Raw genomic sequence first — 142645 nt, forward strand, 5'->3', positions numbered from 1 at the left:
TCTTAAAATCAGGTTGTGTGTAAACTAATGAAGATATAGAGATACAAAGATTGCACATTAGTGTTAACTAGACTGTGTTAAACACCCCTGAGCTTTTTGTTGGGGTGTATATTGATATGTACAAGATGACTGTGTTTTCACACAGAAAAGATGTGATTGTTTCCTAACAACAAACCCTGACCCAGACTTTACAGTAACTCTACAGCTTCACAGTAAATGGGACAACGACGTCACAGTGATTGACAGACAGAATATAGTCCAACCAATGTTTACATATGGTCCATTTCAGGTGACTCAAGTGTATTTCAAGGATAAAAATCTTGTTTTCTTGGTAAGAAGATGTGTGTAAAAAATAAGAATATCAACCAATTGGCATTTAAAAATATCAGCAGCCATTTTATGGCCTTTTCAGATGACCACCTCACACAGGATTCTTAAAGGAGGCCATTTTTAAAGTCTGTGGGTTGACAAAAGCTATGTGGCCCTTTCATATGTCTCAGATGTCCATTCACCAGTCAAAACAACGTCTGCAGCTTCTGACAGCACAGGCATTGAAATATGTGGTGACCTATTAAAGAGTCCTTTTAAAGGTCAAATCTCTTCCCTTCATTGCAGTCTAGGAGCCAAAAAACACAATGAGCAAAACCCAACACAGCCACCGTCTGAGGAACAGTGATGCAATATTAACAGGAGTCACACTGAGAGATGCTGGAGAAGAAGAACCAGTGCAAAGATTGTTAGCTTCTATTGACCTCACAAACTGCTTTCACAGAGTGAGCTCTTAGTGCTGCTGCCTCCAACAGCAGCCTGGAGCACACGGCTACTTGCTGCTGCCGCTTCTCCTGTCTGACATAATGTGGTGTTGGATATTGTTTACCTCTTTATATTGTGTATTTTTTGTGTGTGTTCATGTTGGTGTGCTTTCGTGTTCGAAAACTCACTTGCTTGAGGGACGAATAAAATATTTTGAATTGGATCACATAAACTACAAAAGTAACCCTATAACCTGTGGCTATGATGTTAGTTAGTCTTAGTTAAAGCTGTAATCGCTCAGTTCTGGTTGATTTGGCGGCTCCTGTGGTACATCAGCTCCTGATGGCAGCAAACTCATGGCACTGGGCTTTATCTTCCACATCAGACACATTAAGTATGCGTAAGCAGGATTCGAGGCAGTAACGAGGAGAACTAATATATAGTATGCAAATACATTTAGTGTCTATTGTTGCCATTAAAAGTACCAAAAATGGGGTTTGATATGATGAAAATGTTACTGAAATGAAAACTTTAAATAGTTAACTACAACCAGCACTGGGCCCTGTTGCCTGAAAATCCAACACCAACATCACTGTAAATAACTTCTCCATTGAAAACAATGTTTTTCATTTTCATTCATTTTCAACAGTGAGTCTTGTACAGTCTTGTGGTGGTGGTGGTGTGTTATCATCTACTATAATAAATTAAAAAAACAAGGTGTCCCATCAAACAGAGGTGGACTGAGCAGACTGGGTTCATGATTGTTACCTGGACATATAGCAGCTACAATAAAACGACCGCTGTGCTGCAGACTGATGGAGAGAGGGTGAGGCCGAGGTTGGATTGAAGTCCCAGTCTGTGTGCAGGTCCTCAGTCCTCCTCAGAGGCTCCGGGAGAATGCAGGGTTGGTGGCTGCTGGGTTTTCTACAGTAAACAGAGCCTGTGTGCTCCTGGTCTGTGAGATCACACCTCCACTGAAGTGATCTGGTTCATCTGGGCCCTCATGGACTGGATGCTGTTGAGGATCTTCTTCTGGTGGCCGGCCAACGTCACACCCACTCTGAGGATGTCCCTGAAGAGAAGCCATGTGTCAGTTCCTGCTCAGTACATCACAAGACTAACACCTGAAATTCTTCAAGACTTCCTGTTTTATAGGTCTGAAGTCTAAATTAACGTTTCTGTGTGTTTTATAATATGAGTTAGCTACAAAACAGCAGGTCGACTGGGAGCTTTGTTGCCCTTGCCTTACAGGTAAAAAATGCAGACTCTCAGGGCTGACAAAACTATCAAAGCTCTCCTGCATGTTTTAGGGGAAAACATTTAATTTATTTAACTTAATTTTGATTTAGAGTTGCTGTGTAATGATAATCTGCAAAAAAGACATCAGTATTAAACCTTAATCCAAGATAAGGCAATAAAGGACAGTACTCTTTGTAGTACGTTAAAGAGAGTGAAATAAAAAATAGATTTTCCAAGGTCTCATGCTGTATTATTTGCCAAATATATGTCAAAAAAAGATAATTTTGGGGTAGTTTCCTATCAAAAAGCCTCTTTTTCCTCTTCCCGCCCATCAAACAACCTCTTGACTGTTAGCTTGTGGGTTGTTGTAGCTAATTTCTCCCTCGTCCTCCTCCTGGTTTAACATCGCAGGTGAGAGAGGTGTGGGTGGAGGTCAACAGGCCCATATCACACACCAACGTCACTCTCTAATTTGATAGATAGTTATTCAGTATTTTTTTGCCCTGGCACCTGCATTAGATTTTAAATCACAATGAACTAACATGGAGATCTGTATCATCACCACATCTCTCTTTGTTTCATCTGTGGTCTTCACAGTGTGGACATAACAAAAGTATCTAACATACTCCATGGTCATTTGAGACACCACATCAAAGCTGGTGAAGCCTTCATTGGCAAAGTTCTCCTTGTACTGCCCCATCTTAATGGCCTCCAGCCACTCGTCCACTGTGCTGAAGGAGGAAAAGTCTGGCGTGCTGCGATCGAGCAGAGGTAAGTGAACACTGGCGGACAGAAAGGAGACAGAAGAAGAACAGTCTGTGAGACAGTTGACTTTTGAGGGGTGTCCACAGTGTGAAGGGATCGAGGTCCTTCCTGCCATACCTTGAAGACAGTGGTGTCATGGCCTTGAGGCTGTTGGGGTTGCGGATCATCTTGTCCAGGGTGCTGACTATCTGGCTGAACTTGGGCCGATTGTTGCGGTCTTTCTGCCAGCAGTCCAACATCAGCTGATGCAGAGCACTGGGACAATCCATGGGGGGCGGCAACCTGTAGTCCTGCTCTATGGCATTAATGACCTGCAAGAATTCACATGAAAACTGATGTGAGTCTCAGAACATAACTACAACCTGATTCAGTACAGAATTACGACACCCAAATAAAACCGCTCTAAACACTACCATTACATTTGGCTGAATTAGACTCTAAGAGTAAATAATTAAAAACATTTGTCTATAACAGTTTATATGCCAGTTCTTTACTCACATCTTGGTTGCTCATGTCCCAGTAGGGCCTCTCTCCGTAGGACATCACTTCCCACATGACTATGCCATAGCTCCAGCAGTCACTGGAGGAGGTGAACTTCCTGTACTGAATGGCCTCTGGAGCCGTCCACCGGATGGGAATCTTCCCTCCCTGGAAAAGTGTGGAGGTCAACAGAAAGACAAAGACAGGTGTCATTCCATCACTGATGCTTTTTTAGAAACCTTTTGACCTATTGGCAGCTAATTTTTCCATTTGTTCAATTTCTTGTTTTGCCCCTTAACTTCCAGTAATTTAATTTAATTCATAATGTAATTTATAACGTTATTACATTTTTAGTTTTGTCTAGTTCCTTTTCATGCTCCTATGTATAGATTAAATACTCCCACTGACGCAGACCGGTCACCCGTCAACCAATCACTGAATTAATTCAGAAAAATGACGTCATCCATAGAAACAGGATTAACCTCGTCCCATCTCTTAGCTGAGGAGTTCTCAGGTCGGTCTTCAGTACAAGTGTCTCTCAGCAGCTCTTAAGAGGAAACTCTTTGCTTGGAACTTTTAGTGCCATTTAGGAGCAACTCATATTGAAATCCTCCTCTTTCCTCTTCCTGCCCATCAAATAAAACTGCTCTGGACTGTTAGCTTGTGTCTTAGTAGCTGATTTCTCCCTCGCCTTCCTCCTGATTTAACAATGCTGGTGAGGGAGGTGTGGGTGGAGATCAACAGTCCTGAATGGCAGTGGTTCCCAACCTGGGGGTCCTGACCCTCATCATGGGTCACCAAAGCTCCACTGGGGGGTTGTGAAGCCCTCTTGATTTTAAGGGTGTATATAAAATATAATATAATATATAATAATGTATTTAATTCATTTCTGTGAAGAAAACAACTAAATTTGAGGGTTATCTTAGAAGTTTATATCTTTATTCATTTATTATAAAGCCAGGCTGCTTGGACTATGAAAATGTATCTATGATGGTGAAATTAAAAGAGAATCATAATACGGACATACAGTTGTGTATATATAAGTATATATGTATATAAGTAAAAATGCTCTGATACATTGCAATATCCACAGGAAATCTGTCTGTTCAGAATTTTATACAAATTGCTAGTTTTACTTCCTGCAAGTATTAAGTTCACTATTTAGGTTAATTGTACAGTTAATTGTTCTGTGCTGTTATTGTCAATCCAGCTGATGCTGGACTGCTGGTCAAATTCACCCCCCGGAGATTAATAAAGTATTTCTGACTCTGATTGTTTTTTGTACAATGAAAATAATGAAATATATCATATATATATCAAAAGAAGTAGGCTACTTTTTCTCCTTTTTTGTAATTGTATGTGGGTGGGGGGCGGTGTGGGTCGACAGTGCATATACAATGGTAAAATAGGGTCCCTTAAGAAAAAGGTTGGGAACCACTGCTCTATGGCTTTGTATTTTGACCAAATATAGGGCCCCTATGATGAAGACTCACCAGAGCACTGGTGTAGGTGGGGTCTGAAGTATCATCCTCCAAGAAGCGCGACAGCCCGAAGTCGGACACTTTGCACACCAGGTTGCTGTTGACCAGGATGTTCCTAGCCGCCAGGTCTCGATGGACGTAGTTCATGTCACACAGGTACTTCATTCCTGCTGCTATGCCGCGCAGCATTCCCACCAGCTGGATCACTGTGAACTGCCCATCATTTTGCTTTAAGAAAAAGAAAGCAAAGGAAAGTTTGTTTTGGGGGTGAACAAATGATGACTGAACACCGCTTGTGCTGGATAATAGGACATTCTAGGACAAATTGACCACATGTATCCTTGCTGGCTTGGGATCAGATTTCTCTCCTGTCTAATCTGTAGTCAGCATCATTGTTGTTCATCTGTTCATCTTTTGGCAGCTACTCTTTCATGGATAATTCCTGTTAAGTCGACCTTTACCTTTGAATTTCACACTGACGACAAAGCTCTTTTTCCTCTATACTGAAATTTGCTGTGATTATTTATGGAAGGTGACCTTTCCTCCACCACCAGAATCAGGCCAAATATTTTACTTGTACATGTACTGGGCAGATTGCCATGCACATTTTCTGAGCATATTCACACTGCCATTTCCAATTTGGACACTCAATGAGCTTTTTGCCTGAACCATGTTTGTGTCAAACTCTCTACTTTGAGAAAATGTACTGTATAAAAATCTAAAGGCTAGATTTGCATTAATGATGTTACAGCAGTGTTACTCACAACACAGTAGTGAGAGTTTAATTCTTATGTTGATAGTCTTTTGACCAAAACATTTTATTTTTAGTCACAATTCAGATTTAATTATTGCTAGTCATATTCCATTTCAGGCAATGAAAACTAAAGACAGCTCAGTCCAGTTTATCCTATTTTTCAAGTAAGGACCACACTTTCAACTGAGATGTAAAGAAATGTTTATTGAATATAAAATGTATGAGTAATGTATGAGACAGTGGCAGACGGGAACCGTGGAGCAGGATGATGGCTGCTGTGTGGGAAAGGCTAAAAGAAGGATCTATCAAGGCTTCTGTTCTCAGCAGACCCCTAAAAGCCTCCCAGAGGATACAGAGACAACTGACGATTGCACAGGTCTTCAAAGTCACAGTACAGGCCGTACAGTTGGAGGGCATATGATGGCTGGCAGACAAAGATTTTGATTAAATGATGAGTGACTCATTGGCTGGCAGTTGATGAGGCGGCTTGGCTATGGAAGGAGTGACTGCAGATTAAATTTGGAGAGACTGCAGACATGTTGGGAACCTGCCAGAGTGAGAGAGGAACCAGAATCGGTGGTGCATGTGTCTGGACTCTGTCCTGAACAGAGGGTCAGAGGGGGAGGCTACTTTGGAGTTTTTGATGTGTAATGATGTGCCGAAAGCCTGTAAGGATTTAGAACCTTAGAAACCTGAAAGTCGGTTGCCGATCTGGTTGACTTATTTAGATTGAATTTAATGAATGTCAGGTACACTTAGAGAGCCGGAGGCAACCAAAGAAAGCCAGCATTGATTCCAGCATGCAGGCGAGACGGAGAGAAAGGAGCCTTGAGCATAATTAATGCAGCAGAAAAGGAGCCAGCTAGTGATATGAGAAAGGGAGTCAGGAATGATGTTATAATGATCATGTGCGTTCGGCACAGAGACTTAATTGACAATCATGTAAGACGGCACAATAGCAGAGCATGATTGCGCCAAATGAGTAACTGGCAACTGAGCAACACTAGTGAGGTAAGATTAGATGAATTAGAAACAAAGTGAAGTAAAAATAACTATTTAGATAGTAACTGGCAACCCGGTGGTGGTAATGGAAACATGCTGAGGTTGCTGGATAGAGGAAATTAGCCTAATGTATGACTGGCAGCCTGCTATCTGTAACAGAAACAGCAGGAAGTTTCTGACGTGAGGTGAGAATAGCATGAGTAATGAGTAGCTGGCAACCCAGTGCTGGTAACAGAAACAGCATGAGGTTACCGAAATGTGGAGAGAATAACTAAATAAGTTAATAACTGGCTGAAATGAGTAACTGGCAACCCAGTGCTGGTAGTGGAAACAGGCTTTTGGTTGCTGAAATGAGGAGAGCTTGCCGAACAAGTAGATGTAACCCTTTGCCTTTACTGCCTGGATCACGAGATCATGAGTAGATCATGATCAGTTGCTGGGAGACAACCTTGTTATGAATCTGTGTTATGTGTCTCTTTTACCCTGAGGAATGAGTCGAGGGATCCGTTCTCCATGAACTCAGTGATGATCATCACAGGGCTGCTCTTGGTCACCACCCCCTCCAGATGGATGATGTTGGGGTGGTCAAACTGGCCCATGATGGATGCCTCACTCAGGAAGTCTCGCCTCTGGCGGTCTGTGTAGCCCGCCTTCAGCGTCTTAATAGCCACCAGGATCTCTCTCTTCCCCGGCTGCCGAAGGTTCCCACTGCACACCTCTCCAAACTCTCCTTACAGGAAGAAGGGAGGTTTTAACAAAGCAGTCAAACAAATCATATGTGTTAATCTAAACATTGTAGCCAGAATGAAATTCAAAGTAACTAAACTAGTATCATTATCAGAGTTTTCTATGACATAGTCTTGACAGGAATGATACATAGATGTTTTTATCCTGTTAGACAGTAATATGACATGTTGCGAGGATACGTCGAGGCATGTTCTGATGTTCTAGGTGTTGAGAACCCTCAGAGCCCTGATTATGAGTTCTGGTACATCCAGTATACAGTCCCCTTGTGAAAACCTCTGTTCAGTCCTCACCTGCCTTCCTGATACCTGACATTATCCTTTTCATGCACAGTTTGTCTTTACCTGCACCAATAACTTGTTCAATCTTGACACAGGAAATGTCGATCTCCTTGGCAAACTCTCTGACCGCTTCATTTGGGTCTTCATAAGTGAAGGGGTCGATGTAGATCTTCATTCCTGGTGACACTTCAACAGAGAGACAGAAGAGACAGCAACAGCTATACATTCCTGCATGGTTTACATACTCAGTGCTAATGTCTGATTAGAACATGCTGTGTGCAGTAAACAGGGCTACTTACTGTGACCGCTGGTGTAATGTTGGAGTTTGTCTGTGTAGTCTGACTCTGGTCTGTCTGAACTTCTCCTGCTGGGGACAAACGGACATGTCAACAGATCCATCTCCATGAGGTGAGCAACTCCATCCACTAATGAAGACCATGTAATATGGTTGAAGTCCTCCATCCATCAGTATTTCTATATTATCACTAACTCACTGACTATGTTGTTTTGATTTTCTGGGACAACTATCGTATGGTTTCATTTATTGTAGATATCTAACTCTAACTCTAACTTTAACTCCCAATGGAAGTAAGTGACTCACCTGCGGCAGACAATTATAAAGACAGTGATGGCAATGATGAAGACTATCCCTGCAGCAGCTGAACCAATGATGAGGGGGAGCTTCTCCTGGATACTGGAGTTATATTCCTCTACAGGTCAAAAGACAGAAAATCTAAGTAAGTGACTCACTTGATACACGCCTGGATAGGCTGTTAGGAAGCCCTCGGGAGAAACATATGTGCGCATTTATTTGGCCAGTAAATCTGATTGACAGTCCTACCTTCAGTCATGGTTTGGAAGTACATTTTGCCACTAAAGCGTCCAAATCCAGCAACAGTCCGAGCCCGAACCTGAAAGACGTAGATAGTCCCAGGCTTCAAGCCTCGTATGACGGCAGTGTTGGTCTGACTCCTCGTTAGAGACGAGTTCCACTCTGCCTGGTTCTGAAACGCATGCAGCAGAAATAATGCCGTTTGAGGTTATTCCTAAAAGCATTATAAACTATAAATGAGTCATTGGAGCAGTGAGATTGTCACTGTCACATCAGGAGTCATGTTATCTATATGAGTCATTGTGGGAAAGACTAAGGAAGTCTGTCTTCTTGATTAGTGACTGACTCTTCATCATCAGCACTGATGTACCTTCTCGTAGTACTGCAGTTCATAGTCCAGGATAACTCCATTGGGCTGATCAGGCTGGGACCAGGACAGAGTGATGCTGGTAGGGGTCCTGCTGACCTGGTGGATGATGGACACTGATGATGGTGCTGAGAACAAAACAAGAGGAAGCAAAGATAGAGGCTGTAGAGAAAGTCCTGACAGGTAACTGAAACTATTGGACCTACTCATGGTCGCGCATCAAATCATTAAGCAGTCATTGGAGTGAAGCTATGGCATGTAAACGATGGGTTAGCCTCACCAGCCTGGTTGGTGGTGATGTTGACTGATGTGTACTGCGGTGAATAAGGGCTCTGGTCAGACACCCCGTTGACAGCTTGTATTTCAAAGGTGTACTGGGTGTGGGCCAGGAGGTCACTGATGTGGACACGGGTGTCGGTCAGTCCCAGCTGGCGTGGGACAAACTGCACGTTGTCTCCACAGCGGGTGCAGCCACCCCGCCCGCTGCCACAGCTCTTGCATATGATGTTGTAGACAACATCTTCTCGGCCACCGCCTTCCTGCGGCGGGCTCCACTCCAGCCTCAGAGAGGTCTCATTCACTATGGAGATGACGCTTAGTGGCGCTGATGGAACAGCTGGAAGAGAGGAAAATGATAGTACTGTACTTCCAAAATGCTTTTGTAATTGTAGGGCAGGCTCGCAACAATTATGTATTTATTTTCCTCTACTGTCCTTCACTGCAGCTTCACTAAAGCTTCCTGCCTCTTTTGGGTTTATTTTCATGTTGTGTAATTAATCCCCTAAATATGATACGGTACATGCACAAGGACAATCTATGGTACTCTGCATCTTGTCGCTGTGGTTTTCTGGAAAAGAGCTCAACCCTACGATTTTCTGCAGGTGATTTGCTGTTTACTATCCACGAATGTGGTGCCATGACAGTTGGTGTGTACATACTTGTGCATGGCATCTGTTGAGGGTCGGAGTCGGTGCGGTAGTAGCCGTTGCGACAGACACAGTTAGTTGCTCCCTCGCTGGTGGTTCTGCTGTTAATGGGACACTGCAGACATTTCTGGTCTCCCTGTGCAGTCTTGAAGAAGCCTGATACACAAGCTGTAAAGGAGATTTACAGCAGAGGGAGGAGGTACATGGTGCACAGAGAAAAGAGGAAGAAATGAGAACAGCGAGCTTAGGAACAAAATGGTACACGACCAGAAAAGGTCTTATCATATCAATCCACAGTGACAACTTTATATTATATTGGCTGTTTCAATATTAGAACCATCAGCACTAGTATTAGTCAGATCCTAAAATACTGTCTGCGCTCTTTCATCTCTACATTTTCCCCACAGAGTCGTGACGTCTGCGTCTCATAAAGGTCAGCTCATTGAAGTGACATGTGCTGGGATTCTTTCAGATGCTGTCAACTCTGCTCTCCACAGGGCTGTAAAACATGTCCGACCATGTGGACACTGTCTGGGATTTCAGAAGACAACAAAGAAAGAATAGGAGAAAGCAAAAATTGTTTTCCATTTTTTTTTCTGTGTGAATGTATGATGGCAGATGTGATTGTGATAATAAATATGGCTCAAAAAATGACCATGGAGGTGAATTAACTCCACCACAATATAAAAAAACAGAACATTATAAGCTTCAATCATTACGATTTATTGTATGCTTATTGCGTTGGATTAAATTGCAGTGTAAAGGTGTATCTACTGTAAATAACTGATAACTGAACTCTGTATATTGATATAAAGATATTTGGTTATTTGATATTTGATACTCAGGCCTAGCAGCTCAAGTGAAGGTATGACACACCAGCTTTCCATTCAGGAAAACAGCGCTCTTTTTGATGCCTTTATTAATTTCATATTCATTCATCTTTAATGCGTCAGTATCTTCCTCTTCTCTTTTTCACACCTGACTGACTTCAAAACAGCCATTTAACCATAACGACAAAGTTTCACTTGGTAAAAAACCTAAACAACAATTTATCTGGTTGTGGATATTTTAGGTATATTCACATAATATTTTGATCTTGTAAAGCGAAAGTGAACTGTATTCAACTTCTTTCTCATCTCAACGTAGTTTCAGAGGTAAAAAATACGCACAATCAAATAACAGCACGAGAGAGATCCCTACAAACAAAATGGAGATCATAAAAACACAAACAACAAAAACAGGCATTTGGGAAAGAGGAGAGGAACCATGTGACTTCAGGTACAATACAACCAATCACACAGATAACATCAGGGCTATTAATAACAATGGAACCAGTAGACCAACATAGAAGCTGGTGGCTGCAGCTGTCAACGTCCTCAATCACATTTAAAGCTTTTCATAATCTGTCCCCTGCTTGTCTTTCAGACCTGCTTCAGACTTACACTCCCTCTCACTCCCTGCGGACTTCATGAGCAGGTCTGCTGACACTTATTGTGTTATTGTGTTTAGGTTTTATGTTTTACTGCAAAAAGGATCTCCTCTTGTGGGACAGAAAGATCAGAAGTGACCTGAACTGAACAAGGAAACCGGAGGACACAGTTCCACTATAAAATCCTACACAGAGCACACATCAAATATCCGACATCAAACTCCATCTCATGGGTGCAGAGATCCTCAGACCTCAGCATCACTTCTCAGCAAAACTGTGGGCCTGACGACTATTTTTTAACAGATTTAAAAGTCTGCACTTTTATTTTGAAAAGTACTCACCAGAGCAGGAAAATGACCCTTGGACATATTCAGCCTGTGAACTTTACTTTATAACAATTACATTTTGCCTCTGTGGCAACAACGAGATCAAACACCAATAAACAGGAAGTAAAATCTGCTATACTTTCTCTTAAACACAAGACATTTGACAGTGTGCTTGGCTTTAACATGCAACAACAGACCTGGCGTAGTAACTGAATACTTATGTTACTGCTCCATGTATTACGATGCAGTAAATGACCCACTCTGCATGAAAGCCAAGCTAATGTGTTTTGGGTGAGGAATCCCTCTATGCAACACTGAGTCGTTAGTCCCGATATCGTATCTTCAGTTGTGATGAAGCTCAACTGCTGTGGTGTGGAACTACACCAAAGACAAAGAAATTGGAGGCCTTACCTCATAATTATGACTTCCGTATCTCCACTTTACTTCCATAATTGCAAGAAAAGATCTCATAATTACTAGAAAACTACCCGGTAATGATGAGATCAGGATGTCATCATTATGATGATGATGAGATCAGGATCTCATCATTATCAGAAAAGGTGAAGGTGGTTATGACACGCTACCTGATTTAATTAGCTTTTCCTCCTTGGTTAGAGACACTGGGAGAATGAGAATGAGACACTGAGTAATGAGGACGGTATTATTGTTATTAGTGTGGTATTCTGTGCCTGAGGGGAATAACCAATCAGATGTCCTGATGACGTTGTTGTTATGTAAGTGAGGTTGATATATTGATGGACGTGAAGCCACTCACTCTGCATACAGGAGCAGCTGAACCAGTACGGGATGCTTCATGGATACAAAGACAGAAATGCAAGGTGTGTTATGGAAACTATTAAAATGTTCATGGACTCGTCAGTGGAAAATGTACTGAAATATAAACTAAGAGTGATTGTTGTGAGACATAAGTATAACCATGTAACGTTGAAGACTGGAGAAGTACCAGACTTTTCCTCTGTGTGTGTAGCATGACACTGCATGACAACCTCATGACAGGATGTAAAGGCCGGGTGAGCATCAGTATCGTCCACATGGATGTGTACTAGACAAAAACGAGTACTGTGTTTAATGTATCACAAGGTATAGAACACACAAAGCAGAGCCTGTTGCCCCATAAGGCAGGAGGTGGTGAAACTTGTGACTTGTTGTGACGCGGTATATACAGTATATATGTAGTGTAACAGATAGTCTCTCACATATACATATGGGCTGTGAAGGAAACTGAGGTGTTAAAATGTTCATGTACTTGTAGGTGGAAATGTATAGAATCTAAGAGTGATTGTTGTGAAAGTATAGTATAGCCATGTAAGAGAAAAGACTGGAAAAGTACTAGACTTTTGAGTGCGTGTGTGTGTGTATTTGAGTACTGTGTTTAAGGTAACAAAGCCTTTTGCCCCCTTTGATAAGCAAGATAGTGGGGTGATGAAATGACATGGTGAAGCTTGTGACTTGCTTGTGACCTGTTTGTGATGTAGTATATATATATATATATATATATATATATATATACATATGTGGTGTAGCAGTTTGTCAGGCAGTCTCTCCCATATACGTATGATGTTACTCTTGCTCGCAAGCCATAAAGAATTCTCAGGAACTCAGGAACAAGCGATTGAGACAGATATTGTATTTGGGCATTTCATTGCCACCATCTCACCAACACTAGACAGCATCAGGTTTTCTGATTGCCACAACTGTGAGACAATAAGATACAGTAAGATAATCCTTCCAATCTCTCAGCTACGTAAAGAGAAACTAAAGAGAGAGTTTAAGAGATTAGTTCGTTTTATTGTTGTTTTGTCTGTTATCTATGTTCTTTTAAACTTTGAAATACAAACTACTGACTAGTTATTAACTAACACATGCACATATCAGCAATTAGCTGGCCACCAGCCGTAGATTGATGTTAGATTTGTTTGCTTACATTATTTATTCCATTTTGGTCTAAACGGACAGGTATTCATGTGAAAGGAGATACTGAACAACACTTACAAATGTTCAACTGTCATTACTGTAAAACCCAACGAGTAGCGTCAACAAGCTACTGTTTGTCTACAGGAGCCTCACTTGTTGGAACAAGAACATAAAGAGTTGTCTTTCCCTACAGATTACTGACTGTAAACCAAAAGTTACTCATCATCACAGAATAAAACGGCAAAGGTTTAAAGGAAAAGTTCAACATTTTGGGAAAGATGAGAAATGTATGATGTATTTACCAGTTGACACCATCCCTCTCTCATTTTTGTACTCCAGAAACAAAGTAAAGAAATACCCTTTATACCTTTTATTGATGCTCGTATACAGTATGTATATATGTTTATACCATCAGAAAGCAGGATATTAAAGTTTAAAGCCCCTGCACACATAGGCTGGTAGAAACAGTAAAACAGTTTCCACTAACCTTGTGACACCTGTAACCACGGTAACTGTACAGTGTATCTCCAAAGTATAGGAACACACACTTCTTAGAAATATGGAGCTATAGTCAGGGTCACAACCTGGACCAGGTGTCATTGGACACATCCAGCTGCAAAGCTAATCCCACAAGGATAATTCAGTCCTTGAAGATAGTGTTAAGTTTGAAAAACCTTTGACCATCGAGTGAAGTGTTGTCCTCTCAACCAAAACACAGTGAAGGACCTGATCAGGATTAATGATACGGATCAGATAGAAGACTTTAATACCAGGGAAACTGTGCACGGCTGACAGATCCAGGGCCAGAAGGTGAATCAGAATCATTGCACACCTAAGAAAATATCCACAGTGCTGCCAGAAGTTTTGAATGCAAAGTAGCTCACGCCTGGTTGAAAAGTCTCTAGACATCAATAGATTATGCCACTTAGTAATTTGAACATATGTGATGTCATAACGTAACTATTACCACACAAATTTTAAGTCAAGTTAACTTAAGTGACTCTGGCCAGCTTTATCATTAGCTATTATTGCTTTGCTACATCAATGAGCATCTAAAACAACCTCTAATTTAAGACTGTGGAACTGAAACGTCATGAGTAGAGAGGATCAAAACACTGAATGAACTCACTCTTGTAAACTTTTGTAAACTTGAGAAAAGAAAAACTTAAATGGTCAAGTTAAATCATTTAGAACAAAAACAAAGGAGACTAGGTGAGCAGCAGGTTGCAGTACAGAGCAGCAGGGTGCTGCAGTGAGTCACCTCACTTCTCCTTGTTCCTGTGGACAAAGTGTCCTTAAACAACACCCTGAGACTACCAGCTACAGAGTTGCTGCTTTGTTTTTAGCCACACTAGCAGCCTGGCTTTGGGCAGTTGGTCAGTCGGTCTGCCAATTTAGTCCTGAAATATCTCAACAACTATTGGATGGATTGCCATGATATTTTATGCAGACATTCATCGTCCAGACGATGGATCCTACTGACTTTCGTGATCCCCTGATTTTTCATTGCCTGATGGCGCAACTAGATTAAAAGTCAGGGCATCAACAAACTCATTTGGAATCATGTGGTAGAGACCACAAATGTCTGTACATAATTTTACTGCAGTCTGGACCACACTGGTGGACCGACTGACCTGCCTGTATCTTCATACCAGGAGCCATGCTGCTAAAACTCAATTTAAGGCTAAGGCTCGATTATGGTTGTCATAATGAACTGCAAAAAGGAAGGACTGAATGAAATGATCTGCTTCTGACACAAGAAGGTAAGCAGCGTACCCATGAAGACACAAACAGAGGTGTCATATAGTAGATCAGCAACTGTCGGGCTCCTTACCTCTGCAGACTGTGCCATTCTCCACCGCCTCGTACCCGGCTTTGCACATGCAACGCCCGATGGGTACCATCCACTCCCCATCCCCGTTACAGTACAGCTTGATGGGTACGTCCACCTCCTCCCCGTTGGGAACACACACCCCTCTGGCTGCCACCAGAGAGGTGCTCTCTGCTCCAGACAGAGTCTCAGGAAAGATGGCACCATTCTGGATCACACTAGGACATTTCCTGTAGAAGACTCGAACAGCGATAAGCGACATGCAGGCGCCATAATCCTGGAAAGCGAGGTAGAAGCCGTTGCGTGAAACAGGTCCAAAACTCCTGACTTCGCTGTTGATCTTCATGATGCGGCCACCGAGATCAACCTGAGAGAAGCTCTCATCAGCCGCTATAGTGTCCACTTTCACCCAGGGGTTCTCCATCCAGGGTGGAGATGATTTAGTGGCAGTGTCCGAGTCAGACTCATAGTAGTACAGGTTGAACGTCTCCTTGCAGGAGCCGGGAACATTGGGTATGGAACTGCAGTCGCGCACTGAGAACTTCATCTGAACATGGATGCGCTGAGCACCGCGCCGACGGATGTATTTGGTGTGTACCCAGTTGTTCTGGCTGCTATCGAAGACCTTGCACACCTGATATGTTCGGATGGTGTTCATGTTTTCATCATAGCCGCTGACTTCTTCCCACTGGAAGACAGACAACAAACAAGACTATTGATACAGTGACACACAACAAATACACTACAAATACTTTGACAGTAACAGTCCTCCAACATAAACAACAAAATAGCTTGTTTGTCAATGCTTTCAAAAACTACCAATATGTTCATTATGTGTTGTGGTTAAAGAGCAACTTAACTTTGTCATTTAACATCCAGTGCTGCCATTTTTCTGGTGAGGACAGTTTCCTTGGAGGCCATTGGATATTTGAGATGCTCTGAGGAAGTTGCCTTAATCTCATATAAAGACCACATCTTACCATTGATTATTTATCTTTCTGCTGTATACATTGTCATAAAAACAGTAAAAATATACACATATATTTTTCAAAAAGGCACATGTGTATTTCCAGATGCAAGCTGGAGATTCATTGCGTTTTACGTAAAGATGGAGGAACTGAATCATATTGGAGGCGAGAGACTGTTTTAAAAGCTGGTGTAACAGAACATTTGTGTATTGGCTGCATGTTTTGCACACTGTAGTGTCGTGGTTTGTTCCACTCACCCCCTGTGACGGGTTGATGGTCCAGCCCAGTTCTGCTGTTGCTGTTGTTGAATCCATTAGCACTTCTGCAGAAGACGAAAAAGGTAGAGTTAGAAAAAATATTTGATTTATTTCCATAGTAATTAAATTGATTAATTCCCATTTTAACTACTGCACTGGAAAATAATTTTTATAATTTCAGTAATTGTAATTTTTCTGGGATGTATAATGTATTTTAAACAAATCACACAAATACATTTATCTGAATAAGCTAAGTAATTACACAGTACAGTTAAATATAGATAAATTAAAAGCATATTTTCCATAAATCCTGTTGTTGGTGTCTGCTGTCGCTCTGAGCCCATAACAGCACAACTTGCTTTTGAAATGAAATAACACAAAAACAATAAAATCACATTTTTACATTCACTTTTATATATTTAGGAATGTCTGAAATTAACCTCAGAGAAGGCCTTAAAAGTGATGCCACAGCATGCATTTTCTGAGGTTTTGTCTGCGCTTTGATTGGCAGCACTTCAGTCTTAAAAGTAGTTCACATCCACAATGAACTTTAAACAGTTGAACTGAACAGTTTCTCACAACGTATTGTAATGATGACATCACAAGAAACATTAAGCCTCTGGGAGAGAGCAGAGACACTACATCACACGGAAAAGTAATTAACAAAGTCATTATTAATACTGTCCTCTAGTATCTAAATTGATCATGAGATGAGACGAGCCATGAATAATTAATTAAATTGACTCATAATTAATGAGTAATTACTCAGAGCTGCACTGCACGAAAACCGTCTGGCTTTTTAGAAGACAAAGGGCTAATTTAGTCATGACAAGGTGGGGATGTGTGAGGAAATGATAATAAACAGCCAACAGAGACAGCACCAAGGCCTCGTGGTATTCTCCTGAGTGTAGCTGCATGTGTGCGACAGACAGGGAGAAAGAAAAGATGCAGAGAGAGAATCATCATGGCAGATTTGTAGTAAAAAACAGGGATGTGGTCCTTTAATTGCAGTGCCGATCCAGAACAAGCTGTTGGCCTTCAAAAGTATCGTCTGAATAAGTTGATAAGATATTAATAAGATTAATAAATTGCCTGTTGACTCTGTGCACCTGCAGAGTGTCTGAGAAAGTTTTATGTTTTCATTACTTCACTATCAGAACTGTGTGAAAAAACACTCATTGATTTCAACTCAATGTTGCACAGCGAGCATGCAGACTTTGTAATAAGAACAATGTAATTCTGCTGTTAACCTGTCTAGTATCATAAGCCTCTGTGCAATGTTTCAAACTCATGAATCTATTTCTCAAACTGGACTTCCTGGATTGTATTTCATCATCTCACCAGTTCCTGACACCAACACAGCCCCCTGCATCTTTTAAACACAGTGCAAACTGTATTCTGAGCGCCTGCTGAACACCACGACACCCTAACAGTCCAGACATCAGCAGACATCTGCTCTCTCTGTCACTACATCCATAAGCCTCTGAGTGAGCTCCATGATCTCGTGCCATCCCCCCACCACAGAGAGGTGAAACCATGCTGCTAGGACTCCAACACATCTTCAATTATTCACATCATCCTGAGAGTCTGCTGCTGAGTAAAGCCTCTTCTTCAGTGGCTTTCAGGGAAGACAGAGATGATATTAGTGGCTTTAAATCACAGCTCCTCACTGCCTGCCTCCATGTTCTCAAATTTGATTACAAAAGACAATAGTAAGACTTTTGAGTGATGATTGTTTCTTTCTGGTGCTTTTATTGTCTGCCTATATGATCCACTCCTTATACACACAACTGCACACACACACAGTCTGCCCACTTCAATGAGTCTATGCATAAAAGCAGTTATTAGCCTACAAACAGAGCAGAAGGAATTCACTGAACGCCCTCCAACATGCTGCTTTCAGAACTCCAGAACTGCAGCATTCACTGCGTAACACACTGGATCACTGGTGTCCACACAATAATGGCTATTGGCATTATTCTAATTATTCTAATGAGCGACACCAAAGTGCGCCTCATAGAGCTGAAAGTATAAGTCGAAAAATAATTTTGTCGATCAACAGAAAACGTATTGGTAACTATTGATTAATGATTTCAATCATTCTTCAGGCAAAAACATTGTCTGGTTCCAGATTCTTCAAGGAGAGGATTTGTAGATTAATCATTAATTAAAAATAATGGTTAGTTGCAGCCCTTCACATACAGTTAGTGTGAACATTTGCATATAATGTTAGAGATGAGAGGCCCTCCAAGTTTGTGAAAACAACCTCTTTACGCTGTGATTGGTCAGCTGTGTGGAGGATTTTCTAGAGAATAATGGATCATCATTAGATCCAGAAAGACCTTCACAATGTCCTGAAATGTTATTGCATCCTTCGGTTGTGAGTGGTGTAACTTGGCACTATCAACCTTATACTATATGTAACTTGTCACTGTATGACTTAAACTACATATATAACTTATACTATGTATATAACTTGCACTATATAACTTCCTCAAAGTCAACCATTTTTTGAACTACAGCCAGTTTTAAAGTTATGTATAAGGACTATTATCACACCTAACAAAACCATACAATACAAAACAGTGTTATACAGAGCTTTTGTGTTATATATTCATGTCAACACAAAGATTCTAACTTTATATTATTAATGTCTGTCGTGTATTGGTTTGCAGAGTCAGGCTGAAATGCGAGCAGCCACTGTTGCATCCAAATGGCCCATTTTTCCGGCTGCTCGCTTCCTGTTAGTATCAGCAGCGATTAATGAGGAGCTGGGAGGGAGCGGCGAGCCAGGTGTCAGAGCCGCCGCTAAACAGGAATAAAGAGGCCATGAGCACTGACCCGCAACCAATTCCCACAGACTCAGCCAAGAAGGAAGCAGGAGGAACAGAGGAGGCTGGAGATCTGAATGTGTCTCTGTGCTGCAGCACTGATACACTGTCATCAGTCGTCAACAAGCAACTAATTATATGAGTTTAAACATGATTTTCTTACAAAGAGCAAATGAGTTAATAGGGGCGTTTTGAACTTTTATTAAAATGTAGCAAAAGTGTTTCCTGTCAAAATAAGTTCTCAAATGTGACAGTAAATGTCTCAACACAAGCAGCCACAAGACACATGCCTCAACAAATGGTCTAAAATTTAAACAACAGATCAGATTGATATCTATAATGTGAAAGATGTTACTCGCAGCGACGAACACACAGATAATTATCACCAACTCTGCAGCTCTACAGAGCGTTTTAGCCTCTTTCAGCTCATTGTTTTTGGTTCAGTCTCATGGCTCTCATCCTCCTGGTTTCCAGCAGCAGCTGTTTCCAGTGATAAAACCACTGTACACGACCTGCTCAGCAGCAGGCAGACAGATACAGTTAGAGACTCGCTGGTGAACAAAGTGGAGCATTTTGCAGCTAAAGAGCCAGATATTTTTTTCTTTTTCCCATAGGTGATTATGAATCTGACCAGACAATCGATGCCCAGGATTCTTTTCGGACACATTTCGGTTGGTACGAAAAGTACAGCGGGTTTATACCCAGCCATATCTTCAAATAATGACACAATAAGGACTTAGATATCCAACCTGAAAAAAACATCAAATCATTTCAGTATTTACATCGAGGCTAATTGGTCTGCTATTGTGACAATATGGTATAAATAGTCATTCACAGGAACAATCATTATATACTGTTTGTTGTGTTAATATATGTACTGTATACATTTGTAGTTGTACACAGTGTATATATTTGTATATTGCAATATTCCAGCATGTTGGTACTGACTATATATGGGCAGACTGCATCTTTTTACTAAATATTCATTGATTGATACAAACTATAGATACAAGGTTCTTCTATTGTCTGTAAATTGCAGAAAATTCCTTGAGGCAAAATGCAGATGGATTTTGATGAAATGTGTCATGATCAGAGAGATCAGAGCGAGAGGAGCTTAGAAGACACAAGTTAATATATTTGTTAATAATGAAAAGCAGTGCTGCATCTAAAATGCAGGCGGGCTGTGATTGGTTGGAGCTGCTGATGGGAGCTGGAGTAGGGAAATGGGGACAGTGTGGGCTGGCAAGAGCGGGGGTGCAGTAGTATATGTTGCCCTCCTTTCGTGACTAGACATTCGTCGTGGCAGCTCCTCAGTCTCTGCAGTTTGAACATAACTGAGTGGACACAATATGCTGCCAGAAATCACTTGGTTCTTACCAAGCTGTATCATCTTAATGAATTATGATTCAGGGATGGAATTAATATTCCAGTAAACCCTGTGTCGGATGTGATGCTTCATACACTGCAGAGCTCACTCTGTCCAATAATGGCTCCCTCCCCTTCCCACTGGCTCCATCTGTCCCTGCATTCCTGCAGTATATATATATAGAGAGAGAGCTCTTGTTCTGCCTTTCTCTGCATGATTCAATGAAAAGTAGGGCAAAGAGGAGGAGAGAGTGGGCCAAGTCCAGCACACATAATCCTTGTAGGCTGCGCCACGCTCTGTACGCCACGCTGGATTAAACCCACAGGGATACATCAGCGAAATTCACTTTGTTTTATGTCACAGCGCTGCCCGCCATGCTGCTTTCAGCACCCGCTTTCAGACTTCAAGACACTCTTAGTCTGATGCTTTTTTCATAATTAGACACTATTTAACTTAACTAAATGTAACCTCTAGTATTGATGTTATAGTAGAGTTTATGATTCACTACCCACAATGTAGAGATCATATTTACATACAGTCAGCCATCACATGCACTAAAAAAAAACCTTATTTAGTTTAGTTTGTGATCACACGGTGCATAATCTTAAATAAAGTTGTGTTTTACTGTCTCAAACTAATTGACACAACTCATGTGGGTAAATAAGCCAGGGCCACTCAGGACGAGTGTGTGAAAAGTCCTAGTCACTTTCAAGTCTGAGATGAGACCAAGTCAAGCTGCAAAAACAAACACAAGGATTACCCGATGCGTCCACCCGGACCTGCTAGAAAGTTAGATGCCAAAGCATTCCTTATGACCCTGAGACCAGGGTTACCTCAAATCTCTTGCCGATGGGCCGCCGAGACGCTTCACCCCCTCAAGCCATGTACGCTGACAACCATCTCATTGGGAAATGCTCACTGGGAGCCTTCAGCACAAAGGGAAATGGGACAGGAGATCTACAAGTCTGAACAAAGGCCAAGTAGTCGTGATAGTGGGACATGTCACCAAGAATGTGCCTGGCCAAGATGCACATTCACAGGTGAAGAACTGGATTTAGCCCGGAAACGTAATCCCTGTCGCTGCCTCCTTCATTGGTCAGCCACCCTTCATGGACCATAATCTGACCATTTTTCTGTGCCCATTCAATATTCTTCATGCTGTTGTCTTACAGTTGTTCACACTGAGAATAAATTGTGATATAACTTAAATATAACATCACTCATACATAAGAAACTCTGAAAACAATGTTGATCCACCTATATGTGATTAAACTAAAATAAATATACTAGAAACAGAATATTCTTGCACAATGTTACAAGCTACTTTGTCTGATATCTTTCTATACATCAGTGCAGTAATAATAATAATAATAATAAAGACATTTAGAGACGGTTCAGTCTCTGTGGGGAACTGACAGCTCCGTGACAGAACAGCAGCAGACTGGTGGAAGAGACAAGTCTGAGATTACAATGATCACATAGTATTTTTCCAAAGTTTGTGAAATTTAAAGTTGACACTCAAAGTCTAGATCCAGAGGTGATGCTAGAAACTTTGGGACAGCAGCTGACAACAGCTTTGACACAATAAATATCAAAAATCCCAGGGGCCCGCCTCTGAAAGGAGTACTGTGTGATGTTTCTGAATGTTCAATTGCAAAACATTCAATACCACAGTTTTTACAATGATATATTCCAGCAGCAGGGGACTATAGAGCTGGCTACATGACTACAGGCAGCTAATATTTGTTCAAGGTTAGGTTTAGTGGCACTGAACATTGTGACATAAACTTTAACTAAATTATTTGAACACACTTCCTATCGACACAGGCCTGGTCTGCCACTGGAGACCTGGACTCTGTTGAAAGAAATACAGTTTTTGCTATTTTTTGTCCAGGTGGGAGTTCAGCTCTGAGGAAAAGGTACGATACTCATTGCTTACGTGGGCATGATGTACTTTCCTCCTCTGCACATTCAAACAGATACTGTAGCGTCTGTGCCTCAAGCTGCCTGCTGGCCTCCATGCAATCAGCTGCTCCACAGATTGAAGCAGCATACAGTAGGTTTACCATGCAGCATGACAAGCAGAGTAAACAGACAGAGAAGACAGGAAGCAAAGCAAAGCAATCACTGAGTGCTCTGCTCTGCCTCTCTCCGGTAACACATCTTCCCACTATCTTCACTTTGGTCATTACAAGTGACACATCTCCATGACAACTGAGCAAACATCCAGTGATGAAGACAGTGTGAAAGCTCCGGGAAAAAAGCTAGTAATTGGACCTTGAGTTGTTTTAGTATTTCAGGTAATGTTACCTGAACACATCAGCATTGATAATAAACACCCCTCCTGTAAGTAAAGACAAGTAAATGCCGTGAAAGAGATGAAACCTGCTTTATGAGTTTCTCATGCGTTTCTTCGACTGTGAATGAATCATTTCTTTCTTATTCCTGTCGTGAAAAATGAAAGCAGCAGTGGAGTCTACGCGGCTTTCAAAGTGTAGAACTTTGTGTTTTTCTGACCTGTGCCAGTGAGTTTAAATGAAGTGTAATTGATAAAACTTCTCTCAAGTCATAGTAGTTATATACTATTTTTCCTCTGTTGTGTAATACTGATAACTCTGATATTTTCCTCTCATGAGATAACACAGTCATTGCAGAGACGGATGGAGCAGATGGGCTAAATCACCTGATATCCTGGGGAAACACAACATGCTTCAGTGGATTCACAGTCTCAGTGTCTTGTTGGGGAGAATGCACTGAAGCACTCGAGCCTTTTACCGCCAGAAGCAGGGCATGGTGTGACTAAAGTTGAGTGGTTTCTATTTCTTTCCCCTCAAATTCAATCCCTGTGTATTTATCGGCTCATTTTACAAATAATGTTCTAACTCCGAAATGCAGAAGTAAACATCAAAGGGGTCAAACCTCTGGGAACAAAAATGTTCTCTGCATATTCAACAGAAAAGATGCTTGTTGGACTTCATAGTGAGGTTTAATAACAATGAGCATAGTGGGAGAAAAGAAAAATAAACAAGTACTGTTAGAGTCTTTCATACACTATATTGCCAAAAGTATTGGCTCACCTGCCTTGACTCGCATATGAACTTAAGTGACATCCCATTCTTAATCCATAGGGTTTAATATGACGTCGGTCCACCCTTTGCAGCTATAACAGCTTCAACTCTTCTGGGAAGGCTTTCCACAAGGTTTAGGAGTGTGTTTATGGGAATTTTTGACCATTCTTCCAGAAGCGCATTTGTGAGGTCACACACTGATGTTGGACGAGAAGGCCTGGCTCTCAGTCTCCGCTCTAATTCATCCCAAAGGTGTTCTATCGGGTTGAGGTCAGGACTCTGTGTGCAGGCCAAGTTCATCCACACCAAACTCTCTCATCCATGTCTTTATGGACCTTGCTATGTGCACTAGTGCACAGTCATGTCGGAACAGGAAGGGGCCATCCCCAAACTGTTCCCACAAAGTTGGGAGCATGGAATTGTCCAAAATCTCTTGGTATGCTGAAGCATTCAGAGTTCCTTTCACTGGAACTAAGGGGCCAAGCCCAGCTCCTGAAAAACAACCCCACACCATAATCCCCCCTCCACCAAACTGTACACTTGGCACAATGCAGTCAGACAAGTACCGTTCTCCTGGCAACCGCCAAACCCAGACTCGTCCATCAGATCGCCAGATGGTGAAGCGCGATTCGTCACTCCAGAGAACGCGTCTCCACTGCTCTAGAGTCCAGTGGCGGCGTGCTTTACACCACTGCATCCGACGCTTTGCATCGCACTTGGTGATGTATGGCTTGGATGCAGCTGCTCGGTCATGGAAACCCATTCCATGAAGCTCTCTACGCACTGTTCTTGAGCTAATCTGAAGGCCACATGAAGTTTGGAGGTCTGTAGCGAATGACTCTGCAGAAAGTTGGCGACCTCTGCGCACTATGCGCCTCAGCATCCGCTGACCCCGCTCCGTCATTTTACGTGGCCTACCACTTCGTGGCTGAGTTGCTGTCGTTCCCAATCGCTTCCACTTTGTTATAATACCACTGACAGTTGACTGTGGAATATTTAGGAGCGACTGGACTTGTTGCACAGGTGGCATCCCATCACAGTCCCACGCTGGAATTCACTGAGCTCCTGAGAGCGACCCATTCTTTCACAAATGTTTGTAGAAACAGTCTGCATGCCTTGGTGCATGATTTTATACACCTGTGGCCATGGAAGTGATTGGAACACCTGATTTCAATTATTTGGATGGGTGAGTGAATACTTTTGGCAATATAGTGTATAAAAAAGACATTTAAAATAAAAACACATGTAAAAGATATCTGTGCAAAGTAAAAAGCTGTACAATGTTTAAAAGGATGGAGTGTGCAAAGTGTGCGATAAAGATTTATGTTCATGTAAGGCGTCAAGTACATTCATGCAAAATATTATTCCATATCTTGTCAATTTAAATATTTATATTTCTAATTTATTAGGATGTGTGCATGGTAATAAGTGATGGTGAAACACAGTTAAACAGTGAAGGTGGTGGAGCAGAAAGGAAGTGCATAATGTTAAAGTGTTGAAGAGAAACATGATGGCATGTTTTACCATCACTGGTTCCTGAGTTGATTCCTTGTTTAAAAACACAGCAAAGGATGGCATGTGTTATTATGTCAGGGCCTGAACTACACAAGTTAGACACGGACGAGACACAATTAAAACACAAAGCTAAATACAGTAAGTTAAATGTTCCTGGCTGCTAGCTGCTCCATAGTCTGGCCTCTGATGTGACACTGCTGTGGCTCTCTGTCATGCTAACACACATTCACTTATCAAGTTCAAATTCCCAAGTTTGGTGAAGCGACCGTCGGCCAGCGAAGAACTGGGTCATGGGCTGTTTCAATGCTCAGTGTTTTCTGTCACTGCTCCCAGAGGCTAGAGAGCACTGAGCTGCTCCAAACACTGAATATTGATTGGCTTAGATAACTGACCTCCTCTGAGAAATGTCAGCAAAGGCCACTGAGGCCGGGCTGGCTCCTCTCCAAGAACAAACAAAAAAGTGTTGCTTCTAATGAATGAGGCCAAATGTCAGGTTGAATAAGGCGAACTGACATTTTGAATTCTTCTCTCTTGTTGTGTAACGAAATATTAATTATGATTCCACAGCTATCGTGCACAATATTTTCTGGACATCTTGAGCCTGTGAGTGACATCGGCTGACTGACAACTGAGAGCCGACGTTGATAGGAGACATCAAGCTGTACATTTACATATAGATTATCAGCCACTAGAGGTTTAATCTCTTTATCCTGTACAACAGTCAACATGTGGGAGGGGGCTAGCTAGCGTTAGCTGTGTTCTTTCTCAGGTCCAGATGTTGTGATGGAAAATAACCAGAAAACTCACACTTAGAAGACTGTGAGCTCAGTATTAGTCTGAGATGTAAATCACAGAGCGACTGACGCACAGACTGCTGACGTCACAAATGCAGCTAACGCCATGTTCGGGTCATATGTGATGAATTATAGAGACAGGAGAGATTCTCATGTTTCTGACATCAACTCATTGCAGAGGTGGTTGTGTGAATATTAATAACACCATGTACTGACAATATAGCATCAAATCCATTAAATTTGGGTTTAATTACCTTCAGTAACTTGTTTGGTAGGCATGTCCATATTATTATGTGCCAAGTCGATATATAATTAAGTACTTTTTTTTTTTTTTTTTTTTCAATTGAGCAATCCGATGCCTCCAGCTACTTGTCCACATTCTGTATCGTCTGGTCCAAGCAGGACTTGGACCGGCCACCTTTGGACCTGGCGACTACCGCCTCATCATTTTACAGTTATATGTTATATATATGAGCTTTAAAACTTTCCCAGGTGTTATTACCACTCAGATGCTGACATGAACGCTTCATGAGCAACGAGGAACAAGCTGGTCCAGTAGATACATGCAGCAGAGCCGCTCAGAACTGTCTGCTGGAGTTTAAGTGATATAACAAACTGTTAAACAGTGGCGACCAACGTTGATATCACACCAATCAAATGACAGTACTGAGATGGTCAGGTGGTCCCAAAAATATACACCTACAGAAAAACTCCAATATGAGGGGTCACATTTAAACATCTTCACTTTGGTCATTACAATTCTGAACAAACCCTCGTGGGAGATCCTGAATATAGTCGTCTTATCATTTCAGTTGAACCAGCATCTGTGAAGAATGGTGGAACAATCTAAAATACTAAAAAAAGATTTAAAAAAAACAGTACAATGTAAAAAAAAAACATAAGGACTGTCTTCCCATCAGGCCCCACAATAGGAATTCAATGGGCCTAAATTATTCAGCGTCTAATGTTCCTGCTGCAGGCTGATGAGTGTTTCCGCTCAGCACCATGTACTGTATCTAATCACAAGTCTTCCTGTTGCGAAGGAAACAATTATCACGCAGCCGCAGCGCTGTTTCCGTGCGAACGTCTCTAGGAGAGACAGCCGAGTGTGAATGGCAGCAACAACACAGGCTGGTACAAGACATTGCAATTATGTGCAATACAACTCCAGCTGAGAGGCAGCGAGGACGCATGATACTCCGCTGGATGAACACTTTGGGAACATCTGTGCTCCACGGACGTAAATGTGCCCTGCCAGGTAAAAATAGGCCGTGTGTGTGAATGAATGGAGAGTGGCAGCAGAGCAGAAAAAGGCGACTATAAAGGCTGGTGGTGACTGGATGACCTGTGATGTGGCTGAAACTTACATAAAGCAGTGAAGGGAAGATGGCAGCAGAGCGAAGGGAGGTGGAACTCCTCTCACTGTTTCCATAGGCTAGCTGTTTATCCTGTCTGATCTTTATTCGGCTCCGATTTATTGAAATAACGACGGCCGTGTACCTTTCACTTCAATTCCAGTTTATTACAACTTGGATCTTGTTTGTCAGAGTTTTGTCTGTCCTTCCCATCAGTAATAACTGGACATCACTAAAGAGAAGGGACCAAACACGTGCAGTCAAACAGGTTGGAAACAAACCTCTATGTTGGCCAACTTTCTTTTGAAGAGAAAATGAAGGCAAACAGTAAAATTATGACCCAAACTGTGTAAACATCCGCCACAGTTCACAGACTCACTTCCTGCTTCCACTTTGAACTTCGAGACTGACTGTACTTGTGTGCTCACAGCTTTCCTGTCGCATTTCAGATCTGCTGACTTTCAGTTTGACCTCCATATGAAGTGGTGTATACGGTGGCCGACAAGGCAAACGTGCTACAACGGCCCAAAACGCTTCCATTAGGAGAAACATGCTGCAGCTTCAGAAATGATGACCAGACGACTAACCAGAGTGTTTGTTTTTAAAATCGGGAAGAAAAGTGGAGTAAAGAGACGACATATAAAGGTATTCTTTTTTACATTTGGCCTTAGTCTTTTACAATATTATAAAAGAGCAACAGATTGCATTAGATAGCGTGCTCTCGTCTGGTCTCTCTCTCGGGCCAAAAATCAGGCTGCTCCACTCAGCGCTCCCACTAAACATCTGGCATATATTTTCTTTCAAGAGTGTGTATCGGCTTGTTCCAACTCAACTTCATTAAAGTTACATTAGATGACCAAAGAAATGTGGACACCCAACATCGCAGCCATAGGTGGATGTGATTCTGACACCATGAGCATGAATGTGCTGCTCTAACAGCCTCCACTCTGCTGGCTTTAGTCCTTCCTGCAGATGTTGAACCTGCTGCAGGGATGTGCTCCCATTCAGACACCAGAGCATCAGTGAGGTCCAACACTGACGTTGGTGATCAGGTCTGGCTCACAGTAAGAACAGACACAAAGTTAGAAGCTCACTATTGTTTAAAATACCATTGTATGCTGTAGGATTAAGATTTCTCTTTATTGGAACTAGACCCAGACCAGAAGCACCACGTGTCCGCATATTTTTGTACTTGAGTGTAGGATGCTTCTGGCGGAGAGTGGAAATCAATTTTGAGGATGACAGGATGTTACAAGAACTTGTTTCAGGCATATGAGCACATTGAACTGCTTCCACACTGTTAGCACGGCTGTAAAATGACACTCATTGGCTGTGAAAGATTGAGAAAACTTTCCAGCCCTCCAGCAGTTCATCATCACTGCAGCAGCCTCTGATGATGGCAAATAAACAACTTGGCTTCCAGCCTGAGAGAGAAGCTGTGAACAGACTCAAATAGTCACATAACCGTCCACACTCCTTTTTGCAGCTTTGTATTTTAATTATGTTTTATTTTTTGTAAAACTATAAAGAGTCATTGAGAGTTTGAAAAAGAATAAATAAAGTTTAGTTCTATATGAAACCAGCACTACCAGCAGTTTTATGTACTTCACTTCCAATTATTCAGTCCCTGGTGGGGGTCAAGCACCAAAACCACGGCATCCTACATTTCCTACATTCCTACATTTTCCCTGATGATGCCTTTTGGTAGTGCCCCATGGTTCAGTTTCAGGAATTTAAATATAACATTAATAATATCACAAGCAGTGGTTCTTCAGTCGTGGAAAATCCTCCATCACCATTTTTGTTGCATCTGTCTGCTGCAGTGTGTCCTGAGAGGACACTGATAAACGTGCCAGCAGCAGCAGCATGTTTACCCAATTCGTCTCATAGAGGGGCCCTGTGTCAAAGACCAGTCTGAATTCCTTTAACATTTGCTCACATGGTGCATATCTGTCAACTAATGTGGATTTCATCAATTAGTACAAACTAACTTACAGCAAACCCCAGGCATAGATAGATAGATAGATAGATAGATAGATAGAGTACTTTATTAATAAAATAATAAACAGGCTGCTGTCACGTCTAGCAGAGATGTAACATGTTCTATATGAACGAAGTCCCATCTGCTGATTTCCTGACCTACAGGTGTCCCAGGACAGATATTCTGCAGGTTGTGGTCTTCACCAAGTTCCCCTGTGACTTTGACATGTAAAATGAGCATAAAGGAAAAGATATCATGCAGAGAGGCAGTGTTGTTACGAGTAACGATTGCTGATACCACTATTTTTGGATCTGCCAGGGGCCAATAATTTGTATACTTTTGTGATTGTGATATATGAAATATTATATTATATATTCTATTATATATATAAGTGCTATGAAGTCACAGCCCTCTTCAGTCAGCAGATGATTTGAGACGTGTGTCAGTTATTCTGCTCCTTTACACACATTTAAGTCTAATACCTCAGCCATCACATAGTGAGCCTCCCAACATCCCGCTTTTTAGTGAGTAAGCTTTAAGGCTGTTAACATCATGCATGGCATTTGTATCATCTTGTTCCAGCTCTTCACTGAAGTTACTGAAGTTTTTTTTATGGCTGCCCCATCAAATGGAAATATTCTAGATGATTTGGAGGCTCTGGGATCTACACTAGAATTTAAAATAAAGTTCTGTGGGTTTGAAGAATGTTTGGCTGCTCAGCCTGAGTTCGTGTACTGGCTGACTCACAGCAGGTCAGTAAGGCTGAAGAGGTTTAATAGCATTTGCAATTTTGTAATTTTGGAGGTTATGCATGGGCAGATTAGCATGGATGGATATGTTAAATATCCATGAATTCTCTCTTCACTCTGTGCCTGGTACCTTCATCCCGGAGGTTCACCAGACTCAATTACGGAGGTGCATTCACTGACTTCATGTGCTGCTCCCAGTAATTATCTACATACACGTATTGCATATGTAATACAGGAAATAAGCACACATGTTGCAGAGGCACACAGACTGAGCATCAGTCCAAAGTGCGCGATAACAGTACGGAGACCTAAAAGAATAATAATGATAGTGATAATAATATTATATTCGGCAAGTGGAGACACGCGACTGTGCTGGTGAATATTCCCGGCGGCCTTTAATGATGTCAAATGAGGAGTAAAAGCCAGAGAAGCAGATGAATTCCAGCCTCTCCTCCTAACGAGTCTTTCACAGCACAGCGAGCTTTAAGGCCACTGTTCTCCACAGAGTCCTCTCTGCTGTAAAACGCGCTTAGAACACGTAGTCTGTGTTTTTGCATTAATGATGGGGCTCTGCGTCCTCACACATCCAACCACTCACAGTCCAACAAGAGTTAAACACCGGCTTACCTTCGACAGCGCACACCGCCGGCAGCATCCATAGAAAATATAGAATATCCATAATCACTGTTATTCCAGGCGTTTGACTGTAAAAAGCCAAAGCGTTCATCGCGCAGCCGTCCAGCAGCGGGCCATTGACTGTGGATTCATTCAGAGCTGCAGAGCATCATCCTTGTCCTCATCATCATCCTCATCAGCAGCAGCAGCAGAGGGATAAAGGCTGAGGAGCTGCTGCTCAGGCCAGTTTGGGCGAAACCAAAAGGAAGGGGGCGGAAAAACACCGGAAAAACGGCACAGCACCGGCATCCCGCTGCCCCCACTGACTGGGTCCTGACGCGAGCTTTACTTTGAAAAACTACTGCAAGTCATCCTGCTGTGGAAAGTGAACTTTGTTTTGAAAAGTTTGAAGTTGGAAAATGAAGTTTGTTATTATTATTATTATTATTATTATTACAGAGAGGGGAGAAAAGACAGGAAGGGGAGAGGCGAAGAGAAAGAAAAGAAGATAGCACGTATTGTTGATATTATACCTTTTTTCTTCTTTTTGGTCTCTACAAATAATCATGATAATAATCTCAAACCAAACATATGAACACACGCGCACACACACGTAATTGTGCACTTACATAAACATAGTTGTCACACTACCCGGCCCTGGTGGTGGCAGGGTGCTGGGAAAAGACGATGCAGTAATTAGAAATAATAATTTTATCAGTCATAAACCAGCAGACTGACTCCCAACAGTTTGGATGCAGCAGTTCAGAAAAGTTTAGACCTGCAACAGGTCACCTTCCTCCTGGAGGTCTGGGACCCAAACTTTACTTGGTCAATAGTGCAAATAAATGAATGAATATATAAATAAATATATAAAAAAAATAATACAAATAAATGTAATAATGATAAGATGACTTTCCATCCCAGCTGACTGGTCCTCAAACCCTGTCTGCAGACTTGGACAGGAGTTCACACGTGGTCCCTGAAGGAGACAGTAACATTAAAACAGTTATTAAGAGAGGATATTAACACGCAGAGCAATAATAAAAAGGGAATAATAATGTCGGTCTAATGAACATGTACTGTACATGTAGGGCAACATTATCACAACACAGAAGCATTCAACACTCACTGGACCACTGGAACAGTGAAAGCAACTGAACTGGAGATGAAATCAAATGTTCCTCCCAGAGGGTTCTTCAGTGGAACATTTTTGGAACACAATTTAGTCCGTGTTTCTCTGACTTTGTGTGAACAGTTTGCTTTTGTCTTTTTCCTCTTTCAACATGACGATGTCCCCGTGTACCAAGCAGCTCCATAAAGAAATGATTTTCCCAGTTTGGTGTAGAAGAACTTGACTGATCTGCACAGTCCTGACCTAAACCCCATCCGACTGGAACACCGACTGAGAGCCAGACCTGACCACCAACATAAGTGTTGGACCTCACTGGTGCTCTGGTGTCTGAATGGGAGCACATCCCTGCAGCAGGTCCAACATCTGGAGGAAAGACTGAAAACAGCAGCGTGGAGGCTGTGAGAGCAGCACATTCATGCTCATGTTGTCAGAATCACATGTTCAGCTACCACCTATGGCTGCGATGTCAGGGTGTCCGCATACTTTTGACCAAATAGTGTATAAGCACACCTGTACACATCATATTATCTGTGTTTTATATTTCACATTATAAATAAATGGACATACAAAATGTAACATTTCCTACTGTAGGAGTAAATGTTTGATGTGGTGCTTTAGCTGCTGTCACGTCCACTGATCCTATAGCAGAGCTGTGTGAGCGTTTCATAACACAAGACTGGAGAGGACGAGGGGGGGGCAAAGAGGGGGGTGGGGGGTACTGAGAAAGACAGCGAGTTAGAGAGACAGTGAGATAGACAGTGAGAGAGAGAGAGGGAGACAGCAAGAGAGAGAAACAGCAAGAGAGACAGCGAGAGAGAGAGAGAGAGAGAGAGTGTGTGTGTGTGTGTGTGTGTGTGTGAGAGAGAGAAAGTGTGTGTGTGTGTGTGTGTGTGTGTGTGTGTGTGTGTGTGTGAGAGAGAGTGTGTGTGTGTGTGTGTGTGTGTGTGTGTGTGTGTGAGAGAGAGAGAGAGAGAGGTAGAGAGCTCAGGGAGGAAATAGAGCAGAAGAATATGGGCCTGACAAAAAGGAACCCAGTCTTCCTCCAGATGAGGGAGGGCTGAAAACAACAGATTAGCGGAGCCCGGGGCTTGTTCCCATGGAAACCTTTGCCCAGGGAGACGGCAATGAGACCGCAGCAGATTGTAGGTCAGACGCGGCATCAGCGATCCAATCAGACGTAATCTGTGTTGACTTGTGGGTCAAAGATTGAGCAGTAAAGCTGGTGCCTTTCTGTGGTGCACTCACTGTGGGGGGCCCTGGTCTCTGTAGTCTCTGCTGGACTACACCAGGGACAGGTGTAAACACTGGACAGATACACAGCATCAAGTCCTCCGAGTCCAACAACAAAATATTGATTATCAGTGTTGGGCAAGTTACTTTCAAAATGTAACATATTACATATTACTAGTTACTTTCATTTAAAGTGATAAGTGTTGTCCTCTTGTCACAGTCCTGCTCAAGGGGAGGACAAAGCGGATAGGACAACACATGACTTTTAACTAAAGATTTATTTAACAAAATAATAATAATAATAATAAGTTAACCAATGGCAATATAAAGTATGCAGTAACATCAGTAGTGTATTGAGTGTTTGAAGGAGTGTACAGTGAAGTGTAATGAACAAAGAAAAAAAACACAAGGAAAACTCTAACCCATACAACAAACCAATCACACAGGGAGGGAGAGAGAGACACTGACTGAATCCACCAGCTTATATAGTTGAGGAGCAGCAGGAGTAGGTGGTAATCATGGATGCATTTCCTGCTTCCCTCCTAAAAAGGAAGGACAGCCCAAACAGGAAGTCAAGAGGGCTGTCATATAAGTTACTTTATAATACTAATGTCTGTGTGGAGTAAAGCGTTACTGATTACACCACTTCTGCGTTACTTTCACCAAAGTAACAGCAGAAGTACGAATCGGCATTGTAACATGGAAGAAGGTAATGTTGTTTCAGAGCTGTAGTCAAAGCTCAGAAGTTTCAGTTTATTGCAGTTAATTACAAATCCAGTGGAGGGCGATGCTATACAGCCAAATGACGGCTCTCTCTCTCTCTTACTCTTAACAGTAGTGTGATGACATGGACCAATTGTATCATCAATGTAGTGATAACTTCCATTTAAAACATACACTGTATACCTTTCATCATTCAATCCCCAGCTCTCCATGTTGAAGTGTCCTTGAGCAAGACGCTGAACTCTAACCCTTGGAAACCCTTCATGTTAAAAAGCACTAAGTGAAGACTATTTAGCTTCAGTTTGTCTCTGCTCAGATGAACTGTACATTCAAACATGAAATGTGTTCTTGGAAACAACAGTTGCTCTGCAACAACTGATCAAACACCTTGAGTTTATATTTGTTTTTGTGACACAAACAATACATGGTTCCATAATAACATGATACAATTGTTTATATAATGAAAGAATAAAATAATGAAATATAGCTGCAGTAAGTAAGGAACAATATATGTTAGATCAAAGCAATGACTTCTTATGGTATTTTCATATTTATTTCTGATATGCCATTTTGTTCGAACTACGATGTCTGATTGCTGACCTTTGTTTGTGTTAATAAAGATTAGAGAATAGAAATGACGTGGTCATGCGAAGACATCTCTTTTTAAAATACCTTTTTTCCAACTGGAGTCTGGTCTAGAAGATCACAGTAACAACCAATGATTAACCCTTTAGTTATCCAAATAGCATGAAGAGCAATTGCACCAAGAGCTTTCGTGTAATCCTCAGGTGTTTCACATATATTGAAATAAAAATGTCTGTAAGTGAAAATGTCATCCTTGTTAAACAACAATATTGATACAAGATGTCCTCATTATATGTATGAGGTGAGGAATTATGCATGGACAAGGAAACAATGCGTTTTGTCAGTAATTGAAGCCTCCATGGTTGAATGATCTTACAAGTAGAGCACAGCGGAGAGCTTTTATTTAAAGTCTACAGTTCCCTCTAGTGGTTGGAAGGGGAACTGCAAACAAATACATAATTTGGAAGCAACAAGTAAGAGAAGCTGGAGCACATGAGGTGGACCACGTGACATAAGTACGGAGCACCATTTATTTTACGTACAGAGAATTTATATAAGCAAACTAAAAGGACATCCATGGGGTAACCCATCTCCTCCATTGTAACATGATTAACAGATCGCCCTGACAACAGCTCCTACACCACCTGACATCTTGTCCTGGTCTGCACTGCTCCAGTATAAACAGCTTCACTCCAGTGACTACTGGTCACCTGAGTTCATGTGAAGACTGACAGGAGCGTAAAGACAACAGACCACTAACCCTCTCACACAGACCAGGGGTTTCATCTGAACTCTGACCTCCTCTAATAACATAAAGATCAGTGGTGAGGAGCCTCCTGCACAGAGCACTACATCTCATCAGTGAGGAGGAGGAGGAGGAGGAGGATAGAAAGGGGGAGCTGCAGCAGGTCTAGGACCTCAGAACAGGACATGCACTGCCAAAAAAAAAGGGGCCACCAGAATGATCCTACTCCATTATGTGGACTGTCAGATCATCTGTTCTCTGTCTTTAAGTCAAAAGCAGTCAGCACAAATGGTTTAACACCTTAAGAGCTCTGCTGGTCCACCCTGAACACAGGAACGCTCTACAGCTTTGTTTAGTCCTTCATCTCTGTATGACCATCAGACCTGTGCTTGTTCATAAATCTTCATTCATTTCCACATGATACTTAACCCTCCCCCGTCCCTCTGATTATGATGGTGATGATGAAGAGCATCCAGCAGTGGATAAGTGATGCATGCGTGGATTTAACCCCAGAGGATGTGAGATGATTTGATTGCTGAGGATGAGTGCTTAGCAGGTTTCCACCTTACAGGCCTCCTTACATTTGGCTCTGCGGCTGAATCGCCCAGCAGATTATGATGTCACGGCGACCAGCCCTTCATCTGGAGCCGGGAATCACAGTCAGGAATCAGGATTAAGTACATGTAGGTAGTGGTCTGCAGCAGTAGAGCTGAGTTCATGCAGTCCTGCTGGCTTCTCCCCTGTGGACCTCGCAGGAAATGAAATTGTGGATTTTTGCTGTCTGAAGATGAAGAATGACACAAAGAAAATGAGAGACCTCTGAGGCTTATTTTTTTTACCTCCCATGGTAAGGTAATTGATCTGTTTGCAGCTGCTGTTTGTGAAAGTAATTTTCATGAAAGTTGTTTCCTTCACGTTTTACATGTCAACAGAAAAAGAAAGGAGTCAAAGAAAAAAGTCAGATGTGAGGTTTGTGCTTCGTGTTAGAGTGCTACACTCATTCTTCAATTCCTTCTACTAACATACCAGCATTTTATTTCTAGACTGCGTCTGCTGCCTATAACGACCAGTAAGCAAGATGAAGGTGAAATGGACCATGCTGGGCATGGTTGTCTTCTTTCTGCTCTCTGTGGTCATGACCTGCTGCTTCATATGGCAGTACAGGATGCCAAAGTTGAAGACAGGTAAAGTTTACACCCACACATAAACAGAAATACAGCATGACTTTCCAACCTGGGCCTTCCATAGCCTCTTTGGTGTAATTGCTCGTTTGCAGGAGCTGCAGAAGGATTACACAAAGCTGGAAATAGTAGCAGCAGGATTAGCAGCTGCGTTAAAGCAGACTTTAACTCCTGCCGGGGGAGGGGGGGCTGAGCAGTGCAGGATGTTTCTGGATAAAACGAAAACAGTCACGGCCTTCAGATGCTCATGCTTTGTATGTGACATAAATCTCAGTGTTCAGGGTGTATGGACACGCTGTGCCTGAAGGAATCAATCAAAACATCATAAAAACAACTCAGCTTTATAACTTCATGCCCCTGGGAACTTGAAAGCAGGTTGACATATTTACAGCACTTAATAATGAACTGCACAATGTGAGGGTTTTATGGCTCGTCTTTACATGCTGGATCTCTATATCTACTATAGATTATCTGCACTTCATTCAATTCGGCTGTACTACAAACTGCAGGATACTTAATATAAGACTGTATCAGTAATAATGTATTAATGTATATCGCAAACTAGGGGTCCTGTTGGGACCAAGAGTGCTCTAATGTTTGCGATGCTATCAAGATTCAGGTTAGCAAGATTTATTTGGACAATAGAAAAACATGTAAACTACAACATGGACAGATTTTTGATGAGGAAGAAAGGATCAAACATCAAATCCCAAATAAAAGGAAGCATGTTCAGTGGTTCGTGTTTATGGAAATATGTTTTTGTTACTAGTTTCTCCAATATTGCTAAAGTTTTTTGTTTGACTTCCCAGGTGAGGGACAGGTGTGGTCCATCGCCCACACAAGCTGTGACATTACACACATTTCAACGACTTCGAAGCCGTCTAATTTACAGTACATGTTGTACACCTGGGACCTTACTGTGAATCTCTGGTTGTACAGTCAGGGTGTATATCCGACCATGACAGATAGATAAGTTGAGTCTGCATGTACTGTCATATGTGATGAGACTTTCCCCTTTTTCACAGTAGTGGTTGTAAACAAAGTGACAGCAGAGGAGATGTGCCCTCTCTTCCCTGAGCCTGCGCCCCTCAAACATCCCATCACATCGCTGAGGGCAGCCTTAGAAAAGGTAAACCTTTTTATTTTTCTAATTCATATTCAAACGTCTCATCACGGAGATCTTCTGGATATAGTTGGAGTTGATCTTACTGAAGTTTCTCCTAACAGATAGATGTCCTCCTGAGGTCCGGCGTTCACACCACCAAGCTACCAGCAATATCAGCCATCGTGGTTTTAAATGACTCTGTTCTGTGGAATGGAAACTTTGGCAAGAAGAACACGAGCGACCCCTCCTCATCTTCACCCAATGAGTACACAGTGTACAGGTGAGATTTACAGTCACACAGTGTGTACAACAGGTGTGGAGGAGATTCAAATATGACAGAGATCTGACAAAAGGGAAGTGGTGATTTGTCCAAATGCCAGATGCTTAGTTATTAATATTATCAGTCAGCCAGTCCATAATATTAGCAGCAATAATCATCACCTCACATCATGTAACCTGCAGTCTAATACTTTTATTGGATATTGCATTTGATTTGAGGCTTAGAGTTAGAATTAGGGGTACGGGTTAGGATTAACCCTTCATTGTAGTAAGCTACATATAGGACCTGTGATCAATGAGACTGAACCACTCACTAAATTAATCTGTGCAGCAACAGAGGGAATGCTATATATATTATTAAACCAGTATACATTTACTTAATCAATTGGAATAAGCATGTGTTACGCTCACTTTAATCACTGCAATTGCAGGATCGCGAGCCTCTCTAAGATCTTCCCCACACTGATGCTTTACAAGCTGTGGGAGGACGGCCTGGTGGACTCTCTGGACGACCCTGTGGAGAAGTACGCAGACAATTTCACCATCAAGAACCCGCTGGGGAAAAGTGGGGGGCCAGCATCCTCATCAGTCAGGACCCTCGGTCGCCTCTCTCCGGCTCTCACCCTGCGCAGGATGGCCAGCCAGCTCTCTGGTAATCACACCATCTGCTTTAATGACACGGCGGCCATCTTTGATTAACCTACATTAAATGAACACATTTCAGAGAACTGTGTAGCCTGGATCCAGACCTCTGAATCCCCACTATCATCTCTGTTCAGTGATTAAAATAGGCCTGTGTAGGCCAGCGTAGAAACAGTCGACCAATCAGAGCTTGCCAGGTGGGATTATAAGAATGGGGAAGTCATTTTACATCATAGTTAGCTAGCTACATAGCTACATTCATGAGAAACAGCAACAGAAAATGGTTTCAAAGATGCCTCAAGCATGGATGAGATGGACACAACTGTGCAGGTTGTTGTAAGTCGACTTACCGAAATAACTTTTAAAACATCAATTTACTGTTTTCTGCTCCTAACAACTGCAGTTTTCTGTGTTAATTCAAAATGGCGTTGGCAGGACGGTCACTGGCTACCTCGGGCAAAATTTTAAATTAGCCAACATGAACACAAAACAAATGAAGCTAAGCACTTTGGAGAAAAAGAAAAAAATGACTGATAGCTCTTGCCCTTCTTGAAGTGGCAAGTTGATAAAAATGGTGGTTCCACTTCCAGTCACCCCATTACATCACAGTCAAATAGCAGCAGTGTGTCAAGGAAGCACATCGGTCAAAATGTAGGTCTAGACTCTCATACTGGACAATTCCTTTTAATGACGTGTCTCTACCACCTACTACAACACCTTAGCTAACCTGGGCTCACATGAACAGAGAGAGGTGCTATAATTACTTACACTGAGCTGTGTCCAGAGATAGAGCTAATCAGCTCTGGGCTCTCAGAAGGAAAAGGAGGGATTAACAGAGGGGGAAGCCCTGCTGAGGGTAGAGGTCTATCTCTGTTTGATGACAGACTCAAACCATGACACAAGCTGCTGGATAGAAAGAGATGTGATCCTTTTTCTTCACAATCACTGTTGGAAAGGTCGCATGCTAACACTTGCTAACATGCAAACAAAGTCTAGATGAAAAGTCAGAGGATCACCAAAGTTTTTACAATTCATGCAGGGGAGAACATGGATGTCTGCACCAAATTTCATGGAAATCCATCCAATACTTATTGAGATATTTCACTCTGAACCAAAATCATTCACCCTCATGGTGACGCTAGAAGAAAGGTCAGGGGATCGCAAAAGTCAGTAGGATTCATTGTCAGGGAACCATGAATGTCTGTACAAAATCTTGTGACAATCCATGTAGCTGACGTTGAGATATTTCACTGTAAGTGTAAAGTTAAACCTATATGGTTGTGCCAGATGATCCTGATATCCTGTTGGGACCATGACAGTTTTAGTTGCTGCTGTGTGTCTTCTGCAGTGTGACTAAAAAGTCTTCCTGTGGATTTACGGCACCCATTCATTGTAAAAGAATATTGAGTCAGCAGATTGAAATTCAAACCCATGGAACAAAAATCTGACATATATAACAGAAGAACATTTGCTTTGTGACTGATGTCCAGTATGCTGGTGATCTATTTCATCCATTAAAGTGAGCCACATCAGTGCCATGGGTGAAGTGTTAGCATGGTCCCTTCTTTAAAGCGGCCAATGCATTCATGACTCCATGGACTAAACAGCTCACAGATTTACTTCCAATTTTACTCACTAAGGTGTTCTAATATTTTGACAGGGTTACCCAGAAGATTAAGGTCAACTAATCTCCTCTGGAGTGGAGACACAGAGGCAGCTCTTAATTTGTTACAGGATGATGTCCTCGTTGCAGATCCAGGCACCAAGTAAGGCTTGTTTCCTTCCTGCGTAGCTCTATTTTTGACTGTGATGACTTTAAACAATCTGTGCATTTCTGGTCTGGTCTTAAAGGAAAGAAGGGGTCTATGCATAGAACAAGGATCCTTGTGGTATTTTGTGTCCATCTGTGACAGCATTGTCTCTTTTCCCTCAGATGTCACTACAGCAATGTTGCTTTTTCCTTATTGGCGAACATCTTGGCCCAGAAGGTGACTGGCTCAGACTTTGAGAGCTGGGTGTCAGACAACGTTCTGGAGCGGCTTAGCATGGAGGACACTGGTTTCAACATAACTCCAGCCATTCAGAAGAAGATGGCTGTTGGTGTGTACAGCAATGGCCAGCCGGCCCCCCTCTACAACCTTGGCTGGTATCGACCTGCAGGTCAGATGTATTCCACAACAGCTGATATGGCCAAGCTCATGATGGCTCTTCTGGGTGCTTACGGCGGGACTTTACTCCGCCAGGACACCCTGAACACCATGATGACCCCGGTCTTCCGATGCCACAGCAGCTACTTCGCCAACTCCACCGGCACACCGTGGGAGATCAACGAGCAGCTCGGCTATGATGTGGTGAGGAAAGATGGGGACCTAGATGGTTACGCGGCCACCCTCTCCCTGGTCCCACGACTCAAGCTGGGACTGGTGGTCCTGATGGCCGGGGTTCGGCCTGCAGACCAGGACCTTGTGAGTCAGGCCTACAGCTATCTAATCCCCGCAGTGGAGAGCGCTTTCAGGAACGCTCGACGAACTCTTAGACCACCACCTGACCCATCTCCATATGTGGGCTTTTTCACTTACAGGAATATGACTTTCTATGAGATTAAGGTGGACTCAGACGGGGTGCTGGTCATGCAGCAGTTTGGACCACAGGTAGACACAACTGTGCCATCCAAGTACCGAACTATTCGGCTTGATTACCTGCAGGACAGGGTGTTCAGGGTGGTGTTTGAGAGCCCATATCCTTGCAAGCTGAAGGTTAACAGCGCCTCAGTTTCCCTGGAGGCACAGGACAGACAACTCTTCAACTTTTACCTCTTCAGCAAGAAAGGTGTGTCGCCAGGGTTTGATTCCCCAGGACTCAACACTTACAGGGTGACGAGGATAGCTGGCAGACCATTCTTTACTTCATAAAGTTCAAATTGAATGTGATTCATTCGAACTATATTTTGATATTATTATATACTCCTCTGCTCATAATCGATTCTATCATTTAGTCTTGTCCAAATCTCCAAAGGAATCTTGGAAAGTTATTCTTCAGTTAAACAAGTAGCACAAGCAAAGCAAAACTGTTTAGCAAAACTAAACAAAAATGTTTAGGCTACTGTATAAATGTTTGCTAAGATGTGTTTGTTAATGGACAATGTGGCAGTATTCCTCTTCAACCTTTAAGTGCCTACAGTTCCTACAAGAGGAAATCACAATTGATTGAAATGTTCAAGATTCAGATCCACCAGGGAAGCATTATGTAAACATGTTGTCTGTGCACAATAAAGACAGTTACAAGATGATATGCTAAATAAAACTCATATTGTATATTAAGTGTTTATTAAGTGTTTATTAAGAGTTAATTAAGTGAAAATGTACACGTAAACAGCAATATACATGCATACAATCGACACTGAGGTGCCCATTAATAAAACCCCATATATATACACAAGGAAGAAAATACTGCAAATGCTGTTCAATACAATATAATAACAATTAAAAACAGCATTAAAATTAGAATCATTCTTTTCTGTCACAGTGTTAACTAAACAAGGGCATGGTTTAATGCAGGTTCATTTTTTTCATTACATTATATGGTGGTTTCTATTATCACCAAATTCTCTTGACTTTTGGGTCAAGACAGATTCAACAAGTAATCTGGACACTCAGGGAATTAACTTCAACACCATTCTTAGCTTTTATCAAAAACACATGATCCATTCTTTATCATACAGGTACTGTATATACTGCTAAGATGCTAATATGGTGAACATCAGCATGTAAACGTTGTCATTGTTAGCATGCTGATGTCAGCATTTAGCTCAAAGCACCACTGTGCCTGAGTTTATCCTCACACAGCTGCTAGCATGACTGAAGCAGTCTGTCATTCAGCATTTCTATCACTGACACTTGAAATCACTGAATTACCAGGAAGTTGGAAGTTGGCATCATCAGAGTTGAAAACCAAAAGAGAGTGAATATTGTTATATTCTTACATGCACTTACATTCATCAGGTGACACAAACACCAGTCCACATGAATGATCATGTTGCTTTGTAACTCCTGGATGTGGAAATAAGCAACTGTTTGCTAACAAGTTCAACATAACAATGTTATAAGGTGATAATATAGCAGTTGTCTGCTTGTTCTGTTGCCCCCAAGTCCCCCCAAAAAGGATTGAGTGCAGCTTTAAAACCAATAAGCTGCATTTACATTAAAGTTTAGAGGTTTTTAACCCTCAATCTGCTCCTTTTAATGATTGCTTTATTATATATGATTATTAGGGACAAATTCACTGAGCAAGTTGTAACTTCATCTGACTAAACTAAACGACACAATAATCTCAACTCCAAGGTCCACTTACAGCTAATTTTTCCTGAGCTCTCAACCACATTTAATGGTCTTCATCAGCAAACGGATGATGAATGGAACTAAATATGAGATGGTTTCAAATCTTTGACATTCCAAAAATGTTTATTTTGTGTTTTACAGGAGCACATATACTGTCGTAAACTGAGCTTTCCCATGCAGAGAAAAACAACAAACCTGTCCAAGCTGTCAACAATCTGAAGCCACCTTATCATGAATACTGTACACATGCTAATCAACAACATGAACATAAAACAATGATTACCCATCATTTTCCTCATTTTTCCAACAGTGCAGCTTTTATGGCATCATAAAGAGTGGCTGTTGTTTATCATTAACTACCCTTCAGGCGTGGCCTGTAGGAGCTGAACCCTCCATAAATACACTGGGGCAATGCTGTGTGCAGAGCAGGACTGAGAGACACTCAAGAGCAACAACCAGAAATCCATTAGACATCATAGAAAGCAACAGGATGAAGACCACCACCTGTGTGTCAGCCGTCCTCATAGTTTTGTTCCAGCTGTCCAGAGCTGTGACTGTCACGGTAAGAACACCTGAAACATGGAAACCTCAGAATAGTTTTCTTCTGATTCAGGAAAGAATCTGAAAAACTCCTCCAGTGAACCAGTTTATTAAATCATTTATAGTGGAATGATGTGAAATATTTCCCTGAAGAAGAAGTACTGCATTATAAGTATTATTCAAAGTTTAGAGAGGCTCTGTAAAACTGTGTAATGGAGTGATTGAATGGTGCAGCAACGTATGTGGGTCATAAGTCACAAACACTTTGTGGTTCCTTGTAGGAAGGAGACCTTCGGTTCTCTCTGGACTCGGTAAAGGCACTGGGGGCTCTGATGACCGCAGACGATGCATCAGCTGAGCAGGAGTTCCAGCTGGTGGAGGCCAAAGCGGCGGCTGTGTGTTCTCACCCCGCTCTGCCCAAAGACTTCAAGCCTCTGTGTCTGAGGACAGATGCTGGAGCAGCTCTGGCCAGGCTGGGTAAAGCCCATGTTTAATGCATTCATTCATTTTTACAGACAATTCTCTGCTGGCAATTTGGTTAAAGCACTCAGCATTAACCCCCATATGTCCTCCCAGCTCAGGGAGGATCAGGGAGTGTATCTTTAATCAGAGCAGGGGCAGTGGTTGGTCAGAGAGGAACCCAAGGTACTGCTTGAAAGGGTCCATCACTGAATCAGTTATAAAAAAAAAAAACCATGGTACTCATCAAGGTAACAGCTGACATCACTACAAACTAATCCAGATTATCTAAACCCATGGTTCCCAACATGGGGGTCCGGACCACCCCAGGAGTTTGTAAAATAAATCTGAGGTAAAGTAAAGATAAAGTACACTGAGGGGCCACAAGAGCACACTTTTATTTATTCTAAAGGGTCACAAACCAAAACTTTGTAAACTACTGACCTTAACTTCTTTATCTGGACGGCAGATTGAAATGTTGCTAATGATCCCTCGTTACCAGGAGAGGAAGAAGTACTCACATCTGTTACCTCAGTAAAAGTAGTAGTAAAACAGTGTAGAAAGTGTTCATCATTTTAATGTTGAAGCTGGTAAATGTGGAGCTGATTTTAATGGCTTCATATACTGCTGAGTAGTTCAACATATGATAATACATCATCATTTATTAGTTGATTATGTTTTTATTAATAATCTGAATCTGCAAAGCAACTAAAGCTGTTAAATAAATGTAGTATAAAGTAGCAGAAAATGGAAATACTCAAGTAGAGTACAAGTACCTCATAATTGTACTGTTAGTACAGAACTTGAGTAAATGTACTTAGTTACTTTCCACCGCTGTTCTTTGCACAGGTTAAGTCCAGTAGATCAAGTGAAGCTGGAAGTGGGTGTGTAAACAGTGATGGAGGTTTGTTTCCTAGCTGTTTCCAGCAACAACAGTTACTGGGAGAATCTCCATGACGATTTCTGTGGATATCCAGAGAATGAGCAAGAATATTTTGGTGATGTCTTTGTTTTTCATCTTTCCAGCATTGGTGGCTGCCAACTCTGATGCCTGTGAGATCTGTGAATCTGTCGCCTGCATTGGCTGTTGAAACCTGCACGGTGGTGTCGTTTATATATAAAACAAAGGAAAAGAAAACCACTGATATGTTTCTTCATGTGCGTGTTGATTATGCTGTTACTTCTGTTCTGTGTTTGGTCATGAGCTGCAGAACACATGTGGTCTTTGTACGTCTGGTTAAAGTTTTAAAACTGTGTCATTGTTGTTGAAATCTCAATAAAAGATTTGAAAATCACAAAAGGTATATTTTCTCCATTTCTTCAGAAACCTCCTGTTCGTCTACATTTACATCCCAGCAGTTAAAGTGGAGCTTACACTGTGGAGAGGCTGAGTGCTAAAACAAACACTCGATTCCTTACTTGATAACTCGGATTGAAAGTGTTGCAGCTGCGTCACTGAACTCTAGTGCTGCTATTAGAGAAGCATGTGAGCAAACAGCAGCTGACGTAACAGCCTCAACAGACTGAGAGGTCATGTTTCGTCAAGTGATATTTCCAAATCGACAGTAAACTGTCATTTCTTACTCATCTCAAACGGGCCTCTGGACATTGATGGACAATGAGCCCCACCTCCACCCCCACATCACTGCCATTTATTAAAGCTGCACTAATACTTTTATATTAGCAAGGTGTTGCATATCAGCAACTCTGCAGTCCCCCTCTACAGAGCGGTTTACTCTTGTTTTGGTTCAGTCTCATGAACCTGAAGGGTCTTATCTGACCTTAGAAGTCCTCCTGAATGACACACAGCTGCTGATACACTTTCACTAAAGAACTGAGAGGAGGGGGGCAGGGTTAACCCTGTTGCTATGGATGACATCATGAATGAACTCAATCAGTACGTCTACAGTGATTGGTTGACAGGTCACCGGTTGGTCAGTGAATGTTTAATAAAATATTCATTAACACACTGAAGTGCAACAAACACATTCAACTAGACGGACGGACATGTAAGTGTTGTGATTCAACATCTGGCAACAGCCATGAAATTTGGATGAAGGGTTTATATAGATTTGATTGACAGAGTAGTATTTAACTGGGTTTTTGTTTTTGGATTCAGGAAACGAAGCTGGACTGTGGCACCACCAGTGAGCTCGATTTCACTCTGGATTCAAGCTGAAATCCAGGTTGAATCAACTTTAATGAAAACAAAATCTATCGACAGTACTGTACAAACAGTTTGGACATTTTCATGCCTCAACAGGCTTGCTGACCATCATCAGTGCTACAGTTAACGTCTTCACCCTGTGGGGGTCGCTGTGATCACAGGTTAATGTCTTCATTCATTTAATCATCTGTTTATCTCCCTCTTTCTCTTACTCAAAGTTGATTTGTTCAACATCAAAATGTAAAGAAATGGAGTTTGTGTTCTCTCAGCTGGGCCTCACTTCCTCCTTTTTATTTACTTTGGTCTATATATTGTTATTTGGGTTTTTAATGAAGTGGCTGAACATTAAACAGGTTTCTGAAAAGAACTACAGCTCCAATGATGATAGACAAGTATCTATCTATGTATATATATCTAACCATATATATAACAATTTATATACTGCGTATACTGTGCATTTTACCTTTGTGCCACCAGGGGCGCCAAAGCACTTCCATAATGTCACACATTCATTCAGTGAGAAATTCCTAAACTTATTCTCCTAAAATTACTCTCACAAATAACTATCATGGCATTGGAAAGTGTTTGTCTACTTAATAATATAATATTATAAAATAATAATGACTGCAGGAAACATTGTTATCAGAAAATGGGTCTCTGGACAACAGAAGCCAATCATCAATGTGATCCCCAAAGTGTAGAGACAAGTATATTTTACTGATGAAGACGGGCGGCATTTCCCCTTTAAGACAAAAACTCAAAGATATATGAAGGCGAGAGAGAGTGCAGAGTGAGCGTGGCCTCTGTTATTCGCTACATCTTCTGGATCATGACCTGGAATTTACCTGCAGACATAACAAACAGAAAGAGAAGAAAGTGTGTGTTAGTCCACACTTTATCCTTATTCAGAGCACAAATCAGTCAGAGAGATGAAAACACTCTGAGACTGTCTCTGATTGGATGATGGACGAGTAAGGATGTCTTACACGCGGGCATGACGGACACCTCAGCAGTCACAATACTCTTGACTCCCAGGTTGGACAGAGCTCCTCTCACCAGACCACAGGTGAAGGACAGATACTGCAGAGAGACAAACAGTCACCAGAGTCATGTCAACTGACTGCAACTGCAAGTAACAAAGGAACAGACTATTACATTGTCATTATTTCATGAGGATATTTGATTACAAGTAGCCCCTCAACCTCCACTGTGCAGTGTTCTGATCTCTGAATGTGAGTCTGTGTGAAGCCCTGCTGATCTAGGATCAGCTGCCTCTTCAACAGGAAAGAGAGCCTTATATTACAGATCAGTGCAGCACCTTTGGGGCTTGTTCCAGATACTGTTTCCCAGCTGACAGCTGACTCAGTAACCGGAACTTGTTGTCCTGGAGAACATAGATGCCCTGAAACACATGACAGCAGCATCAGCACTGTCGGACATCCACACAGGTGATATTTTTATACCACAGACACAAAGTGTATGACCTATGTTTAAATGAATTATATCAGTGTGTCAGGGCTGAGCCTGCAGAGCACTGCTGACTCAGTGCATTATCATAATAATAACCGACCGTGTGAATGAAAGTAACCGACAGAGAGCTCTGTGTCACCTGGTGGTTGGTTCGAAGGTTGTCTATTTGCTTCTTGAACACACAGGTCCAGAAGTCTTTACAGATGAACTTCATGACGTCCAGCTCATCTTTGAACCGTGCCGTGTCTTTCGTCAGTCTAGAGAAAAGAAAAAGTTGTTCACATGAGGGCCAGAAGCTTCACACTGTTCGTACCACTGGTTCTTGTTGCATGAGGCCCAATGCGTTAGTCCATCTCGGACGGTGTATGTGGGACTGAGGCAAAATAAACTAGACTGTGTTTTCATGGCAATAAAGGAACTTGTCACCCAGTGCAACAGTGTGGCTCATTGGTGTATTCTTAATAGGGTTTTTTTTGTTTAATGGCACAGAAGAAGATGAATCAGGCTGTAATACATACACAATACTTGTCGGTAGATACATTCACTATTGGTTTGAGTCTGAACATGAAGAAAGAATATTGCCATACTGATTCTGTAATATTGCGCATATATATATATATATATATATACACATATATATATACACACACATATATATGTATATTCATGTATATGTATATATATATATATATATATATATATATATATATATATATATATATATATAATCATGTACAGACTCCAGACACACAGAGTTTTAAAGAGGAACACATGCTAGCAGCAGTTAGCTTGTTACCTCTCTATTAACCCTTGGCCGACTCTGAAACCCATATTCTCCAGTTTGGTGATATTTCTTCCATTCTCCTGAATGAATGAGGAGGTGAACAAATACAGTTAATGTTAAGACATCAACTGTTCAGGTCAGTGAGCTACGGAGGAGGACAAGTCGACTAACTGACAGTTTCTTACCGTCTCTCCGTTTTCAGCTGATTTGTAAATATACTGTATGACTTCGTTATGTAAAAACTGGAAAGGAGCTTCGTCTGCCATTCTTCTTCCTGTAGCCTGTGGTGCTGACAGCAACAGCGGCTAGCTAACGTTAGCTACGGTCTGTCAGCGGCGGCTAGCTAACGTTAGCTGCGGTGTAAGGGCAGCTGGTTCACCGTGTCACTCACACTGGGACCGGCATCATGACATAAAACCACACTGGCAGCTAAAACACACACAGACCCGTCAGCAGGACGTTTATTAGACACAAACACAAAACAAGCGCTTCCTGCTGCTTCCTTGTTGTTGTTCTTGTTCACTGCCGAGGGGCGAGGCTAACTAAGAGTGCATCACTGCACCTTTACTGCCACCAGGTGGTCTGGAGTCTCACCTGCGACATCAAATAAAATAAAATGATGAAACGCTATATTAATTAACATAGTTAATAGTTGACAAATACTGAAGTCAAATATAAATACTGTTCGATAAATGATTAAATACAAATGTATGGAATGTAGCCTGATATATCTTCTTCCTCTGTGCCATGAATAATAAAAAAAAAATTAAAAAAACACATCAATGAGCCACACTGTTACACTGGATAGCATGTTCCTTCATTACCATGAATACACACCCTATAGCTTATTTTGACTCAATCCACATACACCGTCCTGCTGCCCCAAATACTCACTAGAGCGCCAAATGTGGATTCATCCACCGCTGAAAACAGTCTCCAACATGCACTATTTCCTCCTGTTGATAAAAACTACAATGAGCGACTATTTCCTCCTATTTTTTTGATAAAAACTACAATGAGCAGCTGTTTTAGGACATGAAACTACACATTTGTGAGGCGTTTTTCTTCAGTAGGAACCAATAGGCTTACAGCAGAGAGTCACAGACAGGAAGTCAGACAATATAGAGAGATGGACTAAGATGTTGGTTTGGGTCCAAACATGATATTTCATGACAATCAGAAAAACACAGAATATCACCAGACTGATACTTTAAAGATTAAATTGTATGACAGTTTGTTGTGTTACTCAATAAACCACATTCCTCATGCCTCCTATGTTGTGTTTCAGTATCAGTATCATGTCACAGAACTCTATGGTAATGTACTGTATGGTAATGATGTATAGCTGCCTTTGAAGTTTTTACATGGGTTTTTGTTGTGTGGGAAAGGTTTATGACCCATTTTCAACGTGTATTTTTGAAAGTCAAGATCATAGGTCTATAAAGTGTAGGAGGATGTTCTCTGTTCACAGAGGGATGATGTGAGACGATGTGAGATGTCTAACCTTTGACCTACTGACTGAAGGGAACAACCACTTCATGAATGGGTAATCAGATGAAGACAAAACACCCACAAATGTTTGCTTAATTTATTTTGCAACACTTCTTTTGGTATCAGAAATCAGTGAGTACAAATACTGCTGTGATGTATGTGTACAACATATCTTCATGTAACAAACAACCATGTTTAACAAGAATAATGTGATAATAATACAAAATAAAAACAGATTCTCCATGCAGGTCTGTATTTATGCCACCTGCTGGTGTTCAGGGTCCTCTGGACAGTAATGGGAATAAGACTTGAGCCACTTCACAGGACAGTCCCTGAAAAGTAAGTAAGTAAGTAAATAAAACTTTATGTATATAGAACTTTTCAAAATCTAGGTTACAAAGTGCTTTACAAAAGGATAGAAAACATTAAAACGGGAGACATAGCACAATAAATGCAAAAACAATTAGAGGCATCACAAATGCACATGACTCAAGCATAAAAACACAGACATCACTTCAGCTGTGACTGAAAACACACACACACACACACACACACACAGACTTTTTATTTCTATCAACTATAGGAAGACATTTGATGCTGAATTAGAATCTGCTGAATCCGAAATGCCCCCTCCACGTCTTCCTGCTTCCTTTCCTTTGTTTCGTCCTCCACGCCTTGCCTATGTCCTCCTCCCCTTCCTCATGTCCTCCTTACCTTCCTTACCCCCTCCATGCCTTACCTACCGCCTTCTTTCCTTGCTCACCCCCTTCACGCCTTGCCTATGTCCTCCTCTCCTTCCCTACTTCCTCCTTTTTTGTAACTTAGGAATCCATTTTAGTGCCTCTGTTATGGGGGGACATGTAGAAGAAACATATATACATATATGTAGCAGTGAGCAGGTTCCAGGTGTGTGGTTTTTACCTGTGATACTTCTGGCCTTTCCTCCTCTGGTACTCCGTCTCATCCACTGTCCACACAGCTCCTTTTCCTCCCTCCACTCGCACAAAACACTTGTGTAGGCTGAGGTTGTGCCGCACTGCATTCTGGGTAGAACAGGAAAATGCTATTGTCACAGAAGCAAGTTTAACATGTTCTGTCAGATGGAAACTACAGTAAATGTTGTTGTTTTGAGTGTTAAACTGTCTGTAATATTACTTGAACCACAGGGCAACAACACTATGACAATGCAATGTGCAGCAACATTAAGATCACTTTTTCTTATAAACCCCATTGCTTCCTGCCGGTTAACCATAATGCAATATTCATAATGCAATGTTCATGTTACTGTAATAACCAGTTTCAGACTTCTTGTAATTATGACGGAGAAACACAAATATATCTGACTTGGCCTGAATAAACCCACATTTAATGGATATTCTATAGTTATATTGTAAAAGCACAACACCTGTAACAGCATCTGTAACAGCATCTGTAACTACACCTGTAACAACACCTGTAACAGCATCTGTAACTGCACCTGTAACAACACCTGTAACTGCACCTGTAACAACACCTGTAACAGCATCTGCAACTGCACCTGTAACAACACCTGTAACAGCATCTGTAAACCTGTAACTGCACCTGTAACAACACCTGTAACAGCATCTGTAACTGCACCTGTAACAACACCTGTAACTGCACATGTAACAACACCTGTAACAGCATCTGTAACAACACCTGTAACAACACCTGTAACTGCATCTGTAACTGCACCTGTAACAACACCTGTAACTGCACCTGTAACAACACCTGTAACAGCATCTGTAAACCTGTAACTGCACCTGTAACAATACCTGTAACAGCATCTGCAACTGCACCTGTAACAACACCTGTAACAGCATCTGTAAACCTGTAACTGCACCTGTAACAATACCTGTAACAGCATCTGTAACTGCACCTGTAACAACACCTGTAACTGCACATGTAACAACACCTGTAACAGCATCTGTAACAACACCTGTAACAACACCTGTAACTGCATCTGTTACTACACCTGTAACAACACCTGTAACTGCACCTGTAACAACACCTGTAACAGCATCTGTAACAACACCTGTAACAACACCTGTAACAGCATCTGTAACAGCATCTGTAACCACACCTATAACCCTCACAGAATCAGCTCAGCAGTCATACAACCTTACCATGGATGTATATCGAAAGCTTGCTACCTATGTAGCAAGATGACAACCCCATTCTTAATTCCACCTACAAGGCTCTGATTGGTCAATAGTTTCTCTAATTGGGGGGGGGGCTCACTGAGCACAACACATTCGTTCTTTTTTTCTTGATGAAATGTATGTCGACATCAGTGATTTTAAGTGAGGGCCGAAGAGTCATTTAATTTATCTGAAAATAACTTTGTGCTCTACAGTACAACCAGTCGAAGCAAATATGTGATTTTTTTAATGAGAGAATAAAATTAACTTAATATAATGTCAAATATTTCATAATCCCGATGTGACTAAGAAGAAACAGTATAATTTCAGCAGGTATGTGTAATCTGAGGTGTCCAAACCTTCCAGGTAGCAGTGTTGTGTCTGAAATAGAAGAACATGGTCGTGAACCAGTTGTAAATCTCATTCAGAGTGCGCTGTTTGTCTGGAGACTCCAGGATGGACTGTAGACAGTCAGACACAAACACACAGGGACACATTGTGACAAAACACCCAATGTGGTGACAAATGAACAGGTTGTAGCAGACAAACCAGATTAGATAAAGATCATTTATCTCACTGTAAACCTGGACTTAGCCTTACATCATTGGTGTGGTGCTATATATATTTATATTCATATTTATTTAAAGATGATGATGATGGACAAAAAGCATCTTTACAATTGACTGTAAAACTCACAAAAATTCACAAAAAGAGGGCCAAGTGGATTCAGTGATTATCAAAGCACATCAGTAATAAAAAGACCAACTTCACAAACAATTGAACATCTTCTATTAACCTCTTTAGAAAGAAACTCACCCATCTTATCAGGTAGGCGTAGGTGTACGGAGGCCTGATGTTGTTGTGTTTGTAGCATTCAAGACTGGGAACCAAATCTGTACAACAACAATGAAGATATATCATCAGTTCATGTCATCAAACACATATGATTAGGATGATGACAGAGATTATTATGTGGTTATTGTATGATTATTCAGCTGATCCTCTGAGCCACCTGTCTGTAAATACCACAGTGTGTTTTAAGAGCATGTAACTTAAATTACAACTGTTCAATGTTCAAGCACAATTTGAAACTATTACAGACACCCTACTCCAATTTAAAGATGGAGTTTACAGATTATCATAAACTTGATTAGATTACTGGCTTTCATAAGAGAGTCCTTAATGCCCAAGTAGTAGTAATGAGAATATTTTTTTTCCATCTCATAGATTTAATTTGTAAGTTTTATTCGATTACAAATGTCAAATTTCAGTGCAGCTTTGGGGATTATTATTGTTTTATGAATGATCAAGATTCTCAATTAATATTTTCATACAGTGTCTCAAGTTAAGAAACAAAATAAAATTTTTAAACATTTATGTAATGTAAATAAATAGGCTTGAGTCTTTTCAATGAACATGTTTTAAATGAACTAATATAAGTTATATAGTACCAGATAAATCAGGAACGAGTGAAGTTGAAAGGCACAAACACCTCAAAGTGCCGAAAGATCATATTGTTTTATCTTAATACTATCTCCTGGGACTTTGGGGGTTTCATAGAAAAAAATAATCATTAAATATAAGTATACAATTATGACATGAATTCCCCTTAAATGACTTCCTTTCCACGCTGCCAACAAAGCTGCTCACTGTTTTAGCAGTTTGTATTCCTGCACCTGTTGGCAGGCGCCTTCACACATTACAGAGCTCAGAATGGTATAAATATAAAAATCTATGAGAGCAGCTATTGATTTTGTTCTTGCTCTGCTATTTTGCCATTAATAAACCTCCATAGAAACTGTTACCTGGCAGAAGGTGGGCAGGACCGGCAGTTCTGTAGCCATGTTGGGACAACTCCTCCAGATGTTTACGGCCCCATTGTTGCACTGCGTCTCCATCCATCACCAGAGGCTGCGGCAGGAACAGAGGAAGGCTGTACGGCCACTCAGACGCTGCCTTCTGCATCAGGGACGGAGGTGGACATGAACATAGACACTTTAATTTGCTTTCTTTACAGGGAGAAAATCACGCAAGGATTTCTAAGTCTTCTTCAAATTCTTGAAGCCACACGAAGCAAATCTTTAGAGTGATTAGAAGCAACATACCGAATCAGGGTACTTGTGTTCAGAAAGGTGCAGATGAAGTTGCATCGCAATGAGTTTCTGCTTTTCCACGATGAGCTGAAAAAAAGAGAAATGCCCATGTTTGTTTGTCATTACTTAAAGTATCCTCAGATCAACAATGCATTGTAAGGTTAGAGTAAAGGGTCTAGCATTCATGGTGTATTTGTAGACCTTCTAGGTTTCTCTAGTTCCCACCTGACTCTCCATGCACTGAACGATATCTTGCTGGACCCTCCACTGAGCAATGCTTCTGTCACCATGACTGTGCTCAGAATGGAGATGCCTAGAGGACAAAATACGACACGTTTTTAGGAAATACACTTGTTTGCCATAAAAGCCACAATCAGATGAGGAGCTCTAATTTTTTTGTGTCCAGTTCAGATCTACTTCAGTAATCTGTACCTCCTGAAGGTTGAAAATAACCATTCCCAAAGATGCCACGACACCTCAAAGACGAGTAATTCAATGAACGTAGTATTGAGCAGGTTACTTACTTTAAGAAACTAGGGAAATCTTCAGACACCGCTTCACAGCCAGGCCAGCGGCAGAGGCCACTCACAAACAGAGCACTGGACCCCTCAGGGATGCTGCAGGGAACAGTTGAAAGATATTTGTACAATGAAACAAAGCTCCTTTCTTATAGCTCCCCTCGGGTTTCACCTTCAGCTGTGAAAATGGCACAGTTGTTGCAGAAGTTGGCCGTCGAGAATTAGCAATTAAGTAATTTGGAAAAGGAACAGATACAAGCTTTGTACAGGCTGTATTGGTGACTTTTCAATCAACCTCAGGAAAATTCACAAACTAAATGTTACGTTTGAGGCCAGGGCGTTGTCAATTTATGTTCAACTGCCTCACCTACTGACACGAGCATTGGGTTGTAACTGAAAGAACGAGTAGCCAAAAACAATTTCCTCCACAGGTCGTCTGGCCTCACCCAGAAACCACAAATAAAACATTGTTGTAAACACTCTACTTTGACCTACTGTACTTGGTCGTCTGCGCACAGGTTTGCTGTGCAATGAGGACTTATAAGTGACATTTCAGTTCTCTTTTTCAGTTTTATCTCCAAAGAAAATGGTTCTGATAATCTGGAGAATCTGTTGTCTTATTTATTACATGTATCATCATCTGACTACCCGTGTTGAGTCTGGGCATTCATCATTCGGATCTCCTGGAAGCCTCCCTGTGGAAATGTTCCTGGCACCTCATATATGTTGTCATCGCCCAGGAGCTGGAGGATGTATTTATACATAAATATATCCCTCCGCAGGGAGGTGTCCAGGTGACCTCAACTGACAACACGAAAAGTTCTCTGAGCTTCTTCTGGATGTCTAAGCTCCCCTTCCTGTCTCCCGACCCTGCGAGGGAAACTCATTTAAATGCTTGTATCTGTGATCTATCTTTTTGGTAACTGCACAAAGCGCATGACCATAGATGGAGGTTGGAATGTAGATCAACCAGTAAATCGAGAACGCTGCTCAGAGACCCCAAGAGATGCTTGAACTGCTCCACTTGGGGGGTGTGACCACTTTCCAGCAGAGTACAGTTGCTGGTACTCATCTCTTCCACCCTAGTGCCTCAGAACCACCTCAATCCTGAGGTCTCCAAACACGACACTCTTTGCTGCACCGTCAGATTCTGTCCATGAAAATCACCAACAGAATCAGTTGCAAGGCACAACACCCACTGAGAAAGTGTTTGAAGTCCTGATGAGATCGCAGCCAAGGTCCAAGAACTGAATGGTTCGTGGGAGCTAACGTATACTCCTGCAATACCCCCTACCAGATGATATGATCATATGCCCATGAATACAGAATGGAATCCACATTCATTTAACCTTTTTCATGGCAGCTCATTTTTAGCCAACCGATCTTGCTATCTTGAGATACATAATTTGTCATTTAGTGTAAATGTGAGAAAGTCACCTCTCATGAAGCCTGGCCTTGATGGAGCTCTGCTTTGGACCGTCTCTCCTCAAGGGGAAGGGGAGATGGCTTTGCCTGGGGGAGGAGCCCATGTGTGGTGAAGAGGACTGGGGAAGACGGCCTGCATCCACCTCTACCTTGCAAATGGAGACGGCTACACTATTACTTGGATGCACTAGAGGAGGAAAGCACTGATGTAAATACATGCAACAAAATATGCTACCACTACGGATGCTCTGCTGCACAAACATATCTTAAAGTCTTTATTCAGTTAAAAAAACAGAAATAACATGAAGCACCAATGCGAGAATGGCTGTGTCTCTAAAGCCTCTCCTGGATACTTTATATTAAGGCTAACATTGTTTGTGCACACCTTCAAGAAATACAGAATGAAGCATGCTTAAAAATGTCAGCACACATAAAATGATTATCATGTAGATGTTGCTGATGTGGAGCTGAGGACACTGAAGTGTGTGCGTACCGTGCTGACGTCTGGAAGCTGTTTGGCAAACTTGGCGCAGCACCGACGGTCTTTGCTGCTTCTGCCTGATGCCTTCCATATTGCTCCAACACTGGGAGGAAAAAACACCACCGTCAACTACAGCATGTGGATGATGGGACTAATTACAATCAAGTCATTGGGCCTCATGCAACAACATTTTTATCCTAAACCTCTTGTACTATGAGTGTACAAAGTCAGATTCAACAAACTCTCTTAACTACACAACGCGTCATAGGCCCTGGTCATGCCATTATAGTCAGTGCAGTGGTATCAGAGGGCCAAAACTATTAGAAAATATTAATAACACAACTGCCATCGACGTGTCATCAGAGCAGAGCTGCACTTAGAAACAAACAGAAATATTTGACATGAAGTTAGATGCTAAAAAACATCTTTGTAAAGCAAAGCGGTCTATGAATTCTGCAAAATGATAATCTTATATAATATGACACATCGTGATGGATTAAACTACCCAACAGTGTATAAAATTAGCATTAGAATGATTACAGTTCTACAGTGACCAGCTAGAACATTATATTTATTCATTAATAATATCAATAATATATTATATTATGTCATAATGACACTTTTAAAGGGACCATTCCTCCATCAGTGCTGGTCTGTGTTTAGGAAGTGGTAAAGTTTGTTCCAGTCAGTTCCAGTTGCTTGTATGATGTAATTTGTTTGCATACCTGACTTCCTGTGGCGGGCGGTGACACCACGTCCCTGGTGTGAGGAGGAGGAGCGGGAGAAGGAAGAGGAGGAGGAGGGGGAGGTTGTTTGATCTTATCACGTTGCGGTTGAGTTTGGTGCTCTCCACATCTCACAGTCTCACCGGATGTCTCTGGCATCTCTGCAGCGACAGGGGACACATTAACGCTTCACCATAGAGACATTTTCTCTATTATTATTTTTCTATTATTCCAGCGTTTACTGCTTCAATGATCAGATTCAACAAATGGATAATAACCCAATAACACTCGGGCTGTAAGTCTCCAAACTGCAACTGCATTCAGGTTTGAAGAAAGTTTACAAATGAACAAAACCAACATATTATGGCATTTTTATGGCATAATGTTTTGTGTATTTTTAAATATCATGTTTCCTTTTTCTTGTTACTTGTTTTTTCTTTTGTAAATTTGTTCTGTAAAATGCACCTGAGGGACACCATTTATTTTCCCTCCAAACTTGATCGTTTTATACATTTTTTAAAATAGATCAATAAGCAAACGCCCATTAATAACTTCCTCATAGTCTGCAGTTATGTGTTAGTGTTTCACTCATCAAGTCTGGTGTTGTGAGTAGGTAAGTGTTAGTAATATGTTAATAAGATGTTAATGAGATGTTAATGAATCCTGATTGTCTGCAGCTCTTTTCTAGAAACAAGTGATCAAGTGATAAAGGATTTTTCACAACTCAGCAATCCAAGGGTTGTTCTTATTAACAACTGCCATATAAAGCACTAGTAACTGATTTATTAGCTATTCACGAAGCCATTAGTTGCAACTTATAAAGCCTTTCTAAAGGGAGCCTTATTAGAAAGGCAGCTGGCTTATCTAAAAGTTTTAGAGAGTTTTCAAACTTTAATTCTGAACATTTACAACTGAAACAAAAGTTTGAGAACAGCACTTTGGATTTGTTTTTCTCCCTGCAGAAGCAGCTGCAGTCAGATCTACTGAAGCAAAGAAAATATGATCATGTTATTGAGTTGATCCTCCAAACTGCAGTGCTACTATTCAACACATTGTGTTAAAGGAGGAAATATAATTTTGTCTCTTTTGGGTGAAAAGGAAAAAGAATCATAAAACCAAACTCCTACACAGCATTTGCACGCACATGGAAGATTTCACGCTCTGTGTTGCTGGCAGATACTCAGTTCACCGGCTCCAGAGGAAAACGCTTCATCACAGATGATATTCTGTAACGTTTTCATTCCTAATATTTACTGTTCAACAGTTTCATAATCCATTCATGTGACCATCCTTATTGACAGGCCATGTTTTTTGCTTCTATCTGATTATTGCAGTCTGGTGGACCAACACACCTGTGATTGGTCTATACTTCAGTGCTGAAAAGTACATTACAGGCACATTTACTCGAGAATTTAGAGGTGTTTGTAATCTATTTGAGCGTCTCCATTTTATGCACATTATACCTCTATTCCACTACATTGTATTGTACGGACCTCATGCCCCTCTGCATTTATCTGACATAAATAATTACTTTATTTTTATTTTTATTATTCATATTTTACATACAAACATGTTATATAAGTTCAGAGAACAGCAGGTGTCATGGAGGAAAAATAATTAATTTATGTGCATGAATTAACGGCTGTGACTTAATTTGTGCACTTAAACTAATCATTTAGGACCTGAAATTAAAAGAATATAGCATTAAACAATGTGTTGACAAAATCTGAAGTACATCCATGTGTCAATGATTGTTGTTTCACGTCAAGAGCTCAAATGAGTCATCTGTGGACACTAGTTCACAATTTGAGAGCATGAATTAACTAAATTGAGGGATTGATTTGTTATGATGTGTATTGTAGTTTTTGTTTTCTCAGTATTATATTCAGTATTGTTGACTTTGGACAACATTGCATAAATATTTCTGCTCTTATAAACATGTAGAAGCAGCTGCAGACTTTCAGATGTGATATTAGAGCAGCATGTACATTAAAGTCTTAAGTGGTTCAAAACATTTCCTGTAGCAGACCTTCTGACAGAGAGGCTGTGTTGTTCACAGGTGCGCACACACACACACACACACACTGATAGCATCACCACAGCAGTCTGTGGTGAGTGGGAGATGAAGCTGCTCCACTTTTGTGCAGCGCGGTGATATGTCACCTGCAACCACTTGTTTGTTGAAGATGCCTGGATGCTATCTCTCCTGGAGCAGAACACTCTGTTCACTCTGTGATCAAAACATTGACAGAAACTTCTCACACAAAGTGTGAAGAGTAAACAACGTCGCCGCTGTCCATTGACATGCTCAGCACGTTCCGAACACTCGGCGGCCTCCTTAAAAGCATTTAGCTCCTTTACTTAAGTAACAGAAGCAATATGAAACTGAAAAACCTCCATTACATTATTAACCGGCATTCAAAATCTCACCATCAAAATATTACTATTAAGTTTAATAGTATTATCAGCAAAATGCATTGAAGTATCAAAGGTGATAGTACTTATTCTGTCAGTGTTGGATTATAATCGCACATCGACATGAAATCATAATTTTAATATTGTAGCTGGTGGAGGTGAAACTAATTTAAACTATTTCATACATTTTACAGCTCTTTATGGATTTTAAAATCCTATTCCATTAAGTATTAAGTTGCATAAAATAGAAATTCTCAAGTACAAACACCTCGAAATTATATTTAGATGTCCTATGTATTGGGTGTAGTATCGCTGTATAGGCCCCCTGTGGAGGTTTTGAGTTTTAGTAGGAGAAACGTTTTTATGAGCCAGAAGCCATTTTGTTTGTATTTGGTGCAAAGTGACTCACATTCCAGCTGATGGTTTCTCGCACTGATCAACAGTTTGTGAAAAAACATATGTCAAAAAACATATCAATGCAACTAATCTATATATTTTAATTACACTGTACATATAAAAGCCCAACAAGGGACAAGTGTTGAAAATTAGCAATAGCTATAAACTCTGTGTAGCACATCAGTTTCCTGCTCTGTATTGGAACTATGTTAAATTGCATTGTTCATATCAAATAAATTTAAATCAATTGATTAATTAATGTGCAACGTATTCAGCAGTTTATGGCCGGAAGTATTTCTTCAGCCAGCTGTGACTGTTTGGGTCTGGTCCTCACTGTGTGGTTGCCATGTTTGGTACCATCATGACTGTGCAGAGACCAAAACCAAAACCTGTGCTCACTGACTGCATCTGGCAACCCAGCAAGTCCTTCAAATTAAGTGCAAGCATTTGTAAGTCAGGCTCGCTGTTTCCCCTGCTTCCATTCTTTATGCTAAGCTAGGCTAACCACGTCCTGACTCTGTACTGAACACACAGACATGAGACTGATGTGAATATCTGGCTCTCAGAAAAAAAGAGAAGAAGCAAATTTCCCAAAATGTTGAAGTATTCTTCTAAATAAAGGATGTGAATTCTTCTTCATAGCAATGAAAGAAATATATACATTATTTGTATTCATGTAAGTTTTTACCTTCCGTTCTTCCCTCTACATTTTGTGTCAGTTGATCAGTCTGCTAACTTTTTACACCTATGAGTCATTTTCACTTTCTATTGAGAATGACAGTCCTGGTATACAACCAGCTCCTGGATAGATGATGTCGACTCCAGAGTAATAATGACTGTCACTGTGTAAATAAGGCATTATGTGAAGCTTTTTCTTTCAGCTATTTCACCGTCACATCAGAGATTTCTTTACACAATAAACCAAACAGCCGACACCATGTGTGCTATGCAAAATGCACACCCACAGAAAGAGGAATACAGGAAAAGCGGAGCACTCAACATGTTTGTGGCTTCTCACTGTCACCTCTCATTCTTCCTTCTCGACTTTATCTCCTCCAGAAGAAGCCCATCAAAGTCTGTGAAAGTGTTTTGTGACAGTGAGGAGAGCTTTAGCCACGACACACTCAGATTGATGTGATGGTTGATATTAGGTCGGTTTTCTGTGAGTCAACATCTGTCGGCCACAAATGCGTTTGAATAAGTATTTCCGGTTTGGATATCGTAATCAGCCACATTGCAGATGCCTCATACTGGTACTACTACTATCAAAGTGTGGGTTTATTACTCACATACTTCCATATCTCAAATCACTCATCCCAATCACATTGATTTGCAATGTGTAGGAGACTTTTGTTTTCAGATCTTTGATCTAAAATTAGTATTCAAGGCTTAATCATTCAAAATGTATATTTTTATATATATCAGAATCAGAATATATATATATATATATATATATATATATATATATATTATATACTGTATATATTGTGCATATATTATTTATATGACACACACATTAATTATGTTTTTTATGTGATTTCACCAAAGAAAATTATTAGCAGCTACTCTGAAAAGGCAATAAAGAATAAAATCTTGAATCGTATTTTGATTCATCAGTTTGTTTAAGAAGATGAAGACTTGTATTATCTTCTATCTTAGAGTTCAGGAGGTATTATTGTAACGTTCTCAATTTACACTTGATCAAAATGTATGTATAATATTAATTCAGTATATTACATTGAATTAGCATTAAATGTATTAAACCTAAATTAGATTGAATCTAAAGTTTAGTCTGATACAGTATTTAATACACCAGAATCATAAAGCTGATTCAGACCAGTTCAGCCGGTTCTCGTTAGCAGTGACTTTTACATTATCAGATCTACTATCAGCTACTTTAGCAGGCTCATTATCTCCGGATCAGAAATTAATGATCTCCATATTTAGTAACAGGTAACAGGTTTCTGTACGTCATGTCTATCAGAGTGGGTTTCATCGTTCCTCTCAGACCAATAAGCATCAGTGCAGATAAACAGATTTAAAATGACAGGAGGAAAAGGAAGTAGGCCTACACAGAATATTACCGTCATGACATTCTGTTAAGAGATCACGCGATAACAATGATGTCCTCCTGACAGCATTAGATCATTACTGTGGGACAGTCTCACCTGTAGAGAAACACAGACGCCACAACATCACAAAGTCACAACAACGCCTCAACAAGATCACAACCTCACGCCAAAACAATGTCACAACACCGCAACGTCACAACAACATCACAACAACATCACAACAACGTCACAACCTCACGCCACAACAACCCCACGTCACAATGCCACAACAATGTCAGAACACCGCAACGTCACAGCGTCCTATTTCATGCTGACTAGACTCCCCTCTAGTGTTTATAGAAAATATATCTGTGACATTCAGATCATTTCAAATCGAAACTCAAGGTCCAGTTACAGGCCTCTTCCTAAGCTTTCAACTGCACTCACTCAGACAGACAGACAGACAGCGTCATCACTGGAGATATGCAGCTGGTGTATTTTTTACTCTCATTGGATCCATGCAGAAAATATATAAAAAATGTATGTTAGATAGATATAAATATTGTCAGTTCTGTATGTGTTAACTGTTTGTCCAGTGGGTTTATATTAGGCATAACTGCAGTTTGGAGACGTATGTGAGTTTTGAGGACTTTATTACAAACAGATTTACTCTATTTCACATATGGACTCTCCTCATAGCTCTCTTGTTGCTTTATATTTGTCAGTTTATCTTTTCATCAAGTTGACACACAGCGTGTGGTTTCCCACAAGGGGAGTGAATAATACTGAACTACTAATATAACAATTGTTGTTGAGGAAATACTTTAAGAGTTAGAGAGGTGGTGATCTCCACTTCCTGATTTCTGCTGAGAAGATGGCTGCAGCTTTTAGAAAAGCTTCCACACACACAGCATGCACATGAATACCCACTTCTGCACCTGCCTGTTATTCCTATCAACACCTTTCACTGCCATCAGTGCATCTCTGCAACTCAAGCTGCACAACAACACATCTCAGTCAGGCTGATCAGTGATCCCCTGTTTGTCTCCATGACTGATGTCCCAGACACATCCAGATCAAAGCTTCTCTTCTCTGGATTGTAGTGTGTGATACCAAATGGTGATGGGGACATATGAGTCATCATTATAAATGGAGGCAGAGTACGTGTTTGTGTGTGTGTGGAAAGTGTGCTTAATCTGACATTTTCCTTTAGCTGTAACCAGATACTTGTTAGCACCACTAACTTGTTTCAACAACTTCAACGTACAGTACTGTAATATCAATTCCTTTCAATACACCATGGTATTATGATCTGCAAATTCATACATTTGTTATATTAAAATTTGGGCTTTTAAAGACTTTAAATTAGTTTTCATTTACATACTGCATGTTTTTATCATTTCACCATTTACAGCAAATGAAGGAAAGTAAGCTAAATGCCTGAGCCATTTCATTTCATGTTAAATGTACAGGAGCAGAGAATACGATGGAAATGAACTTTGATGGGAAAAGACTTTACTTTATATTTAGTATTGGACAAGAAAAGAGTCCATCTACTATCCTCATATTTCAAACAAATAAAACAAAGCAGGTCTACCTGCAACCCCCACATCACTAGCTGAGACCAGTTTTTTTTTCTTGTTTCATTTGAATCATGAGGCCTGAAGATCTACAGTTATCCGGTAATTCACAAGAAGAAAGCAAAGATCAGAGGCAGATCATCCTGTAAATATCTTTATATACACTTTCTCTTGCGACTCCTTCTGGGGGTTCAGAACCGCTCTCATATTCATCATCGAGTTATTTATTATGTCTTTCAAAGACAAATGTGAACAGACGGATGTGATGCTGTTGATGTAAAAATGTATTTGATGTATTTAAATATATTGAATATAAACATATTTTGTGATGTATGAAATATGATATTATTTGATCTTCAGGGAATATACTCGAGTATATTTTGATTTAAACCCAGACAGAATACATGTATAACAATAATAATCTGACATCTCTTACTGGATTCACTACAATTTGACGCACAGCTGAAGAACGACAGTCACATTTAATTAATTCAATTTCAGTGCTCTGAGCATCCAGATCTACTTCACAATTGTAATTTTATGTAAGAAGAGCTTTATGTGATGGGACTTAATGAAAACGTCTTCAAAAAGAAATCTGCTAACCCTAACCCATCCGTCACCGTTTGACAAAACACAGGATCTTAATCTGAGATATCATCAAAAACTGATTTTTGGTTCCTTCGACCAAACGAGGCCTGTGGTGTTTTTTACTCTCACAGCTTTTCTGCATTTTATTTTATATATTTGTGATGTGACATGTTTGCTTCCACTGAGCGTGTGCTGCTGTACTCACTGAACTCATGATCGAAGTCTTGTGTCGCTCTATAATGAACCCAGTTAGAGGATTTGAAGTTTTGGTGTAAAACAGTAAGATTTGTTTGCTTACCGTATCTCTTCCGTGCAGAACCTCCTGCTTGCTTTCTGTCTTCCTTTTCTCAGGTTCTTCGAGAGAGACACCTTGAAATGGCTCAGAGGGTGAATGATTCCACAGGAAATATGGTTTTCAGCAACTAAAACTTCAAGAAAAAGTATGACAGACCTCAGACTGAGGAAGACTGCATGAGATTTAGGTTGGAAACACAGCAGGTGTAATTCACAGTCAAAGTTGTGTGTGCATTATCTGAAAGTTTGCTTTTATATTTCAATCTAAATGTCTATATCTGAATTATTTTATCTTCTTACACTCTTAATCAAAGGCTAATGGTGCTCGATGTCAGTATTGACACTAGTTTAAAGGGAAACACTCACCTGACTGTCTCAGAGGAGGAGGCCACATTAAAGCTGCCAGACATCCACTGCGTATTTATACGCAGCAGGAGACGGAGGAAAGTTAAAGCTGTGTCCTCCTGCAAAACAAAACACAAGAAACTGCAACGGACTTTTGCACTTTCCAAACGCCACTCTGACAACCTGAAAAAATATGTTTGTTGGAAAGTAAGCAGTTTTATATCCGACAAAAAAGAACAAACGCAAAAGTTCATAACGGCTTTTTCCACCTGAGCACACGTTTGAGCTGCTTCTGTCCAAACGTTCTTACATCCGCAACAAACACCAGCTTTCAGTTAACAGGTGGATCATTTTATTAGTTCAGTGCAACAGGAATACATGAATACACACATATACATACATATGTATAGATATATAGTGTATAGTGTATAGAAGTGCTTGAACATGTTTAAATGTGTTGCACTGTAGTTGCTTTTTCTGATCCATTTCTTTGAAACAAGAATGAGACAAAATGAGGTCTCTGCTGCTGCATTTCTCTTCATTTGAACTATTTTGATCAATTCATCCTCTTTAATTACTTAATTAATTAATTAATTAATTAATTAATTAACCCTTTTTCTTCCTTCCAGATATCCACCGAGGAACATTCACTTCTGCATTCAAATCAACCTGCCAACACTGAAACTCATCTTCACTTTGGCAGAAACATATTCAGAAATCTGCCATCATTTTCTTGTTCTGCATGTAACTGTAACTGGGACCAGTTTAAAGAGCTGGTCCACCAAAATATGTCCGAACTAACTTGTTGTAACGACTGGAGTTTATGTTCAGTTTGAGTCACTACCTCAGAGGAGCAGAAAACCTCAAAACATGTCAGAAGTGTGTTTTCTCAGAAACAGTGTTCCACTTACTGGATAATAATAATCCATAGACCACAGTGTGAATAGTTTGTTGATTGTGTACAGGGAGGTCTGTAGTTTATTATATTATTATGTAATCAGGATACAGATGCAGCAGTTACTGTGAAGAGCAGACTGTGAGTTTTACACATGAACCTTCATGTTTGATATCAAAGTCTCAAAAGAGGGAAACTCTAAACCTGTGAAAATACAACTCTGCATGTGTTTTGAACACTTCAGTTTTATGGCATTGACATGTCATTAAGGCTGTTTGGGTTTATGTATTTGTAGATACAACACAAAAACCAACACCACCTGAACTTTTACAGTCAGTTAGGCTTAAAGTGAGATTTGTTTTAGATTATATATATATAGATTAAAGATTATATATAGTTTGGATAATTGGCATTTGGATTTACATTTAGATTAAATAAGATAAAGATTAGATAAACCTTTTTAATACATACAGGTTTTTCAGCAGCACAAAGACAGAATATAGAGAAAGTAAACAATAAATAATTAGAATAATATAATAAGTTAATCAAATTAAAATATGAATTTAAAAAATTAGAAACTAAACGAGAGAAATTCAACTTGAAATTACAAGGCAAGCAGTAAACATACACACAGTACCCACGAGCAGTGTTGTACTTAAACTGATACTGTGTGTCCAACAGTTTCCTGAACACTGTTGTTTTTGTCAGATCGCTCCTGTACGCTCCTGTGAATCCTAGAAAACGTCCTCCGAATCACCGACTGAACTGCTGTGTGGACTTTATGTCACGGCAGGCCACTATCACAACAGGGCAACGAGGGCTCACGACACTGAAACTGAAGCAGCTAAATGGAATTCAGCCCTCACGCATTTGATTATTTACACCTGTGACAAATGTCTTCCGTTTCTGCATGTTGTATCTCTTGCAAGTGAAGTTTACTTTAAACTCCATGGCATTTACATTTTTCTTAGTTCCTAATGATGTTGAAGACAGACGTCATTCATTCAATTTGACTTCTTTAGGTGTTTCATTTGTTTGTCTTCAGTTGTCTGTCAAGTGATATAATACATCAGCAGTAGACCAGCTTCCATGTAGCGGACGGCCAACTCTGAATCTCACTGTGTGAATTGTGTTCTCGTGTGAATATGAACATGAAACAGTGTGAGAAAATCTTTGATGACTATACTTTCTGATCCCACAACATGCAGGATGATGAGGCGACAGCTCTGTTTTGATTCTTGCTGACTAGGTTCTGGGAGACCTGCATGTGTACTGTAAATGATGTTGTGTTTGTGATTCAGAGTGAAAATCATATTGTCGATATGCCAATGATTCACTCCTTCCCTCACTGAGGTGTTGGATGTGAGGGCTTACTCAGCTGATTCCAGTGCTGTGACATTTTACAGTGAAAATTTCAAAGAAAGAAGCTTTTTCTTTACGTTCATGCCGTCTGTGGTTTGAATGTGCTTTAAATAAAAAAAAAACGTTTTACTGATTTATTACTTGAACAAAATGTGTGTGTTGCTCACTGCAGATCTTCGTCTTCATCTTCCAGATGCACAATTTCCTTTAAAAACCTCGAGACAACTCCACATATCTGAGGTCAGCATACATTAGACATCACTGGACTATATTTACACTCAGTGTCCAGTTTATTAGGTTCACCTACTAAAACACAACCGCACTGCCATAAATCCTCCTTCATGAAGGTTAAAACTTGCAGTTTGTGTTGAAAGTGTTTCAGAGACGCGTCGACTATAGGATCATTGTAGGGGATGTAGATTGTGTCCATATTTATGCAGATGATACAGTCTTGTATGCACATGGTTCTTCTCCAACTCAAGTCCTGATTGTAGCATTCTTCAGATATCTGCAGAACCTCAAACTTATAAATACACATGTGAACCGCCACAGAAACTAAAGATAAAAATGGCTCCTTATATCAAGAGGACAGGAAAACCATTGTGCAATCGAAACCTTAAAACAACTTGATGCAGTTCACCACTGCGTCCTCATCACTGTTTATTATGAGAAATGTATAAATGTCACATCCGTACAGTTCATCAGAGCTGATCCCAGGACAGTTAACTCCTGATACCCCACCAGTAAATAATGAACCTGGACAGACTGCCTTCAGTACTACAGTAAAGTAAGCTAGAGTTTTACATGATTGTTCCTGATAACATGTGACTGTGTTGTGTGTCTTATCTCTGTTATAGTTACTATTAGCATGTAAATGAAGGTTATAATAAAGACACAAGTTGAAGTAAACTGTTGTGTTTCTTTATAGCAATGAACTTAGTGACTCATTATCCTGTAATTACAGAGCTTAAGCAACTGTTTTAGTCCACCTCTGCTTTGTATTACTGTCTGTGTGCTGTGCATTTTCAACACTTAAGAGTGATGCAGCTTACTTACACCAGCAGTGATAAACTAGTAGCAACACTACCTTTAAAATGAGACTCAACAACTCACTCCAAAAAGTAAAAACTCTTTCCTCGCGACTTTTTGAGTTTGGAATATCAGTTTTTCAGCCTCCTGTGAAGTATTTATTTTTAAACTCGATGCTTTTCAACAATAAATGTCTCATTTTTGTTTGAAACTCCTCAGAAATATTATTTCCTGGTGTCAGACAGATTGTTCTGCGTAAACTCATCGTCTCAGTCATTTTCAGTATCAACAACCTCAAATGGTACACCAATACATTTGAAAGGAGGAAGCATTGACAGCAGTAAGCGGGGGGGAAGCCCAGTAACATGCTGTATGACATTCTAACAGGTGTAAACAGCTCGATCTGAGCTTGTTTTCTGTGTTGTCAAAGGTCATCTCACCTAACAGAATGCCACTGAGGCATAACGGAAGTCCTTTCAAATCTCGATTTCCTTTACAACGTTTTGCCATTATAATTAACCTTATTAGGTAACCTGTGTGTTCAGGACTGCGTGGTCGCAGCACTTTTTTCTGCACTTGTTTTTTTCTGCATGTCAGATGTTTTGCAAATATTACGACAACTACAACTTAAATTCAATGAAATGATGAGATGCAGGTTAAAACTCGATGAACAGAAATAATAATACGAATCTGATGGAGGTGTGTGCTCTCTTTCTACTTCATATTGTTTCCAGCATTTCTTCAAGCAGTATTTAAAGATCGCATCAGGAGTAATTGTACTGGTAACTGTGCGTGCCTTTATCTCGGCCATAGTGAAAGGCTGTGCTGAGAAGTCAGTTACCATAATGATTAAACACAATGTGAAGTCAGAAGGTGTTGAGATTCCTGTTTTCCTCCATGGACATCCGATTTCACAGACTCAGAAAGACTCAGAGGACTCTAACTAACTAAATAACTAACTAACTAACTAATTAACTAACTAAAGCATTTGTGTTAGAATACTGTACTATACATGATTTATTTTTAATTCTTAACTTAACTTTTTTCCTCTTGGTGTGATGGATTTAAAGCACCAGGTCACAACGGATGAGCTGCAGGAATGTAATGTTTTCCATTGCTTCGACATAAGAGGACTCACTATACCACATTTTATTGCTTTTGCCAGTGTTTTGATCCCATTTGGTTGTATTTCTCTTTTAGCTTGATTAAGTTATTAATGCATAGTGCTCAATAGACTGTTTTTACTGTTGGTTATAATCAAGTTCAATCAGTGGAAATTGATTTATATTAATTTGATATATGTTTGTGATGTTTGTATGACTTGGTTAATCAATGAGTGCATTGTGGATTTTCTGTCACTGTCCAGCGAGTGTAGTTCACTCACTTCAAATCTTTTACCCACCGCCAGCCGTAATGAAGTGGGATGTTTGGTTCAACATGCTTACGACCCTTGACCTCTGTCGGAGACATACCATTTGGTGAGGCTCTTCTTCTCTGTCAGGCTGTGAGAGACAGGTCTCATGGGCGTCTGAGTAGCTAGATGACTTGTGATGGTGATGTTGATCTCGTGATCAAAAAGGGAGAACTGTGGAAGAAATGTATGGTTAAGAAGAGGTCCAAATATTGAGCATGGCATATAGTTTCCCTGACATGCTGGCATGTCCGATGTTAGAGATACGATGGACCTTGGAGAGTTTCCAGGCTACCTTGATAATGATGAACTGAGACACACTTAGACATTGACTGAGAACGAAACATAATTGTTTTCTTCTGCCCTCCCAGACTGGTTGCTATCCTTTACTTCCATTTTATGCTACTTTATACTTAGAGGCAAATATTGTACTTGCTAGTTACTTTCAGATTTTACAAACAAAACCTGTGATCAGTTTATATAATATGATGCTGTGTTATAATTTTAACAACGCAAAGGTATATAAAGCATTTTAAACCAGCTGTAACATTAAAATACTGTTAACGTATTAAGGCATCAATAATAATGCTCCAGTCATATAATGATATAACACTGACAGAGCCCATCCTGATAAATTAACACTTTTACTTTTTATCCTTTGAATACATTTTGCTGATAATACTTTTGTAGTTTTACTGAAGGACTTTTACTTGTAGTTAAGTATTTCTGTAGTGTGCTGTCACTACTTTAACTGAAGTAAATGATGCCACCGCTGGTCCTCAGAATACACACAAGTCTCAGAATCAGAATCAGAATCAGAATCAGAAACTGGTTATTGCCAAGTAACATACATTACAAGGAATTTGCCGTGGTCTGATGGTGCTATTGTTTCGATAACAAATAAGTAGAATATAAAAGGTAAAATAAGAATAAGAATAAAAAGAAGATAAATAACAAACAGTGCAGTGACCAGAATAAAGTAAAGTGTCCAGATAAAGTGTCCAGTAGGGGGTGAGTGCGTTAATGTAACGCAGTGGGGACAGGGGTGATGTACGTTAATATAACGTATAACTTGTGTTTGTGTTCTGGGGGGGGGGGGGTCAGTGTGAGTTTGTCAGGTTGACTGCAGAGGGGAAGAAACTGTTTTTGAAACTGCACTCTTCCTAAAGTCAACAACCATCTCCACTGTCTTTGAAGCGTTAAGCTCCAGGTTGTTGCTGTTGCACCAGGTCACCAGATGGTCAATCCCACCTGTAGGCAGACTCATCCCCACCAGAGATGAGTCCGATGAGGGTGGTGTCGTCCGCGAACTTCAGGAGCTTGACAGACTGGTGACTGGAGGTGCAGCTGTTGGTGTAGAGGGAGAAGAGTAGGGGAGAAAGAACGCAGCCTTGAGGGGAGCCGGTGCTGATCGTCCGCGAGTCTGAGACGTGTTTCCCCAGCTTGACGTGCTGCTTCCTGTCAGACAGGAAATCTGTGATCCACCTGCAGGTGGGGTCAGGCACGTTCAGCTGGGGGAGCTTGTCCTGAAGAAGAGCCGGGACGATCGTGTTGAAGGCAGAGCTGAAGTCCACAAACAGGATCCTGGCATAGGATCCTGCGGAGTCCAGGGGCTGGAGGATGAAGTGTAGAGCCAGGTTGACGGCGTCGTCTACAGACCTGTTGGCTCTGTAGGCGAACTGCAGGGGGTCCAGCAGAGGGTCGGTGATGGATTTGAGGTGGGACAAAACCAGGCATTCAAATGATTTCATGACCACAGAGGTCAGGGCGACGGGTCTGTAGTCATTTAATCCTGTGGGCCCTGGTTTTTTGGGGACGGGGATGATGGTGGAGGCCTTGAAGCAGGCTGGCACGTGGCATGTCTCCAGTGAGGTGTTGAAGATGTCCGTGAACACCGGAGACAGCTGATCGGCGCAGCTCTTCAGGCAGGATGGGGAGATGGAGTCTGGTCCAGCAGCTTTCCGGGGGTTTTGTCTCTTGAAGAGTCTGTTCACATCTCTTTCAAGGACAGACAGAGGTGTCGATGCTGGAGGAGGGGGGGGCACTGTGGGGGGCAGCTGTGGTGGTAGGAGGTGTGAGAGTTCAGCCCCAGGTGTGATGAGGGGGCTGGGGCTGTTGGGCTGGAGCTGGTGGGTGATGGTGAGGGGGATGGTGTCAGGACTGTCCCATTGTCTTTCAAAGCGACAGTAGAAGTCGTTGAGGCTGTTGGCGAGGCGTCGGTCGTTAGTGATTAGTGATCAGTGATTATTATTAAACATACATATCACTGAAGGATTACAACGGTTGTTTCCATTACTTTGATTACATTACACACAATTCATCAGTTCAAATGTCCACACATGCAGTCAGTTATATTCATCCACATCACACCTGCCGTAATATTCTTAACGGTCTGCACATTAGATTGCTGTAGTGTTTGTATTGTTGTTGAGTCTGTCCTGAAAGCTGCACTGCATTCTGATGGAAGCTCAGATAATGTGACACCATAACCAGGTTGGACAGCTGCTATCCCTTCAGAGATTTTCCCGCCTTCACACACACACAGACCGACATGAGTGTTGCCTCTTCATTACATAGACATGTGACTTCAGACTGTTCAAGGAGTCACAAGTTTTCAGGGTCAGGTCCTCTGCTTCCTTCAGGAAGGTCTTTTCATTGTTATCTGTGATCAGACCCACCACAGCTGTGTCGTCAGCAGACTTGATGATGGTGTTGGAGTTGAAAGTGGCTCCACAGTCATGTGTGTACAGGAGTACAGCAGGGGCCCAAAATGCCGCCCTGGGGTAAACTATGTCTTACACTTTCTGTCACTCACATTTCTCAATACTGAGATCACTGTTTCTAAACTCTTAACACAGAAAAACACGTCAGCGTGACTAAACCGTTGATCATTTTTCATTTGTTTTTTCAAGACCACAATTTTCAGATTCCATTACCGTTTTCTAACTAAAACGCAACCAGACCTCTGTGTATTTACACTCCATTTTACATGTTTACATTCAAAACCAAACAAAACACAAAATGATTGAGAGATTTCTACATTCTGCTACATCTACATCTAAACATAAGTGAAAATATAAAAATGCATAAACTCCAAACTGAAACACTGAGCGCCTGTTTTCCTTCCTTGATGACCTCTATCAAAGACTTGTGCCTGTTGAGGAGGGAGATCAGGTGAGGAGAGGGGGTAGGTGAGACAGTATCCAGAAGGTTTTGCAAATGTACAGGACAATGTGGCGTTTCACCATCTCTTCCAGTCACAGACCGGTTTACAGCCCATCATAGGATGATATCACTTTTCCCTCCGCCTTACTTCCCACAGAGGAAATCTTGGGAGGTTTATGATCAGATGTCCCTCTGTGACACAATGAATGCTGGATGTGTGGACACATCTGCAGCAGATCGTCAGGATGGATCAGACATCAGAAAGATTCTTTCCAAGGCGGATTAGAGAGGACAGAAGGTGTAATGTGGATCAGAACTTGTGGACAAACGCAGAAGACAGGGTCAACCAGCACTGTTGTATTTCTATATCTGTAGTGAATATGTCGAGTTTTGTGTTGTACTTCTGGAATTACTTTAGTTTCATTTTGTGCACTTGGCATTAGTCTTTGCAAAGAATTGCAGCATTTGTGATTGATTTAATATAATATACTGTTGTAATGGAGTCTTGGTTTATACTAAATAAATGAATAAAAGAAACTTTAATGACACATATTATAACGCTGCCTGTTGTTAGTGTTTTATGGTCAGTATATAATGAGAGACAAGGAGTTTCTGTTGGCGGTGTTCTTCCTCAGATGTGTCTGAAGTGTTTCACGTGCATTAGTCCCTTTTGGATGTGAGATAAACTGAGGTTGAGCTGCATGTCTGAACATGAAAAACATAAAACTCTCCTCATCAGAACAAAGTGTGAATAAGTGTCAAACTTGTGGACACAAAGTAAGATGAGAAGATGCTGTCTAACAGTCTGAATGTACTGTCAGCTCTGTGTGATGTTCACAGCTGCAACGACAACGTGTTTTAAATTCTCTGCCTCTCTGATCCACTCGCTTCTTTTCCAGAGCAACGGCAGCCGAGGCTCATGGGTATTGTGGTCTTCAGACCCATCTGCCGAGATGGACTGATGGAAGAAACATGATTTCTCAGAAACAAAGTAAAAATAATTCAAAGTATAAAGATTGGTTGTATATAAATGTCATTTGTAGGGGACAGGGTTGTTGGTTCCTCCATCACTAACGGCACTGACAGGAGCTGCTGTAATCTGTCCCGACTCTCTGCCTCCACCTCCTCTTGTTTCTCCTGACGAAGTCGCTTCATGATGAAACTTTTCATTTTCATCTTTTCTGTCTAACTGCTTTTGGTGTCATGTTTGAGGAGATGGCCGTTGCACTGCTAGACAGCAATGATCATTTTATTTTATAACGTTTTATTACGTTTATAAAGTTGTTTTTCCTCTGCTCATACAGATGTTTGGATTTTGTCCGCTGTGTGATTTTCACTACAGAATTTTGTGTTCAGAGTTTGAAGCCAAACTGTAAAACAAAAGATTACTGTAGCACATTCAATTGTGTTGTTTTCATTCTTTTATTTTATTTTTATTTAATTATTATGTTTAGTAATAATTAGGTCCATTTTGCTGCTACCACATTTATTTCTCCACATTTTGTTTCTATGTGAATGAACGATCATTTAAGACAAAAACTGAGGATGAATCTATGATAGAACAGTTATCAACTAAACATCTGCAGGATTTATACCATTTTACTATTGTCACCTATTGTGCTCCCATCAATTATCAGTGTCACTCGGTGCGCTTTCCTCTGATTTATATACTGTTATGTTTATTATGTATATCTGTATACATATGGGCATGGGTAGTCTTTGTCGCCCTGCTACTGATGAAGGATCAGTGAAGGATACGAATTTGTGTAACACATGCTGTGTCAGATTAGGTGGTTTTCTAAGTGTCTCATTTGAATGAATGAATCATGGAAAAACATGATAAAATCTTGTTAATTTGCATTTCAATTTTTTCGTCTATTCGTCATTGAAACTTTATTGGTCATGATGCTGATGTTAAATTGAGTTTCTTTTACATTATTTGCGTGTTTTGCAGCTGTAGAACGTGTGTTTATTCACCTGATTATTTCTACATAAACTCCATTAAAATGTAGTTTATTTTCTACTTTCAGTGAGCTGAAAAATACGGCTCTGTTGTAAATCTGTCTCTTCAGATTGTGTCGACACACATTTACCATACAATCCAATGCAACGGGACCACACTGAAATCTTGTAATCAGTCATAATAAACCAACTTTTATCATAAACTCATTATAATGAGTACATATCAGCATATAATGATATGTTTGTTTCAAGTACACTTTATTCATCAACAATAGTTCTCACACTGGGAGCTTCAGTTTAATCTTGTAACTTCAAACAATGATCAAGTTGAGATGTAGAAACACTGTTAGCTTCTCAGCAAACTGCTCAGTACTGTATTTAGTTTCAAACTCTCTGGTTTAAAAGTTACGTGTCTTCATGTGTCTCAGGTGAGTCACATGATCTTCTCACTGATCAAAATTAGAGTAATGATGAAGAGAAGTAACCACTCCTGCTCTCTCATTTAAATCAGGCGTCACGTCTCTCAGTACTGATCTCAGTCTGAATGTGGCCACGAACAACTAGACGATGTCGTTCATGAGGCATAAGAAATGACAGTTTTACTCAAAATAAACATAATTTCGGATTAACAATAATCAGAAATTCCAAGTGGGTGAAATGTGCAGACGTGAGTTACTTTAAATTAGCAGAAGTAGAAAATTCTAAAAAGTAAGAAGTTGAGGTTGTCAATCTTCACATTTTTCAAGTTTGTTGCCTTGAAATTTGACTTTTCTTGACTTTTTCTTTTATTCCAGCTGTAACATCTTCCAAAAGATTAGTAACATTGCAGAATATTTTGTTATATATACTATATTATATTACATTATATTACTGGTGTTCACAGGAAGTGAACTGAAAATCAAAACCCACCCAAGGTCCTTATGTTTATAGTGAAGTCCACGGTTCATTTTCAGCTCAATACTGCACATTGGTATGTATATACAGTATGTGTATATATAATTAGAAGAGCTATGCAAAGTGGCTAAAAAACAATACCTTGATATTTTCTAAATCCATCTGAAAGTAAATTGCATGATTTTCCTGCTGCAGCATACAGATCTTATCTACAGACGTGAGTTCATTTCTGAACAGGTGGGTTCAGGTCCGACAGCTAATTAGCTGGTTAGTTGCAGCACAGTGTACAGCTTAAAAACTAAGATGAGAGCAGCTGTGGTGCTTTATCTTCAACACCAAGCAGCGATGCTGATCTTCATGGAGATATAAATAATAAAATAAGTAAATATGTGTATACAGTGCGTGTGTGTGTGTGTGTGTGTGTGTGTGACTGGCCTGAAAAAACTGATGAATTTATTGTTTCAATCAGACTTAAATCTTTGATGAAATGGCTACACACTGAGACGTCAGTTACTAACTTTCTGAATTATCTGGGCCAAATTTCGGCCCGTAGGCGCTGCGGTAACAAAGAAAATTAGGTGAGTCACTCCTCAAAATTCCCTTTTTAGAATCAAATGAACTGAAACTATATGAAAGTGAAAATAACTAGGATTGTCTGTCTGATATCATTTTGCTGTTGAGCTAGATGGAGTGATGTGTTCAGTCCTTTCCTTCAGCTCCAACATGTCCTGCTGGCACCCACGGGTGTCGTGACACCAGCACTTTCACAGAAATGTGATTCCACCCTCCCACTTCTTCCTCAGATAGTCATTGATGATACGAAACTAAAGTCTGTAAAAACAGTACTTCAGAGTTCCCTGCGGGTCAAAAGCTATTGATCAAGTTGAGATGTAGAAACACTGTTAGCTTCTCAGCAAACTGCTCAGTACTGTATTCAGTTTCAAACTCTCTGGTTTAAAAGTTACGTGTCTTCATGTGTCTCAGGTGAGTCACATGATCTTCTCACTGATCAAAATTAGAGTAATGATGAAGAGAAGTAACCACTCCTGCTCTCTCATTTAAATCAGGCGTCACGTCTCTCAGTACTGATCTCAGTCTGAATGTGGCCGCGAACAACTAGACGATGTCGTTCATGAGGCATAAGAAATGACAGTTTTACTCAAAATAAACATAACTTCGGATTAACAATAATCAGAAATTCCCAGTGGGTGAAATGTGCAGACGTGAGTTACTTTGAATTAGCAGAAGTAGAAATTCTAAAAAGTAAGAAGTTGAGGTCGTCAATCTTCACATTTTACTGAAGTTTGTTGCCTTGAAATTTTACTTTTCTCCACTTTTTCTTTTATTCCAGCTGTAACATCTTCCAAAAGATTAGCAACATTGCAGAATATTTTGTTATATATACTATATTATATTACATTATATTACTGGTGTTCACAGGAATTGAACTGAAAACCACTCTGAACAGGTGGGTTCAGGTCCGACAGCTAATTAGCTGGTTAGTTGCAGCACAGTGTACAGCTTAAAAACTAAGATGAGAGCAGTTGTGGTGCTTTATCTTCAACACCAAGCAGTGATGCTGATCTTCATGTAGATATAAATAATAAAATAACACACACTGTGTATATATATACACATATATGTATGTATATATGTGTATATATATAGGGCCATTTCTTGCTATATAAAAAATCTATAAATGCTATTATTAAGACACTGCAAAGGATAGGAGAGCTGTGTCTTGTGAGCAAAATTGTTCATAAAAGAGCTGCCAAACAACATTTTGCATAGGGTCCCCAGAAATGGGGATGACCTCTGACCTCTCTCATTGGACGCTGTATGTTTTGTCTGGTGATGACACACAGGTGATAGTGTGTGTCTCCACTGTTCATTCACTCTGATGTTCCGGGTCTTAAATCAACACAATCTTCCTCATCTTAGTTGATTCCTAATACACAGTGTGTCTTTGCTACATACGTAGGTATACTCCACACAATGATGGAAGGACACTACAGGTTCTGTACTCCAGGAGAGGAGGAGTAAAGTGTTTTACAGTCCAGCTTCCAGCAGAGCAGACAGCTGTTGATACATAAAGCTCCAGCACAGTCTGGCCGTGAAGAGGGCAGCGATCCAGGCCTCACTGTGGAGCTGCCACATGTTCCAGTGACCTCTGTTAACACAGACGTGTACCCTGCATGACTGCCATTAGAATACATGGAGCACCACTGCAGCTGCCTATTAGTCAACACCACCGACATCATCATCAACACTACAGTAAAAGTGTCATGTGTTTTCAAAGGTGGCACCGTGTGGATATTGTTTGTTCCTTTATGTTACATCGATCCCTGAAGACTTTTTGGGTCCTTGACTTCATGACTTGATATCAAAGTCAAGTTGAAATGTAAAAAAGTCCTTTCAACAACAAAGAGCTTTACATGAGACCCAAAAGGCATTAAAACAACGTATAAAAGAAACAAAGACACTTTAGAAGGACACAGGATATAAAAAAGAAAGCAATAGCTCAGCATTTTATGCTTGTGAGATAAGGAGATCAATATCATTCTCATGTCTGTGTGTTGAGTACTGAAGGATGTGGTTAGCAGTCATTGCCTCATCTAACATCACACTTTCTGTGCTGGTGCAAGGAGCTGGTCACTGATCCAAGGCACGCCGCTGTCTTATTGAATATGCGTAGTCCATGTTACATTTCAGACATCTTATTACCTTTTATTCATGTGCATCAGTGCTGCCATTGTTCCGGTTATTTAAAAACAAGACTGATGCAAGCAGCTCTGAGAGGCTGTACGTAGGGACAGTGACGCTTTGAGCTAAATGCTAAGTTTAGCCTGTTAATATGCTGACACAATGACAACGCTAACATTTTTAGCAGGTATAATGTTTACCATGTTCACTATCGTAGTTTAGCGTGTTAGCATAGCTAACATTAGCTAATTAGCCTAGGGTGACTATATTTTCAAACCCCCAAACCGGGACCTTGAAGTATACCACACATTCATGCACCTGCTTATGTGTGTGTTATTTCAGCTCTTAGAGCACCTAACAAGCGCACCTTTCAACGTCATGGACGCAGCATTTTCATTGCCGGGTACTTCACAAAGGAAGGAGTAACCCCCCTGGAGCCTCTCTTCGGCATGACAGCTAACCGTTAGCATACTGACAGATTCTGTCATAGCCTATGACACTTGCCTATGATCCATAGCCTAGCAACAGCCTTGACAACGACACTTTGATTGATTGGCACACATACAGACAAATCAGTGTTGAATTCAGACGCGTGGTGCTTTGTTTATGTTTTTGGGTAATAACGAGTGGGACAGAACATGATAAACTATGTAAGTGCTGGAAACAAGTATGATGTTGTAATTATTATTTTAGTTGTGGTGAACACGGGGCCAATTCGGTAGTGAATGTTGAAAACCGGGACATTTTAGTGTTTTAGCATTTTAGTGCAGATATATGTCAGGACTCGGGACACCCAGCTTGAAACCGGGACAATCCCGGACAAACCGAAACAGTAAACACAAAGTGCAGCTGAGTCATTAGTTCTGCAGGTATTTGGTCATAAAGCAAAGTATTGGACACATTAACATGTTGACCTGAGGATGGCGCTAGATGAAAAGTCATCAAAGAGGATCAACAAAGTTATTATCTTGAAAGGAACCTGAATTTATGTACAAAATATCCTTCCATCCAATAGCTGTTGAGATATCTCACTCGATCATAAATATGACTTTCTGCACATCACCACATCACTACCTACCTACTACATAGTGACCGTGTGTATACGTGTAGCCTGTACGTATATAAGTAATTGTAGATATTGTTTTTATTTTTACTATCATTTTAAATATGTGTTATATGTTCTCTGTGTGTAGCTTTCAGGCTGCAGCCCCGTGTTGTGAAATGACAAACGCACCTTGAACTTGTTCTCGTCATACTGAGGCCGGCATGACTGTGGTGTTAATGAGATGTTTGATCATTTGACTTTTAATTACTTATTTGAATGTATTTTTGTAGTATTTGAAATAAATACACACGTAAACCAAGTCAAACCGGACTTAAATTAAATTAATCTACTTCAGTTAAATGATGAGTCCAGTGATGCCTGCGTGGAGCTCCCTGGTGGGGGTGGGGTGGTTCTGCCCACCTCCCGCAGAAAGCTTGGGCTCGCCCCTGTGACCACATTCAGACGGGATTAAAATCACCAGCAGTCTGTTCGGACTCCTGGATGAAACCTGCCCGACACGAGCCTTTCCGCTCCGCGTGCACCTGCCAGCGACACCGCAGCATCTCACGTAGGATACCCCCCCACCCCCACCCCCCCCTCCCGCAATTTTATCCCGCATACCCGCCTGTCTGTGAGATGCCTGGCCGCTGACGGGCTGCGGGACAGAATGAGGATCGGCCTCGGTGTCATCCCGCAGCCCGAACCCGCCTGCTCGGATCCGTCTGGCCTCGGTAGAGTCCAGGTTTCTGTCTGAGCTGAATTCGGGATGCTGAAGGATTTCATCAACATGACGGGAACAAAGCGAGCGGAAGTGCGGCGGCGGATCGACCGGGTTCGTGTCCACAGGGCGTCTGCTGGTGTCTGTCGGCTCCCACAGAACATGACTTTACTAATGTTACTGTAGGAGATACGAGCTGACAGCAGACAGTAAACCCAGTCTGAATGGTGATGAACCACCAGTCTGTGCTGTCACTGGGACTGGGACTTTACTGGCGACCGGCACGAGCTTGTGTGGAAAACACGGAGACATGACATGCACGAGAAAAAAGAGGAAACGCAGCTTTGGAGTCTTTAAAACCTGTGTTCTTTAAAGGGAGTCCGCAACAGGCTTTGACAAAGACCTGGACCCCAGTCAGGTGCTGGTGTCTCTTATGTACCAGTTGTTTTTCTGAGGGAGCAGCCAGGTGGATTTGTAGCCGTATTTCATGTAGACCGCAACAGACGGCCTTCCTGCCACAGTGAGGAGGACCAGCAGCCTACAGCAGGTAAGCAGCAAAACATGACTACCATTTTGTTTTGCCTACAGGTCCCTGGTCTGTAAGATGTCATGCTGCCTGCCTCTGCATTCCTGCATGTGATGTATCTGAGTGTAATGAGGACTGCTGCCTGTCCCCGGCCGCCTCCTGTAGGCCCAGACCATCGCAGCCCACTGGTCCCTTTTGTCTGCCTCAGCCTCTACAGGCTGATCAGATGATGGGGGGTCGCGGTCTGCACAGCAGATCCTGATGTTTGATGCATCACAGCAGCGTTCAGTGGTCAGTGTTGATGATTTAATAATCCAGCAGCTGCAGGGCCTCAGCTCCGGGACAGACAAGGGATTTCATATCATTTGGTGTAATGTGGCCCTGAGAGAACATAGCGCCACCTCCTGCAGGAATACAGGCTGTGTGCTAATGCTGCAGCAGCTGGTGGCTCTCCAGTCCTCATCAGACCTGTAGGCTCCTTGTGAGGAGGCCTGATGCTGGGCCCGCTGTCAGAGACCAGCTCTGTCTACATCTCATCCAGTGAGCTTTGTCGCCTCCTCCCACCGACATCAAGCCAGAGGTATTGGGCTGCTGTTGCTACCCAGTTCCTGACAGTGACTCTGCCCTCCGCCGCCAACCAACTTCCAGCTTCACAAAGCCCCTCCTTCAGGACTCAGCCTCCCTCACAGATCCCCATCGCTCCCAGCCTGTGGAGCTGTGAGGGCTGAGAAATGACCCGATAAACAGCTGATCAGAGACTAATTAGTTCAATACATTTGATCTTGATTTGATCTTTATTGTTCATCACGCCCAGTTTTCCATTCATCATCCAGCATTTACACTTTAAAGAAGTAATTCCTTCAAGTTTGCTTTTTTCAGATTAAATGTTCTCAAAGCTTCTCCCTCATCTTCAAAACCAGCTGATATCAAACTGTACTGACACATGTCAACACAATGATTCATTCAGTTATTCGTGCAGAGGCTTTTATCTTGAAAAGCAACACCAACGTTCACCCTGTCATCGCTTTATTTGTGGGAAGAAACGTTAAAGGCTTCGTTCACCCAAATCACAACAGTCTACAGTCACTGGTGCTTTGAGCTAAATGCTAACATCAGCATGCTAACATGCGCATAATGGCAACGCTAACATGCTGATGCTTAGCAGGTCGTGTTTCCCATGTTCACCATCTTAGTTTGGTGTGCTGGGATGCTAACATGCTAACAGTGACAGACGACACTGGTTTTACTGTTTACTGATTTGGTAAATGTCTTATTTTTGCATTAATTACTTTTTTTTACTTCACGTCAGGATCTGCGTGGAGGACTAAAACTTTCTGGGGGTAGTTTGGGTGGTCATCTGATTAAATTAGTTCAGTTGTCATTGAACTGTAGATGTTCAAACTTTCCATTATTCTGAGCACAAATGTGATATTAATGCTTCATCAGAGGTGGTGAGAAAAGGTTTGAATGATGAGGACGGAAGTTTAGACTTGACTCGAGGAGTTAAGGACAGTCCTGATGTAGAAAGGTTATTATTTACAGTTCAGCGTCTGATTTCACCCCATTGAGAGCACCACCACACCAGATGGATGTATTGAACTGATCAGGCCGTTCTGTGTACTCCCCACAGAGCGACAGCGAGCTACGTAGAAACGGATAGAACGGGAGTTACATCCAGTAACCTCTGTCACTACTCAACAGGAGACTGTGCTGACGTTGTTTCATTCACATTGACAGAGAGCGAGGGGCGCTGTGATCACAGTTAGAGACTAGCTGGTGAACGTAGTGGAGCATTTAGCAGCTCAGGGGTTGGTAGAGACCAAAAACAGAGCTAAAAGAGAGAGTATTGGACTTGCGTTCATCAGGTGACACAAACACCACTCCACATGAATGATCATGCTGCTCTGTAACTGCTGGATGTGGAAATAAGCAGCTGTTGGCTATTTCAACATTATAAGGCCATTAATATGTTAGATGGGTGCGTGATGTTCAGCTTCTGGACACAAGTTGGGTGGGGAAAAAGCTTTACGTGCAGCTTCAAAAATAAGTGGGGGGAGCAATGGGGTGTTCACAGCACATATCTGGCGACTGTTTAAAATGGAGAAACCAAATCACAGCACTTTAAATTAGAAATTGAAGGATATTGGTTATAAAAGATGTTTTACAGTGCCACGCTGTTCTATGAAAAACCAACCAGCACTCCTTGAATGGTTGTGGTTGCTCTTGGCTCAGTATCCCCTCCTCTATCGAAATACTGTAAGAAGCCACTATCTCCAGAGCAGGGTGCTATGGCTGAACTAAATTTAGAGCAGGGTTCCTCCAGGTGAAACGCAGGTGAAGCCCTGGAGGTTCTGAAAAGGTTCCTGGAAAGGTTAATGCGGTTGTAACGGGCAATAAATGTTATGCATTAGTTAATTCACTTAAGACGCAGCTAATGTTTTCAGTGCACCTGCAGTAACACAGCTGACATCATGACTCGTCATAGCAGTGAACCAAATAACATCAAAGATGGCTGCGTTCCCCTTCAGGCCTCAGTGTGCTTGAAACAAAGTGTTTGTCAGATCATCTAACAGCAGCTGAAATCCTCTTTCTGATGGCTGCTTCTGACAATTACTGTAATTTTCCAAATTCAACAATCCGAGTGATTGGCCAGGTGAGCATCGGTAGTCAAGCTCTCTTTGTTGTCCTTCTTCACGCAATCACTTGTGTCACATTTTTGCATGAAATACATTCAAGGATGAACTGAAAGTGGGCGCAGTTATTCCAAACATTATTTGAGATGTTTTAGTTGATGAATCCATGTTTTCTTATTAGACAAAACATTCTTTCCTTTCTTTTAATCACCTGTTGCAGCTCATGTTTTATCTGTCTTCACTTTGATTGGCATTAGTTTGTTTTTCTGTCTTTTTCCAATTGTGCATCTTCCTCTTGCCTGGTTTTATTACCACTGATTTATTTTTATTTTTTATTCAACGCTATGTGGAGCTCCAGCAACACAGAATAAAAGATGAATAAACTCATATCAGACCTTTACCAGACAATGAACAACAGCAGGGTGAGTCACACAGAGCTCACCAAGAAAGAACTATGACCATTAATAGACTGCAACAGGATCTTAGCTGTCATGAGTAGAGACGAACACATGAGCATGTTGTACTGTGATATTACGGGGGTATAGTTACCATGTGGTTTCTACATTTCACTTGTTTTACTTACTTTCTAACTAAAATACTCAACACACCAGTGTGTAACTTTCCGATATATCAAGAAAACTCCCTGCACTCACAGCGTCATCATGGTTACCAGATGACCCTGCATAAATAGCATGTAGCCTACATGGGTCGTGCTTAGACTATCGCTCTATGACGGTTCATGATTAATAGTAGTTCAAATCACATGTACTGTCTATTATTACACAGTCCTGTGGATTGTTTTTATTGGACTTTATTAGTTATAACCAGAGACAATCCACATGTGTGCCAAGATCCACAAATATTTCACTATCCACAAACGTGTATTTTTGTATTTGTGACGTGTAAAGTCATATCCACAAAAATACAGAGAGATACAATACAAAAGCTCTCTGTACCTGAACTAAATCATCTGACGTGAGCTAGCTTGTACTCAAGTTACCACAGGTAACTTTAAGGCACAAGTTAGCAAACTGAGTTCTTAAGCTTCACAATAGTGAAAAGTCTAGTGTCTAGTATTTTTGATCTGGTGATGTACTGTACCACCTGGATGACTGAAATCCACTGTCCACAGACACATCTAACAGAGACGCATCCACATTCCTATTTCTTTGTCTTTTCCTATTGTTTTCAGGCTCCTGGAGAGAATCAGGAGGTGAGACGACATAATACACCAAAGGGACCCCGCTCGAAATGGGGCAATGTGGATTGAGGTGTTCCTGTTCCTTGTGAACTGCAGAAAGGAAGCAACCACGAGGACGAAGGAACGACTAGCAGACGGAGGAGGCGGAGGAGTGGTGGCTTTGGTGTCTGAAGAAAAGGTGGTATGGGTGGGGGGGCATTCGGGATGGCGAATGGAAACGAGAGCAGCGAAGGGCCTGCTGGGCCCATGGCAGCAGTGGTGGCTACTGCAGGAGGATTGGTAGCAGAGAGTCCTTCCTCGGCTGTCTCTACCTATATTAAACTGGTGCTACTGGGGCTCATCATCTGCATCAGCCTGGTGGGCAACCTGGTGGTGTCTCTGCTTGTACTGCGGGACCGGGCCCTGCACAAGGCACCTTACTACTTCCTGCTGGACCTGTGCCTGGCAGACACCATTCGCTCAGCTATCTGCTTCCCCTTTGTGCTGGTGTCCATAAAGAACGGCTCGGCCTGGACCTACAGCGTGCTGAGCTGCAAGGTGGTGGCCTTCATGGCAGTGCTCTTCTGCTTCCATGCCGCCTTCATGCTGTTCTGCATCAGTGTAACGCGCTACATGGCCATTGCACACCACCGCTTTTACTCAAAGCGCATGACATTCTGGACATGCGTGGCAGTGGTGTGCATGGTGTGGACACTGTCTGTGGCGATGGCTTTCCCGCCTGTTTTTGACGTTGGCACCTACAAATTCATTCGCGAGGAAGACCAGTGCATCTTTGAGCATCGCTACTTCAAGGCTAATGACACGCTGGGCTTCATGCTAATGCTGGCCGTGCTCATTCTAGCCACACACGTTGTCTACATGAAGTTACTCCTCTTTGAGTACAAGCACCGCAAGATGAAGCCAGTCCAGATGGTGCCGGCCATCAGCCAAAACTGGACCTTCCACGGGCCAGGGGCTACTGGCCAAGCGGCAGCCAACTGGATTGCGGGCTTTGGCAGGGGCCCGATGCCGCCCACTCTGCTGGGAATCCGGCAGAACTTGCACAACCAGAACCGGCGCCTGTTGGGCATGGAGGAGTTCAAAGTGGAAAAGCAGCTTGGCAGGATGTTCTATGTGATCACCCTGCTGTTCCTGGTGCTCTGGTCTCCCTACATAGTGGCTTGCTATTGGAGGGTGTTTGTCAAGGCTTGCACAATACCACACCGGTACCTCTCCACCACCGTGTGGATGAGTTTCGCCCAAGCCGGGGTCAACCCCATTGTCTGTTTCTTCCTTAACAAAGACTTGAAGAAAGGGCTCCTTTCCCACCTACCAGCCTGCTGCAGGACTAAACCTCATCTGCCACGAGAGCCTTATTGTGTCATGTAAACAGAGACGATGATCTAAACATGGAGAACAACCACGGGGCAGCAACAGATGTGTTGTGGGGGTGTTTGCTTGAGTTATTGTGGCGTTTGATTCAATGCAAGCTACTTTTTAGCAGTGGGTGTAAACTAGTGAGCGTGATGGTAAAAACACTGGAATGGTAAGCATGTATTTCCATCTACCAACTCGTTTTCACTCAAAACAAACAGCAAACATGGATTCAGAGGAAAATACTTTAACAGCAAAACACGCAAGTGATAATGCAGTCATTGTGGAAACCAAGCCAGACAAGTAGCCACCAACAAATTACATGAGCTGCTTCATAAAGAACGTCAATTAGAAAAGTCCTGGATTGACACAAAGGATATTTGAGTTGGTTTGACAAAAAGATTCCTGAGGAGGACAAAGAAGCAACTTTTCTAGTCTAAATCTAAATTTTACTAACATGCTCAATTCGGTAGCAAGGTCATGTCATGTTATTTGTACAGCGACAGCGGAGAGATGAGAGGAAACAAGGGAGAGGGAGGGGGGACCCCTAACTGCACCTTTGTTTTATTAGTGTTTGATTTTTAGTTGTTGACAACATTATTCAAGCATAATTCCACACAACACTCAATCCAAAGACCATTTTTGTTCAGCTATTTATCTGTGTAGAGTAAGTTATCTCAAATGTTGACGTCTGTCCAGTTTTGAAGTCTGGAATCTGCTTATAAAACATGACGTCTCCTCCTGGAAATGATTTAGAAATCAAACCTGTTAAGTCTTTAGAAACACTGCATTCTTGATGTCGGTAGAGTAAACAGATGTTTCTGAATATCATGCTGGTGACTCAGTGAGATGGTTTAAACTGATCTGAATGAAATATAAGTGCTCCTATGATGCTCTTCACTGAACGAGGAACATAATGTCACAAAATCTGAAGCAAACACATCAGTGACAGGCAAACTAGTGCTGCACACCAGCATCTCTGACTATGATGATGTATTTTCTCTACTTGTTAATCATTGATGTTAACGAAAACAAACAAAGGTGACTGCAAAACTTCTACTGCGGACACACGTGTGTGCTTTCAATTCTGTGCATCACTTGAAGACAAAAGATAATAAGCTACCTGAGATCAGTTCAGTTAACAGTGAGCGGAGGCAACTTGTTATACTCAACACAGTGCCCAGTTGCATAAGATTTCCTCTCTTAGAAAGATCCATTTTCCTTATCCGACCATCGCGGAGATCTCCAGTATCTCCGGTCAAATACTGAGGATGTGTTGGAAATCACTTCCCATTGGCTACGTAGTGCCATTTTTATTTACATTACGCCATTTTGAGTGTCTGAATGTTTCGAAGTTTCAAATGTGTGCACAATGTCATGCCCTCAAACATTCCCACGGTGGAACAAAAAAAAGCTAAAAATCCGACAACACAATAAAAGCCTCAGAGCGTCCACAGACGCAGAGACGATCCACTCGATTGTGCTGATGTCTTTTCTCCTCTCAGCTACCGTCATGCGCCCAGTCTGTTTCTACCAGAGCAGAAGCGTGAAATTCACTTGTGAATGTAAGAAAAGATGCCTGTATTTGTTGACAATTGAACTGAAATGAATATTTAATGATTCATTTTATTTGTTAGTGACTTAGTCAGCAAATCTGTTTTTTGTTTGTTTGTTAGTGTCAGTGATGCAGCACAAGGAATGTTACCGTCTTCCTTCGGCTGTTATTCACTCTTCAGCACTAAACATCAGACCGACCATTAAAACCAGTATCTGTTACCACATTGATCCTGTGACCTGAAAACAATCAGCAGAGGAGGTTATATAAAGACAGACTGATGGCTGTTTTGTGTGGATTTACTTTGCCTCCACATGTAGATCTGTTGAAATGGACCCTTGTCCCTCTGAGGTGCAGCTGTTTTACATGCTGGTGTCGCTGGACCTTTAGTCTTTATTTCTGTAAAATTTCAGTTTTGTGATTCAGTGACGGAGCAGAAAGATGATGATTGCTGTCTGAAATCGGTCAGTCCAGCAGGAACCAAATCTGGATTACAATCCCATCTGCTATTATTAAAACTGTCTAAATCAGAGAAAACAGAGCTGCACTGTGCTGATTAACAAGTCAAAGTAAAACAGACACATGCTAACCCTAACAGGCAGCAGAACGTCTCTACAGGACACTCGAACTCTGTGACAAACTAGATGTCCATCAGTGCCAGTGATGAAACCCTGGAGCATTTAGTTGTGGACTCTCACTCGTGTAATAGCACAGGAAGGAATTATTTTCAGGCTTTGAACCTACAGAATAAATCTTATTTGTTTTCCTGAGGATGAATCATACGTTACAGTTTTACAGCTTTTACTAAAAAGAATTGCTTAAGAAAATCTTCAGTAGAGAGAAGTATAAGACTATATGTAACTGGGCACTGAAGACTGTATCCAGCTGAGGGATTAGTAACAGTAAACACTAGGGACTCATCACCATCAGGATTCTTGTGGTATTACAGCAGGCTCAAAGATCAAATACCTTTGTGTGACTGCTTGACGATGAGCTTTATGGAAGCCCATTTCACTGCGGACTTTTCAAAATTAGGAGGTACTCAATCAAAATATTGACTTTTTAAAATGTCCAAATTCTGAGATACTAAGTCCACTTTTTATATACGAGTTACTAAATCAAAATAGACTTTTCTGAGATGTCAAAATTATGACTTTTTAGGCCAACGTAATGCCTAAAACTTTGACGACTCATCAGATTAGCGAGGACACAAAGTCACAGCACTGAGTTAAAAAAACATCATTTCATCCTGCGTCTTGACGATAACAAGGAAAACACTGAAACTACGTTGTTCACATCAGTCGAGATGTCTGGCACCAAAATCTTTTACAAACTCTGACGTTTCCTTTAAAGCAGCTCGTAAAATAAATCTGGCATCAATATCAACCGGATATAATTTGGAGAAATTAGACTGACACCATCATCATTAGTTCACACTCAGTACTGAAGGTGCTGGAGGTGTGAGGATGCAGCAGAAGACGCATCTACGGCTTTATTTTTGCACAAATCTAAATAAATCGAGTAACTGTGCTTCTTTCTTATTTCTCTCTGAAAACAACGTGCAACTTGAAGTTTAGGTGGAAGTAAAGGACAGAGATTGTAATCTGTCAGTGAATGTCTGAAAACATGACACAGTCCTTAAGATTGAGGGCAAATAAAGTGTGTTGGGGGGGGGGGGGTTTGAGGTGCCCCCTTGTCTCTGTCATCTGAAACACCCGACAACAGCATGCCACAGAGAATCGCTAATCTTTTTATTTTCAGAATTATGGCCTTACTCCATAAAAACGTCAAACCAATGCAACAACGAGCAGACAAATGTGTCTCTTCTGTATGTGCTGAAGTCATTCAACAGGAGGAAACAGAACACTGTGTACACTACTGACATTTTCCCATCAGAACCTGGAGGACCCGTGGTCTCGGGCCGATGATGGGAAAACATTGAAGTGAAGAGGTGACTTTTCTATCGCAGACTGAGGATCTGAAGCCGTTCTGGATGTTTGTTGTTTTCCTCTCGGACATCAACCTGAGGAACGAAGGAAAAACTACTTTCTGTCTTTCCATTTTCATTTCTGAGACAAAGCCAGAGAAAAGATGCTGGAGAGGCCTGACAGTGCTTTTTTAGTTGCCTCAGGCAGATTATCTTTTGTAAATTTACTGTGACCTCTGTACTATTAGTGTGTATTATATTGACAGCAAACCAACTTTGAAATGCAATGGAAGAGTTCATCGTATTTTTACTGTGTGTGTGTGTGTGTGTGTGTTTCTATTGGCAGGTGTGTGCGTGTGTGTGTGCGTGTGTGTGTGTGTGTGCGTGTGTGTGTGTGTGTGCGTGTGTGTAAAATGGTGGTTACATGGATGAGGCAGAAAACTGACCAGATACATTTTGCATTTTGAACACATCATTCCTGCAAATGCTTCCTCAGTATTTCTCATGTTGAAATCTTTTCCTGACACAAAGATCTGAATGTGTTTCAAACCAATGAAGTTTACTCAAAGTCCCTTTTGTAAAACATGTAATAGCGTATTAATAATTGGACTGGATTTTTATTTGTACATATTTAGGGATAATGATGGTAACAAAGCATCCAGACAGGCCACATGTGACTGCACACACGGGCCTCTTTCTGAATGTTTCATTGAAGAATTAACACATAAAAAAAATGAAATTTCCATGATGATAAGTAACCAAGAATTGTACATAAAAACACTTTCAGCACTCAAATTGTTCTTCTCTTCAAAGGATAACACCAAATGATTCAGCTTGGGTCTTCTCCATCGTTCCTGTCAGTAATAATAACACTGTTCTGAGATCTGTGAACACCTTACAGGTTAAGAAACAGCCAGGTGATCAGACAGGTTGGAAACAAAACAGCAGGTCTTTGTTTTCCTGTTCAATGAGGGATTAATTCTGACATTTTCTCAGTTTGACCTTTAAATAAAGCAGTTTAGATCATGTGGATAAACTGTTTCCTGCCTGATCGTCTGACTGCTCGTGTTTTTTCCCGTCAGACTTTGTTTGTGCTGATGTCGCCGTGTTCACAGATTTAAGAAGTAACAAACAGAAATGATGGCTGAAATTTACAAAGAAATAAAACCCAAGTTATAATAAACTGGAATTATCCTTTAAGATTGACTCTAAACCGGCCTAGTCACACCAGAAACGAGCGTAAAGCTTTTGTTGCACCAGAGGCTAGCACTCAAGCCAGCTAAGCTATAGGAACAAATTACAACAACATACAGTTAAACAATCCTCTGTATCACAAAGTAGCTGAAAGTCTTTTTCACTGCAGGATTTAATCTGATTCAATCATTTAAAACTGAACAAGCCAGTATGGAGCTCCTGGAAGTGTGTCTTATGCACAAGAAAATCAAATGTGTGTATAAAACTTCAAAAAGTTATCCCGTTTCAGGACTTTTGAGGCTTCGTAAGTCAGCTCCGACGGTTTGCTATCGGCCGACATTGGAAACATGCTTGTTTACAGACGTTCACCAAAGTTGAATCTTGTAGTTATAATAATTCCATTTAAATGAATAGAGTTTAGGTTTGAATTGTTTGCAGTCATGAACACTGGTGTGACTGGGCCAGATACCAATGTGACGAGTGAATGTCCAGCTCAGTCTTTGGTTGTTCTGTTGTGTTACTGTTCAACACACAGGGTGACACAAATCACAAAAACAAGGCATCAGCGGCTTTATATAACGTATTGCAATGTCTTAGAGAGGGTGCCTATGAATTCTCCAGAAACGGTTTTATTTCAAAGTAGAACATTAAGTGGAGGTTTAAAGAAAAATCTCATCTTGGTGCATCCTATAGTCAAAAAATCACACATAAAAAATGCCAAAAGGTTTGAAGGATGTGAAAGGAATTTCTTCTGACCACCGAATATCAAGTCAGACGCTGCGGTTTCCCTTTGTTCTGTATTATTAAAAAAAAATGGTTGAGCTATTTCGCATGTCTCTGGCGATTTATGATTTTTGTTGTCGGTTTTGTAATGAAAATAAATTTCATTTGAAATGATGAGAACATTATTATGATTACCTATGGCAGGGTCTCCCTGGGCGTGATGGTATATGCGTACTGTGCACACAGAACATGTAGAAGAAAATGCTGTTAACGTACTGTGATGATGATGATGATGGTAGAGTCTGATGGGGCAGCACCATAAATGGTCAGTTCACTCAAACTACAAACACCTCACTTAAGTCCGGTGGTATCCAGCCATACAAACATATGTGGTCGTATTTGTCCAGGTTTTCAGTGTCTGAGATGTTCACGGTGCTCACAAAACCATATCAGTCACTGTGCCACAAGAGGCAAGTGAGAAAATATGTTAGCAGTAATGAAGCTAAAGGCGTGCAGATTTTAATTTCTTACAAATATTTATGCTAACCAATGACTGCCCAGAATATACAGAAAAATCCATCCACAAATATAAACTTGTACAGCATGAATTTGAAAACACGCACATGGATGCTCTGATGCGAGTGTGTCCCAGTGTGTCCCAGTGTGTCCCAATGTGTCCCAGTGTGACGCTGTGACGTTAATTCAAATAATGCAGACTGCTGAAGCTTCACACTAGCTCCAAGTCCTTCAGTTCACATGTGGCATTGAGGATTTTATTAAGAAAGCTAACCTTTTCAGTTGATCATTAAATGCATGCAGACATCATGATGATGTGGCTCATTCACCTGCCTCTTCACTTAGAGCACAGGAAGTCCTGATCCTCCACAAATCCAGCAAATCCAGAGCAATCCGTGCCACATGAGGTGAGGTAGACGCTCTAATGGTCAGACGTGTTTCTGAGGACACACTGAACACCACTCTGGCCTACATTCTCATCCAATGAGCTTTCAGAGCGGCGCTGATTGACAGAATTAGGCCAGACTTTGGTGTCATGACCCCTCCTTCTTCCACTGATCTACCTTTCTGTGAGTTCACTCCAAACAACAGCGTTTATCAACCGAAAGCCAAAAACTCAACCAAAAGTATGGACACCAAACATTAAGGAACATTAAGAAATGTTGATGTCCAAACCTTGCTCTGAACAAAAGTACGAAAGCATCAGTGATGTTGTTGTCTCACTAACCTGCATCTCTTAATTATGAGGTCTTTATCTTAATTTAATTTTTGTTTTTTATGAATTTGATTTACAGGCTGTACAAGACATACTCACATATCACACACAGAACACACTTCATGGGTTACAAGATGCAGCACCCCGATGCCTAACATGCATATACGGCTACATGGACACATGTACAAGTCTATGTATGGTACAAATATAAATAACACATATACATACAGTATATACATGCACATATATATATATAAATACATATCCTACTTACATATTGGTACAATTAGTAAAAGGCACATGATGCACAAAGTAAAACTTTCACTTTTTCCGCCACCCCAGACCAGATTTCGCCTCATGTTTTCTTGCTGATCTTTGTTCTGAATAATGATATCCAATCGTCAAAGTAAGCAATGTGTATGGGATAGCACACTGCACCGTATGACTGTCTACTACAGTCAGCCCAGTAAGATACCCACATGATAGGTAAAGCAGAGAGTCACCATGTAGAAGAAGGAAAGCAGAAGTTGGGAAACAACAAATATTTTTAGCTGTAACATTATACTCATAGACCCAAGCCCAAATCATGTGAAAATACGATACAATACAACAATTTCAGCAGAGTTCACACTGTGGATACAATGTGAGGTGTAGAATATGCTGAATATGTTCTGTCAATATATTTACCTTAATGGTAAATAGAGACAATAACAAGAAGTTGGTAAATCAAAACTTTTTTTAAATCCTGGAATGTCTGAACTCCTTTCTCACTCCACTGTGGGACAGTAAAAGACTAGAGGAAAGTGGGAGAGGCGTCTCAGTTGGAACTTCATATACTGCAGAGACAAAGACCAAATATATTACGTTTATTTGATAATAAATGAAGCAGCTGGAAATAAAAGGGGCCGTAGAAACTGCAACTCTCCTCAACCTTAAGATAACAGGACACATTAATCAAACTGGACCCTTAGATCCATCACCCATAAATATATCAGCCTGTCCTCTACCTGATGAAGGTCTCTGAATCTAAAGTTAATACAATTGTGAACTCTCTTAAAAACTCAAAAGACATGACTGGACTCCCTCTCTCTTAAAAGGCACAGATTCATTCACTGCATTGATAAAGATAATGAATGCTTCCATTAAAGAAGGGAAGTTCCTGAAGGACTGCCATAGTTGTGCCAGTTCATTAACCAGGAGACCCGACTGACGTGAGTAATAACAGGCCAATTAGCATCTTTCCTGTCCTCTCCAAAATCCCAGAGAATCCCAGAGAGCTGACCAACAGCTGACTACACATCTCAACAGCTACACACCTGAGCCAACCACTCCACTGAGACAGCACATTGCTTCTTCCTGGAGAACAAGCTGAAAGTGGCCACAAAGAGTTGTGAAGTGGCAACAGAGCAGACGTATATATAAGTGGAGGAGAGTCGTCTTATTATTGTTACTTCTTATGATTAATTAATTATAAAATTGATGAGTATGTTTCAAAATGTGACAGTAAGTCAGAAGTTGGAGGTCTCTCGTACTTAAAAGTAACCAACAGGGATGAGACAGCAGTGACTTCTTCCAGTCGACGAGCTTCAGTGTGCAAAATAATGTTTGTTTGTCGTCACATTCATCTGCTGAAGGACCAACGTTTTCTCTGAGCTCATCTTAAATCTCACCTTGTGACACCACAACTAGTTTGGAGCCAGTCATAGTTCGACGTGTGATGTGGAAACTTGAAGGGTCACAAACAGCAGGAGACATCTTGTGTCTTGTAGTTAAACTTCTGAACTTATTCATAGATTCTGGATTTTTCAATGAGGGAGGAGGAGATTTCATTTGAAGAAAGTTTATTTCATTTAAGAATTTTTTTTTGGTGTTGTTATTTCTGCTTTATTCGACATCGACAGTATACATAAACAGGAAAGACAGGGTCCGAATAGAACCTGTGCCACTGTGGTAATAACACATGGTACAGCCGAGAAACATGTTGTTAAAGCTGTATGAATGATACATGTAGTAAACACAGTGCAGAACATAGGAGGCTGGTTGACGTACAAACTCGTAGGACCCACATTTATCAGAGAAAGATAATTCAGTTGCTTCACATATTTAAAAAAGTTTTCTAATATTGTGTGAGTAGTTCATGTATTTTTCTGATATGCAGTAGGTGGACATAGTGTATCAGAGTTACTCTGTGCAAAGAAATACAAAGCCAAGCACTGAGCTGGTTATTATAATAGGAGGAAGTGAAACTCAAATACTTCCTGTATTATGTGGCCGACAGCTACAGCTGATCTACAGCACCATCTAGTGGTATGATGTGTTGCACTCTTTGAAAGTGAGGATTAAAAGATAAAAATAAAACACTCAATCCAGCACATGTAAAATAGCCATTTATTTACATTGTTTTTGTTCTCCACCTATATGAAAGTCACACACTGAAGTACTAAAAGGTTTAAATATACACACAGAAACTGTACAGAGTCACGAGAGACAGAAGAAGAAATGACAGTCACTTCACTCCACCATTAAAGGGTCATTTAACATTCAAGTAGTCCAATAACATTTCGTCTCTTATCCCTGCTGGTGTTTGGTCATCAGTTTTAACGGGAAACATTTCTTTGGTAGGAAGTTGTTTTCAGCATCTGGGTGAAGTGAGCCTTTAACCCACAGTTTCCTCACAATGATACTCAAGAAGCACCCAGGTGGAAAACACATCCGCTGAGGGTCACTACCTCCCTGCAGTGTGTCTGCAGGCTCAGGTTCATTGCATAGTAAGCTGTGTCAGACTGTGGTTGGGGTGGAGAGGTGGGCGGTGTTCAACAGTTTCTTTAACTTTCAACAATCACGCCCACTTTGAAAACTTCTGTCTCTTTACATGTGATCAACTAAGTGCAGAAGACTGAATGTCTGGGAGGAGAAACGGTCTGTAGTCTTGATGAGATGAACTGCTGATAGCGGAGCAGAGTGGGATGTGGCCAGGAGGAGATGGCTGCAGGTTTTTCACTTTCCAATGTGGAAACAACCAATTTTTCTGAAGCATACTGAGACCTTAAATCAACTGAGCATCAGGAGCATGATGAAACAGAAGTGACGAGACCAAAGGTCAAAGAAACAAAAAGCACTAAAATTACACACTGAACTATAAAATCTCTATTTAGAGAACATAAAAATCACATTTTGAGTCCTGCCAGAGAACATGAGCAAGTCTCTGACAACAGGCAGGATATGTCAGGTGGTGACGGGGCAAGATCTTACCTATAAACTGCAGTACAACAACCAAAGCCTGTTCACTTTGTCCACAGTCTATCTGTACAACCAATAACAAAATACAGAGGCATGTGTTAGCAGCTTCAGTGCTTCATGTGTGAACAGTGCAGAGCTTCCAGACATCCACATTGGGTGCTACAATAAGGTCAGGGGCTAAAGTGGACCATTAAAACTCAGCAGTTGTTTAAAGTTTTAGTCCTGTTTATTACAATCTAACTTTCATGCGTTTGTCCATCAGTTCTGCCAGTTACAGCATTTCATACAGTTGAGGTTTATCGAGATTATTTGTAAAAACTGAAACGTTGCTAATAATCCCTCATTGCACTTGAGAGTCCAGCAGGTCAGAGCTGAAGCAGGAAGTGGGTCTGGAAACTGTGTTTACAACAGACAGTCATTTCCTCTTCCTAAAGATGTTTGTTTCCAACCTGCTGGTGTTTCTGACCCGCTACACTTGTTTTCAGTGGAGATCTCAGCTGTTAACTTGGTGCTGAAACCAAGCAAAACTGTGATAAACCACCTGATCATGTAGCAGTGACAAAACTCGTAGAACCCATTTAGAGCACGGAGGACTGTTAGAGTCAAACAAACAGAATGGCCGTTCGTTCTTGTTCTCTGGTTGAAATACACGCTCACTCGTCTATTTTATCTGTCGTCCAGTTTAAAGTGGACGGAGGAAGATATTTAAAATCTCAAATAATCCTGATGCAGTCTTCAACTGACTGGAAACCAGGAAGTCAATCATAGATTTGAAACTGAATTGTGGATTTCATCTTGGAAGTGTTTGTCTACATATAAAAAAAAGTGAACGTCAGTTTTCATAAACAAAAAGAAAATAGAAATATACAAATCTGTACAATTTTCCACATGTTGACACAGATAACGGTGTTGCGTTCCCAGCAGTCCCTTGTCAGAACAGGTACTTTCGACACGAGTTCGATCCACATCGACACTCCACTCGAACCCTCTTCTTCGGAGAGCAGGGGAGCCCCGCTAGACTGAAACTGAAACTGGAGTCCATTTTGGTGCTTTCTGTGTCGACTGGATCAACTGGAAACAAACAAGAGTCGGTTGGAAAAGCAACTTCACTTTGCTTGAACATGACCTCCTCATAAATATTAACAGATTTGTTAGCATCAGTTTAATGAATGCAACCTTTCTGAACTCAGAGTCCCTTTTCACAGTGACACCCTCTCATTTTCACTCTCGTATGTAGCGATACGCTTGTACTGTAGCCTGTAGGTCATTAATGGGAGCAGCACTGCATGCTAGCAGGCTGAGGAGAAGCTTTCTGCTTGTTGACTGACTACAGTAAGAATAGGAGAGTAAGAAGAGCAGGATTTCACTCCTATGTGTCTTGTCACCTGCCAACTCTTTGAGACTGCAGATGATCACACAGGACTAGATTCTGAACTGGATCTCTGTTTAAGGTTTTAACGGATGATCAGTGACACTTACTCTGCATCTTGTAGTCAAAGGTGAGCTCCTCTCCCGCCCGAATAGCCCGTGTTGAAAATAAAGCGATTCTCGGAAGCCTCTCGTCAATGTTGTTGATGAACACATTAAATACCTGCAGGTTGGGGTTACACTGCAAACACAACGACACACATCAGGAGCTTCTCGTCCACACTTTTACACAAAATACCAAGTGTCTAAAAAGTGTCCATGCTGAGAAAGGAAGGAAGTCAGTGTATCATTTATCCACATGTAAATACTTGGATGATGGTAAGTTCTGGCATTGACTCAATTCATGTTACTAATTATTGGTGTCATGACCCACGTACACAATGTGGTCCTTCATTATGTTGTGTAGTCTGAACATACTCACGCTGTGGTTGACAAAGTGGGAGATGTTGCCTTGGTGAGCTGCGTCCACAGTGTACACGTCCTCCACATAATCCAAGTCAAACAGGTACGTGGATCCTTGGCGGTCGTACACGTGACCCCTTCTCTCGGCTTCATCTGTTGTGATGATCTGGACCAAACAAGATGGAAACGCTTTATTGTATTTTCTCATTGTTGGATACAACACAAACACATACCCGCCACCAGATATTTACAACAAGTATCGATATCAGCACACATCACATCACATCTATTCTTTACAAGTCGTGTTGATGTGAAGAGCAGAAGAGACAAACATGGTCACTGAGTGAAACCCGGTGAAAGAGTGCAGCCATGTTGGAACTCTGTGGGTTCACTGTTTGTTGACATCAAGGTGTCTCTATTAGTGGACATATTAAAATAGATCAGCTTAAATTATTGACATGTGTAGAGCTGCAACGATTTCTCAATTAATAGACTATTCAATCAAAATAAAAAAAAATTGCCAACTATTTTGATAATCGTTAAATCTTTTCAGTCATTTTTCAAGCAAAAATGTAAAATGTTTGCTGGTTTCAGCTGCTTTTCTTTGTCGTTTAACTTAGTAAATGAAGAGTCTTTGGGTTTTGGACTGTCTGTTGGACAAAAGAAGCAGTTTGAAGACGTCACTTTGGGCTCTAGGAAATTGTGATGAGCATTTTTCACAACTTTTTGGCATTTTATAGACTAAAGATTAATTGATTAATTGGGACAATAATCGGAATATTAATCGAGAATGAAAATAATCGATAGTCGCAGCCCTAGATATGATACAAAGCAAACTTTAACTGGAAGAATGTGACTCCTGAGAGTGACATGCGGCCATGAGCTGGAGAGAAGACGTCTGGAACTACAGAAACACTCACGCTGTTACAGAGTGATGCTTCTTTATCTCAAGGATCTTTGGCTGAGGGCAGACACCGGCTCGTTTCATATAGCGAAGCATCTGGCCATGGTTAATGATGCTAATTACAAAGTGTATTTAAATTCATTCACAACAAACACAGCCTCCCTTTTACACACTGTTGTGAATATTAAGATAATATGAGACGCCAAGTTTACATTTAGCACATATCGGTTATTATGGAAATCCTATCCAATTTTCAGCAAACAATCCATATCAGATGATGTGGGGACATAAATGTAATTGTGTGGTCTTCAAGTGAACTTAAGGACTGGTTGGTGTGTTTTATCACTGTACATGACTTTTCCATATATAGAAAGCTACATTAGGCCAAACAGATGATGATGAAAACCAGGTCTCACCTCTCCCACATACTCCATAACGAAAGTGTTCTTCTTGATGTGCTGCAGCGCGCGGACGCCCCATCCCCGGCCGTTCTCCGTCTTAAAGATGCACAGGTCGAACTGGATGCCCTTCTGCACCACTCTGTTGGGACAGTCGGTGCCACAGCTGCATTGGGAGTTACACTCGTATATGGGCTGTCCGGCCCGGACCCGGACCTGCCCCCTGTCGTTGTAGGCCATGCGGTGCAGGGAGGCCCCGGGGCAGCAGCCGTTCACCGGCTCCTCTAAACAGTTCTTACATTCGCAACCCACAGCCATCTCATCCAACACAATGCCCTGGCCTACTTTGTAGTTGTTGATGTAGGTAAAGTTTTTTGGAGGGCCCTCTAAGTCCACTTCGTTGATGACAAAAATGCGACCTGGGTGGTTGCGAGTCTGGTTCAAATGGGCCTCCCAGCGTTGCAGACTCTGACGGAGTTTGGCTTTCTGGACCAGGAACAAGGCAACTTCCTTATCTAGCTTTTTAGGAGTGCTCCGTCTCTTGTGGCGCCTCAACTCCTTATCCAGGTCCAGGTGGAACTGCTTCATCAGTTTGGGGCATTTGAGGTTCCTTTTGGGTTCCCAGGTGCTATCTGATTCTTGGAAGCCCCTCCACTTTACCAGGTAGAACTCCTCCTCCTGAAACACAAACCTCAATTAAGATTGGATTCTTTTTCATATTTAATGTATGCTTTTTTTATAAATCAACACAGACAACAGATGTTCTAACTGTTTATGGATTCAATTACCAGTCTGCTATTCCAGAAAACTAAATACACAACAAACTGATATTTATCCAAAAATCAGACAAATATCCAATATTTAGTCACAGCACAGTCCTGCTTGATCTGCATAGGCCACAAGGGTCTAATACAAGCAGGAATATTAAAGGCATTGATACCACAGTATGAACAGTATGTTGTCAACAGACAGTTGGCAAATGTATATTGTCTCATAGTATATTATGTCTATTACTAGGAATAATACTAAATAGTTATGTTGGAGAAAAACAGTATTCATTCACAGTTTTACAAGAGCACATTTATAAAGCTCCTAAAGAGATTGTCTCTCTACAGACACCTTGATTCCTGTAGTGCATTGGTATATGTTTAACAAACTGTGCTACTTAAATTAGTTTTGGATAAAGGTGCACAGACTGCAGCTTCTCATTCGACACATCTTCACCTCTTGGACACACAGACTGAAAATGAGAGAAACACTTGGTGTTTATTGTTTCCTAAATGTTGAGTGTGTGTGTATAGACCTTTAACAAATACGAAGGTGTGAGACACCAGTCAATACTAACCAACTATTATGCAGCACTGAACATTTACAGGTCATTGTGGGTTTGCAGCGGGCAGGATAGAAGACTTGGCCATGTATGCACATTTTCGATTGTTGATTGTTGTTTATAAAGATGCATGTGTACCTGTGTGTGCACAGTTGTATGTGATTTTTTTTTGGCATACGCCAATTTAATCTTTTGTGCACATGTAAACAGTTGAAGCCCCAGAACGTTAGATGTGATATCTTGTCTCCAGAAGAACATGCAGAGCAAAGAAGGGACCCAAGATAAGACAGAGGGGAGGCATTAGTAAGGAAACAGACCAGTACACAGCCTCGGTCTAACTAATAACTGCGGTTATTGCTGAAATAACACAAGGAAAATTGGACTAACCAGCTGCTACATTTATATTATTACTTTGAGCTGTTTTAACTGTTCAAGGACTATATAAAAAAAGGAATAATAGTGGCCTGGAGCTTCAGACACAAGTCAATGTGCAGTGTACAGGCTATGTAAGGCATAGCCTACTTCTTATCACTTGATATGTACCAGAGATGAGCAGAGCTGTTAATAGCAGTAAACAGTCATGTGTTGTAATACTGATACTTTACCTTAGTCTTCTTGTAGTCACAAAGGAACTCCACTTCATAGTCATTGACGTTGGCTCTGTTCACCCCAAGCTGTTTACAGTGGAGCTTCTCCATGCGACACAGGGCTTCCAGCTCATCCCAGGACATCTTACAGGGCACCCTGCAATCTGACACAGCAACTCCCTATTACTAAGTGTCAAACGCAGTGAGGCTACACCAAACTCCACTTAGAAAACTGACGATTTAAAATGGCAACGCCCATTAACGTTGTCTGTATTATATTGACATTCTCTGAACGAATGTGTTAATTCGGCATACATAAAACCCAGTGAAGAGCATTTTATCTCAAAATCTCATTTTCAATCTGATAACTCCGCTTTCTGCCGCCAAACACGGATGATACTGAGACACCCGAAAGCACGCAGAAGGTTTACTGAAATAAGTGGTGCTTAGTACATTAACAGCTGTGTAAATCGAATAGAAAACTTGTGGCTCTCTTATGTCAAACTGAGTGACGGTTCCTGATGAACAGAGAAGCGGTGACTGCCTTTTGTTTTTAAAAGAACAACGCCGCTCACGACATAAACCCACAGAAAGAAATCGAGTCCGGAACCAGTTTTTTAGGATTTGAATGGTCACATGCACAACTTACGGAAACATCAAATATTACACAAAAAACACAAACAATGCCATTTAAACATTGACGCGGCGCAGCATGGCGTGTGAAGTGGATATAGTAACTTTACACTCTTGCCCGCTAAACCACGCAGCCTGCTCTACAATGCAAAGTGTTAAATTTACTTTACAAACTCATTAATGTAGGCTTCGTAAAGTAGATAGCACCCTTCTAAGATTAATTTAAGTTATTCACAAGCAGAGAGTTGTCTAACAAAAGAGGCTACATTTAACCGCACAAGCGCTCCGGACAACAAACGTGAACGTAACTACGTTAACGTTAAGTTGGCTTCCTAGAGTCACCGTGATATGCAATCCCACCGCTGTCGTTAATGTTACGTGAACTCGAGGACAGGAAATCGTTCATATTCGAGGTCTTTAAAGACTTCACACTTAGACTAAAGCAAATTACAATCGTAAATAGATGTATAATGGAATATAACATCATAAGTAATCCTCATGAGTTACCTTTCAAATTTTCCGCCATGTTTTCCGCACAGCCGCCAAAATAGGAGAAGCTACGTTGGTGGGGAGGATCCTACTGCAGAGCAGACTGTTGCGGCTGCTGATTGGATGAGCGTCATCTGTCAGCCCTCTCATTGGTTCAGATGCAGTCAGGACGCTCGGCCGGAAGACAATAGATGTCGTATGAAGATAGTTGAATTCACCAAGAAGTTACGACCCTCCGCAGTTACGACAGTCTGCCTGCAGTTTGTTGTTAAGAGAAAACCCTGACAGAGGGCAGGTTACATGTTGTAAACTGTACAACGGAAGGGAGGCACGATGGACTTGTTTGGTTAAAGGTTTTCCATAGTTGGTCAAACCACAGTGACATCCTTACAGTCCTGATGGTTACAACATATCACAGTTCTCCCTTCTTAAAACCACCAAGTATCTTCAAGTTCAAGAAGCATTGAGGATAGAGCCCCTTTTCATGATAAATGGTACTGACATTATAAATGCTAAATACAACAATAAATATGAAAGAAGGAAAATTACTCAGAGAGGAAAAGCTTTTGTATATATAGACTCTAATTGTTAGTGGGCATAGCTACTACCATATAAACTCTGTATTACCAATAACATTAAAGAAGTACACATCACAAATTTACACAGTTTATATCCAACAAATCTATATTTCTCCAAATGTTTAGATATCGAAAACAAATGTAATTTTTCGTCTTTAACACACTTATTTTACAATTTTTCAGCTCGTCTCAATCGTGTTTTAGAATGAGATGTGATTAGTTCTATATACAATTATACACTACTAACATAATTGTAATATACAGCAAGTACGGTGAAGAATCTGTATGTAAAAGTCCCTTTAATTTTCCTTTTCCTATCAACATGAGGCATGTTAATAACATATCATTAGTGCTGATGATAAAATAAAAGTCCAAACTCTTCTATAACTGTCACAGGACATATTCACTTTGAAAATCACATCATTTGGGCTTTGAAACATGAACATAAACTCCAATGATAAAAATGTTAACAGAGAAACACTATGCTACCAGAACAGTAGAAACGGTTTAGTTTTTGCTGTGTTTACATGCTGTTTATGGAGGAACACAAATATTAGAAACACATTATGTAGTACAATGCAGTCCAACAGCACCACAAACTGCAGCCTCAAACATCATTACAGACAGGAAACACTCTGACACAATTAGTGTACGTGGTATAAACAACTGCACAGCAAAAACTATTAAGAATACATAACCAAACTCACATGTTGTGATTTTAAAGCGCAACCTTTCCATTAATGAGACCGAGTGGTGAATATAATGTATTAGCTCGTTCTGCAGCAGCCGAGTTCAGTTTGGAAAGTTCAAAGCTTAAAAATGTGAGCTGAAGAGGTTTGCTGAATCTGCACCGTGAGGACGAAGAGGAGGAGAATGAACACAGTTTCCTAAACATATGTGTTATCACAGCACAGGTTGTGCAGTCCTCCAGACAAGTCCTCAGGGCCCCACAAAGACCCAGACCACTACCAGCATCTTCATTGGTCAAGCTTAGACTTGTTTAGTTAATGGTCATCCATAGTTGATCAAACCACAGTGACATCCTTACAGTCCTGATAGTTAATATCAGCCCTGACAGTAATGTGGGTCAGATCTACACCGGGTTCCTCTGCAGACATGGGCTCCACTGGTTCTGGTCTGCCTAGCTGCTGACCTCTGGCCTGAGGGAAGGGGAAACCGTCAAGAGGAGCATGCTCTATCCTACACAGGCTGTCCTCGCTGTCACTGTTGTAACTAGGATTGGAGGCGCTGACAAGGCGACGGGGGGGCCAACCGTCCTCTGACAGAAGGCCGGACTCACGATGTGTCGCCTGAGCGTCGTCCGTTTGAACGGCCTTTTCCATCTGCCAGACCCCGATGGGCCCCGACACATCCTCCACCACACTCGGCTCCACCTTACGGAACGTGTGGCGGGCGTACAGGCCGATGCAGAACATCTCCACAATCACACAGTAGTGGTAGATCACTGAGAACACAGGACAAAGAACTGAAGGGCATCAGCAGCTCATGTCTACAGTGATCACATGAAGAAAGAAAGACTTTCTGAAATCCAGCTCAGACAGTTCATTACAGAGGAAGCAGCCTTATTTTCTACTTTCAGTTTTCATTCATAAAATGCATTTTAATTGTAACATTTTTTGTTTGTAAAACTGTGTGCAAACTGGAATGTGAAGCCAATAGAGACTGAGACTGGAAGAGGCCAGATGTGCTGTGACTTACACTGGGACCTGGCCAGGACAGAGAAGGGTGGAGTGCAGGGGATAACCTCCAGAGCACCCATGGCCTCTAAGATGCCACTCTGCAGGCCACACAGCACCAACACCACGATGATGCAGACGAACTTGGCTCTCAGGCCATAGCCATGTAAAGCACTTTTAGTGGCTTTGTAAAACAGCAGGTGGCCGTAGAAGGACACGAAGGACGACACACCTATGATCCCGTTCACATACAGGTTGGGGTTCACTGAATCCATCTGGAATACAAGAAGGTGGTTGTCACTGATTCTATACTTCATCTCATCCAGCAGGACCTGCCCATGAGCAGTCAGCTTCAGCAGGCTGCTGGCAGGATGTTAGTCTTTTATGGTCTCACTATGCTTCTAATGAACTGACCACATCTAAAGTCAAAGTGTTACTGGCTGTTCCGAATATCCAGGCTGGAAGGAGAGGTGAAAACTCCTGCTGCCTACCTGATCTCTCTCTAAAAACTTTGTGTCTTTGTATCTGAAATACTCGTACAAGTGGAGATAACAGCACACACTTTCACACAGTGTCTCCTTGAGGACATTTATGGTGTTGACCTCAGCTGTTCACATGAAAAGTGACAGAAATAGTGTGGAGAATGAAAAAATAGCTTAAGAGATGAGTTTAAACCCCGCCCACTCTCACACCTCCACACACCTGACCAATCACTGCATGAAGTGGGTGTGGTTTTGTCATGTAGTTTTGGAAAGAGGGTTTCAGACTCAGACCATCTGACAAGTACGTAATTTGAAGCATACTGAGCCTTTAGTCTTGTTTATGGGATGCTGTATTTGTTTCCATCTGAACGACTCCTAATGTTGTCAGTAAAGGTTAAAAACCTTTATGAATTAGAAGCTGGGATGTATCTAAAGATATATCATAAAACGCATTACTCTCACAAGTTCAATGCAAATGTTTGGTGCTTTTTTGATAATGTTTTAAAATATTCTAATATAAACTATAGACTAGGAAGCGTATCTAATGTCTTAACGTGGTAAAGCACAGAAAAATTGATAACTGATAAAAATAACTATGGGAATACAGGAAATCAGCAAAAGCTCCACACAGGAAGTGTCCTTTAACCCGAGCATGTAGAAGAAGATCACAGATCCTCCTCCCTGTAAAATACATTCCACCAGCACAGACTGACAATGACTCACATCACCATAGTCGTACTGTTCATCCGTCCAGAGGACCAGAGTGACGAAGAACAGGATGCTGCGGACAACAGAGAGCTGCAGCACAGCGGCCATCATCCAGCCCCGGCTGCTGCTGCACACCAGAGAAGAAGACGGAGCTTTAACATCTTAGCAGCATGTCGAGTCACATCGTCTACACGCTTCATAGCAACTCAATCAGATGAATAGATAACCGTGGTGCTAACAACCACAGACAGGTGAGCCAAGCTGCCACCATCACACCTGAAAGCTCTCTGAAGATGCAGTACCTGTGACGGCCACTAGAACCAGAAAACTAAAAAAAAAAAACATCTGTTGAAATCCACACCCAGTGCAGGTGTAGTTTGTCACTCTGGTGTGTGTCTGGTGTGTACCTGTTGATGGCCACCATTGGGAGACAGCAGCAGCAGCAACAGGGGAAAGGATCTGGAGATACCTGCTGTCCAGACAAAGCAGCCAACATACGAGCTTTCCCTCCAAAAAAGTCTGTGATCAGTCCCATGAATTTCAGCAAGGTGATGGAGTGATACCTGCACACACACACGCACACACACACACATTCAGGACCAGTGTACAACAGTGTGATTACAATCTTCACTTTATTCAAGACGTGTCAACTCACAGTGAAGCAATGAAATTACACAGCGAGGAAGAGCGTGGCACATACAGGGCTATGAGGGAGGTCACGGTAAATACCTGAGATAAAGAAAACATTCAAAGATTGAGACACAAGGACCAAAACACACTCTACATACTTCAGATGTGAAGTGGTAATCAATTTCAGCTGTCAGAGGAGGAGCGAGAAGGCTGATGTTACCGGGTACATTCCTAATATCCACAGGTAGAGTTGCCGTCGTCTGGACGAGGCAATGTGGCGCAGGAAGAAGCCCACCTCCTCCAGGAACACCCCCAGTAAAATGACAGCCAGGCCGGCCGGGATGAGGAAGAGCCACAGCTCATCTTTAATGGCTGACAAAACACACACACTGTCACACTGAGGGAAATATTTCAAACTACTGCGCCTAGAATTTAACTAGAATTTCAGTTTCCATCCATGTCTGTCCAGACTCATGTAATATATGTAGTGAAGACTTGGAGGGAATTGAATAAAAAGTATAAAGTGTATTTGTTTGGCTAAATGGAAGTTATCACTATATTGATGATACATACTGTATGTATGATTCCAGTGAATATACAATGTTGAACAGATTAATGAAGGATTAAAATTGATGTATTGTTTTCATTCACATTTACAGAATAACTGAATCAGAGGATGTTCGTCATCAGCTGTTTTTATTTCAGGGGGCCTTTGACAGATATATAAAAAACAACAACTCTCTTTTCACATCATTTGTTAAAAATGATAAATGGATTGTATTCTAGTGGTATTGTGTATGTATAAAATCCTTCTGCTCAGGAATTTCAGACGAGAATAGAAATAATACATGTGTGTGTTATTGTGTAACATTATAATGCTAATATTAGCTTATTACTAATAATTACCATTATTAATTAGCCCTGGACACACTTTGCAATGTTTAAACAAGATTTATCCTTCTGGCAGAGAAAAATCACCACCTATTTGTTTAAAAAACAAAAACGCTAAACCCAAGGCCAAGTACAGCTGATATTGATTGATTATTATTAATTATTATTCATTAATGCCATTACCTCTTAACGTAGAGAACTTTACTCACCACTGAAGATTTGTGATGACAGAGGGATCTCAGGCCCAATCCAGCTACAGTTGGCCCCTCTTGCCATTCTCTATATAATGTCCACTTGTCTTACAACAAACAGGAGCAGGTTCATCACAGAAACCTGCGTTTGATTAACAACCAGCTGAATGACACAGCAGCAAACTAACCTTTAACTTCCCTGGAGGGGAGCCGCCGTGTTTGTTTCCACAGACTTCTGTCAGATGTTTCCGTGTTGACCTGAACACTTCCTGTCTGACTGGACACATTAATGATTGACTAGATACAGGTAAGAGGACAGGTGGGGGTCCAAGTCCATCTTGCAAGAGGCTGGAAGTTCACCTGAAAAGAAATACACCTGTGCGGGTGAGTTAAAGCTCCACTAATCAATATTCTCATATAAAAAGTGCGTCAAGTGTATACATGTGTGTTTTAGTCTTATATGGCACATTTACTGCAGCTGTTTCCAGTGATGGACCCAGTGTACAGACAGACAGACAGACAGACAGTTAGAGACTAGCTGGTGAACATAGTGGAGCAGCGGCGTCAGTGAATGAAGCATCAAAGTGAGGAATCTTCTCAGTGAGCAGTTTGCACCAACAGGAGCATCACTGATCGTGCTGATCACTTGTATTGGATTATTCCACATGATGGTGACTACATTACTGTTCACCCTGAGACAGATCAGGACTTCACAGCCAAAGATTTACATTTACATACAACAAACAGCTGATCCTGTCTGTTTCTGGTGTTGATTCAGAATGTGGGTCTGAGTCTGGGTCTGGGTTTGGTCTGAGTGGCAACAGGCTGTGCAAGGTGTTCCCAACCCCGATGGGATATTTAATCCGTCCAGCATGCTCTGGGTCTAGCCCGAGGTCTCCTCCTCCATGGCATGAAGGAGCGATTCTACTTCAAGCTCCCTTTGGACGCCTGAGCTCCTCATCCCGTCACTATATAATAGCATCTGAAACAAGACATCCTGATGTGTTGAGGGGTTTGTGATAATAAGTGCTGACTCCTTGAAACCTGAAGACTCTGGCTAGAATTGGAGGACACTACACTCCAAAACATCAAGGAGGACATTCACCAGACACCACCTCCACCGAGAACACAACCACCTGTTATCATGTGACAAAGTGATGCAGCTGAAAGCTGCAAACAAAGCTGCTAAGTGGACCTTGAGGCAGAAGAAGCATCTATGTGACTGTGCCAGAGTATATAGTAGTATATAGTATATTGTTGTATATAGAAATATATAGCAGTATATCGTAGTATATAGAAATATATAGCAGTATAGCCTCCACAACATCCTGCCTGTCAGTCTAATAATCACAAACTGGAGCTTGATGACATTTACAGAAACATTTAATAGAAAAAATACAAAAACACAATAGCAGCAGTAAAAAACAGACTCAGTTGTAACAGAAGGACATCTGAACAGTTATGGACCCTTTAAAAATCAATATAATCATGTATCTATACTTACACATGGCTGAAATGTTTCTGGACGTGGACTAACACCAACATTACAACAGACCTCATTCTGACCAAACAGGCACAAGTAAACGACTGCCTTTGTCTATTAGGAGGTCTTACGTGTGCTCTTTCCTCTGATCATGTTTTCAATGCAGTAAAATCTTTAAACGGATTCTTTTCTGCAGTTCCTTTCAAAAAGTCCAGAGATGATCCTTTAACCCAAGAGACAGTTTACTGCAGGTCTGTTCTCACTCTGCATCCACCTCTCCTCCACACATCAGTCCCCAACAGGTCTGAGGACGTTTCTTTATTTTCTTCTTATAATTTTCACATCCAGCATGTTTGCTGTCCCACAGTCCTTTCAGATTACAACATCTGATATTGTTTTATGAAGTATCTGGTGTCTGCCAGCCTTCCCATCCGCTCCAATGACGTCATTGAATTAAACGGTAGAAGACCCAGCAGGCGAACACAACCCAGTGGCTCGCCCAGTTGAGTTCAGACCACCTCTGGATGGTATGGATGGCCGTGTAACCCTGCAAACAAGCACACATGCCCTCTGTCAGTCTCATGTGTCATGTGTCTGTGCAGTTCTGATCATTGGGGACACTGTCCTCGGGTGCTCTTACCTCTTCGACTTCCTCTTCATCGACTCCAGGATCAAACATGGAGCCCAGGTAGGTGAGGTGGAAGACAGCCAGGAAGCTGAAAACCAGGTTCAGCAAAATCACCCAGTACTCCTACAGACCAAAGGACAAAGAACACGCTGTGATACATTTTCATAGTGTCCCTGGAAATCTTTGTGACCCTTAAAGTGGAACTTAACACCCCAGAAAATCTTGGCTTTGCTGCAGTGATGTACAAGTGTACTCCAGGACCCGTGACATCACTTTTGGGCAGCAAAGCACAGCTTTAACCTGGACTTAAAGCTGGGATAGGCAGTTTTATTTTGGCATCATAGGGAAAAAAATACATTATAAGCTTTCAGAATATTGTAATTCAAGTGGTCTGAGAGGATTTGATTTGATTTTGGCCAATCACAGGTCATTTCAGAGAGAGGGCGTTCCTATTGGCTGTTAACCCTACCTCTACCTCTGTGTGTGCATGGCCATTCAGAAGGAGATAGTCTGATACAATGGCGGAAAATACAGCAGGAAAAGTTGGCATGGCAATTGAAGGTAACTCCTGGGCTGGCTCACTGCCGGTTGCCTGTAGTCAAGATGAAGTTTGTGTTGCTTGTGCGTTTGGGCGCGTGTCCGTGCTCGTCAACAACGAGAGGACAGCTGTATTTTCAAATTCTGCCGTTCTTTTTGCCTTTTCCAGAAAACTGCCTCCCCCAGCTTTAAGTTCCTCTTTGAAGCTGCAGGACACGTCAGGATGTTCATGTTTCTGCAAAGCAGCTTAATAACTGGAACAAATAATCAGAAACAGACTCCAGGTCAGATGGCGCTTTGCTACTCAAAGCAAATGAAATCACGATGGTCTTGATACTTGTCTCCTCATCGCCCTCCCTAACTCGTCTCCTTCTTGCTCAGTTTGTGAGGACGACCTTTTCTGGACAGATTAAAACTGGTTCTAACGGGGTCACTGGGGCGTTCAGTATCGCCTCCTGACTTTTCGTGCTTTTCAGTCACGTTTCCATAGGTTTGTTTAGACTGTTCCTTTGTCTTCATGGAGGTTTCACTGACTCAGGAACAGTCAGACCTCCGAGTTACAGTTTACACTACAATGAACTGAACCCTCGACCACACACAGCTGATCTCCATTGAAGTCTTTGTAACTGGCTGCACCAGTTATGACTTAGTTCTGTTAAAGGGGACGAATCCTTATGCAAACAAATATTTTGTATTTTATATTTGTAATTCATTTAGATCACTTGGAACACTGTAATGGTATTGATCCTCTCCGCCTCTGGTGATGTTAAGTTGTTAGTTGTTTTCTGTAACTTTAAATATATCTAATATAACTAGATATAGAAGTATGATTCTAAACCAAGTTTCCTGTAACTTTAAGTTTAGGTTTTAACTTCTTAATGTTGCTTTGTGTAGAGCTGAAGCTGTACCTTCTTGTGCTGATGGCTGCAGTCGGAGGTGCAGGGTCTAGACAGGATACAGGCACTGAAGATTGACGCAAGCTTCTTTCTCAGAACTGAGGATGAAAATGAAAAAACAAAACAGTAACATTGACCATTCAGCTGTGTGAAACAAACAACTTTGCACACTCCCACAGTATTTGGTCATGTGTATGCACCACATGGGGACATAGAGTCACCTGCTTTAGAGCAGTGTTGGGTCAGTAAACATTGTCGTTTTACAGCTAAATACTTGTGTTACTCATACCATGTTCAACATATGTGATGAAGCCCAATGAGAGCAGAACAGCACCCAGGTGAAAACTCAGACCCTGAAGAAAACAAACAGGTACATTAAAGTAGTGACAGACAATCATTCAGCATCATATCTCTATATTCTCATTACAACATCTGTGTCTTCATTCAAATGTTGCACAAACCTGTATGTTAAACACTCACAGCCTCTTTACAGTTAATGTTCTCATACTGAAGTGAACGTAGAGGGACACCAGTCTCTAACATGACTTTAGCATACTGTATATTACCAACAGTGTAAAGGTGTGTGCACCGTCTTACTAACATGCAGTAAGGCGCTGGCTGTGTACGTCACCAGGATGGCTGGAAAAGTCCCCAGTTTCATGGTGTTCTTAAAGACATCTGTGGAACATGGACAGAACACAGTCAACACACGACATCATGACAAGATACTGGGAGGGGGGGGGGGTTTATGCAACGTTCATAAAAACTTTCAGTGTCAGCGTGTTTTAATCTGACAAATGAGGTCATAAAAGAAGAGCTGCAATTATTGGCATTATCGATTAATCTGGCAATTATTTTCTCAATTAATGATTTAGTGCAAAAAATGGAATAAAAATAGTGAAAAAATGTCTACAATGTGCTTCTTTCAGTTTAAAGCCAAAGATATTTCATATATGTCATATGTGACATTTAAGAAGCTGGAACCAGCCAATATTTTTTAAACAAGTAATTGATCTTCAAAAATTAATTTTCTGCCGATCTCTTGGCTTGATCCATTAATTGTTGCAGCTCTAAATACCAGACAAAGAGATGATACAGCTCACATTCAACAGCTAGGAAATAGTTGAAAGTTAGATGTAGATATATCTGGTGAAACATTTGGTCTGATAATGGCAACAGAGGAACGGTTACAGGGAATCTAAGAGATATCAGTGAAGGTGTTGGATGGACCAGTGGCAGACGGACTCCAGGAGGACGGATAAATATCACATATAAGATAGAATGGGCTTTGTGCCTCAGCAGCAGTGTTTAGTGGTGCTGGACAGAGTGGAGGACTTACAGGTTTTCAGCCATCGGGACATGGGGATGTTCCAGGACGTCACCACCAGCACCATGGAGCGAGGCATTTCCACACTGAGAGGCTTCACCACACTCAGGTCCCTACAGGGACAGAGGACAGGGGACAGAGAGGTGAGAAGAGACGAGGATGCCTGTATCTGTTCACTCTGGAGGTCGTCTGATTAAATTGATGGAGTTAGGATCCCTCATACTCATACTATACTATATTTTAATGTAGATAAATATGTAATGTAGATAGGGTGCCGGGTGCCCTCCGACCATTTTCTAATTCACAATGAACTTTATTTTTTACTTTTTGTCTCTGTGCTGCTGCAACACATTCGCCACTGAGGATCAATGAAGATCATCTTATTTTATCTTATCAATCAATCTTACATATGAGTCATGCCATGTTAACCCCTTCACACCCAACACATCTCTTCTTGCCTGTTTCAGAATAGAATTTATTTTACTGTTGTCCTTTAAGCCTTTTCCAGGGTCAAGGTCCGACATCTCGTCCAGATATGTTAGTTCCCTGAACTGAGACCCTCAGACAGACAGTATTATACCTAAAAATGTGACACTCTGAACTTACCACCTGATGTTGTCTTTGTCCTCAGTGAAGCCGGCTCCAGCCAGCATGCTGGTGCCTTCACTCAGGTGACCCACAAAGTAGTTACTGAAGTGGAAGGACACTGCAGTCTCATAAGCCTGCAACCACCTGTGCAACACACCACACACATACAAATTATCTTTGGTTTGTCCCCAACTCATCCAACTTGATTAAGTAATCTGATTATACCCATGTTCAGTAGTAACATAATGTCCACATGATAACAGCTCATATATAATCACATGACGTGAAGCACCAGTGGTTGTGCATGTTTAAGTCAAATAACTAAGATCTGAATATGATTTTGGTCATAAAACAATCGTTTGTCCTCTGACTAATTTCCATGTTTCCAGTTATTTGACTTAAACATGGCGGAGGCATATATTCCTGCTGCATAGGTGGCAGCTGCTGTCTGTTGGTTCATCCAATGAGAGTGCACATCTGAGTTAGACATAAAGGACACTGAGAGACACTAACCCCCAAACTGCTCCCGATGGTTGGCCAGCACCCTGAGTGGTAGCTGGCTGCCATCGGTGTGTGTGTGTGTGTGTGTGTGTGTGTGTGTGTGTATGTGTGTGTGTGTGTGTGTGTGTGTGTGTGTGTGAGAATGGGAATTCAAATTCGTCGAATATGGATGAAAGCTTGAGTTGGAAAATGGTTGTCAGTAAAGTAATGAAAAAACACACATGATGACACCTGAACCATCTCCATGAACACCGAGCAAACTGTATCCACTTGTGAAGACAGTGAGACGCAGTTGAAAGCTTCACAAAAAGCTAGTGAGTGGACCTTGAGTTCAGAATGTTTTGTCCAAGCGCCTGACAGCGGGTTACTGTAACATCATGCTACTGTTGCTATAATCAGCACAGTAGCCTTAAAGTGGCCTGTGGAGGGATGAACACAGAACTGATGGAAGCAGAACAACATCTTCTCAAAGACATGATCTAATAATAAACCCCATTGTTCGTGTCTTATTTTAAACACACTGCAGCAGACTCATATCTGACTCAAATGTCTCTTGGAAGCAGGCAAAGAAAGACAGAGCTGCAGTATTGCAGGGGGACAAAGATGTAAATGAAATGTGCCTTACTTCTGTGTGACTGTGTTTCCGTGGATGGGGATGAACAAAGTGAAGAGGTAAGGGGCGATGCAGGTGGAGACCAGCAGACAGATCTGACTCTTCAGGAGGCAGAGGGAGGAACTACGCAGCCACAGCCAGCTCTGAGGAGCAAACCACCGCGTCACCACCACAGTACTATACGTGAAGAACAGCCAGCACACAGATGAGGCAGGAAAAATCAACTACTCACCAGCTTTCTGCCTTCAATGGCGTTTTTATAAGTGGAGAAGCTGATCCAAGGGCCGAAGACCACAGTGCCCACAAAGAGAACATAACCCAGGAACTCCGCTGGGGACGGCAGGCTGCCCACGGCTCCTCTGTCCAGGTCAAAGGCCAGAGAGATGGCCTTCATTGCCACCACCATCTGAGAGCCTGACACACACATGCACACACACACAAACACCATCATAGACTACCAGGATCATGATTGAACACATTGAAAAAGCACCTTGTTTTCTGCGCTGTAATAGCACAGAGCATGTTCAGGCGTTTCTGTCTGAATACAGATGTTGCAGCATGTTTAGTGAAAGCAGTTAAGGTGGAAACACATTTAACATTACTTATTTTACTTGACTTGAACAAATATTAAAGGGGAACTTTACTCATCATGGTTAGTTCTACTCAGTCTGGCAAAAATAATCTCAGATTGAACTCAAGACTTAAAATGTTTACAGAAAGCCCGTGTTACCAACGTTTTGGAGCTTGACTCATATCAGACACTACAACTATACTTAATAGACTTATACCGAGTTTTAAGGTAATATAACACCAACTAAGTGTCAGACAAATACAGTACTATAAGTACTATAACACAATGTACACCGGCTCATTACATTACTTCTCCATTGTATTCTGAATGGCAGGTGCACGTTCCAGAAGTCTTGTTTCAAGCATTTCTCTAAACGCTGCGTTCAGTTTATCAGTGCACGCAGATTTCCCCCGGGGGGTTCTGTACATTTCTCTGTTTATAATCATAGTAAATTATTTTATAGTACAAATACAAAAAGATAAAGAAAATTGTCATTGTTACAGCTAACTAATCTGTTGTTAGGGAAGCTTTCTTAAATACAATTAAATGCACAGTTGTGGACAATGTCTAACATACACTCTTCACAACACATGCTGTAGTCAACACAGCGATTTTATTTTCACCATCTAACAGAGAAGCTTTGTCTCTGACACAACGACGCAGCTATGGGAACACTGCAGTATCCCTTGACAGTATTCTCAGACCAAATGATGGAATATTTACCTCTTATTCTGTTCCAGGTCACCATGTCAATTAAATGCAACTCTCTGAAATGAAGACGCAGAAAAATAATATTACAAGATTTGTAGTCTACATCAGAAACCATAAAGGTTTGCAAAACTACTTATGAAACTGAAACTAATGGCATGAAACTAGACAAGGAAGTGTACAATTATTCAACAAGCAATGATTCCAGTCTGATTCCAGCACAAAGAACATCCCCACAAACACACACAACACATCCATGTATGTTGGTCATGACCCCTGCAGTCACTCTCATGGATACTGAGCCACCAGATAGTTCCGGATTTAAATCAAAATTTTAGACTGTGGGAGCTGTGGGAAATAAATAAATAAATAAATAGTGAACAGAGCAGTCACAAACTGTAAATAGTGAATGATGATGATGATGATGATGATGATGCTTGCAACACTACCTCACTGCTGCACACTGTGTGGAAAAAGCATGCAGTCACCACTAGTTGGAGATGCAAGTGGCTTACTGCCTCACACTTCAGGCACAATCCAGGACATGTTGCAATAATTAGTCTGTTTTTTTTGCAGTGTTTTCTCACCCAATGAGGAGGTAGATGAGGATGACGACGGAGAGGAAGAGGCCTCTGCTGCTGGAGTGTCGGCTGAGGAGCAGAACCAGGTAACAGAGTGCGCTGAGCAACAGCACCCACAGCATGTGCAGCTCAAAGAACAGGAAGAGGCCATACATCCCAGCCAACACCGACACGACATGCTTCACAGTGGACACACCGTCTGACAAACACACGCAGCAAAACAATTACAACCACAAGTCCAACGGCCTCTAGTTCCCCTAATGAGGCTTAAACTGAAATATGTCTCCTCATCTCTGCTAGCTAGGTGTAATAAATGTGTCAAGGCTCCTACTCGCTGATATGCAGTCAGTACAGCTCACCCAGTCTGAAGCAGAGTCTGCAGATCAGGCAGAGCAGCAGCAGCCTCCAGACCTGCTGTAGGCCCTGCTGGACTGTACTGAGACCACAGCTCTCAGCCAGCTGCTGCAAGACCGCCAGCCTGATGGACATGTCCATCCTGCAGCTGTGTGCACACACATGCGCGCGCGCACACACACACACACACACACACACAGAGTTACCAAATGTATTACATCTTTCATCAACCTATGAAAATGAATAAATGAGATAAAGACAAAAGGACAAATTAATTACTTTTATCTTATCCAAAACCACATGTCACTGTGGACAATTTTGCTAATCAGTGAACACGAGCTTTACAGTAAAATAAAACAGTAATGTATTGGTCCAGTTACTTTAGACTGGTACTGCAGCAATTATTTTTTCAGTATTGATCAAAGTAATAAGATAGAACTTAATTTATGCCGAGAAAAAGAGCGCAAATATACACAGAATTAAAAGTAAAGATTATCAATGAGGTGCACTGATTAATAATTTGATCTATAAAATTTCAGAAAATAAAAATGCCCATCACAACTTCCCAAGATGAAGACCTGTTTTGTTCACGTCCAAAACCCCAAACCTAAAGATATTCAGTTTATAAAAATCAAAAAAATGAGATGGGAAGAAGAAACCAATCCTGATATATGAGAAGCTGAATTAACAATTAATCAGTCATAAAAAATATCGCATATTAATTGTAAACCAGTTTGTATCATTAAGGGTTTAGACTGATAATTAAAACAGCCGCATAAACCATAAACCAACAGCTTCAACACAACCTGAGCATTATAACCTTCATGAAGGAGGATTCATCACAGAGCTGTTGTATTAAGGTTAGATTGCATTAGTTTCAGCTATGTTTACCTCACAAACTGGACAACGCATATAGCCTTTAGGCCCACCACCTAGCTATAACGTTACATTTCACACAGCGATCAGTAACTTCTAGTAAGAAACTTTAACTGAGCTAACTCTAACTTTTTTTAGTAAACACTAACACAGAAGTTACATAACGTTAACCACGGACCTTTAGACGCTTTCAAACATTTAGCTTTCTACCGTTACCGTTAACTTGTTTAGTTATTCGTGGTTAAGCGGACTTTAACAAATCACAGCAGCTCAGTGAAATGTGGCAGATTTATATACTAGTTACTAGTTCAACTGTTGTTAGACGAGAAGTGCAGCGAGTCAAGGCCGCAGCCACGGTGTGTTTTAACTTAGCTAGGAAGCTAACCTGAGCTGTGGAAGAGGGGCAGAGGCAGCAGGTCCGGACCTGATAACAGCCTGGATAACTGAGAACTTCACTAACAATATACCTCTAGTCCGGTCCCGTTTCTTCCTCTTCTTCCACCACTACGTTTTCTTCTTCGCCCCTCGTAGCTCTTCTTCTTCTTTACTGTTATTTTGAAAAAATAGCTTTTTGGCGCATTACCGCCATCCGCTGGCCCCAAGTATTTAGAATCAGAATCAGAATCAGAAACTGTTTATTGCCAAGTAACATACATTACAAGGAATTTGCTGTGGTCTGAAGGTGCTATTGTTTTGATAACAAATAAGTAGAATATAAAAGCTAAAATAAGAATAAGAATAAAAATAAAAATAAAAATAAGATAAGATAAATAACAACAGTGCAGTGACCAGAATAAAGTAAAGTGTCCAGGTAAAGTGTCCAGTAGGGGGTGGGTGCGTTAATGTAACGCAGGGGGGACAGGGGTGATGTATGTTAATATAACGTATAAGTAGTGTTTGTGTTCGGGGGTCAATGTAAGTTCGTCAGGTGGTATTAGCGGACAGATATTATTACTGTATGTGTTGTGTTCTGCATGTTGTGTTACGTTTTATTATGTTGTGTTAGTTGTGTTGTCTTATATTATGTTCTGTATGTTATGTTTTGTTGTGTTGTGTTGTGTTGTTATGTTATGTTATATTGTAAGTGTTGTTGCCTCATGACCCTCTCTGACTGGAGCTTCACTGTCATCCCCTTGGGGGATCAGAATCTGAATCAGCTTTATTGGCCAAGTATGTGTACACATACAAATAATTTAACTTGGGTTTTTCATTGTACATAGTTCCAAGAACAATTTTGAGGAAGATAGAAAAATACATACAGCTAAAAACAGGGACAGCAAAGTTGAACAAAGACAGGTAAACATAAAAATAGAGCTATTATGTACACACAAGTAGGTGAAAAATGTAGATGTGTATGTAGATATATATAAAAGCAACAATGAACAACAACCTGCAATGTCTATATTGAGTGTTTCTGTAAATTGTAAACTAGTATACGAAGAGTGCTGGGATAAATATTGAATTACTAATGTAATAGATTACTTTATATAGCCTACATGAAGTATATAGTTATGTTAGATATATACATGTATACATACTGTATATATATATATGTATACATCATATACGTATGTATACACATACTATATATGTAGAACAAAGCCCCACCTTGAGGGAAAAGCATGAATGAAAATATCAGTTACTTTATGTTTACACTTTTTAACTGTACAGGTATATGTCACCATATGAATTTATTACCATAAAACTGTACAGATGTTGCATCAATATTATACATGTTTCAGTATAAGGCAGAGGGGAGATGAGGGGAAGAACTAATTCACACATATTTATGTACTTATGAATGTTAAAGTTTATGTTGTTTTGTGCTTTCTACAGGTATTTCTACCTCCCGAGCTATAAAGTCTGGATCTATCACCTACTGCCCCCATGTTGTTAGTCTTATTATTATTATTGTTATAAAAAAATGTTTGTTAATAACACTTTTCCTTTGTTATTCGCCTTTAAGAGTTTATTGTGGACAACTGTCTCCTGTTCTTATTGGCTGATCTGGGACACAGGAACAAAGCTGTGCTCTCTGATTGGCTGTCCTCGAGAGCAGCAATGAACTGTACTGTGACAGGCTGATGAGTTTGTCCCAGAGGTGTATGTAATAATGTAAAGAGTACCAGTTGGTTTATTTAGTTGGTATATAGTATATACTGTATACAATCTATTACCACTAGTATTAGTACTGTTGCTGCCACAGTATTAGTAATTCCACTACTCAAGTGACTGGTTGTTTTATTGACTTGAGGAGTGTGTTTGGTGAGATCCTCTTCCTCCATACCCCGTCCTCCAGCTGCTTAGCTGCTCTTTAAATCTCGACACCGTGTCCGTCTCCTGCAGCCCACGGACCGGGCCGAGCGGCAGCCGAGTCCAGGCAGCAGGGCGGCCCCTCCGTGAGCTGCGGCCGGCTGCAGCTCTCCTGTGCTCCGACAGGAGGCAGTGCAGCGGGGCTTCTGTCCATGGTGCTGAAGATTCGTCTGTCTCTGTCCGGGGTGCTGAACAGCTCCGGGGTGCTGGGCTCAGTCTGAGGCTGCTGTCACGCTCATCCAGTCCCCTCTGCTGTGTTCTAGTGGTCTACCGTGGTCGTGGTCTCTGTGGAGTTTGACAGCGAACGTCTATCTGCCAGGCCGGAGATGTCGGAGCGGAGGGGGAGGGGAGGGCAGTAGTCTGAGCGGAAGGTAAGGCTTTATGTGTCTGTGACAAAGAGCATGAAGCGACTTATTTGTCGGTATTTTCCGGGGCCTGGGCTGCAGGCTTTACGGTGGGTTTCACACCGAGCAGGGAGGACGTGATGAATCGAGATGTGGTCTAGCCCACCGCGGATGTCATCCTGCTCGCTGACGGGTTTCGTTTCGAGGAGAATAATTTAAACTCGGTCCGACAGTCAGGCTCTTAAACCCGATTATTAGTGTCGGTCGTTATTCCCGGCTCCTACAATGGCGGCCCGGTGTCGAAACAGCCAGCTGTGTTAAAAGTGTGGACCGCTGAACGCCGGTGGCCTTTGTGTGTTTAGTGTTTTGTCAGTGTGCCAGTTTCTGAGAGGAGGCCTCGTCCTGGTGAGCAGCCCGGCCTGCAGCTCTGCTGTCTCCACACAGGAAGAAGCCCACAGTTCGACGTGATACCCACATGTTGTTTTTGGTGTAAAATGTCAGCAGATTTAAACTGATGTCCCCCGAGTAAACCTGTTCTGGCGCGTGACCCTGTTCCAAGATCCTAAACTGTGGCGACCACCGCTGCCTGCTGGCAGGCTGTCACGTGACATACCTTTGTATCTCCGAGAGCATAGAGGCATCTAAACAGGGCATATATTAAGATATCATCGTTTCTGTATCATGTTTATATATAATATTTCATTATGTGTTTTTATTATGGTCTTTTATTGACAGTTTCCACACTGTATGTCAGTATCATATATATTCTGTAGCTGTTTATTGCAAAAAAATAATAATATTTGGATTATTTGCTGCTGTAGAATGAAAGGATATAACAAAAAGCCTTCATTCAATTACTTTTTAAATAAACTGTAATGAGTTTGACCTTTGAACCAGTTGAAAAGCAGTTAATCCTTCAGTTCTGAAAATACCTGAAAACCAGAGATTAATGAACAAAGAGATACATGATTTCACACGACAATTATGAGATTTATTCAAGTATATTTTCTGTAAATTGAATTTATTACTTGAAAGTCACAATGCTGTTTCTTCTTCACACTGCCAGGCAGCCATTTTATATTCTAGTCATTTTGGTAGTAAAATATAAAAATGAATATCAATATAACTGTATTGAGTCTTACAAAATACTGGAATTAGCTTAGAGAAACTTTAAACTTTTGACAGGTTCTAAACCCAGAAAATAGCGAGGAGATGATCAGCAGCTCACTTGTTTCTGTCTCATCCAACAGAAAATGAGTTCAAAGGTCAGAAACTGAGCCAGCAGTGGACCAGGAGAGAGCCAACCAATCAGAGAGGACGAGCCTCAGCATCAAGGTGTCTGTCTGTCTGTCTGTCTATCTATCTGTCTGTCTATGACTTCATCACTTATGAATCGTGTCTCTTTGTCTCTGTTATTCAGATGAGCCAAGACACTTCAGAGACACGAACACGAACTCGCTCCAAAGGCATCCGGGGTCAGTACAGACACACACACACACACACACACACACACACACACACACACACACACACACACACACACACACATCAGACTGGATGTAAAGTGACACTGATGTGACGGTTCATTCATGTATCCGTGGCTGGATTAACAGGTTAGGGGGTTGTGCCCCCCCGCCCCCCCATGTACAACCTGTAAATGTGCAATGAGTAACTAACAGTAGATACATTTCTGCTGCTTTACTCTCAGTGTCGTCAGAACTTGTGGGACAAGAGATGAAGCAGGAGTTAAGGTGAGTGATTTTATGCTTCAACAGAAGATTGTTATAATGTACGAAGTGTGTATTGTGTGTATGAAGTGTGTATTTGTCTTGCTCTGTGTCAGTAGCAGCTGTCCCACCCCTGGATGTGACGGCAAAGGCCACGTCAGTGGAAGATACTCACGACATAGAAGGTAGGATTCACACAGTGTGTCTTCAAACTGAGTTAGCCAGTTAGCATGAACACATACAAAAAGTTTCATGCTGTGTCACCTATAAAAATCACATGATGGTCCGACAGAGAAAAAGCAACTGATAGAACAAACATGCACATGAATTACAGTGTGATGATTTAGGCGATTGTTTTATTGTTGTTATAATTTTATGGAATGTGATAGAAGTTGTTATGTTGTCATGTTGTTCACAAGGGGACATCATCACTCATGTTGAAACAGGAAAGGTTCTCCACTGTGTAATATGTCATTGCATGGCGGAGAATTTTGCATAGAGGGTGTTGTATGTTGTAAACATGATTTTTTTATTTTGGCCTATATAAATAAAAGGCTTCCCTTCATTAGAATTAAGTGGCCAAATCATGAAAAACAGCCCCAGACAACAGTACACTTCAGTATGTGGACAGATGCCTCATATATAGTATAATGATGGCATATCAGGACATGAACATATCTAGCCAACATAAACATGTACAGAAAGAGTATGCTGATATAACATAAACTTAATTTAGGCTATATATAATGCTAGCAATATAATGCTTTATATGCAACACTTACAATGTGAGTATATGTGATATAATAAGTACAGAATTTGATGTTTTGCAGTTTGCAAACTGAGTCAACAGTCAGAATTTCAGGAAAACCAATATTTTCATAATTTAACTGCACATTAATTCAATAACTGAAATGAAAGACCTGCATGTTCATTTGTAACAGCAGAAGGTGTGTATTTATAATCTCACATGGTGTGAAACTATGTTCACTGTAATTCTATTGTGTTTGTTCAGTTCGTTATTTTGTGAGTTTGTGTGTAAGACTTTTTTTTTTGCCATTGATATAACACAAATAAAGGTTAATAATATAACAACACTACGTGTACACAGGCCTGCTCGTGGCATCTAGAAGCTGCAATATTCATTACATCTCACAATGTAAAAGTGTTGCAACACTTTGTGTTAGCATGCTGGGTGTTAGCCTTCACTGACACACTTACATCCTGCTCTCCTCAGCGTGCTGGGATGCCCGATTGTGAAGAAAAGGAAGCTGGAGGAGGCCGAGGCCGAGGAGAACCAGTCTGCTCCCAAGAGGAGGAACCAGCCTGCCAAACAGACAGCCGAAGAAGGCTTCGCCGCAGACAGTGACGCAGCAGAGGAGGAGGAGGAGCAGAAGGAGGAGGAAGAGGAGGAGGAAGAGGAAGAGGAAGACGAAGACCTCAAAGAGAAGAAGATAAACAAAACAAAAAGCAGGCCAGAGTCAATAAAAAGTGAGTGAAATCAAATCAGAAAAGTTACCATGAAACTGTCACAGCAGCAGGTAGAACCAGAACCAGAACATGTGGGTGTCACTGTCAGGTGGATCTCATCAGACCAGTTCCCCAAAGTGTGATTCTACACTTGTCACATTGTTTCATTTGAATGACTGAGAGATGCCTTAAGAATTTAAAACTATCTAATAATACACCAAAATTGGTGTCACCTAATTATTCAAATAATGACAACAACAATATCACAATAACAACGAGTTTGAGTGTAAAATCATGACTATAGCTAAATGCTAACATCAACATGCTAACATGCTAACAATGACAATGTTAAAATGCTGATGTTTAGCACATGATGTTTACTTTGGTCACCATAATAATTATTATAGCTTAGCAGGTTAGCATGCTAAATAGCTAATTAGCACTAAACAGCATTGCTGACGCTGATGGGAATGTCATTAGCTTTGCAGATATTTGGTCTCAAACCAAAGTATTGCACAAATTGAAAAGGATCACCAGTTATTAAAATGAATCCAGGGGAAACAACCACAATAGTGGTGGACGTTGTTTGCATGGCTAAAAAAACTACACATCCGTATAGAAACTAGGTTTAGCATAAGAAAGGAGCCTATAGAAAGCCACTTTACAGAGTGCTTTTCATTGCAATAATAAGGGTGCATGGTAGCACTAGCAACTAGTCTTTCCTGGTTCATAGTGGATGCAAGAACACCTGAAGTTCAGAATCAGAATCAGAAACACTTTATTGCTCCCTGTGGGGAATTTATACATTTTATTATACAGTTGTGGTGTCATGGGTGTCATTAGCTTTGTAGTCAACTAAGAATGCTAAATATCTGAGACAGCAAAGGCTCATAAATGAAAACACAGGCGTGCTGATGCTTCGAGATGTCTGTGACGGCCATCCAACTCACGTATAATGGATTATTATGTGAATGTAAAATATATATAGAGAGCGTTGATATTTGGTGTCTAGGCTCAGACCTCATCACCCCCCACAAGGAAACACCAAGGTCAGCACAGCAGGAAGCGGGTAGTGATGATACTAACTTCCCACCTGGGGCGATGTAGGCTCAGAGGCTACAGGTGGATGCAGCCATGCGGGGATGGAGGTGGGGCTTTTGAAATGCTGACAGCAGGGGCAGGTGACAGCAGAGCGAGCTTTCATGTGAGCGGTGAGGCAGCAAAAAAGTGAGCAGAGCACTGAGGGCTACACCACCATGATGACAAGGATGGTTTGTATAAGTGTTGCAGGAAGAAAAGGATGTCATGTGAGTGTAGCAGCAGACCTGAGTTGACTACCTGAACTAGATCACTGGCTTTACTTCATTAATGCAGAGCAAGTCAGATAAAGTCGACTACAAAGTCAGTCACAATGACGCACGGGTGGAGTTAGCTAACCACATTAATCTATACTTTGAATCCACCTCAGATGGCTCACCGCTGACAACAGAGAACACAGAAACAGCAGTTTGTCCTCCGGCTGAAGACGGCAAGAAAGAAAGCATCACCTCTGAGACTGAGAACGAAACTGAAAGTGAGGAAACTGGTGAGGAAGTGAAGCTGGAAAAACTCACTGATGATCAACAGCAGGAGGAAACAGGGACGGAGGAGGAGGAGGAAGGGCAGCTGGTGATAAAGGACCAGCCATCAGAGGAACCTGAAGAAGAAACAGAGGTTACTGAGCCTAAAGAGACAAAAGAAGAGGAGGAAGAGGAAGCAGAAGAGGAAGAAAAGGAAGAGGAAGAGCAGCAGGACAGGCAAGAGAATATTACAGAAGAGAGGGAGGTAGAAAGACAGATGATAAGCCAGGAAAACTCGGATCACCAGTACTCCAGTGGAGATTACAACCATCAGGCCAAAGAATCAACTGAGGAGCAGAGTAAGAGGGAGGAACGGGAGGAGGAGGAAGAGGAGGGAGAAGAGGAGGAGGAGGACGAGGAGGAGGAGGAAGACGAGGGAGAGGAGAGGGAGGTCCATCAAGAGGTGGACACTCCTTACACTTTGAGTCCACACACTCAGGGATCTGAAGCCGAGGTGTCACTCAGGGAAGAAAAGGTCAGCACCCCCATGACTGAGGAAGAGGGGGAGGACGAAGAGCAGGAGGAGGAGCGAGAGGAAGAGGAGGACGAGAGGCAGGGGAAGGAAGCAGGTGAGGTGGTAGTGGAGGAGGAAGAGGAGGACCAAGACTCTAGCAAAGCCTCTCCGACCACAGTGGTTATAGAAGTCCGCTCTGAGGAGGATGATGACGAGGATGATGATGAAGATGAGGAAGAGGAGGAAGAAGAGGAGGAGGAGGAGGAGGAGGAGGAGGATGAAGGAGAGGAGCAGGATCGTGTCTCAGAGGGCTCAGGAATCACGGACGACTCAGAGAACTGGGACATGACTCGGGGGAACCTGGGGCTGCTGGAGCAGGCCATCGCCCTGAAGGCGGAGGAGGTGAAGGGGGGTCAGGAGGCCCGGAGCTCCCCAGACTACCATCCATACAGCACCTCCAGCCGGAGCTCTGAGCCTGCTGCTGCTGCTGCTGCTGCCCGCCGCACCGCTCACTACAGCAAAGGTACACTTCCTGTTCTTACAGTTCAAATTACATCATAATATGATGAAGAGGAATGAAAAGTGCCCTGAGATCATTTATGTATCCAGAGGCCTGTTAATGAAGTATTAAACTCATAAAAACATCACAGTAGTAAAACGTATCAGTGATTGTGGTGTTAACTTGGTATCAGGCCAGAACCAAATGTTGTTTCTTCTACTTACTGATGTGCTTTTATTCGTTATTGCTGCCATCTAAATCACCCCCTCCTGTATTCAGAGAAGAAGGAAGTGAAGTGTCCAACCCCAGGGTGTGATGGGACAGGTCATGTGACTGGGCTGTACCCTCACCACCGCAGTCTGTCTGGATGTCCTCACAAAGACAGAATCCCTCCAGAGAGTGAGTACATACCACTTTTCAGACCCCCCGTGGACACATTGGACGCTCCTGACAGTTACAGCAGCTAAAGTTATTACTACCAACATTATTATTACTAGTACTACCACTACTACTTCCTTCTGTTATACTAATACTACTACTTGCCACGTGTTTCACAAATTTCCTTCTTACTGTTGCTGGTGAACTAAACAGACTGACCTGAGTGTGTGTCTGCTGTGTGTCTGTAGTTCTGGCCATGCATGAGAACGTCCTGAAGTGTCCGACTCCTGGCTGCACAGGCCAAGGCCATGTCAACAGTAACCGCAACACACACCGCAGGTTAATGAAACACCCAGCACACACACACACACACACACACACACACACATATGGGCCTGACTGTCACAACAAATGTGTGTCAACATATGCGAGATGTTTCTGTCTCATGCAGACAAGAATTATTAGGGACTTGAGTTTTGAGGTTATTTTGAGGATTTTTCTCACAGTTCTGATTTCATGTTGCAGTTCAGTTTTCAATAATGGTCTAAATGTCATTTTGGAGGCCTTTGGAGTAAAATTCTGGAATAATTAGCATGGAAATGATCAAAAATAGAATAAATTTGCAAGAAGTAGAGCCAATCTCATCTAATACTACTAACACATACTTACACTGTTTTTAGAAGGCTTATTAATAATTCAAACTCTTGTTTACCTACTCATGAGACTTTTTATAGTATTATAAACTGGATATGTCTCCTGTCCAGTCTGTCTGGCTGCCCCCTCGCAGCAGCAGCTAAGCTGAACAAAACCCAGGACAAGCAGGTTCATCTACAGGCTCCAGCCAGCGAAGCTTCTTCCAACTCTGACAGAGTGCTCAGGTGAGACGTGTGTTTGATGCCTAGATACAGTACATGCATGTCCACATCACTGTAGGGACAACGCATAACTAATGGCTTCTCCTCCAGGCCCATGTGCTTTGTGAAACAGCTGGAGATCCCTCAGTATGGCAGCTACCGGCCCAACACAGTGACCACCACGCCTCGAGCTAACCTGGCCAAGGAGCTGGAGAAATACTCCAAGGTGTCTTTTGACTATGCAAGCTTCGATGTCCAGGTGTTTGGAAAGCGCATGCTCATTCCAAAGACACCCAGCAGCACTGAAACATCACCCAAAGCCTTCAAACGTAAGACCCCACACTCTCACTCTCACCCCTAACTATCAGCAGCAGCTATGTTAGCCACAGGTAGCTTTAATGTATATAGTGTTAGACACCACACAGTAGTCTGCTCTGGTTCTTGATCCCGTAAATTCTTCTGTTTCAATCCCACACAGCTAAATCATTCCCTAAGGCCTCCTCCCCCAGTCACAGCGTGTCAGGAGGCTTTTCTAAGAGCGCCTCATCCTCCAGCGGTTATGACTATAGCCAAGATGCAGAGGCAGCCCACATGGCAGCAACAGCCATCCTCAACCTGTCCACCCGCTGCTGGGAGAGACCTGAGACCCTCAGCACCAAGCCAAGGGACCCCTGCACCAAGGTACTATAATTCAGACTCAGACTAGTTCAACAGTGCACGATGTACACCACTCTCTTGTTCTTAGATGTTCTGGTCACTTCAGCTGCGCTCACTGTGTATCTGAACCCTGCAGGAGTCGGACATTGAAGTGGATGAGAACGGCACCTTGGACCTCAGCATGAAGAAGACCAAGAGGGAGGGCATGCAGCCTCCAGAGCCTTCATCTTCCTCGTCTTCATCATCTCAACACATCGGGGCCACCTTGTCTCAGGGCCACCCTCAGCCAGAGTGGGAGGGGCCGCTGGACTTCACCAAACCAAGCGGAGTCAAAGAGGAAGACCATGAAGAGGTACTGAACACTGAAATCACATGACACATGTCATTCCACTGTACCTGTGGGCACCTGATGTTTTTACCTTTCTTTAGGTGGAGTATGCAGCTCCCTCGTACACCTCATCTGATGGTGAGGAAGAGGACCAGGAGAACCTGGAGGACAGGAAGTACCCTGGTGAGGTCACCACCACCAGCTTCAAGGTCAAGTTTCCGCCCAAAGACAGCAAAAAAGAGGTTCTTGTGTAAGTCAAACTTAATTTAATTGTAGCTTGTGTGAACTGATGCCCATAAAGACTTTCTTAGTTAGATGAGATGGAACATTAACATAAAAACATCACATAGAGGGAGTCTGAAGGGAGCCAGACTGTCAGATCTGGTCGAAGCATCTGAAGCCTGGTCAGAGTTCAGGTGGGGCAAGCGTCAACCACCGCTGATGTTTGTGATAGGCTGAGACACCTGTCAATCAGTCAATAAAACAATTGAGCAAACATACCCCAAAAGGTATTTCTCGTTAAACCTCATGTTGCGTTCATGTCACCTGAGAGTTACTGTAAATACCAGTTTCCAACTCGTGAATAGCATTCGAGTCAACATCCAAGTTGTAGCTATGACTGGGAAACTCCAATAAGTCCGACTGGACAATTAATAATTACAGGATTGCCTGAAGAGACGACCAAATATGGTCATGTCAAATATATATAGTTCTATATTTTCAACCTTCACACATTCAACTCTGTGACACAACAGACTTGATGTTAGTTGATGTGAACTCTTGACTGTTTCCATCCCAGATGACATTAACACACTTTCGGTTCACAGTCGCCTCTGAGGAACAAGTGAAATTCAATTCAGAAACTTCATTGATACTATAGAGTTTTCTCTGGCATGTCAGTATAGTCAGCCTGTTCAGAGGCAGTGGACTGATCTGTGAGTGTGTGTCCTAGATGTCCCACCCCCGGCTGTGATGGCAGTGGACACATCACTGGCAACTACGCATCCCATCGAAGGTAAGACCTGCACTCTGACTGCGAAGTGATAAGCCAAGTATGTTTACTTTACAGATCTATGGTGTGATTGCACTAACAGATGGTTTGTTGAGGTTGAATCTTATTTTGACCTCTGCTCCAAACATTGATTCTGACCGGAATCATTTTATAAGGAAAAGGGGAGTGATTTTGTATGTTTGATTGATTTGTTTGTGGAAAAAGTCAAAATGACAAGTTCTACTAAATCCTACTTCCTGGAAAGACTCGATAAATCTGACTCCAGCCTGTGGAAATGTAGATAAGCATGACACAGAGCTTAATGGGGCCAATACACTTTAGATTTCTGTCCCACTACTTGTCATTCAGTACCGCCACTTTCTAATGAATGTAGGTGCGGTAGCTCTGTAGGTGTAGTTAGTAAGTGCTGGATCAAAATAGGTCCATTTTCTGCTCAAACAAGCCACAAGGAGGCAAAGTGTGCAGCTGTGTTAAGTACAATATGTTGGAAGTTGGAAAGCTGGTGGATAAGAGCATATTATTTAAGAGCCTATAAAAGCCTCTGTCCATACATGGCCTGCACAGAGGCTGGCTGGATCATTTATGCACATGATATTAAAAATTAATCAATGAGTCAAATTGATAATTCTTGCACATGATTCATGTCCCCAAATCCTGCATGTACATGATTTGTAGGCCACTGGTTCAGAGCAGAGTCATGACAGACAGGCCGCTCTTTTCTGTTTAACCCCATTAAGAAAACACAAGGAGCAACTCAGTATGAACACGAAGAAATATATGATATATGATATGAAGATCTGCTACAGACGAGGCCTTGTGTCTTCTAGCTGGAAGAGCTTCAGCACAGTTCTCTTTAAAAACACTGATTTGATGTGTCAGGTGTTCAGATGATAATGCAGTAATATAAAGAAGTTGAAGATGTTTCACCTTCATTCAGACAGCCTCTTCAGTTGTAATGAGAGAGCTCTGTAACAGTATCAGTACCTTCACTGCCTCAGACACCTGACCAGGTGAACATGACACTCACCTGTGGTCACTGTATGGACCATCTGCTGAGGGTTTCCCCACCTGTCATTACAACTAAAGAGGCCTTTCAGAGCAACAGCGTTTCATTTACAGCTGATATCATGAGATGACACACACACACACACACACACACACACACACACACATGTTCATGGTTCATTACACGACTCTAGAGATCACATAGTAAAAAGACTTCCTCCCTGTGTGTGTGCTGCCCAGTCCTGTCCTGGCTCTGTAGTCCAGTTCAGGTTCTGGCTCTTTCCTTCACTCATACTCAGACATCCTGTTCTCAGTCTGGTTTTCTGACGTTCTCTCTCTAACTATCTTCCAGTCTGTCAGGCTGTCCTCTTGCTGATAAATCACTTCGGACCCTCATGGCTGCCCACACAGCTGAACTAAAGTATGTCTGCTTTCTCCTGTCTCTCACCTCCAACATGTTCACTGAGCACTCAGTCTGCAGCTACAGCTCTGTCCCTGCTCTCCTTTTAACACTAATATAAAACAGTCTAAATCAATCATCATTAAGTCCAATATTGAAAAATCAAAACCAAAAACAATGAGCCCTGATTATGTAGTGAGGAAAAGTGGTTTCTGCCTGCAGTCTGCTGATAGTGTCAAGCTGTGGAGTGAAAGCGCGTCTGTGTGTGTCTCAGGTGTCCCACTCCAGGTTGCGATGGATCCGGCCACATCACCGGAAACTACGCTTCACACAGGAGGTAGGAGCTCCTCCCCTGTTTCCTGCTGTCCCGTCACTTACTCTGTACACGCTGTGATTGTCCCTCTCTGCTTATCTCTGCCAGTCTGTCCGGATGCCCTCGAGCCAAGAAAGGTGGGATCAAATTAACCCCCACCAAGGACGACAAGGAAGACTCGGAGCTGTTGAGGTGAGCAGCAGTAACTAACCAGCCAATGACTGACACCGTCCCACAGCTGTTAGAGGGTCACTTACAGATAATTAAGTGCTAAACAATTGAAACTTATTGTGGATATTCATATTCACCAGAGGAAGAATCCTAATGTTTCCTTTTAGCACTGTTTATACACAATACATTTCTTAACAATCCATTAAAAATATTTAATAATAATTCTTTTATGTAATAAGTCCTACATTTCACTCACCAGAGACATTCGATTTTGTTGCCAAACAAATCCCATGATTCTAACACCAAACCGTCTTGTGTTGGCCTTCCTGACACTCTGCTCTCCTCCAATCACACGTGGGCTGTGTCTGTCCCCAGGTGTCCAGTTCCCGGCTGTGACAGTCTGGGCCACATCAGTGGGAAGTACGCCACCCACCGCAGTGCCTATGGCTGTCCGCTGGCAGCACGCCGGCAGAAGGAAGGTCTTCTTAACGGCACTCCCTTCTCCTGGAAGGCCTTCAAGACCGAGGGCCCGACCTGCCCGACGCCGGGATGCGACGGCTCCGGACACGCTAACGGCAGTTTCCTGACACACCGCAGGTATCCTGAATATCTGACGGCTGTGTTGTCTGTGTACTGTCCAAATATTGGGACAAACTGATTTTGATGCTTTGGCAACACTGTTTTTGAAACTTTGGTATCAATAAAGCCTATTGAATTGAACTGAAGTAAAATAATAGACTTCCACACGGCCCCGTATCTTTGTACAACTTGTTGTTGTGTCAACTATTTTCTATCGCAATGTATAAATAAAAAAATATGAACTCATATACTGTATAGTTGTATCCCTTCTGAGCCTGATGCTGATCAGCTGCTCCTCTCAGTCTGTCAGGTTGTCCCAGAGCGTCGGCCAATAAGAAGAGAGCCAAGTTCCCCGGAGACGAGTACATCACTGCAAAGTTCAGAGCCAGTGACGGTAAGAGACAGTACTTCTGCCTGACAGTGTGTCCCACATGTCTCCCCATCTATTACTGCTACTAACACTAAGACGTGGAGACATCAAAAGATCAACATTCAACACATAACATCCACCGAGCCCACGTTTTCTCCAGGTTAATGGACTTGTAGCTACATGCAGTAGATCAGTGACAGCCAGAGTGACGCTTCCACAGTAACCTGTGTTGTTGTTGCTGTTGCTCAGTTCTGGACAACGATGAGGACATCAAGCAGCTCAACACTGAGATCAACGAGCTGCACGAGTCCAACTCAGAGATGGAGGCCGACATGATGAACCTGCACACTCAGGTGAGCTCAGCTTCTCAGCTCACTGTAGGAAGAGGACGTCTGTCTGACGAGACGTCTATAAAAGTGTTGACAGTGAATATTTCTCTGTGCTTCAGGACTGTGTTGTGTGTCTCTCTGTCTCTGCTTCAGATCTCTTCAATGGAGAAGAACCTGCAGAGCATGGAGGAGGAGAACAAACAGATTGAGGACAGGAATGAGGCCTTGTTCCTGGAGCTCTCCGGCCTGAGTCAGGCCCTGATCCGCAGCCTGGCTAACATCCGGCTGCCCACCATGGTGAGTATACACAAGGTTTTCTGGTTTGTTTTAAAAGACAACCCAAGAGGAAAACATTCCCTCCTACACTTACAGCCCTGAGATATCTCAACTCTATGGAGGCAAATAATAATTTCTCAGTCTTATAACTGCCCAGTTGTTACATTTAACCAGAAGCTTGAACATCCGGGCTACCAAGGAGCCAGTTTCAGTATCAGTTTAGCCTGCATAGACTCGATCAGATCTCTGTCGTATCAGGTTACATTCTGTCTGTCCTGAGATCCAAACCTCGAAGAAGAAGAAACATATTAGACATTAGGTAAACATATTCAACATGGTGAACAGATAGAAGTCACTCATGATCAAGACCTTCTTCCACCTCTGATGTAGTCGTTGTTAGACATTCACCAAAGAGTTTCAGCAAATGCTTTTCAGTTGAGACTCGACTCTTTAAGACTCTGACACTTACTTGACTGGATCCTCAAATGGACGGGCAGCTGTGGCATAGGAGGTAGAGCAGCTAAATAGAACCAGAGGTCTCCAACCACAGTTCAGAGCTGCAGTTCTGATTACTGCTTTTTTGAAACGAGACCTGAGGACGTCTTCAGACACACAAACATCTTAGCTGGTTTCCTTCACTGTGACAGACTCTGAGGGGAAAATGTCCAGCAGCACATTATGTGCTCAACTGTTGACAAAAAGGCTATACTGTTTTATTGTGTCAAAGTTACTCTGAAAAGACTCGCCTGACTTGACTGAAACCTTCGGACTTGTGTGTGTTCAGCAGGAGCCAATGTCCGAGCAGAACTTCGACAGCTACGTGGAAACCCTGACCCACATGTTTACCAATAAAGACTGCTACCAGAACCCCGAGAACCGGGCTCTGCTCGAGTCCATCAACCAGGCTGTGAAGGGCATCGAGGTGTGACGGACAGCAGGAGGGCAGGGGGCGGGGCTTCACACTGATGACACCAATCTTTCTTTCCGAACCCTTTAGATACTGTATGTAATGAATTCTTCTCATTTGGAACTTTGTCATCTGTTCTTTGCGTTCGTTTGCTGTTTGCATGTTGCTTTATGACGGTGTGAGCGTGGACAGATTGGGGTGTGGATGGAAAGTGTGTGTTGGCACACTGGAATCAAACTGTTACTGTGAGCATCTGAAGGTGTAACAGAGTGCAGTATACATTCTCTTAGTTAGTGAACATATCCCGTCTCCACTCAATAATGTTGATAGTATACTATATGAGCATAGTGATGTTGCACCTCCAGGACTAGTTTGTAGATTCATTCTTACTATTGCTGTGTAACTATTTAAGTCCTCTGCAAATGTTGGTTTAATAACAACTTATTTATTCATGTCTGCTGTATTATTTTTTATGTTGGCCTATTTATTATCATTATCTATTTATTGAGTTTATTTCTTATTTCAAAATGCTACCTGAGAAGATTTTAAACGGTAACCAAGAGAAGGGAATCATTTCCTCTGCATTGTTGAACAAAGAGGAAATATTTTAAGATATCAACTATGAATTGTTTTATATATCTTATTATTTATTTAAAATACTGGGATCTTTTTAAGTGCAAATATTTTGTAACTGAAAGTTTTTTAATAATTTTCTAAAGATTTTTTTTTTTTTGGTGCTTCTGTTTATATGATTTTCCTTTTTATTTTCACAAACTATTTTGAGTACATTGCAATACACTGGGAATATTGAGCTGCACATATTTGGTATTTATTTGGTGAAGAACAAAGTGATGGTGAATATTTATTTTGTATTGTCTCTGTGTTAATGATGGCTGTGTATGGATTAGTCTTTAAGTTGCTCTTGAAATAAAGGTTAACCTGCAGTAAATGTGGACTGGACTGATTGTATTTTTGTATTGATTCAAACTTTTACATACTATTATTTTTAGATGCAGGACTGAAGCGCTTATACTTTGATTTGTTGCTGTGGAAAAGTGTTACGTACTCTCTTGCCAACAAATAAGTATTGTTTGGTCATATTTTTCATACATCATTGTCAATCTCAGAATGAAAACAGTACAAGAAAAGAAGCAGGAGAAGCCATTACCTGAGGCCTGTACTACGAACCAAGTTCAACATACCTGGGGCACTTTTGAATGAAGCCAGTGAAGGCAGCATTCAGACCAAATCTAGCCATGAGCGCGTTCACATAACAGGGGCGGTTTGCAGCATCTGACCAATCACAAACATGGACAAGTCTACTGGCTCTCCCTCTCATGGTACGTGCCCCGAGCTCCACGGGATGTTCTATGATTGGTGATGCCATTTTTCAAGATAATTAATTAACTGGTCAATAGGCGGTGCCTTTATACGAGTTGATCTATATATACATGTTTCTGACCAGGTACTGATCAGTGAGTGTCTGTTCTAGTCATCCGCTTGCATCCTTACTTTGGGGGGGGGGGGGGGGGGGGGTGAACACTACTGCACTACCAAAGAATAAAAAAAACTCTCTCCATAAATTCACATAATAAACATTCAGCATGCATGTGATGAACTTATTAACACATTAATAACCGGAAATGTTTGGTGTCACCTCATAAACGACACACTGCTCTACAAGTTAGTGCATTATCTGTTTTAATAATAAAATTAAGTGTCATTATTGGTGATTGTGGCATCAGTGTTACATGGTATCAAATGTGTGGACCACAGCTATGTTGATACAGTCTGCAGGTCTGGGCCCATCTCGGTCTCTCTTGTCGGGGGTGGGCTATTCATCGTACTGAACTTTAAGTCCAGACGGGAGTTTAAAACATGAAATAAGTCAAAACACAAACCAGTGAAACAACGTCATTTACTCATTTTAATGGTTAAAAAAATACTTCTTTGCGCAAAGAGACAACAATAAGTCCCTGTTTGCTGAGGAAACGAGGGACCGAAACAATGATGACCACCAAATGATGACAGGTGGAGCAAGATAAGATGAGGTAAATGTTTTTGAGGAGAGAAAACAAAAAAGGCACAATTTACAATCAATCATGCCTCGAATTCACAAGAATAATAATAATAATAATAATAATAACAATAACAATAATAATAATAATAATAATAATAATATATAATCAGTACAGCTAAAAAAAATCTGAAAATCTGCAACAACAAAAAAATACAGACCAATTGTATTATACAAGGCAAATCTTGCCTGTCAGGCTCCTCCTGTGTGCTCTACCCTAATCAGGCTTCTGTACACTGTGGAGCCCCCCAGTCCTGCTGCTGATACTGTACAGATAGCAGTTCTACAGTCAGACTTCAACATACTATCTGACCACCAGACATGATACACACAGTTTGGAGGGCCCGATGCAATCATCATGGCAGAAGGCACCGCAGCCTTGGCACATGATCATGGCTTTGAGGCGGCACGAGCACTTGAGCGCCACCTCTTCAGCCGTACTGTCAGTAAAGGCCTGGATGCTCAGGGTGGTCTGGCTGGAGGCCAAGCGGGGGCGCAGCTGGAGCACGCCGTCCGCCATGCTCCGGGAGAAACCGCCGTTGTCCATTACTGAAACATTGGCTGTGTAGCTTACTCCTCCAACACCTCCACCTTGCTTGGGGAACTTCCCATACAGCTGGAAGGGAAGGGAGGAGGCAGAGGATGAGGGGGAGGGGGAGGAGGAGGAGGGTGAGCCAGAGGAGTAGGGACCCTTGCTGTACTCCTTCTTTGCCATCCTGGCTAAAGTCATCTCCATGTTGAGGAGTCCCTCCATCGCCCCTCCGCTCAGGTAGCCATCCATAGAGCTCCCAGGCTCCTTTTTGGTAACTCTCATGGGTTTAATGAGGGAGGATTTGGCAAAAGCCTGGCAAGCGGGCCGTGCACCAACTTCATTCTTTACAGTAGGAGCAGGAGACAGCTGTTGTTGGTGAGGGTGGGGGAGCTGAGACTGTGGGGGCCGCCAGTTGATCTTAATGGTGGGCACCACCTCTGTGGGACAGGGGTCTGCATGAGGAGGAGAGGGGCCATTAGGCATGGTCTGGTGGGATGGCTGGGGCCTGTCTGGAGTTGCCCCCTGTGAGGGCTGAGGACCATGAGAGTCTTTGATAACTGCAGACTCCACAGAGCTATGGTCTGACTTACTTCTGTAGGACAAAGAACTGGAGGAGGATGAAGAGGGAGGCAGAGAAGTGATGACCGGGACAGCCCCGGGGGCCTGCTGGGACTGATACTGCGATGTGGCTGGGGCTTCCAACAGACAGGACACTGGGCGGCCTGTTGGAGACTTGTTTTGGATCTGAGAGGCTGCAGTCAGTTCTGGGCTAGGAGACTGGGCTGAGACCTCTGGCCTGTTGCGTGGCCCTGGGGTCCTTGCCACTGGTGGTCTGGGTTGGGGTCCTGGCAATCGGTTGATCTCCAGCCTGTTGGCAGAGTGTGAGGGCAGAACTTTTTCCAGGGGCAGGCTGCCCTGTAGTAGCTGAGTGACTAAAGGGTTGTTGGCCTCGACACTGGACACTGGTCTCGCTGAGCTGGCCAGTCTTTTGGAGGCAGCTGCAGCAGTTTGGTAAGTGACAGAAGGCTTTAAACCTGCATGACATTCTTCTTCAGCAGAGTTTTGTCTGGACACCCTATAATCATCTCCAGGCTCCATTTTGACCACAACGTTGGTGTCCCTGAGCCCCTGCGGGTGGGATGTGGGGAGAGACTGGTGGTCCTGGGAATGGGAGCGGCTGTACTGAGGGTGAGGCAGGCCATTGGGGAAACAAGGCTGAATGACGGTCTGACCTTGGCGGCTAGACACATGGGCCTGGATGACTGGCTGCTGGTTCTGAGGAGGAGGGCTGCAGATGACCAGTTGGCCATTTCTCTGGGTGCTCAGTTTGGGGCACCAGTTCTGGTCAGGGTGCTGCCGTTCATCCTCCTGGCTCTCATTCTCACAGTCTGAAGCGGTTTCTGTGGAGTCACTATGTGTTCCAGCCTCATCATCTTTCTCAATGACCGAGGAGTCCACACGTTGGGAAAAGGATGCACCTGTTTGCCGTCTCTTTGTAGCTGAGTGAGAGAATACATCTTGGATGTCCACATGGTGGGAACCATGCTGGATAACACCACCCAGTCCAGCCTCCTTCCCTTGTACCTGCTCTTTGGGCTGACAGGAACTGGCCAACGTCTGAATAACGTCCACACCCTGAGCCCCGAACCTGGGAAGGGAATCTGGGATGGAGGTTGGGGCTAATGAGGGTTTTTCACAACCCTGATTTGCCCTCTCTGAGGGGGTAGCAGTAGACTCAGGCACCTGGCGCTGCCTGGCCTGCTGGGTGGCCAAAGACTCAGACACAGTGTCAGGCTCTTGAGATGATAAGTCAGCTGCCTTGTCTGTGAGGCCATTGGAGGAGCTCTGGGCACTGGCTGATGTTGGTTCCATTTCCTCTCCAGCCTCTGGCCCCCCAGCTGCCTCCTCTTGAGGAGGGCTTGGGGTCTGTGGGAGCTCCAAGGACATGGAGGTTGACGTAGTGGACAGGGAAGGGGAAGGCTGGGGTGTGGGCTCTACATTGAGAAGCTGTAGTTGTGTTCCAGACGAATTAGCGCCTGAAGGCGATCCCTGCTCCTCCATCCCACCACCTCCCCTTCTTCCACTTCCTCCTCCTCCTCCTCCTCCTCCTCCTCCTCCGGGCTCGATAGGTCCTGGATGCTCTCGCGCTCGTCGTCCATTGCTGCTATCCGGTAGCCCAGCAGAAGGCCGCAGCCTGACCCCGGCCGGCCCTGCCCCGTCGCCAGTGGCTGCAACAGCAGCAGCGGCCTCGCGTTGGGCGCGGGCTTGCTGGGCGCGGGCTTTGATGTCCGCCAGGGTGCGCGCGCCCCCCGTCCCCGACCGCCGCGAGCCCTCGCCGGGGGGCACGATCCGGGGACAGATCTGGTAGGTGGGGTGCCCTTTGACCCAGGGAGGTTTGATTCTGGACAGTTGAATCTGGGACAGAGACACAAGAACAGTGGGTCAAACTTTACCTGCATAACAACTAATTTCTTATAAAAGCAAATTATTTTTGTGCACAAATCTTGTGAACAGATAAGGAGCCTTGGAGCCTTTAGGTTTGTGCAACAATGTCTTACCCGGATAGGCGGCACCTTGGGCTCCTCTGTTGTCGGCTGCGGCTTCTCCGAACGGACACTGTCAATTGTGGTACGAAAGGACTGACGGTCGTCGAGCCGCGGCCTCTTTTCGGGGAAGCTGGAGAAGGCCTGAGTCTCATCTGGCCTTCTCTTCTGTTCCTTGAGCTGGGCACTGGGTACAGGGGTGGTGGCTGGGCTGGCTGAAGGGCTGCTCTCACGGCTGCTGGTGGCGGTACCTCCTGTGATGGAGGTGACCACTGAGGCAGTGTCATCCAGGGGATCAGCGGCGACTGCGGCACTGGAGGACGCCGAGGATGATGAAGAAGAGTCCAGGCCTCCGGCAAAAGCTCCCTGTCTATCAGAAGGTGAGGAGGGTGAGGAGGCTGGTGAGGAGGCAGAGGAAGAAGAGGAGGAGGAGGAGGAGGAGGGGGAGGAGGTGGAAGCCAGTACAGGTGCAGTCTCCTCTGGGAGCAGGCGAGATGCAACTTCCGGCTCTTCGTTTGCGCTGGTAGAGGCTGGGCTGGGGCTGGGGCTGGGAGTGGGAGTAGGTGTAGGAGTGGGAGTGGGAGTGGGAGTGGGAGTGGGAGTAGGAGTAGGAGTAGGAGTAGGAGTGGGAGTAGGAGTAGGAGTAGGAGCGGGAGTGGGAGCTGGCAATGTGACTGGCTCCGGAGTGGGAGAAGACTTTGACTCCATGGAGGCACTCTCAGCTGGGAGCTCCACGCCACACTCAGCCTGCAGCACCACCTCGCCTTGAACCACTGTATTGTCGGACATGGGAGAGCCAATAGAGACTGCTGAGATGTCCAGTGCAGCGCTGGCCTCAGCGGCTTCTGCAGGCTGCAGGGCTGGAGGAGTGGCCTTGCAGAGGGTCCTGCGGGCCCTGCGGCGCAAGTCAGCCCGTGTGCGTCTCCTCATCCTTCCGTCTCTTCTCCGCCGACCCACGCTGCGTCTCTTGGGGGCACCAGTTGCAACCACAGCCACATCACTGTCCAGCACACTAGCTGCAACTTCACTGGCTTCACTCATGGTAAGCTTTAGGGACTCCTCTTGCGTCAGGCCAGACCTGCAGGTAAACAAACTACGTTATAGCACGTTGTTTAAACACTGTTTGTCTGCAATTCACAGTAGCCATGACTGATGAAGGTCATACTCCAGTTGTCTAAACTACATGAGGACAGCAAAGGAGATGGAAATAAATGTCTTAAACATGTGGTCAAAAATAAATATCAACATAAAGGTTTTTCTAAATAATCCTATTGACACTTGCTTGTCAATTATATTCAGTCAACTAATAAACATTAACTTCTAACTTAGAATGAACCAATGACCAAATATGGCTGGTGTATGAACAGTGACTTCAGACTTGGGTGAAATGGGTTGGCTCTTACTTTTGCCCGTGGTACTCTTCAAAAAACTTTTCCTTCCACACCTCTACCTTCTTCTCTTTCTCCATTTCCTGCCGGAAACGGACCTGCATCTCGTGGGTGAACTCACCTAAACGGGTCAAACACGTGAAGGTTTAAAAGAGTAGCTCCACAACTGAACTTTTTAAAGCATAAACCAGTATAATGATCAGTATGAACTTGACTAAGCTGCCTTTCACTTGTTAAAATAAGCAGCTAGTGTTCAGTTGTAGAAATGCACAGCCTCCTTTTCATTCACACCATGTAACACACATTGTTGCCTTTTGGCTATTGGGGTTCTTGTTGGGATATAACTGCTGGTATTTATGATATCCTTACCTTCTTCATAGCAACCTTTACTTTTTGTTTTTCACTAGTTCCTTCCCCACAGTAATCAAAACATTCCCATCGGGTCTCAACTAGTGTGATTTTGTTTAGACCTGGCAGAAGTCTCAGTAAAATGTGGCAGCTATTTGGTCCATGATTGACCAATCACTTACCCTCCGCCAGCCTTTCTTTCCAGCTCTGGGAGGCATGGGTGAAGAACTCATTGTTGAGAGCTGAACTACTCAGTCTGGCCATACCATCAGGTCCAATCTGCAAGGAGAGGGGACACAATGTACAAATAGCACTAAAACAATGAGGGCACCTGAGGAATAGAGTGGCCTATGCCCTAAAAATGACAAAACAAGTCATGTATTTCAGTGTGACTGAGCTGAGCTTCACAAAACGTCAACTATACAAAATACAATTGAGCATACTGCAACCTGCCCTAAATTACTTAATTTTATCCAATTCCAACCTGACTGCTTTTTCTTTGTCACATGGAATAAGCTCCTTATAAGTAGTATGGCAACAAAAAATGTACATGTTCCTCTTGTAATAGTCTTTGCATTGTCCAACAAGTCACAGATCACAGGTTGGCATTCTGTCAACACTAATTAGACTAATGTCTGTCAATCATACATCAAAGGTGATGCCCTGCTAGAGCAGGGTTCCATGTTTGGGCCTTTTCTCTAAATTAACAGCAATTTGTAAGAACTGATGGCAAAGCCAGTAACACAGTGAGTACCTATTTAGCTAATTCAGTGTGTGATAGTTGTATCAGGGGATGCAACGTCACTACGGACATATAATCTGAGGATAAACTGGACAGGATAAAACTGGATAAACTTCAGGACAGAACAACAACACACCTGTCGGTCCACCTCTGGCAGCAACTGCAGCAGCTGCTGCTGCGAGTGTGTGGGGAAGGCTGAGAAGGTCCGCACATTGATGAGAGCTCTGATGTTGGTGTTGACCAGGATGGAGCCCGGTGTTTCAAAGTCTACATCCACCCCTCCTCGACTCCTCTTCATGGGCCCTGCCAGAGCAAAAACCACCTGTTTCACTGAGCCGCTCTGCCTGATGCAAAAGCTATCTGCAGGTTATATAGCTGAGCACCAAAGACCACACACAAACTCACAGTGACGTTTTCTTTGGCACCCTGGGGGTGTTTTTACAGGATATCTTGCCTTCAGATAGTCGGTGAATGGATTCAATAAAAAACCTTTTTATTGTTTTTTATTGTTTATTGTCTTCTTCATTTTCAGGATGACGTTGAGGTCTGACTTGTCAGGCCCATCAGCATTCTGAATTCTGACTGTCATTACTGGTGTGTAGTTAATGATGTTGTTCTCAGGACAAAAGAGTGCTTCTTACCTGAAGGGACGTGCTCTCCATTCACTTTAAGAGGGGTGAGGACAACACGAGGCATCATGACTGCTTTCTTCCTCTGCCTCCCTGACTGTAGCAACACAAATGGTGGGATGGACAGTTCTACAGTCAGTATTTTAAGCAGCACTGTTTTCCTGTGCCTCTACAGAAGTCCAAACACATGGCTAATGACTGACGGCCCTTTCACACCTGCCTCATTTGGTCCTGACTTTTGGACTTTTCCGTTTGATCAGAATCAAAACCACAGATGAGAAACCTCCCCCCACCACAGTCCAGACCAAATAGCCAAACCTTGGCCTGACAAAAAGAGGTGGTCTCAGAACATAGGAACGTCATAAGTGCACTTGCATAATCGCAATGTGAAACCAAAACTAACTGGATCAAATGTATTCAATATAACAAAAACACTAACCTTGGTTTGAACTTTCAGGTGTGAAAAGGCCCTTAAACTTGTTAAGATCCTTCAGGAGTTAACACTTCAACTCTAAAACAAACTCAAATCCTTTACTAACGAATATGTTTTAATTTAAGTGGAAACATGGAGCAGCCAGTGGCTTCATGCGGGGTGCTGACCTGTCTTGAGCGGCTCAGTCTAGTTTGGGCGTGTTGAGCATGTTGGGTCTGCTGTGCGTCTGTACGTCCCTGCTGTCCTGCTGCCCTGCTGAGGCGGGTCTGCGGCTGGCTGCTGGGAGCCTGCACCTCTGTGGAGCAGGAGGCGCTGGACGAGCTCTCATCCACCGAAGCTTCAGGTCAGGGAAAAACACATTTACAACTCCACTCACCACTCCACCAACTTGTGGCAAATTGTGATTTGTGAAATTGGACTATGTAAAGAAAATTGACACTTTACAAGATGTGCAACGTAAAACATAATAATAGGCACATGCTGCTCTTCCTGAAACTCACCTTTACGTCCCAACTTTGACTCTGACAAACACTGCAGTGACATTATCACACATTTTCCATTGACGTCTTAGCAGAGATCATAAAACAGCAGTTTCTATCTGAGCTAAAGCTCTTTTGGCTTCTATTAACACAGGCCAACATTCACCGACAGTGGTGTGGCTGAATATGTATTATTGGCACCATTATTGCACCATACATTCGGCCAAGCTCAGAGTTACACACAAACTGTGGATGGAACAAGGGCACCGAGTGCCACTGATCCAGCACCAGTCTAACAGGGTGTAGGGGTTCTACATTTGTACATATGGTCGTCGCTATAACCTCTGGAATGATTAAACTCAATATTTCTAGACAACTTAATGAAAGGCCATTTTTGACTTTGACTTGTTTACAATGTTTGTGCATATACACACTGATACAGGTATGTTGGCAATCTCTCTGGTGGTTTTAAGGCTTATGCACATTTGTTCGGCTACTTGTATGCAGGAATGAGAAGAAGCTGATACAGATTGAACTCACCAAGACATTCAGTGCAAGAACTACCCCCACTGGCATTACAATACATTAATTACACCCCCCTCTCAACAGAGCCATGTCGTCACAGAAACCAGACTGGCTCAAGAATGTGTCGTCATGAATACACGACGAGAGAGTCGCAACATCAGCAGTTCTGTTTCTGGCATTTGATCAAGGTGAGAACGGTAAGAAATTGTGCTCAGCGCGACTAGCCCCCCATAATGGAAAAACCCTACATGAGAGGCCCCTGGTGTACATAATGACAGACCTCTGGTGTGTGGTATTACCGTCATTGTCTCCGCTGGCACCAGCGGTGGTCTCAGTGGAGTCGCAGCTCTCCTGCTCAGTGGCCTCTGTGGGGCCGACCGGTGCCACGCCAGAGCCTGCTGCAGGGGTGCTGCTGCTGGAAGATGGGGTGGCGGCGCTGCCGGCCGGCTCGGCTGGCGTCTCCGACTCTGATGTTGTCTTTGTCCACTGGAGGGCGTTCTTCTACAGAGTGTAAACAGTACAGAGCTATCATCTGAAGAAAAACAGTGTTCTCTAAATATGTGACGCACAATCGATTTCTTTTAT

The 142645-nt window shown here is 42.1% G+C and overlaps 11 protein-coding genes and 1 long non-coding RNA gene across 19 annotated transcripts in view; 5 read left to right on the plus strand and 7 right to left on the minus strand.

Moving 5' to 3' along the window:
• Positions 1-1716: 1716 nt before the first annotated feature.
• On the minus strand, positions 1717-30756 carry ephb2a (eph receptor B2a). Of its 2 annotated transcripts, none has more exons than XM_070909953.1 (16): positions 30657-30756; positions 16371-16435; positions 15149-15833; positions 9637-9792; positions 8979-9314; positions 8702-8826; positions 8341-8503; positions 8101-8209; positions 7799-7863; positions 7563-7685; positions 6957-7204; positions 4731-4946; positions 3256-3405; positions 2875-3068; positions 2619-2774; positions 1717-1825 (listed from the first exon to the last, which is right to left on the minus strand). In XM_070909953.1, the coding sequence occupies exons 1-16, from the start codon at positions 30754-30756 to the stop codon at positions 1717-1719; spliced, it is 3000 nt and encodes a 999-aa protein (XP_070766054.1). The 2 variants fall into 2 exon arrangements, with proteins under 2 accessions (XP_070766054.1, XP_070766052.1); XM_070909951.1 differs by having other exon boundaries at positions 7563-7688; positions 7799-7866.
• On the plus strand, positions 27052-32329 carry LOC139289055 (uncharacterized). Its single transcript, XR_011597452.1, has 3 exons — positions 27052-27202; positions 27749-27944; positions 31955-32329. It is a non-coding gene; the product is annotated as an uncharacterized lncRNA (long non-coding RNA).
• Positions 32330-36137: 3808 nt separating this feature from the next.
• LOC139289476 (putative beta-lactamase-like 1) lies at positions 36138-41178 on the plus strand. The gene is made up of 6 exons (XM_070911088.1): positions 36138-36243; positions 37266-37369; positions 37468-37625; positions 38056-38276; positions 39927-40032; positions 40200-41178. The coding sequence occupies exons 1-6, from the start codon at positions 36138-36140 to the stop codon at positions 41176-41178; spliced, it is 1674 nt and encodes a 557-aa protein (XP_070767189.1).
• A 1915-nt stretch (positions 41179-43093) lies between these two features.
• LOC139288379 (guanylin-like) lies at positions 43094-44693 on the plus strand. The gene is made up of 3 exons (XM_070909656.1): positions 43094-43165; positions 43425-43620; positions 44629-44693. The coding sequence occupies exons 1-3, from the start codon at positions 43094-43096 to the stop codon at positions 44691-44693; spliced, it is 333 nt and encodes a 110-aa protein (XP_070765757.1).
• Positions 44694-45514: 821 nt separating this feature from the next.
• trappc6b (trafficking protein particle complex subunit 6B) lies at positions 45515-48530 on the minus strand. Of its 2 annotated transcripts, XM_070910403.1 has the most exons (6): positions 48209-48530; positions 48036-48103; positions 47379-47496; positions 47088-47171; positions 46756-46849; positions 45515-46614 (listed from the first exon to the last, which is right to left on the minus strand). In XM_070910403.1, exons 1-6 carry the CDS (start codon positions 48287-48289, stop codon positions 46583-46585), a joined length of 477 nt encoding a protein of 158 aa, XP_070766504.1. In that variant the 5' UTR covers positions 48290-48530; the 3' UTR covers positions 45515-46582. The 2 variants fall into 2 exon arrangements, with proteins under 2 accessions (XP_070766504.1, XP_070766505.1); XM_070910404.1 differs by lacking the exon at positions 47088-47171.
• Positions 48531-49597: 1067 nt separating this feature from the next.
• Positions 49598-64356, minus strand: foxp3b (forkhead box P3b). Its single transcript, XM_070910917.1, has 12 exons — positions 64244-64356; positions 56916-57076; positions 56203-56293; positions 55722-55896; positions 54291-54383; positions 53992-54079; positions 53779-53853; positions 53479-53632; positions 52490-52566; positions 52033-52134; positions 50436-50557; positions 49598-49846 (listed from the first exon to the last, which is right to left on the minus strand). The coding sequence occupies exons 2-12, from the start codon at positions 57072-57074 to the stop codon at positions 49771-49773; spliced, it is 1212 nt and encodes a 403-aa protein (XP_070767018.1). The 5' UTR covers positions 57075-57076; positions 64244-64356; the 3' UTR covers positions 49598-49770.
• A 19824-nt stretch (positions 64357-84180) lies between these two features.
• Positions 84181-85496, plus strand: gpr173 (G protein-coupled receptor 173). 2 transcript variants are annotated; one of them, XM_070910815.1, is made up of 2 exons: positions 84181-84271; positions 84307-85496. In XM_070910815.1, the coding sequence occupies exons 1-2, from the start codon at positions 84187-84189 to the stop codon at positions 85494-85496; spliced, it is 1275 nt and encodes a 424-aa protein (XP_070766916.1). In that variant the 5' UTR covers positions 84181-84186. The 2 variants fall into 2 exon arrangements, with proteins under 2 accessions (XP_070766916.1, XP_070766914.1); XM_070910813.1 differs by lacking the exon at positions 84181-84271 and having other exon boundaries at positions 84312-85496.
• Positions 85497-96282: 10786 nt separating this feature from the next.
• Positions 96283-101580, minus strand: suv39h1b (SUV39H1 histone lysine methyltransferase b). The gene is made up of 6 exons (XM_070910872.1): positions 101541-101580; positions 100419-100564; positions 98502-99161; positions 97201-97347; positions 96831-96960; positions 96283-96422 (listed from the first exon to the last, which is right to left on the minus strand). The coding sequence occupies exons 1-6, from the start codon at positions 101557-101559 to the stop codon at positions 96283-96285; spliced, it is 1242 nt and encodes a 413-aa protein (XP_070766973.1). The 5' UTR covers positions 101560-101580.
• A 1545-nt stretch (positions 101581-103125) lies between these two features.
• Positions 103126-106784, minus strand: LOC139289580 (organic solute transporter subunit alpha). The gene is given in 8 exon segments (XM_070911214.1): positions 103126-103570; positions 103778-103806; positions 103809-104072; positions 105003-105114; positions 105395-105550; positions 105643-105716; positions 105838-105989; positions 106718-106784. Coding segments are annotated over 8 exon segments (1299 nt in total).
• Positions 106785-108064: 1280 nt separating this feature from the next.
• Positions 108065-116783, minus strand: LOC139288814 (protein-serine O-palmitoleoyltransferase porcupine-like). 2 transcript variants are annotated; one of them, XM_070910232.1, is made up of 13 exons: positions 116748-116783; positions 115492-115634; positions 115139-115331; positions 114567-114610; positions 113505-113686; positions 113285-113415; positions 112177-112302; positions 111583-111683; positions 110845-110921; positions 110533-110596; positions 110256-110341; positions 108823-108933; positions 108065-108729 (listed from the first exon to the last, which is right to left on the minus strand). In XM_070910232.1, exons 2-13 carry the CDS (start codon positions 115625-115627, stop codon positions 108628-108630), a joined length of 1353 nt encoding a protein of 450 aa, XP_070766333.1. In that variant the 5' UTR covers positions 115628-115634; positions 116748-116783; the 3' UTR covers positions 108065-108627. The 2 variants fall into 2 exon arrangements, with proteins under 2 accessions (XP_070766333.1, XP_070766334.1); XM_070910233.1 differs by lacking the exon at positions 116748-116783 and having other exon boundaries at positions 115492-115642.
• Positions 116784-118827: 2044 nt separating this feature from the next.
• Positions 118828-132385, plus strand: LOC139288621 (myelin transcription factor 1-like). Its single transcript, XM_070909956.1, is given in 24 exon segments — positions 118828-118875; positions 118877-118924; positions 118927-119046; positions 120440-120494; positions 120728-120770; positions 120866-120931; positions 121981-122167; positions 123669-124809; positions 125065-125184; positions 125412-125502; positions 125928-126041; positions 126129-126346; positions 126496-126698; positions 126811-127026; positions 127104-127252; positions 127955-128017; positions 129372-129440; positions 129694-129756; positions 129841-129924; positions 130279-130500; positions 130785-130876; positions 131102-131205; positions 131335-131478; positions 132242-132385. Coding segments are annotated over 24 exon segments (3804 nt in total).
• Positions 132386-134283: 1898 nt separating this feature from the next.
• The window catches only part of asxl1 (ASXL transcriptional regulator 1), a 14302-nt gene continuing 5940 nt past the window's right edge, over positions 134284-142645 (minus strand). The window contains exons 5-14 of one of the 4 annotated variants that reach the window (XM_070910208.1): positions 142360-142561; positions 141224-141393; positions 140587-140720; positions 140131-140338; positions 139435-139531; positions 138920-139025; positions 138252-138594; positions 137532-138194; positions 136759-137388; positions 134284-136716 (exon numbers count right to left, since the gene is read on the minus strand). In XM_070910208.1, coding sequence (XP_070766309.1) covers positions 134746-136716; positions 136759-137388; positions 137532-138194; positions 138252-138594; positions 138920-139025; positions 139435-139531; positions 140131-140338; positions 140587-140720; positions 141224-141393; positions 142360-142561 — 4524 coding nt within the window. In that variant the 3' untranslated portion in view covers positions 134284-134745. Of the gene's footprint in view, positions 137389-137531; positions 138595-138919; positions 139026-139434; positions 139532-140130; positions 140339-140586; positions 140721-141223; positions 141394-142359; positions 142562-142645 lie in introns of all 4 variants that reach the window. The other 3 variants (XM_070910209.1, XM_070910210.1, XM_070910207.1) reach the window with 3 other exon arrangements.

The sequence above is a fragment of the Enoplosus armatus genome, chromosome 8 (genome assembly GCF_043641665.1).
Source record: "Enoplosus armatus isolate fEnoArm2 chromosome 8, fEnoArm2.hap1, whole genome shotgun sequence".
Classification (NCBI taxonomy): Eukaryota; Metazoa; Chordata; class Actinopteri; order Centrarchiformes; family Enoplosidae; genus Enoplosus; species Enoplosus armatus.

Coding starts and splice junctions, on each gene's coding strand:
- LOC139288814 (XM_070910232.1), bottom strand. CDS start 115,627: ATGGACATGTCCATCAGGCTGGCGGTCTTGCAGCAGCTGGCTGAGAGC. Junction 113,416..113,504: donor CCATTGAAGGCAGAAAGCTG/GTGAGTAGTTGA, acceptor TTTGCTCCTCAG/AGCTGGCTGTGGCTGCGTAG. Junction 110,922..111,582: donor GTCCCGATGGCTGAAAACCT/GTAAGTCCTCCA, acceptor CATGTTCCACAG/ATGTCTTTAAGAACACCATG.
- gpr173 (XM_070910815.1), top strand. CDS start 84,187: ATGTGGATTGAGGTGTTCCTGTTCCTTGTGAACTGCAGAAAGGAAGCA. Junction 84,272..84,306: donor ACGACTAGCAGACGGAGGAG/GCGGAGGAGTGG, acceptor TCTGAAGAAAAG/GTGGTATGGGTGGGGGGGCA.
- trappc6b (XM_070910403.1), bottom strand. CDS start 48,289: ATGGCAGACGAAGCTCCTTTCCAGTTTTTACATAACGAAGTCATACAG. Junction 48,104..48,208: donor CAGCTGAAAACGGAGAGACG/GTAAGAAACTGT, acceptor TCATTCATTCAG/GAGAATGGAAGAAATATCAC. Junction 47,172..47,378: donor ACCTTCGAACCAACCACCAG/GTGACACAGAGC, acceptor CATGTGTTTCAG/GGCATCTATGTTCTCCAGGA.
- suv39h1b (XM_070910872.1), bottom strand. Junction 99,162..100,418: donor GTGACTACAAGAAGACTAAG/GTAAAGTATCAG, acceptor TTTGTGTTTCAG/GAGGAGGAGTTCTACCTGGT. Junction 96,961..97,200: donor CCCACTTTGTCAACCACAGC/GTGAGTATGTTC, acceptor TTGTGTTTGCAG/TGTAACCCCAACCTGCAGGT.
- LOC139288379 (XM_070909656.1), top strand. CDS start 43,094: ATGAAGACCACCACCTGTGTGTCAGCCGTCCTCATAGTTTTGTTCCAG. Junction 43,166..43,424: donor CCAGAGCTGTGACTGTCACG/GTAAGAACACCT, acceptor GGTTCCTTGTAG/GAAGGAGACCTTCGGTTCTC. Junction 43,621..44,628: donor AGCAGCTCTGGCCAGGCTGG/GTAAAGCCCATG, acceptor TCATCTTTCCAG/CATTGGTGGCTGCCAACTCT.
- foxp3b (XM_070910917.1), bottom strand. CDS start 57,074: ATGCCAGAGACATCCGGTGAGACTGTGAGATGTGGAGAGCACCAAACT. Junction 53,633..53,778: donor AACACAAGTACCCTGATTCG/GTATGTTGCTTC, acceptor TCCCTGATGCAG/AAGGCAGCGTCTGAGTGGCC. Junction 52,567..53,478: donor TCCTGCCCACCTTCTGCCAG/GTAACAGTTTCT, acceptor GTTGTTGTACAG/ATTTGGTTCCCAGTCTTGAA.
- LOC139289476 (XM_070911088.1), top strand. CDS start 36,138: ATGAAGGTGAAATGGACCATGCTGGGCATGGTTGTCTTCTTTCTGCTC. Junction 36,244..37,265: donor GATGCCAAAGTTGAAGACAG/GTAAAGTTTACA, acceptor CCTTTTTCACAG/TAGTGGTTGTAAACAAAGTG. Junction 37,626..38,055: donor AATGAGTACACAGTGTACAG/GTGAGATTTACA, acceptor CTGCAATTGCAG/GATCGCGAGCCTCTCTAAGA.
- ephb2a (XM_070909951.1), bottom strand. CDS start 30,756: ATGAACGCTTTGGCTTTTTACAGTCAAACGCCTGGAATAACAGTGATT. Junction 8,827..8,978: donor CATCACCACCAACCAGGCTG/GTGAGGCTAACC, acceptor TTTTGTTCTCAG/CACCATCATCAGTGTCCATC. Junction 7,867..8,100: donor TTTATAATTGTCTGCCGCAG/GTGAGTCACTTA, acceptor GTTTGTCCCCAG/CAGGAGAAGTTCAGACAGAC.